This window comes from Hypomesus nipponensis, chromosome 6, assembly GCF_054491055.1.
Source record: "Hypomesus nipponensis isolate SF chromosome 6, ASM5449105v1, whole genome shotgun sequence".
Taxonomy (NCBI): domain Eukaryota; kingdom Metazoa; phylum Chordata; class Actinopteri; order Osmeriformes; family Osmeridae; genus Hypomesus; species Hypomesus nipponensis.
In genome coordinates, this window is record NC_140366.1 from 4881437 (window position 1) to 5003332 (window position 121896).

The 121896-nt window shown below is 41.9% G+C and overlaps 2 protein-coding genes, 125 non-coding genes and 2 pseudogenes across 128 annotated transcripts; 127 read left to right on the forward strand and 2 right to left on the reverse strand.

Annotated features, from left to right (window-relative positions):
* Window positions 1-3521: 3521 nt before the first annotated feature.
* Window positions 3522-5906, reverse strand: LOC146286486 (uncharacterized). The gene is made up of 2 exons (XM_084700492.1): window positions 5818-5906; window positions 3522-4934 (listed from the first exon to the last, which is right to left on the reverse strand). Exons 1-2 carry the CDS (start codon window positions 5839-5841, stop codon window positions 4566-4568), a joined length of 393 nt encoding a protein of 130 aa, XP_084556618.1. The 5' UTR covers window positions 5842-5906; the 3' UTR covers window positions 3522-4565.
* An 18200-nt stretch (window positions 5907-24106) lies between these two features.
* LOC146286487 (small nucleolar RNA U3) lies at window positions 24107-24325 on the forward strand. The gene has a single exon (XR_014762280.1). It is a non-coding gene; the product is annotated as a small nucleolar RNA U3 (small nucleolar RNA).
* Window positions 24326-25918: 1593 nt separating this feature from the next.
* LOC146286488 (small nucleolar RNA U3) lies at window positions 25919-26131 on the forward strand. The gene has a single exon (XR_014762267.1). It is a non-coding gene; the product is annotated as a small nucleolar RNA U3 (small nucleolar RNA).
* Window positions 26132-26542: 411 nt separating this feature from the next.
* Window positions 26543-26755, forward strand: LOC146286489 (small nucleolar RNA U3). Its single transcript, XR_014762227.1, has one exon. It is a non-coding gene; the product is annotated as a small nucleolar RNA U3 (small nucleolar RNA).
* A 412-nt stretch (window positions 26756-27167) lies between these two features.
* Window positions 27168-27380, forward strand: LOC146286490 (small nucleolar RNA U3). Its single transcript, XR_014762228.1, has one exon. It is a non-coding gene; the product is annotated as a small nucleolar RNA U3 (small nucleolar RNA).
* Window positions 27381-27791: 411 nt separating this feature from the next.
* On the forward strand, window positions 27792-28004 carry LOC146286491 (small nucleolar RNA U3). The gene has a single exon (XR_014762229.1). It is a non-coding gene; the product is annotated as a small nucleolar RNA U3 (small nucleolar RNA).
* Window positions 28005-28415: 411 nt separating this feature from the next.
* On the forward strand, window positions 28416-28628 carry LOC146286492 (small nucleolar RNA U3). The gene has a single exon (XR_014762190.1). It is a non-coding gene; the product is annotated as a small nucleolar RNA U3 (small nucleolar RNA).
* A 411-nt stretch (window positions 28629-29039) lies between these two features.
* Window positions 29040-29252, forward strand: LOC146286493 (small nucleolar RNA U3). The gene has a single exon (XR_014762191.1). It is a non-coding gene; the product is annotated as a small nucleolar RNA U3 (small nucleolar RNA).
* Window positions 29253-29662: 410 nt separating this feature from the next.
* On the forward strand, window positions 29663-29875 carry LOC146286494 (small nucleolar RNA U3). Its single transcript, XR_014762192.1, has one exon. It is a non-coding gene; the product is annotated as a small nucleolar RNA U3 (small nucleolar RNA).
* Window positions 29876-30242: 367 nt separating this feature from the next.
* On the forward strand, window positions 30243-30455 carry LOC146286495 (small nucleolar RNA U3). The gene has a single exon (XR_014762143.1). It is a non-coding gene; the product is annotated as a small nucleolar RNA U3 (small nucleolar RNA).
* A 411-nt stretch (window positions 30456-30866) lies between these two features.
* LOC146286496 (small nucleolar RNA U3) lies at window positions 30867-31079 on the forward strand. The gene has a single exon (XR_014762193.1). It is a non-coding gene; the product is annotated as a small nucleolar RNA U3 (small nucleolar RNA).
* Window positions 31080-31490: 411 nt separating this feature from the next.
* LOC146286497 (small nucleolar RNA U3) lies at window positions 31491-31703 on the forward strand. Its single transcript, XR_014762269.1, has one exon. It is a non-coding gene; the product is annotated as a small nucleolar RNA U3 (small nucleolar RNA).
* A 411-nt stretch (window positions 31704-32114) lies between these two features.
* On the forward strand, window positions 32115-32327 carry LOC146286498 (small nucleolar RNA U3). Its single transcript, XR_014762194.1, has one exon. It is a non-coding gene; the product is annotated as a small nucleolar RNA U3 (small nucleolar RNA).
* Window positions 32328-32737: 410 nt separating this feature from the next.
* On the forward strand, window positions 32738-32950 carry LOC146286499 (small nucleolar RNA U3). The gene has a single exon (XR_014762195.1). It is a non-coding gene; the product is annotated as a small nucleolar RNA U3 (small nucleolar RNA).
* A 411-nt stretch (window positions 32951-33361) lies between these two features.
* LOC146286500 (small nucleolar RNA U3) lies at window positions 33362-33574 on the forward strand. Its single transcript, XR_014762270.1, has one exon. It is a non-coding gene; the product is annotated as a small nucleolar RNA U3 (small nucleolar RNA).
* Window positions 33575-33985: 411 nt separating this feature from the next.
* On the forward strand, window positions 33986-34198 carry LOC146286501 (small nucleolar RNA U3). The gene has a single exon (XR_014762144.1). It is a non-coding gene; the product is annotated as a small nucleolar RNA U3 (small nucleolar RNA).
* Window positions 34199-34565: 367 nt separating this feature from the next.
* On the forward strand, window positions 34566-34778 carry LOC146286502 (small nucleolar RNA U3). Its single transcript, XR_014762145.1, has one exon. It is a non-coding gene; the product is annotated as a small nucleolar RNA U3 (small nucleolar RNA).
* Window positions 34779-35188: 410 nt separating this feature from the next.
* LOC146286503 (small nucleolar RNA U3) lies at window positions 35189-35401 on the forward strand. The gene has a single exon (XR_014762196.1). It is a non-coding gene; the product is annotated as a small nucleolar RNA U3 (small nucleolar RNA).
* A 411-nt stretch (window positions 35402-35812) lies between these two features.
* On the forward strand, window positions 35813-36025 carry LOC146286504 (small nucleolar RNA U3). The gene has a single exon (XR_014762198.1). It is a non-coding gene; the product is annotated as a small nucleolar RNA U3 (small nucleolar RNA).
* Window positions 36026-36436: 411 nt separating this feature from the next.
* LOC146286505 (small nucleolar RNA U3) lies at window positions 36437-36649 on the forward strand. The gene has a single exon (XR_014762199.1). It is a non-coding gene; the product is annotated as a small nucleolar RNA U3 (small nucleolar RNA).
* A 410-nt stretch (window positions 36650-37059) lies between these two features.
* Window positions 37060-37272, forward strand: LOC146286506 (small nucleolar RNA U3). Its single transcript, XR_014762276.1, has one exon. It is a non-coding gene; the product is annotated as a small nucleolar RNA U3 (small nucleolar RNA).
* Window positions 37273-37683: 411 nt separating this feature from the next.
* LOC146286507 (small nucleolar RNA U3) lies at window positions 37684-37896 on the forward strand. Its single transcript, XR_014762146.1, has one exon. It is a non-coding gene; the product is annotated as a small nucleolar RNA U3 (small nucleolar RNA).
* Window positions 37897-38306: 410 nt separating this feature from the next.
* Window positions 38307-38519, forward strand: LOC146286508 (small nucleolar RNA U3). Its single transcript, XR_014762200.1, has one exon. It is a non-coding gene; the product is annotated as a small nucleolar RNA U3 (small nucleolar RNA).
* Window positions 38520-38930: 411 nt separating this feature from the next.
* Window positions 38931-39143, forward strand: LOC146286509 (small nucleolar RNA U3). The gene has a single exon (XR_014762201.1). It is a non-coding gene; the product is annotated as a small nucleolar RNA U3 (small nucleolar RNA).
* Window positions 39144-39554: 411 nt separating this feature from the next.
* On the forward strand, window positions 39555-39767 carry LOC146286510 (small nucleolar RNA U3). Its single transcript, XR_014762202.1, has one exon. It is a non-coding gene; the product is annotated as a small nucleolar RNA U3 (small nucleolar RNA).
* Window positions 39768-40177: 410 nt separating this feature from the next.
* On the forward strand, window positions 40178-40390 carry LOC146286511 (small nucleolar RNA U3). Its single transcript, XR_014762277.1, has one exon. It is a non-coding gene; the product is annotated as a small nucleolar RNA U3 (small nucleolar RNA).
* A 411-nt stretch (window positions 40391-40801) lies between these two features.
* Window positions 40802-41014, forward strand: LOC146286512 (small nucleolar RNA U3). The gene has a single exon (XR_014762187.1). It is a non-coding gene; the product is annotated as a small nucleolar RNA U3 (small nucleolar RNA).
* Window positions 41015-41425: 411 nt separating this feature from the next.
* Window positions 41426-41638, forward strand: LOC146286513 (small nucleolar RNA U3). Its single transcript, XR_014762147.1, has one exon. It is a non-coding gene; the product is annotated as a small nucleolar RNA U3 (small nucleolar RNA).
* Window positions 41639-42049: 411 nt separating this feature from the next.
* LOC146286514 (small nucleolar RNA U3) lies at window positions 42050-42262 on the forward strand. The gene has a single exon (XR_014762203.1). It is a non-coding gene; the product is annotated as a small nucleolar RNA U3 (small nucleolar RNA).
* A 411-nt stretch (window positions 42263-42673) lies between these two features.
* Window positions 42674-42886, forward strand: LOC146286515 (small nucleolar RNA U3). Its single transcript, XR_014762204.1, has one exon. It is a non-coding gene; the product is annotated as a small nucleolar RNA U3 (small nucleolar RNA).
* A 411-nt stretch (window positions 42887-43297) lies between these two features.
* Window positions 43298-43510, forward strand: LOC146286516 (small nucleolar RNA U3). Its single transcript, XR_014762271.1, has one exon. It is a non-coding gene; the product is annotated as a small nucleolar RNA U3 (small nucleolar RNA).
* Window positions 43511-43921: 411 nt separating this feature from the next.
* On the forward strand, window positions 43922-44134 carry LOC146286517 (small nucleolar RNA U3). The gene has a single exon (XR_014762148.1). It is a non-coding gene; the product is annotated as a small nucleolar RNA U3 (small nucleolar RNA).
* Window positions 44135-44501: 367 nt separating this feature from the next.
* Window positions 44502-44714, forward strand: LOC146286518 (small nucleolar RNA U3). Its single transcript, XR_014762149.1, has one exon. It is a non-coding gene; the product is annotated as a small nucleolar RNA U3 (small nucleolar RNA).
* A 410-nt stretch (window positions 44715-45124) lies between these two features.
* On the forward strand, window positions 45125-45337 carry LOC146286519 (small nucleolar RNA U3). Its single transcript, XR_014762205.1, has one exon. It is a non-coding gene; the product is annotated as a small nucleolar RNA U3 (small nucleolar RNA).
* Window positions 45338-45748: 411 nt separating this feature from the next.
* On the forward strand, window positions 45749-45961 carry LOC146286520 (small nucleolar RNA U3). The gene has a single exon (XR_014762231.1). It is a non-coding gene; the product is annotated as a small nucleolar RNA U3 (small nucleolar RNA).
* Window positions 45962-46372: 411 nt separating this feature from the next.
* Window positions 46373-46585, forward strand: LOC146286521 (small nucleolar RNA U3). Its single transcript, XR_014762206.1, has one exon. It is a non-coding gene; the product is annotated as a small nucleolar RNA U3 (small nucleolar RNA).
* A 410-nt stretch (window positions 46586-46995) lies between these two features.
* On the forward strand, window positions 46996-47208 carry LOC146286522 (small nucleolar RNA U3). The gene has a single exon (XR_014762278.1). It is a non-coding gene; the product is annotated as a small nucleolar RNA U3 (small nucleolar RNA).
* A 411-nt stretch (window positions 47209-47619) lies between these two features.
* LOC146286523 (small nucleolar RNA U3) lies at window positions 47620-47832 on the forward strand. The gene has a single exon (XR_014762188.1). It is a non-coding gene; the product is annotated as a small nucleolar RNA U3 (small nucleolar RNA).
* Window positions 47833-48243: 411 nt separating this feature from the next.
* LOC146286524 (small nucleolar RNA U3) lies at window positions 48244-48456 on the forward strand. The gene has a single exon (XR_014762150.1). It is a non-coding gene; the product is annotated as a small nucleolar RNA U3 (small nucleolar RNA).
* Window positions 48457-48867: 411 nt separating this feature from the next.
* Window positions 48868-49080, forward strand: LOC146286525 (small nucleolar RNA U3). The gene has a single exon (XR_014762207.1). It is a non-coding gene; the product is annotated as a small nucleolar RNA U3 (small nucleolar RNA).
* Window positions 49081-49491: 411 nt separating this feature from the next.
* On the forward strand, window positions 49492-49704 carry LOC146286526 (small nucleolar RNA U3). Its single transcript, XR_014762209.1, has one exon. It is a non-coding gene; the product is annotated as a small nucleolar RNA U3 (small nucleolar RNA).
* A 411-nt stretch (window positions 49705-50115) lies between these two features.
* Window positions 50116-50328, forward strand: LOC146286527 (small nucleolar RNA U3). The gene has a single exon (XR_014762256.1). It is a non-coding gene; the product is annotated as a small nucleolar RNA U3 (small nucleolar RNA).
* A 411-nt stretch (window positions 50329-50739) lies between these two features.
* LOC146286528 (small nucleolar RNA U3) lies at window positions 50740-50952 on the forward strand. The gene has a single exon (XR_014762210.1). It is a non-coding gene; the product is annotated as a small nucleolar RNA U3 (small nucleolar RNA).
* Window positions 50953-51362: 410 nt separating this feature from the next.
* On the forward strand, window positions 51363-51575 carry LOC146286529 (small nucleolar RNA U3). Its single transcript, XR_014762211.1, has one exon. It is a non-coding gene; the product is annotated as a small nucleolar RNA U3 (small nucleolar RNA).
* A 411-nt stretch (window positions 51576-51986) lies between these two features.
* On the forward strand, window positions 51987-52199 carry LOC146286530 (small nucleolar RNA U3). Its single transcript, XR_014762176.1, has one exon. It is a non-coding gene; the product is annotated as a small nucleolar RNA U3 (small nucleolar RNA).
* A 411-nt stretch (window positions 52200-52610) lies between these two features.
* LOC146286531 (small nucleolar RNA U3) lies at window positions 52611-52823 on the forward strand. The gene has a single exon (XR_014762151.1). It is a non-coding gene; the product is annotated as a small nucleolar RNA U3 (small nucleolar RNA).
* A 411-nt stretch (window positions 52824-53234) lies between these two features.
* On the forward strand, window positions 53235-53447 carry LOC146286532 (small nucleolar RNA U3). Its single transcript, XR_014762177.1, has one exon. It is a non-coding gene; the product is annotated as a small nucleolar RNA U3 (small nucleolar RNA).
* Window positions 53448-53858: 411 nt separating this feature from the next.
* On the forward strand, window positions 53859-54071 carry LOC146286533 (small nucleolar RNA U3). The gene has a single exon (XR_014762152.1). It is a non-coding gene; the product is annotated as a small nucleolar RNA U3 (small nucleolar RNA).
* Window positions 54072-54482: 411 nt separating this feature from the next.
* On the forward strand, window positions 54483-54695 carry LOC146286534 (small nucleolar RNA U3). Its single transcript, XR_014762212.1, has one exon. It is a non-coding gene; the product is annotated as a small nucleolar RNA U3 (small nucleolar RNA).
* Window positions 54696-55106: 411 nt separating this feature from the next.
* On the forward strand, window positions 55107-55319 carry LOC146286535 (small nucleolar RNA U3). Its single transcript, XR_014762213.1, has one exon. It is a non-coding gene; the product is annotated as a small nucleolar RNA U3 (small nucleolar RNA).
* Window positions 55320-55686: 367 nt separating this feature from the next.
* Window positions 55687-55899, forward strand: LOC146286536 (small nucleolar RNA U3). Its single transcript, XR_014762154.1, has one exon. It is a non-coding gene; the product is annotated as a small nucleolar RNA U3 (small nucleolar RNA).
* Window positions 55900-56310: 411 nt separating this feature from the next.
* LOC146286537 (small nucleolar RNA U3) lies at window positions 56311-56523 on the forward strand. Its single transcript, XR_014762155.1, has one exon. It is a non-coding gene; the product is annotated as a small nucleolar RNA U3 (small nucleolar RNA).
* A 411-nt stretch (window positions 56524-56934) lies between these two features.
* Window positions 56935-57147, forward strand: LOC146286538 (small nucleolar RNA U3). The gene has a single exon (XR_014762257.1). It is a non-coding gene; the product is annotated as a small nucleolar RNA U3 (small nucleolar RNA).
* A 411-nt stretch (window positions 57148-57558) lies between these two features.
* On the forward strand, window positions 57559-57771 carry LOC146286539 (small nucleolar RNA U3). Its single transcript, XR_014762214.1, has one exon. It is a non-coding gene; the product is annotated as a small nucleolar RNA U3 (small nucleolar RNA).
* A 411-nt stretch (window positions 57772-58182) lies between these two features.
* Window positions 58183-58395, forward strand: LOC146286540 (small nucleolar RNA U3). Its single transcript, XR_014762185.1, has one exon. It is a non-coding gene; the product is annotated as a small nucleolar RNA U3 (small nucleolar RNA).
* A 411-nt stretch (window positions 58396-58806) lies between these two features.
* LOC146286541 (small nucleolar RNA U3) lies at window positions 58807-59019 on the forward strand. The gene has a single exon (XR_014762215.1). It is a non-coding gene; the product is annotated as a small nucleolar RNA U3 (small nucleolar RNA).
* Window positions 59020-59386: 367 nt separating this feature from the next.
* LOC146286542 (small nucleolar RNA U3) lies at window positions 59387-59599 on the forward strand. The gene has a single exon (XR_014762156.1). It is a non-coding gene; the product is annotated as a small nucleolar RNA U3 (small nucleolar RNA).
* Window positions 59600-60010: 411 nt separating this feature from the next.
* Window positions 60011-60223, forward strand: LOC146286543 (small nucleolar RNA U3). The gene has a single exon (XR_014762216.1). It is a non-coding gene; the product is annotated as a small nucleolar RNA U3 (small nucleolar RNA).
* Window positions 60224-60634: 411 nt separating this feature from the next.
* On the forward strand, window positions 60635-60847 carry LOC146286544 (small nucleolar RNA U3). The gene has a single exon (XR_014762217.1). It is a non-coding gene; the product is annotated as a small nucleolar RNA U3 (small nucleolar RNA).
* Window positions 60848-61258: 411 nt separating this feature from the next.
* LOC146286545 (small nucleolar RNA U3) lies at window positions 61259-61471 on the forward strand. The gene has a single exon (XR_014762218.1). It is a non-coding gene; the product is annotated as a small nucleolar RNA U3 (small nucleolar RNA).
* A 411-nt stretch (window positions 61472-61882) lies between these two features.
* LOC146286546 (small nucleolar RNA U3) lies at window positions 61883-62095 on the forward strand. Its single transcript, XR_014762220.1, has one exon. It is a non-coding gene; the product is annotated as a small nucleolar RNA U3 (small nucleolar RNA).
* A 411-nt stretch (window positions 62096-62506) lies between these two features.
* On the forward strand, window positions 62507-62719 carry LOC146286547 (small nucleolar RNA U3). Its single transcript, XR_014762221.1, has one exon. It is a non-coding gene; the product is annotated as a small nucleolar RNA U3 (small nucleolar RNA).
* A 411-nt stretch (window positions 62720-63130) lies between these two features.
* On the forward strand, window positions 63131-63343 carry LOC146286548 (small nucleolar RNA U3). Its single transcript, XR_014762222.1, has one exon. It is a non-coding gene; the product is annotated as a small nucleolar RNA U3 (small nucleolar RNA).
* A 411-nt stretch (window positions 63344-63754) lies between these two features.
* LOC146286549 (small nucleolar RNA U3) lies at window positions 63755-63967 on the forward strand. Its single transcript, XR_014762223.1, has one exon. It is a non-coding gene; the product is annotated as a small nucleolar RNA U3 (small nucleolar RNA).
* Window positions 63968-64379: 412 nt separating this feature from the next.
* Window positions 64380-64592, forward strand: LOC146286550 (small nucleolar RNA U3). Its single transcript, XR_014762224.1, has one exon. It is a non-coding gene; the product is annotated as a small nucleolar RNA U3 (small nucleolar RNA).
* Window positions 64593-65003: 411 nt separating this feature from the next.
* On the forward strand, window positions 65004-65215 carry LOC146286551 (small nucleolar RNA U3). Its single transcript, XR_014762182.1, has one exon. It is a non-coding gene; the product is annotated as a small nucleolar RNA U3 (small nucleolar RNA).
* A 411-nt stretch (window positions 65216-65626) lies between these two features.
* LOC146286552 (small nucleolar RNA U3) lies at window positions 65627-65838 on the forward strand. Its single transcript, XR_014762183.1, has one exon. It is a non-coding gene; the product is annotated as a small nucleolar RNA U3 (small nucleolar RNA).
* Window positions 65839-66249: 411 nt separating this feature from the next.
* Window positions 66250-66462, forward strand: LOC146286553 (small nucleolar RNA U3). Its single transcript, XR_014762225.1, has one exon. It is a non-coding gene; the product is annotated as a small nucleolar RNA U3 (small nucleolar RNA).
* Window positions 66463-66873: 411 nt separating this feature from the next.
* Window positions 66874-67085, forward strand: LOC146286554 (small nucleolar RNA U3). Its single transcript, XR_014762184.1, has one exon. It is a non-coding gene; the product is annotated as a small nucleolar RNA U3 (small nucleolar RNA).
* A 411-nt stretch (window positions 67086-67496) lies between these two features.
* Window positions 67497-67708, forward strand: LOC146286555 (small nucleolar RNA U3). The gene has a single exon (XR_014762252.1). It is a non-coding gene; the product is annotated as a small nucleolar RNA U3 (small nucleolar RNA).
* Window positions 67709-68119: 411 nt separating this feature from the next.
* Window positions 68120-68332, forward strand: LOC146286556 (small nucleolar RNA U3). Its single transcript, XR_014762157.1, has one exon. It is a non-coding gene; the product is annotated as a small nucleolar RNA U3 (small nucleolar RNA).
* Window positions 68333-68744: 412 nt separating this feature from the next.
* Window positions 68745-68957, forward strand: LOC146286557 (small nucleolar RNA U3). The gene has a single exon (XR_014762234.1). It is a non-coding gene; the product is annotated as a small nucleolar RNA U3 (small nucleolar RNA).
* A 412-nt stretch (window positions 68958-69369) lies between these two features.
* LOC146286558 (small nucleolar RNA U3) lies at window positions 69370-69582 on the forward strand. The gene has a single exon (XR_014762274.1). It is a non-coding gene; the product is annotated as a small nucleolar RNA U3 (small nucleolar RNA).
* Window positions 69583-69993: 411 nt separating this feature from the next.
* On the forward strand, window positions 69994-70205 carry LOC146286559 (small nucleolar RNA U3). Its single transcript, XR_014762259.1, has one exon. It is a non-coding gene; the product is annotated as a small nucleolar RNA U3 (small nucleolar RNA).
* Window positions 70206-70616: 411 nt separating this feature from the next.
* On the forward strand, window positions 70617-70829 carry LOC146286560 (small nucleolar RNA U3). Its single transcript, XR_014762235.1, has one exon. It is a non-coding gene; the product is annotated as a small nucleolar RNA U3 (small nucleolar RNA).
* Window positions 70830-71240: 411 nt separating this feature from the next.
* LOC146286561 (small nucleolar RNA U3) lies at window positions 71241-71453 on the forward strand. Its single transcript, XR_014762237.1, has one exon. It is a non-coding gene; the product is annotated as a small nucleolar RNA U3 (small nucleolar RNA).
* A 411-nt stretch (window positions 71454-71864) lies between these two features.
* Window positions 71865-72076, forward strand: LOC146286562 (small nucleolar RNA U3). The gene has a single exon (XR_014762260.1). It is a non-coding gene; the product is annotated as a small nucleolar RNA U3 (small nucleolar RNA).
* A 411-nt stretch (window positions 72077-72487) lies between these two features.
* On the forward strand, window positions 72488-72700 carry LOC146286563 (small nucleolar RNA U3). Its single transcript, XR_014762238.1, has one exon. It is a non-coding gene; the product is annotated as a small nucleolar RNA U3 (small nucleolar RNA).
* A 411-nt stretch (window positions 72701-73111) lies between these two features.
* LOC146286564 (small nucleolar RNA U3) lies at window positions 73112-73323 on the forward strand. Its single transcript, XR_014762261.1, has one exon. It is a non-coding gene; the product is annotated as a small nucleolar RNA U3 (small nucleolar RNA).
* A 411-nt stretch (window positions 73324-73734) lies between these two features.
* LOC146286565 (small nucleolar RNA U3) lies at window positions 73735-73947 on the forward strand. Its single transcript, XR_014762239.1, has one exon. It is a non-coding gene; the product is annotated as a small nucleolar RNA U3 (small nucleolar RNA).
* Window positions 73948-74358: 411 nt separating this feature from the next.
* Window positions 74359-74571, forward strand: LOC146286566 (small nucleolar RNA U3). Its single transcript, XR_014762240.1, has one exon. It is a non-coding gene; the product is annotated as a small nucleolar RNA U3 (small nucleolar RNA).
* Window positions 74572-74982: 411 nt separating this feature from the next.
* LOC146286567 (small nucleolar RNA U3) lies at window positions 74983-75195 on the forward strand. The gene has a single exon (XR_014762241.1). It is a non-coding gene; the product is annotated as a small nucleolar RNA U3 (small nucleolar RNA).
* A 411-nt stretch (window positions 75196-75606) lies between these two features.
* LOC146286568 (small nucleolar RNA U3) lies at window positions 75607-75818 on the forward strand. The gene has a single exon (XR_014762258.1). It is a non-coding gene; the product is annotated as a small nucleolar RNA U3 (small nucleolar RNA).
* Window positions 75819-76229: 411 nt separating this feature from the next.
* LOC146286569 (small nucleolar RNA U3) lies at window positions 76230-76442 on the forward strand. Its single transcript, XR_014762243.1, has one exon. It is a non-coding gene; the product is annotated as a small nucleolar RNA U3 (small nucleolar RNA).
* Window positions 76443-76853: 411 nt separating this feature from the next.
* LOC146286570 (small nucleolar RNA U3) lies at window positions 76854-77065 on the forward strand. The gene has a single exon (XR_014762262.1). It is a non-coding gene; the product is annotated as a small nucleolar RNA U3 (small nucleolar RNA).
* A 411-nt stretch (window positions 77066-77476) lies between these two features.
* LOC146286571 (small nucleolar RNA U3) lies at window positions 77477-77689 on the forward strand. Its single transcript, XR_014762244.1, has one exon. It is a non-coding gene; the product is annotated as a small nucleolar RNA U3 (small nucleolar RNA).
* A 411-nt stretch (window positions 77690-78100) lies between these two features.
* On the forward strand, window positions 78101-78313 carry LOC146286572 (small nucleolar RNA U3). Its single transcript, XR_014762245.1, has one exon. It is a non-coding gene; the product is annotated as a small nucleolar RNA U3 (small nucleolar RNA).
* A 411-nt stretch (window positions 78314-78724) lies between these two features.
* Window positions 78725-78936, forward strand: LOC146286573 (small nucleolar RNA U3). The gene has a single exon (XR_014762263.1). It is a non-coding gene; the product is annotated as a small nucleolar RNA U3 (small nucleolar RNA).
* Window positions 78937-79347: 411 nt separating this feature from the next.
* Window positions 79348-79560, forward strand: LOC146286574 (small nucleolar RNA U3). Its single transcript, XR_014762246.1, has one exon. It is a non-coding gene; the product is annotated as a small nucleolar RNA U3 (small nucleolar RNA).
* Window positions 79561-79971: 411 nt separating this feature from the next.
* On the forward strand, window positions 79972-80184 carry LOC146286575 (small nucleolar RNA U3). The gene has a single exon (XR_014762247.1). It is a non-coding gene; the product is annotated as a small nucleolar RNA U3 (small nucleolar RNA).
* A 411-nt stretch (window positions 80185-80595) lies between these two features.
* On the forward strand, window positions 80596-80807 carry LOC146286576 (small nucleolar RNA U3). Its single transcript, XR_014762265.1, has one exon. It is a non-coding gene; the product is annotated as a small nucleolar RNA U3 (small nucleolar RNA).
* A 411-nt stretch (window positions 80808-81218) lies between these two features.
* LOC146286577 (small nucleolar RNA U3) lies at window positions 81219-81431 on the forward strand. Its single transcript, XR_014762248.1, has one exon. It is a non-coding gene; the product is annotated as a small nucleolar RNA U3 (small nucleolar RNA).
* Window positions 81432-81842: 411 nt separating this feature from the next.
* LOC146286578 (small nucleolar RNA U3) lies at window positions 81843-82054 on the forward strand. The gene has a single exon (XR_014762254.1). It is a non-coding gene; the product is annotated as a small nucleolar RNA U3 (small nucleolar RNA).
* Window positions 82055-82465: 411 nt separating this feature from the next.
* Window positions 82466-82678, forward strand: LOC146286579 (small nucleolar RNA U3). Its single transcript, XR_014762158.1, has one exon. It is a non-coding gene; the product is annotated as a small nucleolar RNA U3 (small nucleolar RNA).
* A 412-nt stretch (window positions 82679-83090) lies between these two features.
* Window positions 83091-83303, forward strand: LOC146286580 (small nucleolar RNA U3). The gene has a single exon (XR_014762159.1). It is a non-coding gene; the product is annotated as a small nucleolar RNA U3 (small nucleolar RNA).
* Window positions 83304-83715: 412 nt separating this feature from the next.
* LOC146286581 (small nucleolar RNA U3) lies at window positions 83716-83928 on the forward strand. Its single transcript, XR_014762160.1, has one exon. It is a non-coding gene; the product is annotated as a small nucleolar RNA U3 (small nucleolar RNA).
* Window positions 83929-84340: 412 nt separating this feature from the next.
* LOC146286582 (small nucleolar RNA U3) lies at window positions 84341-84553 on the forward strand. Its single transcript, XR_014762249.1, has one exon. It is a non-coding gene; the product is annotated as a small nucleolar RNA U3 (small nucleolar RNA).
* Window positions 84554-84964: 411 nt separating this feature from the next.
* LOC146286583 (small nucleolar RNA U3) lies at window positions 84965-85177 on the forward strand. Its single transcript, XR_014762268.1, has one exon. It is a non-coding gene; the product is annotated as a small nucleolar RNA U3 (small nucleolar RNA).
* Window positions 85178-85588: 411 nt separating this feature from the next.
* LOC146286584 (small nucleolar RNA U3) lies at window positions 85589-85800 on the forward strand. Its single transcript, XR_014762255.1, has one exon. It is a non-coding gene; the product is annotated as a small nucleolar RNA U3 (small nucleolar RNA).
* Window positions 85801-86211: 411 nt separating this feature from the next.
* On the forward strand, window positions 86212-86424 carry LOC146286585 (small nucleolar RNA U3). Its single transcript, XR_014762161.1, has one exon. It is a non-coding gene; the product is annotated as a small nucleolar RNA U3 (small nucleolar RNA).
* A 412-nt stretch (window positions 86425-86836) lies between these two features.
* Window positions 86837-87049, forward strand: LOC146286586 (small nucleolar RNA U3). The gene has a single exon (XR_014762250.1). It is a non-coding gene; the product is annotated as a small nucleolar RNA U3 (small nucleolar RNA).
* A 411-nt stretch (window positions 87050-87460) lies between these two features.
* LOC146286587 (small nucleolar RNA U3) lies at window positions 87461-87673 on the forward strand. The gene has a single exon (XR_014762162.1). It is a non-coding gene; the product is annotated as a small nucleolar RNA U3 (small nucleolar RNA).
* Window positions 87674-88084: 411 nt separating this feature from the next.
* On the forward strand, window positions 88085-88297 carry LOC146286588 (small nucleolar RNA U3). Its single transcript, XR_014762251.1, has one exon. It is a non-coding gene; the product is annotated as a small nucleolar RNA U3 (small nucleolar RNA).
* Window positions 88298-88708: 411 nt separating this feature from the next.
* LOC146286589 (small nucleolar RNA U3) lies at window positions 88709-88921 on the forward strand. The gene has a single exon (XR_014762163.1). It is a non-coding gene; the product is annotated as a small nucleolar RNA U3 (small nucleolar RNA).
* A 412-nt stretch (window positions 88922-89333) lies between these two features.
* On the forward strand, window positions 89334-89546 carry LOC146286590 (small nucleolar RNA U3). Its single transcript, XR_014762178.1, has one exon. It is a non-coding gene; the product is annotated as a small nucleolar RNA U3 (small nucleolar RNA).
* A 410-nt stretch (window positions 89547-89956) lies between these two features.
* LOC146286591 (small nucleolar RNA U3) lies at window positions 89957-90169 on the forward strand. Its single transcript, XR_014762165.1, has one exon. It is a non-coding gene; the product is annotated as a small nucleolar RNA U3 (small nucleolar RNA).
* Window positions 90170-90581: 412 nt separating this feature from the next.
* Window positions 90582-90794, forward strand: LOC146286592 (small nucleolar RNA U3). The gene has a single exon (XR_014762166.1). It is a non-coding gene; the product is annotated as a small nucleolar RNA U3 (small nucleolar RNA).
* Window positions 90795-91206: 412 nt separating this feature from the next.
* Window positions 91207-91419, forward strand: LOC146286593 (small nucleolar RNA U3). Its single transcript, XR_014762189.1, has one exon. It is a non-coding gene; the product is annotated as a small nucleolar RNA U3 (small nucleolar RNA).
* A 411-nt stretch (window positions 91420-91830) lies between these two features.
* Window positions 91831-92043, forward strand: LOC146286594 (small nucleolar RNA U3). Its single transcript, XR_014762167.1, has one exon. It is a non-coding gene; the product is annotated as a small nucleolar RNA U3 (small nucleolar RNA).
* A 412-nt stretch (window positions 92044-92455) lies between these two features.
* LOC146286595 (small nucleolar RNA U3) lies at window positions 92456-92668 on the forward strand. The gene has a single exon (XR_014762226.1). It is a non-coding gene; the product is annotated as a small nucleolar RNA U3 (small nucleolar RNA).
* A 411-nt stretch (window positions 92669-93079) lies between these two features.
* On the forward strand, window positions 93080-93292 carry LOC146286596 (small nucleolar RNA U3). Its single transcript, XR_014762232.1, has one exon. It is a non-coding gene; the product is annotated as a small nucleolar RNA U3 (small nucleolar RNA).
* A 411-nt stretch (window positions 93293-93703) lies between these two features.
* LOC146286597 (small nucleolar RNA U3) lies at window positions 93704-93916 on the forward strand. Its single transcript, XR_014762168.1, has one exon. It is a non-coding gene; the product is annotated as a small nucleolar RNA U3 (small nucleolar RNA).
* A 412-nt stretch (window positions 93917-94328) lies between these two features.
* Window positions 94329-94541, forward strand: LOC146286598 (small nucleolar RNA U3). The gene has a single exon (XR_014762169.1). It is a non-coding gene; the product is annotated as a small nucleolar RNA U3 (small nucleolar RNA).
* Window positions 94542-94953: 412 nt separating this feature from the next.
* LOC146286599 (small nucleolar RNA U3) lies at window positions 94954-95166 on the forward strand. The gene has a single exon (XR_014762179.1). It is a non-coding gene; the product is annotated as a small nucleolar RNA U3 (small nucleolar RNA).
* Window positions 95167-95578: 412 nt separating this feature from the next.
* On the forward strand, window positions 95579-95791 carry LOC146286600 (small nucleolar RNA U3). The gene has a single exon (XR_014762170.1). It is a non-coding gene; the product is annotated as a small nucleolar RNA U3 (small nucleolar RNA).
* A 412-nt stretch (window positions 95792-96203) lies between these two features.
* On the forward strand, window positions 96204-96416 carry LOC146286601 (small nucleolar RNA U3). The gene has a single exon (XR_014762272.1). It is a non-coding gene; the product is annotated as a small nucleolar RNA U3 (small nucleolar RNA).
* Window positions 96417-96827: 411 nt separating this feature from the next.
* Window positions 96828-97040, forward strand: LOC146286602 (small nucleolar RNA U3). The gene has a single exon (XR_014762233.1). It is a non-coding gene; the product is annotated as a small nucleolar RNA U3 (small nucleolar RNA).
* Window positions 97041-97451: 411 nt separating this feature from the next.
* LOC146286603 (small nucleolar RNA U3) lies at window positions 97452-97664 on the forward strand. Its single transcript, XR_014762171.1, has one exon. It is a non-coding gene; the product is annotated as a small nucleolar RNA U3 (small nucleolar RNA).
* Window positions 97665-98076: 412 nt separating this feature from the next.
* LOC146286604 (small nucleolar RNA U3) lies at window positions 98077-98289 on the forward strand. Its single transcript, XR_014762172.1, has one exon. It is a non-coding gene; the product is annotated as a small nucleolar RNA U3 (small nucleolar RNA).
* Window positions 98290-98701: 412 nt separating this feature from the next.
* LOC146286605 (small nucleolar RNA U3) lies at window positions 98702-98914 on the forward strand. The gene has a single exon (XR_014762266.1). It is a non-coding gene; the product is annotated as a small nucleolar RNA U3 (small nucleolar RNA).
* Window positions 98915-99326: 412 nt separating this feature from the next.
* On the forward strand, window positions 99327-99539 carry LOC146286606 (small nucleolar RNA U3). The gene has a single exon (XR_014762180.1). It is a non-coding gene; the product is annotated as a small nucleolar RNA U3 (small nucleolar RNA).
* A 412-nt stretch (window positions 99540-99951) lies between these two features.
* LOC146286607 (small nucleolar RNA U3) lies at window positions 99952-100164 on the forward strand. Its single transcript, XR_014762181.1, has one exon. It is a non-coding gene; the product is annotated as a small nucleolar RNA U3 (small nucleolar RNA).
* A 412-nt stretch (window positions 100165-100576) lies between these two features.
* LOC146286608 (small nucleolar RNA U3) lies at window positions 100577-100789 on the forward strand. The gene has a single exon (XR_014762173.1). It is a non-coding gene; the product is annotated as a small nucleolar RNA U3 (small nucleolar RNA).
* Window positions 100790-101201: 412 nt separating this feature from the next.
* Window positions 101202-101414, forward strand: LOC146286609 (small nucleolar RNA U3). The gene has a single exon (XR_014762273.1). It is a non-coding gene; the product is annotated as a small nucleolar RNA U3 (small nucleolar RNA).
* Window positions 101415-101825: 411 nt separating this feature from the next.
* Window positions 101826-102038, forward strand: LOC146286610 (small nucleolar RNA U3). The gene has a single exon (XR_014762174.1). It is a non-coding gene; the product is annotated as a small nucleolar RNA U3 (small nucleolar RNA).
* A 412-nt stretch (window positions 102039-102450) lies between these two features.
* Window positions 102451-102663, forward strand: LOC146286611 (small nucleolar RNA U3). Its single transcript, XR_014762279.1, has one exon. It is a non-coding gene; the product is annotated as a small nucleolar RNA U3 (small nucleolar RNA).
* A 410-nt stretch (window positions 102664-103073) lies between these two features.
* LOC146286612 (small nucleolar RNA U3) lies at window positions 103074-103194 on the forward strand (annotated as a pseudogene).
* Window positions 103195-113353: 10159 nt separating this feature from the next.
* Window positions 113354-117423, forward strand: LOC146286613 (uncharacterized). Its single transcript, XM_084700215.1, has 5 exons — window positions 113354-113544; window positions 114037-116194; window positions 116417-116492; window positions 116611-116693; window positions 117148-117423. The coding sequence occupies exons 2-5, from the start codon at window positions 114776-114778 to the stop codon at window positions 117421-117423; spliced, it is 1854 nt and encodes a 617-aa protein (XP_084556341.1). The 5' UTR covers window positions 113354-113544; window positions 114037-114775.
* Window positions 117424-118007: 584 nt separating this feature from the next.
* LOC146286614 (uncharacterized) lies at window positions 118008-121576 on the reverse strand (annotated as a pseudogene). The gene is made up of 6 exons (XR_014758480.1): window positions 121560-121576; window positions 121194-121311; window positions 120859-120935; window positions 119712-120102; window positions 119392-119505; window positions 118008-119316 (listed from the first exon to the last, which is right to left on the reverse strand). The product of XR_014758480.1 is annotated as an uncharacterized LOC146286614 (transcript).
* Window positions 121577-121896: the final 320 nt, after the last annotated feature.

The window sequence follows — 121896 nt, forward strand, 5'->3', positions numbered from 1 at the left end:
GGATCTCAAGTCTGGCTTTGGTTTGCTGAAGTTGGGAAAGAGTGATTTGTTCTTCTGCCAGACAAATATGTACTTCTGCTCTTACATATAAATGACATGATACGAAGAGTTTTATTTTACCAATTTCAAGTTTTATCACATTTTGTTCCTGATATCCACCTTGAATCCACCCTTCTGCTGGAATCAGAATGATCTAGATTGTTTTGTAATCAAAGGAATGCCAATCCTACTAAAACGTTTTGAACGCGTATTGAAGGTTTCATCCAGATCAAAACCAAGAATGGATTATATGATCTAATCCAATTTCAGAATCTTTTTTTCAAGAACCTATTTTCAAGATTTGATCCAATCCAAAAGCCGAAATCCGATCAGACCACTTCTGACCAACTGGTCCCTGGTTCTGTAGCGGCCCATAAATTACATCTTAAATTGTCTTGTTTTTTTACCTCACTAATGTATTAATTGAAGAGTGTACACATTAAAGCGGTGGTATTTCTTCTTCCTATTGTAACATTAGGCTCCTTTTCACCTTAACAGTGGAGGACCTGTAGCCTGGCTGCCAGCCCAACTTCTCCCCACCCACAAAAGAATTTGGTCGGGAAGTTGGGTCTGGAGGGTCTCTTATTGGGAAACAACTACAGAAAACCAGAATCTGGGCGTACCAATAAAATTGCCAGGGCGGGCTTTATACGATGATGGACAGATGATCAACAGTAACGTAATCACCAACGTCACAAACGAGCACTTAAGTTGAATTCGTTTTGAACAAACAACATATTACGTTGCTCTGATTGGTTGTAGGTCTATCCAATTGAGCGAAGAGGCATTTGTTTTCCAGGCTCGTTTGAAACACGCCCCGTAGTCAAAGCCCAACAGAGAGTTCTCAGACTCATATTCTGACTAGAATTATGAGTATGACAACGTCAGGCTAGAGGACCTGGGGCCTCATGTATTAACGTTGCGTACGCACAAAAAGGTCGCGTACGCTGGTTTTCACGCACACTTTGTAATGTATGAAAATGTACTTGACGTGAGAATGCGAGGCCGTCACGGAAACTTTTGGAACAGACGTGAGAATGTGCGGATTGTCCGCAAAGTCTTGTCTGGCTCTGTAACGAGGCAAATTCTAACTGAAATGTGCCGAAACTCACCAAACATTACAAAATAAAGTTTCAACTACTACGTTTATGACGTTGACTATTCAGAAAACATACAAATAAAAGTTTGATCATTAAAGGTGACATGACATGCTGTTTTTGGATGCTTTTATATAGGCCTTAGTTGTCCCCTAATAGTGTATCTGAAGTCTCTTTCCCGAAATTCAGCCATGGTGCAGAATTATAGCCACTACAAGTAGTTCCACAATCAGCTTTCCTCAGAACGCGCTGTTTCTGTGTCTGTAGCTTTAAATGCTAATGAAGAGGAGAGGGGCGGAAACATGCGCTAATGTTTACAGGATGTATCGCAATGGCTCGTTGCCCTCGTTGCTGTAAAATGCCTCGAATTTAGCCATTCTCATCTGATCACTCTGGTTTGCAGAGGTGCACACTCAGTCATTTCAATGTGGAGAAAGGCGGATATCGCGAGCCATAACACCAACAGCAGAACGGTTATCCAAATAACAAAGAAGTGTACAACACTCGCGTTACAGCGTTTGTATTCACACACACACTTGATGCCATTTATCTTTACGTTAGCAACAGTAACTCAGCTGTTAGCTGCAGAGCTAATGTTACAGCCACATTCTAAGGGTAGCAAGCTAGGTAACCATATACAGTAAAGAAACCAAATGATATAGTGTTAGTTAACTTACTTGTCCAAGGTTTGTAGCTTGACCAAGGAGATTTAGTGTTGATCCAGAATTTAATTTCACCAAGGCCAGCTTTGAGTTGGCTCAAGTTGAGGAAATGTTTGGAGCAGACATACAACACTTTGGGAAGTTGTGTCGGCGCATTTCCAGCGAGAATACAATTAAGATACAGGTTGTGCAGAGGCTCGGATGAAGGAACAGAAAAAAAGATGTGTGCTTGCATTTGTATATCCAAGCACTGAGCAACTGTTATGCTTCGTTTGTTTGCCGCCATGATGTCTCTCCAGGAAAAACCGATATCGCACTCGCCCTTGCACGGTGGTAGCTCAGTTTCTCATGGGCGGGCTAGATGATCTGGTTGGGCAAAGCAGAGAGAGGGGAGGTAACCTTCCCCCTATCTACGTCACTAGGGGGAGATTTTCAAACAGCGCAATTGAGCCTTCATTTTGTCAAAGGCGGAGAAGAACATGCAGGGCTTGGTTTACACTTATCTAAAATTCTAGCCACTGGGGGACCAAAGGCAGGCTAGGGGAACTCATATTGATGTTAAATAACCTCATAAAATGAAGTGTCACCTTTAATGTGGATGATCACATCAAAGTGCCAAAACCCAAAACGGGAGATGCTATAGAGCCTTCTGTTTAATCCGCCACCACTTAATAACTTCTGTTAAAATCGAGGCTGTCAAACAAACGACAAAATCACTCTGGAAATGCATGTCACGCTAACCCTATAGCTGCCATGCTGTTACAATGCGCCACCACTCGTTTCTTCATTTAAAGTTTTACATCTCTACATCTCTACATTTCTTCTTAATTTCTGCCATGGAATCTTAATTTCTCTGAACCCAGAGCATTGATGGCCCTATAATAATTATGATAATTTTATTTGTAATGCAATTTACATTTAGCTAAATCTCAAAGTGCTACAGGTTAAAAACAAGAAAGGGCGCAAATAGTGACAGTTTTCCATTCCGCTGACTTTCTTTTGTCACTATTACCTGATGACAGGCCGCCAAACAGGACACATTTTCTCGCCACCACCTCTGTTGTTAGAACCTCGATCTCACAGTCACCGTATTTCTTCCAATCAACGCAGCGGCGTTTAACTTTCATCTTTGGGACGGCGTTTCTTCGAAGAAATACGGTAATTCAGACAAAGAAATGACCTCAGGAGCGCATTTATAGTCTATCTGCATATTCATTTATGGGAGGAGGCAAGGCGGGGTCAGTGGCTCGTTCACGTGCGGTCAACCTCACGTTGACTGTGATTTATAAAGGAAATGTGCGCAGGACCTGGCGTACGACCGGTTTTATACATGTGAATATTTCTGTGCATTGGTACTTTTCAAGTTTTGGCCGTACTTCATCTTCTGGTATGAAGGCTGGGCAATCCTTTATATATGAGGCCCCTGGTCAATATAATTGCTGCTGCCCCCCTCACCAAGAAGACCCCACCCCCTTCATCAGGAAGATTGGTGGAAGTTTTAACTCTGCACTGTAATTTTGGTAAAACCAAATTTTACAATTGCTCTGAAGGTATGTTGCTATTTATGTTTCATTATGATTTCATATAGATTATCTTACTATTTAGATAGTAAACTATCATTGTGCATTTAAAGTTGCTGGTTCTTTTATGTATCTCTCACTAAGGCGGTGAAAACCTTGAACTAGTTGGGTTGATATGTATATTACTGTTTATAGACATACAGTTTTAAATAATAATAAGACTTTATTTATATAGTACATTTCTTCCAAGAATTGCAGCTCAAGGTGCTTTACATAAAATCAATAAAAAGAATAATACAAGTAATAAAAGTAATAAAACCCTTCTGAACACAGGCCGCTGTCTTTGCGGTATCTCGTACCACAGTGTTTGTGGTTTCCCAATATAAATCAAATGTAACTCAACAAAATAAAAAAAATTTAACACAATAAAAGCAGTCATACAAGTCAAAACACAAGCCGCAATCTTTTCAGGAATCAAAAAAATCTATAAAAACAATAATATAACTAATAAAAGTACTAAAACCCTTTTGAGATAAAATTAGTTTGCTTTGGTAAACACAAAGGTTTTAAGCTGTCTTTTGAAAAAAGCGTGTATGCTTTCCTAATATTTATGGGTAATATGTTCCATAGTTTTGAGGCGTAATTGACAAAGGCCACATCACCATTCTTCTTATGACTGCTTCTGGTGACCTCTAATAAGCCTGCATTTGATGATCGCAGTGTTCTAGCTGGTGTGTAGTTAATAAGACAGTTAGCAATGTAGCTATGTCCTTGTCCATTTAGAGCTTTGTATGTGAGGGACAGGACCCAGGGAGCAGTGGCGATTTCTTTAAGACTGCAGGGGAACCACATTACCAAAAAATTATGGTCAAATATTTACTATTGTGTTAACATTTTACATGTGTTAGAAAGGGTTCATATTGAAGACGAGTTTGTTCAGAATCAGCTACATATATTAGCAGGTCGACTCAGGGGCGTTTCTACATGGGGGCCTACAAGGGCCAGTGCCCCTGTAAAAATGTCCCTGGCCCCCCCTGTGCCCCCCCTGAGCTGTCTGAAAAAAAAGAACAATTTTTGTTGTTATATAAATAAATAACAACAGATAAACGAAAGTCATTTCTTTTAAGATATAATGGATTAGTGAGACTTTTCTGAATTAAACTAAATGACTAAATGACATTCTGAGATGTAAGCAAGATATTGGAAAACAAAAAGCACATGTCCTGTGTACAGTGTACGATCAGCATCTAGCCTCCATGGCATTTCTGGAAGGTGATGAAGGTTGCCCCAGCTTTCACCCCCAGTACCCCCAGGCACTGGCTGTCTTCAACGGGCTTGCCATGGAAGACAAGGTTCAGGCTTTCCACCATGCCAGGTCTCTTCTCCAGGAACATCTGTTTGAGTTTGCCAACAGTGTCAGTGCTCTTGAGGTTCAGTGAGGTGCTTTTTCCAGTTGAGCCATTAAGAACTTTCACACAGAGATCAGTGGTGTCAAGGGGATCAGGCTTGTTGACAACATTCAGAAAAGTGTGAATTGTGTTGAAGATACTTAGAACATATGGAACGGGAGGTGCTGGGTCTCCTTTTGGACAATTTTTGAATATTTCTTGTTTGCCCTGAGAAAACAATGAAGTAGAAGAGAGCAAGATTGACTGAAAAAGAGCAGAGAAATTCATTCCTTTTCATATACTTTTTAAATGACTACCAAATTTAGAATTTCAAAGCATTGGTATGAAAAACATATTTGGTGTAAGAAGGATTTTTTTGACATTCATTACTTTCATATTCTGTAAATTCCCTTTAAATCACACAAGGAACAGTTCATATTTACAAGATATTTGACACACAGTACAAAACAATACTAGTGCTATCAGTTTAACGCGTTATTAACGGCGTTAACGCAAACCCAAATTAACGGCGTCAATTCTTTTATCGCACGATTAGCGCTCTTTTTGGCCCAGCAAACTTTGTAGTTTTTTTCACATGCTGTTGCAACAACTGCTGACGTTAGAAAAACTACAACACCACACCGGATCTAGCTACACCGGAAAAACAACAGGCACACACTCTTGTTTGGCTTGCGAGCCGGCTAGAGTAGTAGCAGAGCCCGTCTACGGATATTAGACATTCTCTGGTAGATGGCTAACGTTACGTTTTGAGTGGATGGCGAGCGCCAAATATTTGCACGAAGCAATCCAAACCACTTTTCCATGTTGATAAGAGCATTACAATTTGAAAAAAGAATGGGACAAAAATAAATCAAGGGACATTTAGAATACATAAAAATGCAATTAATTGTGAATAATCGCGAGTTAACTATGACATTAATGCAATTAATCACGATAAAATATTGTAATCGTTTGACAGCACAAAAAAAATACACAGTATACATATCTGCGACTACATTTACATATCTATAATAATAAAAGCATGTTTCAAAACAAACATGATAGAAATACTTGAATAGTGACTTGCATTATGGAAGATTCAAGTATTTACCTTTGGGATGCATGTTGTTGCCATTCTAATGTCTGCGTGTACTCCTCAGAGCTTTTAAATTCTCTTTCTGTTTGTATTGTGTCTGATTCTTATATATCGCAGGGGAAGACCAAGTTCTTGGAAAGTCCCAGAGATACCTTTTATATGTCACGTGATTTCAATGAAGTCAATGAACTTCAAAACCATTTCCCTCATGAACCATAGATCCAATCGCCTTGAAATGTTTTACAGATGTGTAGAATACATGTCTTTATATAGGGTGATATGAAATAAGAAATGCAATGCAAAATGGCTGAAAGGGGTTTATATATGTATTTAGGGGTGTATTTAATGTCCACATTGCAACAATTTATTTGTGTCAATAAATCAAATATAATGTTGACTGATGGTTTTTCCAACCTTATTGGCTTCAAGATGACATCATTCTGAAGTACCATGCACAATTTCACCTTGATATATCAAAAGATGACTGAATCATAGCTGTTTAAACAATAAAGCCAAATCAAACAATGCGTTCCACAGGAGAAATGGCCTCCTTTTTTACACAGTAACTGACCACATTATTTCCCAGCACTGAGAATAGCTCAATTGGCTGGGAAGGTGTCCTGCAAAGTGTATGTTCAATTCCAGCCACAGTCGTTTGGATTGTCATGATACTGATTATTTGTTTAGTTAAACAGGATGACATCATTCTGAAGTACCATACGCAATTTCACCTTGGTATGTCAAAATATGATTGAATTAAAGTTGTTTAAACTTTAGCCGAATCTAACAACACTTACCACAGGAAAAACAGCTTACTTTTTGTATCCAGTAACTGACCACAGTAATTCCCAACACTGAGAACAGCTTCAAATGGTCTGAGAAGGTGTACTGCAAAATGCAAGGTCATAGGTTCAAATTCATCCACAGCCTTTGGGCCTGTCATAATTCTGATTTTCTGTTTTGTTGAACAGGATGACATCATTCTGAAGTACCATACGCAATTTCACCTTGATATGTCAAAAGATGACTGAATTACAGCTGCTTAAACTTTGTCCCAAAGCTGACCAAAGCTATTACTCTGCCTTTCGTTTCATATAAACTAAACAGTTAATGTGTAGCAGAGAGCATAGAGACGGCTGACTTGCAACCAAATGCTCTTGAGTTCGAATCTCTGTTCAGCCTGTTGTTGTTGGCCAAACATTAAGTAGTTTTGCTCTCTCGTTGTCCAACTCTTGACCTTCTATGATGTAAATGTTTTAAATATTTTGCGCAGGAACCCGCATCGCTGCATGCAGCTATGTATATATATATATATATATATATATATATATATATATATATATATATATAATTTTTTTAAAGGTATTGTGGTTTGTGGTGTGGACAAAATTAAATACTAATAACTTGCGTAACTTTCAAATTAAAAAGATAATTTTTGTCTACTCTAGTGACGCAAACCACAATGGTTTAAAGGAGTTTTAAGAGTTTTGCAAGAATGGTTTGTTTTGTGTAATATTTAGCTTGATCAGTCTGAAGTTTTGTGATTAGTGTGTAGTTTTGCAAAATAGCCTGTAGATTCAAAGATAGTGCCTTAATCTTAAAAAAAAAAAAAAAACTGTACATGTATGACCCCCTTTCAAAGTAAATAATTGTATAGAGTAGGGACACAAATACAGCACATTACTGTAACAACATACAATTCTACAAAAGTATAAAATGTATAATTTCACATGCTACAAGGCTTTGTAGGTAACCTGCAGGTGACCTGCTACAGTAAAAAAAGACACTCTTCATTGCAATCACCTGACATGTAAAGGTATCTCTGGGACTTTCCTAGAACTTGGATTTCCCCTGCAGATACAATCTGACACAATAGAAACAGAAAGAGAATTTCAACGCTAAAAGGAGAAAGCAGGGTTGGTCAGGTGAGAAAGCGCATTGGTCAGTTATTCAGGTTGGGCATTGTCCAAGCTGGTTCCCCCCGAAGTTCACGGGTGGATTTGATAGGGAGTCATTTTAGGATAATGTCCTTAAAACATTCATACATCATAATGTATCTACACAACATGGATACATGGTTTTGGTAGTATGTTACAATTTTCATCTGAATTTTGGATTTTGTTTTATAAATTATACTGAGATTTTCTGATGGTTTATTAAAACCAATAACTTATTTTATATTTTAATATCACCCCTGCCTCTCAAAAAGAGGAGGAGCAACCTCTTCTGCCTCATTGGACCAGCCTCCACTGTCATTGTTTGACTCACAGTGTGGCACTGATGTAATGATCAAATTCATTTTGATATATATCACGTAATGGCATAAAAATGCACCTGCCTCTGAACAACAAGGAGGGACAAAACAGGAACCAGAGGAAGAAGTACGAGTAATGTTGATAGTGTTTTCAGCATGTATTTGCCTAGCATTCTGAATGATATAATGTACATGAAAAATTTGAAATATTTTTGGTTCCTGGTAGAATCTTATTCCATTTGGTGGGTTAAAGCATAATCTAAAATATGGCTTTAGTGGAGTGAATCTAGCTATCTACCAAAACTGTATTTCTTGCACAAAATTCAACAAAACGTTATTTATAGAGAACTTTCCAAAAAGACAATGGATACCAAAGTACTGTGCATGGAGTTACAGAAAATAAGATCACATACATATAGCTAACTACACAACATGTATTTAAAGCCAACAAGGACAGGATAAGAGAAAATTGACATATTTACTTTTGTAATGCCAATTAAACGTAAGCTAGGAAGGAATAAATCCATTAAAGCTCCTTAAAAAGACAATAGAGAAAGTCCAGAGATACCTTTATATGTCACGTGATTTCAATGAAGAGTGACAAATTATTATTTGTTTTTTTCCAATCGCTTACGTGTTGAAATTACTGTAACAGGGCAAGTCCAAGTTTTAGGGAGTTCTCAAAGTCCTTTTGGAGTTTGGGCAATATACCTGTAGGCTACATGTCAGGTGATTTCTGTGAAAAGTGTATTATTTATAGTATACTATCAGTGTATAGCTGGTGCGTCATGTGCTGATTCAAATTATGGTTTGTGTATCCAGTTTGACGCATTTTGATTATTATTATTAGGGCTCTCTCCGGTAGGAGGAAACCTTTTGTTTTTGATACTATTCTTATTATTTTTCTTCTTCTCCATGAAATGGTTCAATAGCACAAAAAGTCCTTGACCCAATTTTTTCACATTTAGCTCAATGATACAACAGGTCACTCTCTCCTCCCAGACCGCTAATGGCCCACGTACACCCATAGGTGGTGCTATAAGCCACGCCTAAAGTCTATGCGATTTCCCATGCGCCCAATTACTCCAAAATACCTGAAAATCTGAATTTATGCCTTATTTTTCATGGGCGACAAAAAAGCCTCAGGGACCTATAAGGTCCGCCATGACAGATTTTGCTGTACTGTCCAAATTTGCTACAACTTCAAAACCATTCTCCTCATGAACCATAGATCCAATCGCCTTGAAATGTTTTACAGATGTGTAGAATACATGTTTTTATATAGGGAGAAATGAAATAAGAAATGCAATGCAAAATGGATGAAAGGGGTGTATTTATGTAAATGCCCACATTGCAACAATATATTTGTGTCAATAAATCAAATATAATGTTGACTGATGGTTTTTCCAACCTTATTGTCTTCAAGATGACATCATTCTGAAGTACCATGCACAATTTCACCTTGATATGTCAAAAGATGACTGAATTACAGCTGTTTAAACTTTGCCCAAATCAAACAATGGGTTCCACAGGAGAAAGGGCTTCTTTTTTTATACAGTAACTGACCACATTATTTCCCAGCACTGAGAATAGCTCAATGGGCTGGGAAAGTGTCCTGCAAAGTACATGTTCAATTCCAGCCACAGTCTTTTGGATTGTCATGATACTGATTATCTGTTTAGTTAAACATGATGACATCATTCTGAAGTACCATAAGCAATTTCACCTTGGTATGTCAAAATATGATTGAATTGAAGTTGTTTAAACTTTAGCCGAATCTAACAACACTTACCACAGGAAAAACAGCTTACTTTTTGTATACAGTAACTGACCACAGTAATTCCCAACACTGAGAACAGCTTCAAATGGTCTGAGAAGGTGTACTGCAAAATGCAAGGTCATAGGTTCAAATTCATCCACAGCCTTTGGGCCTGTCATAATTCTGATTTTCTGTTTAGTTAAACAGGATGACATCATTCTGATGTCTTCTGATTCTGATGACATCATTCATTAAAGACTGATGCAAACTTATTAAATCAAAGCTGTTCTCTGGTGCTAAACCATAAGAGATAAACAGAAGTAATTTATTTGAAGATATGATGGATTGGATGAACTTTTCTGAATTAAACAAAATGACATTCTGAGATGCAAGCAAAACATTGGAAAACAAAAAGCACATGTCCTGTGTACAATGTACGATCAGCATCTAGCCTCCATGGCATTTCTGGAAGGTGATGAAGGTTGCCCCAGCCTTCACCCCCAGTACCCCAAGGCACAGGCTGTCTTCAACGGGCTTGCCATGGAAGACAAGGTTCAGGCTTTCCACCATGCCAGGTCTCTTCTCCAGGAACATCTGTTTGAGTTTGCCAACAGTGTCAGTGCTCTTGAGGTTCAGTGAGGTGCTTTTTCCAGTTGAGCCATTAAGAACTTTCACACAGAGATCAGTGGTGTCAAGGGGATCAGGGTTGTTGACAACATTCAGAGAAGTGTGAATTGTGTTGAAGAACCTTAGAACATATGGAACGGGAGGTGCTGGGTCTCCTTTTGGACAATTTTTGAATATTTCTTGTTTGCCCTGAGAAAACAATGAAGTAGAAGAGAGCAAGATTGACAGAAAAATAGCAGAGAAATTAATTCCTTTTCATATACCTTTTTATTTAAATGACTACTAAATTTAGAATTTCAAAGCATTGGTTTGAAAAACATATTTGGTGTCAGAAGGATTTTTTTGACATCCATTAGTTTTCATATTCTGTAAATTCCCTTTAAATCACACAAGGAACAGGTTATATTTACTACACATTTGACACAGTACATAAAATACATGGTATACATATCTGCGACAACATTTAAATTTCTATAATAATAAAGGCATGTTTCAAAACAAGCATGATAGAAATACTTGAAAAGTGACTTTCATTATGGAAGATAAAAGTATTTACCTTTGGGATGCATGCTGTTGCCATTCTAATGTCTGCTTTCTGCATATACTCCTCAGAGCTTTGAAATTCTCTTTCTGTTTCTATTATGTCTGATTCTTATATATCGCAGGGGAAGACGAAATTCTAGGAAAGTCCCAGAGATAACTTTATATGTCACGTGATTTCAATGAAGAGTGACAAATTATTATTTGTTTTTTTCCAATCGCTTACATGCTGAAATTACTGTAACAGGGCAAGTCCAAGTTGTAGGGAGTTCTCAAAGTCCTTTTGGAGTTTGGGCAATATAACTGTAGGCTACATGTCAGGTGATTTCTGTGAAGAGTGTATTATTTATAGTATACTATCAGTGTATAGCTGGTGCGTCATGTGCTGATTCAAATTATGGTTTGTGTATCCAGTTTGACGCATTTTGATTATTATTATTATTAGGGCTCTCTCCGGTCGGAGGAAACCTTTTGTTTTTGTTACTTTTCTTATTGTTTTTCTTCTTCTCCATGAAATGGTTCAATAGCACAAAAAGTCCTTGACCCAATTTTTTCACATTTAGCTCAATGATACAACAGGTCACTCTCTCCTCCCAGACCGCTAATGGCCCACGTACACCCATAGGTGGTGCTATAAGCCACGCCTAAAGTCTATGCGATTTCCCCTGCGCCCCATTACTCCAAAATACCTGAAAATCTGAATTTATTCCTTATTTTTCATGGGCGACAAAAAAGCCTCAGGGACCTATAAGGTCCGCCATGATAGATTTTGCTGTACTGTCCAAATTTGCTACAATTTCAAAACCATTCTCCTGAAATGTTTTACAGATGTGTAGAATACATGTCTTTATATAGGGTGAAATGAAATAAGAAATGCAATGCAAAATGGCTGAAAGGGGTGTATTTATGTAAATGTCCACATTGCAACAATATATTTGTGTCAATAAATCAAATATAATGTTGACTGATGGTTTTTCCAACCTTATTGGCTTCAGGATGACATCATTCTGAAGTACCATGCACAATTTCACCTTGAGATATCAAAAGATGACTGAATTACAGTTGTTTTAACTTTGGCCAAATCAAACAATGGGTTCCACAGGAGAAAGGGCTTCTTTTTTTATACAGTAACTGACCACATTATTTCCCAGCACTGAGAATAGCTCAATGGGCTGGGAAAGTGTCCTGCAAAGTACATGTTCAATTCCAGCCACAGTCTTTTGGATTGTCATGATACTGATTATCTGTTTAGTTAAACATGATGACATCATTCTGAAGTACCATAAGCAATTTCACCTTGGTATGTCAAAATATGATTGAATTAAAGTTGTTTAAACTTTAGCCGAATCTAACAACACTTACCACAGGAAAAACAGCTTACTTTTTGTATACAGTAACTGGCCACAGTAATTCCCAACACTGAGAACAGCTTCAAATGGTCTGAGAAGGTGTACTGCAAAATGCAAGGTCATAGGTTCAAATTCATCCACAGCCTTTGGGCCTGTCATAATTCTGATTTTCTGTTTAGTTAAACAGGATGACATCATTCTGATGTCTTCTGATTCTGATGACATCATTCATTAAAGACTGATGCAAACTTATTAAATCAAAGCTGTTCTCTGGTGCTAAACCATAAGGGATAAACAGAAGTAATTTATTTGAAGATATGATGGATTGGATGAACTTTTCTGAATTAAACAAAATGACATTCTGAGATGCAAGCAAAACATTGGAAAACAAAAAGCACATGTCCTTCTATGATGTAAATTTTTAAAATATTTTGCGCAGGAACCCGCATCGCTGCATGCAGCTATGTATATAAATATACTTTTTTTTTTAAGGTATTGTGGTTTTTGGTGTGGACAAAATTAAATACTAATAACTTGCATAACTTTCAAAATCAAAAGATAGTTTTTGTGTACTGTAGTGGCGCAAACCACAATGGTTTAAAGGAGTTTTAAGAGTTTTGCAAGAATGGTTTGTTTTGTGTAATATTTAGCTTGTTCAGTCTGAAGTTTTGTGATTAGTGTGTAGTTTTGCAAAATAGCCTGTAGATTCAAAGATAGTGCCTTAGTCGTAAAAAAAAACTGTACATGTATGACCCCCCTTTCAAAGTAAATAATTGTATAGAGTAGGGACACAAATACTGCACATTACTGTAACAACATACAATTCTACAAAAGTATAAAATTGATAATTTCACATGCTATAAAGCTTTATAGGTAACCTGCAGGTGACCAGCTACAGTAAAAAAAGACACTCTTCATCGAAATCACCTGACATGTAAAAGTATCTCTGGGACTTTCCTAGAACTTGGATTTCCTCTGCAGATACAATCTGACACAATAGAAACAGAAAGAGAATTTCAACGCTAAAAGGAGAAAGCAGGGTTGGTCAGGTGAGAAAGCGCATTTGTCAGTCATTCAGGTTGGGTATTGTCCAAGCTGGTTCCCCCCGAAGTTCACGGTTGGATTTGATCGGGAGTCATTTTAGGATAATGTCCTTAAAACATTCATATTCAATTATTTTAAGTTATTATTCAACAACTTATTTTATATTTTAATATCGCCCCTGCCTCTCAAAAAGAGGAGGAGCAACCTCTTCTGCCTCATTGGACCAGCCTCCACTGTCATTGTTTGACTCACAGTGTGGCACTGATGTAAAGACCAAATTCATGTTGATATATATTACATAATGGCATAAAAATGCACCTGCCCCTGAACAACAAGGAGGGACAAAACAGGAACCAGAGGAAGAAGTACGAGTAATGTTGATAGTGTTTTCAGCATTTTTTTGCCTAGCATTCTGAATGATATGATGTACATGAAAAAATTGAAATATTTTTGGTTCCTGGTTGAATTTTAGTTATTTGGTGGGTTAAAGAATAATCTAGAATAATCTAAAAAATTGCTTTAGTGGGGTGAATCAAGCTATTTACCAAAACTGTATTTCTTGCACAAAATTCAACAAAACTTTATAGAGATCTTTCCAAAAAGACAATTGATACCAAAGTACTGTGCATGGAGTTACAGAAAATAAGATCACATACATATAGCTAACTATACAACATGTATTTAAAGCCTACAAGGACAGGATAAGAGAAAATTGACCTATTTACATTTGTAATGCCAATTAAATGTAAGCTAGGAAGGAATAAATCCATTAAAGCTCCTTAGAAAGACAATAGAGACAGAGATGATTTCATGGCGAATGTAAGCTCATTCCAAAGTCTCGGGGCTGCCACGGTAAAAGCTCACCTTGAGTTCAAAGGTGAGATCAAGGAATCGACAGACACAGTGAAGTTAAGAGACATTAAAGACTGATGCAAACTTATTAAATCAAAGCTGTTCTCTGGTGCTAAACCATAAGAGATAAACAGAAGTAATTTATTTGAAGATATGATGGATTGGATGAACTTTTCTGAATTAAACAAAATGACATTCTGAGATGCAAGCAAAACATTGGAAAACAAAAAGCACATGTCCTGTGTACGATGTACGATCAGCATCTAGCCTCCATGGCATTTCTGGAAGGTGATGAAAGTTGCCCCAGCCTTCACCCCCAGTACCCCCAGGCACAGGCTGTCTTCAACGGGCTTGCCATGGAAGACAAGGTTCAGGCTTTCCACTATGCCAGGTCCCTTCTCCAGGAACATCTGCTTGAGTTTGCCAATAGTGTCAGTGCTCTTGAGGTTCAGTGAGGTGCTTTTTCCAGTTGAGCCATTAAGAACTTTCACACAGAGATCAGTGGTGTCAAGGGGATCAGGGTTGTTGACAACATTCAGAGAAGTGTGAATTGTATTGAAGAACCTTGAATCATATGAAACGGGAGGTGCTGGGTCTCCTTTTGGACAGTTTTGGAATATTTCTTGTTTAATCTGAGAAAACAATGAAGTTGAAGACAGCAAGATTGAACAAGTGACAAAGAAAGAGCTGAAAAATGAAACATTATTCCCATTCATATCCTTTTTTATATAAATTACTACAAACTTCAGAATTACAAAGCATTAGTATAAAACACCTGTGGTAACAAAACTTTCATATTTGTATATTCCCCTTCAAATCACACAAGGAACAGGTCATATTTACAAGACGCATTCTCCATATGTATACACAGTATACATTTGTTGCACATGTTTTTAGACCTTTGAATATCGTATCAGCAACGACATCAAGGCATGTATCAAAACATAAGCATGATAGAAATATTGAAAAGCTAAGATAAAAGTCTTTACCTTTGCTAAGTATTTTGTTGCCATTCCAATGTCTGCTTTCTGCGTTGTCTACTCTCTGTGTTGAAATTCTCTTTCAATTTTAGTCTTGCCTGTAGTTCTTTTATTCCATTATCAGGGGAAGTCCAAGTTCTAGGGAAGTTTCAAACTCCTTTTGGAGTTTGGCCAATATACCTGTAGGCTAAATGTCAGGTGACTTCTGTGAAGTGTCTTATTGTTTTTTATGAAAGGGTTTGTAGAGTTTCGCAAGAATTGTTTAGTTTTACAAGAGAGCTCAAATATTTTGCTGTTTACTGTAAGGATGTGTGGTTAGTGTGTATAGTTAGGTAAATATAGCCAAAGGTTAAAAGATAGTGTCTTATTAATCATAATTGTTTTATGCAATACAGTATGTCCATATCATTGTGCATTATATAAATACAGTTTGAAACAAGTAACACAATGTTCTAGTATTAAATTGGACAGATCCTTGTTTAGTTTGTACATCACACACCAATTTCTGAGCAAAGCTCCGTACCTGCACCAACGTCATCACTTGTCAATCACATTCTACAGTTTATAATGATTTCTTATCACTGTATGGACAAAGTGAAATAATTTCAAGATTGGTCAACCCAATTAATGACTTATATAGCTTTAGAATTCAAAAGATGGTTTTTGTGTACTGTATTGATACAAACCACAATGGCTTGAACGAGTTTGAAGAGTTTTGTAAAAACTGCTTGTTTTTTGTGTAGTGTTTTGCATGTTTAATGTGAGGTTTTGTGTAGAGCTAAAAAATAGCATATAGATTCAAAGATAGTGCCTTAGCCATCAGAAAAAATATGTAAATATGTGACCCCCTCTAAAAGTAACTAACTTTATAGAGTAGGGACACAAATACAGCACAGTAACAAAATGCATTTCTACAAAAAGTATCAAACAAATAATTTCCCCTTGCATAGATTATTTCGTGTTTTGCTTAAACCCCAGGTGCCTCCCCAGGTATTTGTCAAACATCCACACAATAAGGTAGAAATTAAAAAAATACAATCGCTATGACAATTTTTTCAATACTTTAACAAGTTTCCTATACTCTTAACACGTCAATACACCTACAACACACAATTGGCAAAACAGTTAATTTCATGCTCAAAATCACACAATGTAAACTAAACTAAAACACGATTTGTCATAACACAACACAGGACATCACCGCAAGAAATATGCAATATAGCTGCCATTTAAAGTATTACCCTACACTGTAAAATTACCTCACTTTTACAGTAAATTATACATGTTTTTTCTGTATTTCTGAATTACAGGAATTACAGATAGAAAGACAATGGAAAACTGTACAATTATAATTTTACATAAGAATTACAGCCAAATGTTGTTACATAAAAAAACACTAAAATATATATATTTTTTAACAAATATTAATAGCATTTTCACGAAAATGTTCTGTCAAAACACATAACTTCACTTCATCAAAATTAGCTATCAACAGTTATTTTGAAAATATTTACTTTCATCCCACAGACAAATAACTTTTTATAACAGTTTTTTTCAGTCGCTAACAAGCATTTGTCCAAACAGTTGTCACATTTTCAAAACTATAAACACAATTGGCACAGCATCAGTATTTTTTGGCCATACAATTCACATATTTCATGTCTTTTTCACACAATATGAAGTCAGTGAACACATTTCCACAATGCTTACATTTTCTTAACAGACAAGCTATACCTCCCAATAAAATGATGGATTGTTTGTGTAGTATTTACGAATGATAACACACAACATCCCACAATAGCAAAAACAATTATCCAAACCGTAGATACAGTATAAAAACATCTGCTTCTGCAATGATATTAGTTCAAAAACAACATATCTCAGCTGAACATATATATATTTTTTTTTTTAAGACAATTGAAAAATGGACACACAGCTGATCGATGTTGGGTAAAGTGGGCCGACCACAGCTGATTCCAGCCTAGCTTAGACTCAGTGGCAGGGGTTATTTCCTTCAATTACTATAAAAGAAGGACTTTAAGGAGTGATGTTTTTGGAAACAGAAACAGAAAAATACAAACACTGTAATGTTTGGACGAGGAAGAGCAAGGGGCCCAGGGAGATTCGAGCAGGCCCAGTGAGAGATGGAGGGAAAGGTGCAGAAGCAGTGAAAGATGCAGAAGGAGGTGCAGGTGCAGTGAGAGGAGCAGGGCTGGGGATAAGAGCAGGCCCAAGGAGAGAGCAAGGTAGAGGTGTAAGAATACGTGGTGGTGGCATTCCAAGGGCTGCAAGAACAGTAGTCAGTGATGAACTTCGTGCCACTATCGTTGACCATGTAATCAACCAAGGTCTTTCACTAAAAGAGGCTGGTGAAAGAGTGCAACCCAAGTTGAGGTGGTCAACGGTTGCCTCCATTGTACACATCTTTCAACAAACCAACATTTTGTTCACTGTAAGCATTGCTGTAAAACTTTTTCTGTTCTATTACAGTATAATGTGTTTCTACTGTACTTCCTTAAGTAAACAGTAAGAAAAAAAACTGATTTCCTTTTTACTGAAATGTGTTTGAATGTGAACATTATTGTACATGTGGACATACAGTTCCCAACCAAGAAATTTAGTGTAAAAGGTGGATTGCATGTTTTACATGCAAATACTTGAAACACAAGTCTATGCAGTTTTTATAATGTCAACATTAGCCAGTATTTCGAAACCTGGTGTACTTTTATTTGACTGCATGTACCTTGTGAAGTGAAAACTAGTGTCATTCTTTGACAGAATAATTTCATTTTGAGTCAGATTTCCAGTGTTTTGGTCAATTTAGTGTGTGCAGAGAAACATGTGTTCTGTCTTGAAATGGAGAGTTAGTGTATATTTAACAAAATTTGTTTTTGAGAATGAAATTATCCATTTGGCCAATTGTGTTTTGTAGGTGTCAGTCTGTGTTAAGAGTTTAGAAAAAGTATCCGAAGTATGGGTAAGCGCTTCTTAGTGATTGAAAAAAACTGTAATTACGTAATTTTTGGTTTAGACTTGGGAACCTTGAATTGTGAACTGAGCTTGGGTCGTTGACGTCATGCAATCCCAGTATGCACCAGTCGATATCAAAGACTACAAAAGCCTGCAAATGCCTTTTTGGGGCTATCTCGTAGTTTATGATCATTGACCAATGCACTTATAGTAAAGCTCTCTCTTGGAAGTCGCTTTTGATAAAAGTGTCTGCTAAATGAATAAATGTAAAGATGCCAGAATAGGACAAAGGAAAGTTGATCATATAGTTGTGTAGCGGCAACGCTCCTGTTTCCCAGAATGCCCCACGGCAAATTGAAAACTACAGAGTTGAAGGTTTAAACTTAGTTAGATAAGCATTGTTTGGAGTTTTGTTGTTGTGTTAGTTTTGTTTTGATATGTGTAACGTGATGGCCTTTAGTTTCGATACATTTAGTGTTCACCCTGAGTGTGAATGTTGTCCAGTTAGATCCCGATCTAACCTGTCTGTTCAATGTACGAGCAATGAGAAATAGTCCTTCCCTATTCGTATAGCTAACCGGTGTCAAAGGTGTAATTTGAAGCGCAGGTAATGTCCAACCATTGAGCAGCTGACCGGCGCTACAGGTATAATCTGAAGAGCCAGAAATTTCCATAGTGTTTGGATACACTGTTTGCAACATCTTAATGCGGTATGACGGGCACACGAGTTGCTTTGAATGAACATGGTAAATCAGTATAACTTAATTAGGCTTAATTCAATACTTTTATTCATTGAAAATGCTATTTTTTTACAGAGATATATTAATAAAAGTCATATTTACCGGCAAAGAATAGCCTGTAATGTGATATTACAGATATATCTCGTACATTTGGTACTGGAAAATTACAATTATTTTACGGGTTATTGATGTTAATGAAAAAACATTTTTTTACCGTAATTTAATGGGTGTAATCTGGCATCCTAACTGCCAGATTGTTCCTGTTTTTTACACAGTTTTTTTACTGTGTGATGTATTGTTTAGTGTATTTTTGTGTTATGAAAATGAATGTTGGAGTTTAGTTTACGATGTGTGATTTTGAGCATGATATTAACCATTTTGCCAATTGTGTGTCATAGGTGTTGGTGCATTAAGAGTTTAGGAAACTTGTTAAAAGTATTGAAAAAATTGTCATGGCGATTGTAAAAAACTGTTATGCAGCAGAGTTTAAGGAAAAAAGGTACATTCTGTTTAGTTATTTTGAAGCCAATTTGCTTTTAACAACTGATATTTACATTTAGTCATTTAGCAGACGCTCTTATCCAGAGCGACTTACAGTAAGTACAGGGACATTCCCCCCGAGGCAAGTAGGGTGAAGTGCCTTGCCCAAGGACACAACGTCATTTGGCATGGCGGGGAATTGATCCGGCAACCTTCTGATTACTTGCCCGACTCCCTCACCGCTCAGCCATCTGACTCCCTATGATATGGCTGAATAATGCTGACTGCTGCCATAACATTGAATCAGTTGTTTTCAAAGGCCTCCTTGGGCAGCAGAACTGTACATGCAAGCGCTGTATGGTAAATAAGCTTCAGGGATAGCTTCAGCGATAGGCTGATTCACCCTCAGTGTGTGAAGGAGAGGTTCCACAGATCCTTCCTTCCTGCAGCCGTCAGATTGTTCAACTAACACTGCTGACACTGCTGTTCAACCTTGTCCACAACGACTTCCATGTGCAATATTTATTTATTATGCAATTACATACAATAACATTACGTGCAATTGCTTCTCTGCCTTTTGGCTAAGACCAAGTGAGTACCTGTCCTTGATTGGACAGGTATTGACCCTCCCCCCGTCATACCGGATCGCCGGTATTGGGATCCGGTGACGGGGGCGGTGATGAAGAAAGTGTTTTGTCCGTCTCTTCATAAATGGAGTGACTAAGTTCAGTTGAATTCTGGATTTTAACAAGTATTTATCAATCTGCAGATTGGGAGAGAAAACCAGACCTCTGACAATAAATGACAACACAATACCAGGCTTAGGTCTCAATCAAGTCTCTCTCTGCTCTGAAGGCCGGAGGACCATCTTTTATAAGGCACAAGAATGTAAACATAGATAGTGACAGTCAGGTAGTAATGACGTTACAACAGTCTCAGAGAAAAAGATTCACAGCTCCCAACACATGACTACTCAAACTACAGAGTTCATAGTTGGAGCTCTCCATGTAGTCATGACAAGGACCATTTAGCCAGTACTTTCTCCTGATCTCAAACATCTATTAACCCTGAAACATAAACACAATCTACTCTTATTAATAGCAAGCTTACATGAGAACATACTAACTAGTATCCAATGACTAGTTCTCTTGATTAGTGAATAATGTAAGCACACAGGAAATCTAAATTTCTTCCACAGCGGGTCGGAGCGGTCGCCTGCCTGGGGGTTTCGGCCCCGACGCCAGGCGGGGACTTGTCCCCTTTTCAGAGCGTTGGGTACCTTGGCCTCCAACGTTGCTGGTTACCCGAGAAGCAGGCCAGGCTGCTAGAAGGATGGACGGTCGACAGGACGGAAGACCAGATTTCGGAATCCTCGCAAGAGGATGGGAAACCTCGCCGAAGGGCAGCCTGGGAGCAGTGGCACAGGGATGGAGCCTTCCCAGGGGCCATCGCGATTGAGGGCAGTGGGCCAGTCGCTCGAATCCACTGGCGAGGACGTCGAGGGAGACGGAGCCATCGGGGCGAAAACTTGGATGGACGCCCGTCAAACTCGGACTCCCACTTGTAAACCCCCTAGTGGGACAATTGTAATGTGCACCGCCTCTGCGGTTTTTGTCCTGTACCCTCTTGTGGGATTTTGTATGTTTTTGACTGTCTTTGTTAATTGTCTTTTAACTGGAATTGTATTTTAGAGTTGATTAATGCTTACGTGTAATATTTTTTTTCTTATGTGCTTTTTTCTTATATAACTTGGCTGTATGTCACTCATTACTTATTCATAGCGGCAGCCACCACACTTACTGACATTTAACTCTCACTTACTTTAATTATTATTATATTATTTTATACCCTTAGATCCTTATCTTCATATTTTATAGGACTCCCTGTATCCTGTATCTCGTATATTATCAGTCTTTTATTTTCTATATTTAAATTTTACTCTGAGTTCTGTTCTGTACCCTGCTGCTGTTGTAAACTGCAATTTCCCCACTGCGGGACAAATAAAGGATTATGTAATCTTATTAGACTCTAAACTTGACAACTAGCTCAACCATTGTCCATGAAATTGCTTCTATGATTAACTAAATGTAAATATGTTTGTGGTGGTAACACAATTTAACAAAGAAACAATGTAATACATTTTTATCAACATAACTAATTGATAATGTAGGAAACCGCAAACAAATGAAGGCTACATAGTCATCTGCATTACAGTAATGTATGCTACCACAGCATTGGCTGAATAGATGATGTGGAGGTTGAACAAGTACTTTAGTATTTTTAGTTTTAAGTCCAGGCTAAAGACCCACCTATGTTCTCTAGCCTTTTCATGATTGCTCTGGGGTTTATGTTTGTTTATATTTTATGGTTTATATTTATATCACTTTCTTTTAAACTGGTATTTTACTGTGTATGTGTGTATTTTTAAGTGTATGTGTAATGTCAAACGCATTGTGAAGCACTTTGGCCAGCCGTGTGGCTGTTTGTAAATGTGCTATATAAATAATGTTGAACAAAGTTGTACTTCAGTGATAACAGTGAATTTCTATTGTGATCTGAGAAATATGGGTACCAAAACCACTGACAAAAACAGTAATCACAAGCTGCATCACAAACACTGCACTATCTATGTAGTGTATATATATATTATTGCTGTCAGTTTAACACGTTATTAACGGCGTTAACGCAAACCCAAATTAACGGCGTCAATTTATCGCGCGATTAACGCTCTTTTTGGCCAAGCAAACTTTGTAGTTTTTTTCACATGCTGTTGCAACAACTACCTAGAAAAACTACAACACCACACCGGATCTAGCAAGACCAGAAACAAAACAACAGGCATGCCACACACACTTGTTTGGCTTGCGAGCCGGCTAAAGAGTAGTAGCAGAGCCCGTTTACGGATATTAGACATTCTCTGGTAGTAGGCTAACATTACGTTTTGAGTGGATGGCGAGCGCGAGACGCCGAAATTGATGCCAATAAGATTTTGAATGGTTTACTTTTAAAAAGTTGCCAAATGGTTCTATTGACAAGACCAAAGTGATCTGTGTGTTTTGTCCTTGTAAACTGAGCTATCATCGCAGCACGTCCAGTCTGAAATACAACTTGATGGCCAAGCACACAGCTGATGCAAATTCTCCGCCCCCTCGTCAAAGCCAGGCGATTGCAATGTTGTTTTCAATTAAAAAAAATATTTGCATGAAGCAATCCGAACCACTTTTCCATGTTGATAAGAGCATAACAATTTGAAAAAATAATGGGACCAAAAATATCAAGGGACATTTAGAATAGATAAAAATGTGCGATTAATTGGGATTAATTGCGAGTTAACTATGACATTAATGCGATTTATCGTGACTAAATATTATAATTGTTTGATAGCACTATATTTGTGTGTTTCACTAACATATTAATCATCAAGTGCCTCACGTGCATTACTGTGCACTAGTATTTATAATTATAATGACCTATAATATAAAAAAAAATTTCATTATAAAGTGTGGTCTCGCCATCCATGGTAAATATCCAAATATTCTGTAGGGGGTTAAATATTGGCCAAACAACCTAAACTTATTCCCCTATGGTTTAAAGGAAGAAGGGAAACTGAACAGTGTATTACCATGAACCAAATAATGCCAATACAAACTTTCCAATTATTTGACTCTATGGGTTAAATCAGAGAAAGAATGGTCAAAATAAGGTTAAAATGAAATATGCATTTAATAACATTGCAAATGAATGAAATCAATTACAAGGCAAACATGTTACAAAAATGAAAGCTTTAAATCTTACCTACACTACCATGATCATTGTAAACCAGAGATAGAAAGCAAGAGGTGAGCAAGGAGTAAGACAGTAGGAAAAGGGAAAACTGAGGAGAATGTCTCAGGAGATGAAGAATCCACAGAACACACAATTCCCTTTATACACAAGACCTACCAGTCAGACCAAATCTTGAATAGGAAGTGAGAGCCATCAAGTTGAGACCGTCCAGGAACTCCAGACTTTAGCATATGAGAGGTGGGGGCAGGTTTGACACCCAGCCTTACAAATCCCTTCTGAAAAAGAATCAAATGAAATTAAAGGTGTCACTTGTTCATTGTCCAATACTGACAACTGATCAAAGCTCTTTACGTAATTCAACTGGGGTGAAAGGAATGTATATACTGACTTAACCTGATTTATGCCTAATCTGACGATGCACTGTAATATGTAGTTTCCAATGATACCGAGATGCTTATGCTGTAGATTGTATTAACTGCCTCGGTGTAGATAAATACATCATTCGGTGCAAAGCTCAAGAACGTTTATGCAACGTTTTGTCATGTAGACGAATTCAGAACTATGTTCTGAGAAGATTTACATTTATTGTTCAAACTAAAATCAGTCACAGTAATGTTTGCATCTGTCTCATGATGCGCTGGACTGTGCAATTTCCAACACTGCTGGGATGTTGAGCGATTGCGGCCTTGATGTTGATTGATACTTAGATCCTTGCCAAGTATAGCTGATTCCACAATTTGGTTCTCTATGCAACGTTTTGTCATGTGGAAGAATTCAGAACTCTGCGTGAAATGTCTTTGACCAAGAGACAGATTCCACGTGTCGCGGTTTAAGCATAATTGATTGTTACAGGTGCCGACCATTCAGATGGCTTTGGAACCCTCCTCGAAATATAAAGCCAGGTTGTTCACAGTCCAACAAGCAAGATTATACTTTCTGGGATCATTTCTATAGTTTGTTCTTTAAGAAATGTGTTTCTAAGGAATGGTCTCGCTTTCCATGATGAAGATGCAGATCCAGATGTACCCTTCTGAGCAGGAATCTGGTGGAAAGGTGGTGCTTTGTTCACTGTCCTACCACCATTGATGACTGGTTCAAGTTCTTGAATGGAACTTGGATGAAAGTATCATGTTCTGATTGGATTTACATTGATTGTTCAAACTAAAATCAGTCACAGTAATGTTTGCTTTTTTCTGACTGTGCGATTTGCAACACTGTTAGGATGTGAAGCGATTACAATAATGGCCTTGATGTTGATCAATATTTGGATCTGTGCCAAGTTTAGCTGGGGCCCGTTCTTTGAGGGGTTGAAGCTAAGTTAATCAATTGTCCCTTTAGCCCGTTAACATTAGCAAGCTAACTGAGAACCGCAGATGGCCGCGTTTCCCAGATTCGTTAAGAAGCTCTTAAGCGCTAAGAGCTTCTTAGGAGCGCTCATAAGAGCGCTGTGACAGAAGGACGTGTTTCCCAGAGTTCTTAGCTTAAGAAGATCTTTCACTAAGAAGGAAATGTAAGATCAGCCTGACCCACTCTTAACAGCCTTCTTAGCGACCAAACGCTCACTGCAGCCACGTCAGGGAAAGTTATGTCTGACACAAAGGAATACTAAAACCATGTGTGATGATAAATGTGCGCCCACAGCTGCAGAACACTTACAAAAGAAAAATAATAGCATAAGAAGAAAACAACGATATAAAAATAAATAATTGCCCATGTGTTCCTGTAGCTACATAAATAAAATGAATCATCATTACTATCACTCATTACGTTTTCACAAACATTCGGCATCTGCATGAGTTTACATTAGATATAAAAACATCAACAACCCTGTGGTATTTCACAGATATCAGGGAAACTGACAGGTGTAATTGAACTCGGCTGGAACCTCATCAAGAGAGGCTCCACCTGCCAGTCTATATAAAGGCGTTGCTGAAGTCCATACGAGTGAGACACCATGGCTGCAATATAGCATATTCTCACTGCTAATCAACAGCGTCGCCGTGCGCAAAGCCAGATAGTTTATATAAATGCCTATGTGCGTCAGCACTCCTCCCCACTGAATGTGCTGTACAACCGGGCTGTCCAGTCCAAGTACCGGCTTCCCCGTATGGAGATCCAACGCCTCTTCACGCTAGTGTCACCACACATCCGGAGGGCAACCCGCTGCAATTTTGCCCTAAGCCCGGAGGTACAGCTCCGGGCCGCGCTGCGCTTTTTACGCAGTGGGGAGCTTCCTGGAGGTGGTGGGGGACGGCACCATCCTCAGCAAGGCATGTGTGGCCGTGACACACTCCAACTATGAACTCTGTAGTTTGAGTGGTCATGTGTTGGGAGCTGTGAATCTCTTTCTCTGAGACTGTTGTAACGTCACTACTGCCTGACTGTCACTATCTATGTTTACATTCTTGTGCCCTATAAAAGATGGTCCTCCGGCCTTCAGAGGGGAGAGAGACTTGTTTGAGACCTAAGCCTGATGTTGTGTTGTCATTTATTGTCAGAGGTCTGGTTTTCTCTCCCAATCTGCAGATTGATAAATACTTAATAAAATCCAAAACTCAACTGAGTCACTCCGTTTATGAAGAGACGGACAAAACACTTTCTTCATCACAGATTACGTGTCGCGGTTTTAGCATAATCGATTGTTCCAGGTGTCGACCATTTAATTGGCTTTGGAACCCAGAGGTGGGTATGCGCCCCTTGAAATATAAAGCCAGGTTGTTCCCAGTCCAACAACTGAAACTATACTTTCAGGGATCATTTCTATAGTTTGTTCTTTGAGAAATGTGTTTCTAAGGAGTGGTCTCGCTATCCATGATGAAGATGCAGATGTTCCTTTCTGAGCAGGAATCTGGTGGAAAGGTGTGGCTTTGTTCACTGTCCTACCACCATTGATGACTGGTCCAAGTTCTTGAATGGAACTTGGATGAAATGATCATGTTCTGAGTGGATTTACATTGATTGTTCAAAAAAAATCAGTCGCAGTAACGTTTGCATCGGTCTCATAATGCGCTGGACTGTGAGATTAGCAACATTGCTGGGATGTGCAGCGATTGCAATGAGGGGCTTGATGTCGATCGATGCTTAAATCCGTGCCGAGTCTAGCTGATTCCACAATTTGGTTCTCTCTATGCAAGGAATCCGCAGATTCAAAGAAACAATTTGGTTCTCTATGCAACGTTTTGTCACGTGGAAGATTTCAGAACTCTGCGTGAAATGTCTTTGACCAAGAGACCTATTACGTGTTGCGGTTTTAGCATAATCGATTGTTACAGGTGTCGACCATTCAGTTGGCTTTGGAACCCAGAGGTGGGTATGCGCTCCTCGAAATATAAAGCCAGGTTGTTCCCAGTCCAACAACCAAGACTATACTTTCAGGGATCATTTCTATAGTTTGTTCTTTGAGAAATGTGTTTCTAAGGAGTGGTCTCGCTATCCATGATGAAGATGCAGATGTTCCTTTCTGAGCAGGAATCTGGTGGAAAGGAGTGGCTTTGTTCACTGTCCTAACACCATTGATGACTGGTCCAAGTTCTTGAATGTAACTTGGATGAAAGGATCATGTTCTGAGTGGATTTACATTGATTGTTCAAAAAAAAAATAGTCGCAGTAACGTTTGCATTGGTCTCATAATGCGCTGGACTGTGAGATTAGCAACATTGCTGGGATGTGCAGCGATTGCAATAAGGGGCTTGATGTCGATCGATGCTTAAATCCGTGCCGAGTCTAGCTGATTCCACAATTTGGTTCTCTCTATGCAAGGAATCTGCAGATTCAAAGAAACAATTTGGTTCTCTATGCAACGTTTTGTCACGTGGAAGATTTCAGAACTCTGCGTGAAATGTCTTTGACCAAGAGACCTATTACGTGTTGCGGTTTTAGCATAATCGATTGTTACAGGTGTCGACCATTCAGTTGGCTTTGGAACCCAGAGGTGGGTATGCGCTCCTCGAAATGTAAAGCCAGGTTGTTCCCAGTCCAACAACCAAGACTATACTTTCAGGGATCATTTCTATAGTTTGTTCTTTGAGAAATGTGTTTCTAAGGAGTGGTCTCGCTATCCATGATGAAGATGCAGATGTTCCTTTCTGAGCAGAAATCTGGTGGAAAGATGTGGCTTTGTTCACTGTCCTACCACCATTGATGACTGGTCCAAGTTCTTGAATGGAACTTGGATGAAAGGATCATGTTCTGAGTGGATTTACATTGATTGTTCAAAAAGAATCAGTCGCAGTAACGTTTGCATCGGTCTCATAATGCGCTGGACTGTGAGATTAGCAACATTGCTGGGATGTGCAGCGATTGCAATAAGGGGCTTGATGTCGATCGATGCTTAAATCCGTGCCGAGTCTAGCTGATTCCACAATTTGGTTCTCTCTATGCAAGGAATCCGCAGATTCAAAGAAACAATTTGGTTCTCTATGCAACGTTTTGTCACGTGGAAGATTTCAGAACTCTGCGTGAAATGTCTTTGACCAAGAGACCTATTACGTGTTGCGGTTTTAGCATAATCGATTGTTACAGGTGTCGACCATTCAGTTGGCTTTGGAACCCAGAGGTGGGTATGCGCTCCTCGAAATATAAAGCCAGGTTGTTCCCAGTCCAACAACCAAGACTATACTTTCAGGGATCATTTCTATAGTTTGTTCTTTGAGAAATGTGTTTCTAAGGAGTGGTCTTGCTATCCATGATGAAGATGCAGATGTTCCTTTCTGAGCAGGAATCTGGTGGAAAGGTGTGGCTTTGTTTACTGTCCTACCACCATTGATGACTGGTCCAAGTTCTTGAATGGAACTTGGATGAAAGGATCATGTTCTGAGTGGATTTACATTGATTGTTCAAAAAAAATCAGTCGCAGTAACAATTGCATCGGTCTCATAATGCGCTGGACTGTGAGATTAGCAACATTGCTGGGATGTGCAGCGATTGCAATAAGGGGCTTGAAGTCGATCTATACTTAAATCCGTGCCGAGTCTAGCTGATTCCACAATTTGGTTCTCTCTATGCAAGGAATCCGCAGATTCAAAGAAACAATTTGGTTCTCTATTCAACGTTTTGTCACGCGGAAGATTTCAGAACTCTGCGTGAAATGTCTTTGACCAAGAGACCTATTACGTGTTGCGGTTTTAGCATAATCGATTGTTACAGGTGTCGACCATTCAGTTGGCTTTGGAACCCAGAGGTGGGTATGCGCTCCTCGAAATGTAAAGCCAGGTTGTTCCTAGTCCAACAACCAAGACTATACTTTCAGGGATCATTTCTATAGTTTGTTCTTTGAGAAATGTGTTTCTAAGGAGTGGTCTCGCTATCCATGATGAAGATGCAGATGTTCCTTTCTGAGCAGGAATCTGGTGGAAAGGTGTGGCTTTGTTTACTGTCCTACCACCATTGATGACTGGTCCAAGTTCTTGAATGGAACTTGGATGAAAGGATCATGTTCTGAGTGGATTTACATTGATTGTTCAAAAAAAATCAGTCGCAGTAACGTTTGCATCGGTCTCATAATGCGCTGGACTGTGAGATTAGCAACATTGCTGGGATGTGCAGCGATTGCAATAAGGGGCTTGATGTTGATCGATGCTTAAATCCGTGCCGAGTCTAGCTGATTCCACAATTTGGTTCTCTCTATGCAAGGAATCCGCAGATTCAACGAAACAATTTGGTTCTCTATGCAACGTTTTGTCACGTGGAAGATTTCAGAACTCTGCGTGAAATGTCTTTGACCAAGAGACCTATTACGTGTTGCGGTTTTAGCATAATCGATTGTTACAGGTGTCGACCATTCAGTTGGCTTTGGAACCCAGAGGTGGGTATGCGCTCCTCGAAATATAAAGCCAGGTTGTTCCCAGTCCAACAACTAAGACTATACTTTCAGGGATCATTTCTATAGTTTGTTCTTTGAGAAATGTGTTTCTAAGGAGTGGTCTCGCTATCCATGATGAAGATGCAGATGTTCCTTTCTGAGCAGGAATCTGGTGGAAAGGTGTGGCTTTGTTTACTGTCCTACCACCATTGATGACTGGTCCAAGTTCTTGAATGGAACTTGGATGAAAGGATCATGTTCTGAGTGGATTTACATTGATTGTTCAAAAAAATCAGTCGCAGTAACGTTTGCATCGGTCTCATAATGCGCTGGACTGTGAGATTAGCAACATTGCTGGGATGTGCAGCGATTGCAATAAGGGGCTTGATGTCGATCGATGCTTAAATCCGTGCCGAGTCTAGCTGATTCCACAATTTGGTTCTCTCTATGCAAGGAATCCGCAGATTCAAAGAAACAATTTAGTTCTCTATGCAACGTTTTGTCACATGGAAGATTTCAGAACTCTGCGTGAAATGTCTTTGACCAAGAGACCTATTACGTGTTGCGGTTTTAGCATAATCGATTGTTACAGGTGTCGACCATTCAGTTGGCTTTGGAACCCAGAGGTGGGTATGCGCTCCTCGAAATATAAAGCCAGGTTGTTCCCAGTCCAACAACCAAGACTATACTTTCAGGGATCATTTCTATAGTTTGTTCTTTGAGAAATGTGTTTCTAAGGAGTGGTCTCGCTATCCATGATGAAGATGCAGATGTTCCTTTCTGAGCAGGAATCTGGTGGAAAGGTGTGGCTTTGTTTACTGTCCTACCACCATTGATGACTGGTCCAAGTTCTTGAATGGAACTTGGATGAAAGGATCATGTTCTGAGTGGATTTACATTGATTGTTCAAAAAAAATCAGTCGCAGTAACGTTTGCATCGGTCTCATAATGCGCTGGACTGTGAGATTAGCAACATTGCTGGGATGTGCAGCGATTGCAATAAGGGGCTTGATGTCGATCGATGCTTAAATCCGTGCCGAGTCTAGCTGATTCCACAATTTGGTTCTCTATGCAATGTTTTGTCACGTGGAAGATTTCAGAACTCTGCGTGAAATGTCTTTGACCAAGAGACCTATTACGTGTTGCGGTTTTAGCATAATCGATTGTTACAGGTGTCGACCATTCAGTTGGCTTTGGAACCCAGAGGTGGGTATGCGCTCCTCGAAATGTAAAGCCAGGTTGTTCCCAGTCCAACAACCAAGACTATACTTTCAGGGATCATTTCTATAGTTTGTTCTTTGAGAAATGTGTTTCTAAGGAGTGGTCTCGCTATCCATGATGAAGATGCAGATGTTCCTTTCTGAGCAGGAATCTGGTGGAAAGGTGTGGCTTTGTTCACTGTCCTACCACCATTGATGACTGGTCCAAGTTCTTGAATGGAACTTGGATGAAAGGATCATGTTCTGAGTGGATTTACATTGATTGTTCAAAAAAAATCAGTCGCAGTAACGTTTGCATCGGTCTCATAATGCGCTGGACTGTGAGATTAGCAACATTGCTGGGATGTGCAGCGATTGCAAAAAGGGGCTTGATGTCGATCGATGCTTAAATCCGTGCCGAGTCTAGCTGATTCCACAATTTGGTTCTCTCTATGCAAGGAATCCGCAGATTCAAAGAAACAATTTGGTTCTCTATGCAATGTTTTGTCACGTGGAAGATTTCAGAACTCTGCGTGAAATGTCTTTGACCAAGAGACCTATTACGTGTTGCGGTTTTAGCATAATCGATTGTTACAGGTGTCGACCATTCAGTTGGCTTTGGAACCCAGAGGTGGGTATGCGCTCCTCGAAATGTAAAGCCAGGTTGTTCCTAGTCCAACAACCAAGACTATACTTTCAGGGATCATTTCTATAGTTTGTTCTTTGAGAAATGTGTTTCTAAGGAGTGGTCTCGCTATCCATGATGAAGATGCAGATGTTCCTTTCTGAGCAGGAATCTGGTGGAAAGGTGTGGCTTTGTTTACTGTCCTACCACCATTGATGACTGGTCCAAGTTCTTGAATGGAACTTGGATGAAAGGATCATGTTCTGAGTGGATTTACATTGATTGTTCAAAAAAAATCAGTCGCAGTAACGTTTGCATCGGTCTCATAATGCGCTGGACTGTGAGATTAGCAACATTGCTGGGATGTGCAGCGATTGCAATGAGGGGCTTGATGTCGATCGATGCTTAAATCCGTGCCGAGTCTAGCTGATTCCACAATTTGGTTCTCTCTATGCAAGGAATCCGCAGATTCAACGAAACAATTTGGTTCTCTATGCAACGTTTTGTCACGTGGAAGATTTCAGAACTCTGCGTGAAATGTCTTTGACCAAGAGACCTATTACGTGTTGCGGTTTTAGAATAATCGATTGTTACAGGTGTCGACCATTCAGTTGGCTTTGGAAACCAGAGGTGGGTATGCGCTCCTCGAAATGTAAAGCCAGGTTGTTCCCAGTCCAACAACCAAGACTATACTTTCAGGGATCATTTCTATAGTTTGTTCTTTGAGAAATGTGTTTCTAAGGAGTGGTCTCGCTATCCATGATGAAGATGCAGATATTCCTTTCTGAGCAGGAATCTGGTGGAAAGGTGTGGCTTTGTTTACTGTCCTACCACCATTGATGACTGGTCCAAGTTCTTGAATGGAACTTGGATGAAAGGATCATGTTCTGAGTGGATTTACATTGATTGTTCAAAAAAAATCAGTCGCAGTAACGTTTGCATCGGTCTCATAATGCGCTGGACTGTGAGATTAGCAACATTGCTGGGATGTGCAGCGATTGCAATAAGGGGCTTGATGTCGATCGATGCTTAAATCCGTGCCGAGTCTAGCTGATTCCACAATTTGGTTCTCTCTATGCAAGGAATCCGCAGATTCAACGAAACAATTTGGTTCTCTATGCAACGTTTTGTCACGTGGAAGATTTCAGAACTCTGCGTGAAATGTCTTTGACCAAGAGACCTATTACGTGTTGCGGTTTTAGCATAATCGATTGTTACAGGTGTCGACCATTCAGTTGGCTTTGGAACCCAGAGGTGGGTATGCGCTCCTCGAAATATAAAGCCAGGTTGTTCCCAGTCCAACAACTAAGACTATACTTTCAGGGATCATTTCTATAGTTTGTTCTTTGAGAAATGTGTTTCTAAGGAGTGGTCTCGCTATCCATGATGAAGATGCAGATGTTCCTTTCTGAGCAGGAATCTGGTGGAAAGGTGTGGCTTTGTTTACTGTCCTACCACCATTGATGACTGGTCCAAGTTCTTGAATGGAACTTGGATGAAAGGATCATGTTCTGAGTGGATTTACATTGATTGTTCAAAAAAATCAGTCGCAGTAACGTTTGCATCGGTCTCATAATGCGCTGGACTGTGAGATTAGCAACATTGCTGGGATGTGCAGCGATTGCAAAAAGGGGCTTGATGTCGATCGATGCTTAAATCCGTGCCGAGTCTAGCTGATTCCACAATTTGGTTCTCTCTATGCAAGGAATCCGCAGATTCAAAGAAACAATTTGGTTCTCTATGCAATGTTTTGTCACGTGGAAGATTTCAGAACTCTGCGTGAAATGTCTTTGACCAAGAGACCTATTACGTGTTGCGGTTTTAGCATAATCGATTGTTACAGGTGTCGACCATTCAGTTGGCTTTGGAACCCAGAGGTGGGTATGCGCTCCTCGAAATGTAAAGCCAGGTTGTTCCTAGTCCAACAACCAAGACTATACTTTCAGGGATCATTTCTATAGTTTGTTCTTTGAGAAATGTGTTTCTAAGGAGTGGTCTCGCTATCCATGATGAAGATGCAGATGTTCCTTTCTGAGCAGGAATCTGGTGGAAAGGTGTGGCTTTGTTTACTGTCCTACCACCATTGATGACTGGTCCAAGTTCTTGAATGGAACTTGGATGAAAGGATCATGTTCTGAGTGGATTTACATTGATTGTTCAAAAAAAATCAGTCGCAGTAACGTTTGCATCGGTCTCATAATGCGCTGGACTGTGAGATTAGCAACATTGCTGGGATGTGCAGCGATTGCAATGAGGGGCTTGATGTCGATCGATGCTTAAATCCGTGCCGAGTCTAGCTGATTCCACAATTTGGTTCTCTCTATGCAAGGAATCCGCAGATTCAACGAAACAATTTGGTTCTCTATGCAACGTTTTGTCACGTGGAAGATTTCAGAACTCTGCGTGAAATGTCTTTGACCAAGAGACCTATTACGTGTTGCGGTTTTAGAATAATCGATTGTTACAGGTGTCGACCATTCAGTTGGCTTTGGAAACCAGAGGTGGGTATGCGCTCCTCGAAATGTAAAGCCAGGTTGTTCCCAGTCCAACAACCAAGACTATACTTTCAGGGATCATTTCTATAGTTTGTTCTTTGAGAAATGTGTTTCTAAGGAGTGGTCTCGCTATCCATGATGAAGATGCAGATATTCCTTTCTGAGCAGGAATCTGGTGGAAAGGTGTGGCTTTGTTTACTGTCCTACCACCATTGATGACTGGTCCAAGTTCTTGAATGGAACTTGGATGAAAGGATCATGTTCTGAGTGGATTTACATTGATTGTTCAAAAAAAATCAGTCGCAGTAACGTTTGCATCGGTCTCATAATGCGCTGGACTGTGAGATTAGCAACATTGCTGGGATGTGCAGCGATTGCAATAAGGGGCTTGATGTCGATCGATGCTTAAATCCGTGCCGAGTCTAGCTGATTCCACAATTTGGTTCTCTCTATGCAAGGAATCCGCAGATTCAACGAAACAATTTGGTTCTCTATGCAACGTTTTGTCACGTGGAAGATTTCAGAACTCTGCGTGAAATGTCTTTGACCAAGAGACCTATTACGTGTTGCGGTTTTAGCATAATCGATTGTTACAGGTGTCGACCATTCAGTTGGCTTTGGAACCCAGAGGTGGGTATGCGCTCCTCGAAATATAAAGCCAGGTTGTTCCCAGTCCAACAACTAAGACTATACTTTCAGGGATCATTTCTATAGTTTGTTCTTTGAGAAATGTGTTTCTAAGGAGTGGTCTCGCTATCCATGATGAAGATGCAGATGTTCCTTTCTGAGCAGGAATCTGGTGGAAAGGTGTGGCTTTGTTCACTGTCCTACCACCATTGATGACTGGTCCAAGTTCTTGAATGGAACTTGGATGAAAGGATCATGTTCTGAGTGGATTTACATTGATTGTTCAAAAAAAATCAGTCGCAGTAACGTTTGCATCGGTCTCATAATGCGCTGGACTGTGAGATTAGCAACATTGCTGGGATGTGCAGCGATTGCAATAAGGGGCTTGATGTCGATCGATGCTTAAATCCGTGCCGAGTCTAGCTGATTCCACAATTTGGTTCTCTATGCAATGTTTTGTCACGTGGAAGATTTCAGAACTCTGCGTGAAATGTCTTTGACCAAGAGACCTATTACGTGTTGCGGTTTTAGCATAATCGATTGTTACAGGTGTCGACCATTCAGTTGGCTTTGGAACCCAGAGGTGGGTATGCGCTCCTCGAAATGTAAAGCCAGGTTGTTCCCAGTCCAACAACCAAGACTATACTTTCAGGGATCATTTCTATAGTTTGTTCTTTGAGAAATGTGTTTCTAAGGAGTGGTCTCGCTATCCATGATGAAGATGCAGATGTTCCTTTCTGAGCAGGAATCTGGTGGAAAGGTGTGGCTTTGTTCACTGTCCTACCACCATTGATGACTGGTCCAAGTTCTTGAATGGAACTTGGATGAAAGGATCATGTTCTGAGTGGATTTACATTGATTGTTCAAAAAAAATCAGTCGCAGTAACGTTTGCATCGGCTCATAATGCGCTGGACTGTGAGATTAGCAACATTGCTGGGATGTGCAGCGATTGCAAAAAGGGGCTTGATGTCGATCGATGCTTAAATCCGTGCCGAGTCTAGCTGATTCCACAATTTGGTTCTCTCTATGCAAGGAATCCGCAGATTCAAAGAAACAATTTGGTTCTCTATGCAATGTTTTGTCACGTGGAAGATTTCAGAACTCTGCGTGAAATGTCTTTGACCAAGAGACCTATTACGTGTTGCGGTTTTAGCATAATCGATTGTTACAGGTGTCGACCATTCAGTTGGCTTTGGAACCCAGAGGTGGGTATGCGCTCCTCGAAATGTAAAGCCAGGTTGTTCCTAGTCCAACAACCAAGACTATACTTTCAGGGATCATTTCTATAGTTTGTTCTTTGAGAAATGTGTTTCTAAGGAGTGGTCTCGCTATCCATGATGAAGATGCAGATGTTCCTTTCTGAGCAGGAATCTGGTGGAAAGGTGTGGCTTTGTTTACTGTCCTACCACCATTGATGACTGGTCCAAGTTCTTGAATGGAACTTGGATGAAAGGATCATGTTCTGAGTGGATTTACATTGATTGTTCAAAAAAAATCAGTCGCAGTAACGTTTGCATCGGTCTCATAATGCGCTGGACTGTGAGATTAGCAACATTGCTGGGATGTGCAGCGATTGCAATGAGGGGCTTGATGTCGATCGATGCTTAAATCCGTGCCGAGTCTAGCTGATTCCACAATTTGGTTCTCTCTATGCAAGGAATCCGCAGATTCAACGAAACAATTTGGTTCTCTATGCAACGTTTTGTCACGTGGAAGATTTCAGAACTCTGCGTGAAATGTCTTTGACCAAGAGACCTATTACGTGTTGCGGTTTTAGAATAATCGATTGTTACAGGTGTCGACCATTCAGTTGGCTTTGGAAACCAGAGGTGGGTATGCGCTCCTCGAAATGTAAAGCCAGGTTGTTCCCAGTCCAACAACCAAGACTATACTTTCAGGGATCATTTCTATAGTTTGTTCTTTGAGAAATGTGTTTCTAAGGAGTGGTCTCGCTATCCATGATGAAGATGCAGATGTTCCTTTCTGAGCAGGAATCTGGTGGAAAGGTGTGGCTTTGTTTACTGTCCTACCACCATTGATGACTGGTCCAAGTTCTTGAATGGAACTTGGATGAAAGGATCATGTTCTGAGTGGATTTACATTGATTGTTCAAAAAAAATCAGTCGCAGTAACGTTTGCATCGGTCTCATAATGCGCTGGACTGTGAGATTAGCAACATTGCTTGGATGTGCAGCGATTGCAATAAGGGGCTTGATGTTGATCGATGCTTAAATCCGTGCCGAGTCTAGCTGATTCCACAATTTGGTTCTCTCTATGCAAGGAATCCGCAGATTCAACGAAACAATTTGGTTCTCTATGCAACGTTTTGTCACGTGGAAGATTTCAGAACTCTGCGTGAAATGTCTTTGACCAAGAGACCTATTACGTGTTGCGGTTTTAGCATAATCGATTGTTACAGGTGTCGACCATTCAGTTGGCTTTGGAACCCAGAGGTGGGTATGCGCTCCTCGAAATATAAAGCCAGGTTGTTCCCAGTCCAACAACTAAGACTATACTTTCAGGGATCATTTCTATAGTTTGTTCTTTGAGAAATGTGTTTCTAAGGAGTGGTCTCGCTATCCATGATGAAGATGCAGATGTTCCTTTCTGAGCAGGAATCTGGTGGAAAGGTGTGGCTTTGTTTACTGTCCTACCACCATTGATGACTGGTCCAAGTTCTTGAATGGAACTTGGATGAAAGGATCATGTTCTGAGTGGATTTACATTGATTGTTCAAAAAAATCAGTCGCAGTAACGTTTGCATCGGTCTCATAATGCGCTGGACTGTGAGATTAGCAACATTGCTGGGATGTGCAGCGATTGCAATAAGGGGCTTGATGTCGATCGATGCTTAAATCCGTGCCGAGTCTAGCTGATTCCACAATTTGGTTCTCTCTATGCAAGGAATCCGCAGATTCAAAGAAACAATTTAGTTCTCTATGTTACGTTTTGTCACGTGGAAGATTTCAGAACTCTGCGTGAAATGTCTTTGACCAAGAGACCTATTACGTGTTGCGGTTTTAGCATAATCGATTGTTACAGGTGTCGACCATTCAGTTGGCTTTGGAACCCAGAGGTGGGTATGCGCTCCTCGAAATATAAAGCCAGGTTGTTCCCAGTCCAACAACCAAGACTATACTTTCAGGGATCATTACTATAGTTTGTTCTTTGAGAAATGTGTTTCTAAGGAGTGGTCTCGCTATCCATGACGAAGATGCAGATGTTCCTTTCTGAGCAGGAATCTGGTGGAAAGGTGTGGCTTTGTTTACTGTCCTACCACCATTGATGACTGGTCCAAGTTCTTGAATGGAACTTGGATGAAAGGATCATGTTCTGAGTGGATTTACATTGATTGTTCAAAAAAAATCAGTCGCAGTAACGTTTGCATCGGTCTCATAATGCGCTGGACTGTGAGATTAGCAACATTGCTGGGATGTGCAGCGATTGCAATGAGGGGCTTGATGTCGATCGATGCTTAAATCCGTGCCAAGTCTAGCTGATTCCACAATTTGGTTCTCTCTATGCAAGGAATCCGCAGATTCAACGAAACAATTTGGTTCTCTATGCAACGTTTTGTCACGTGGAAGATTTCAGAACTCTGCGTGAAATGTCTTTGACCAAGAGACCTATTACGTGTTGCGGTTTTAGCATAATCGATTGTTACAGGTGTCGACCATTCAGTTGGCTTTGGAACCCAGAGGTGGGTATGCGCTCCTCGAAATGTAAAGCCAGGTTGTTCCCAGTCCAACAACCAAGACTATACTTTCAGGGATCATTTCTATAGTTTGTTCTTTGAGAAATGTGTTTCTAAGGAGTGGTCTCGCTATCCATGATGAAGATGCAGATGTTCCTTTCTGAGCAGGAATCTGGTGGAAAGGTGTGGCTTTGTTCACTGTCCTACCACCATTGATGACTGGTCCAAGTTCTTGAATGGAACTTGGATGAAAGGATCATGTTCTGAGTGGATTTACATTGATTGTTCAAAAAAAATCAGTCGCAGTAACGTTTGCATCGGCTCATAATGCGCTGGACTGTGAGATTAGCAACATTGCTGGGATGTGCAGCGATTGCAAAAAGGGGCTTGATGTCGATCGATGCTTAAATCCGTGCCGAGTCTAGCTGATTCCACAATTTGGTTCTCTCTATGCAAGGAATCCGCAGATTCAAAGAAACAATTTGGTTCTCTATGCAATGTTTTGTCACGTGGAAGATTTCAGAACTCTGCGTGAAATGTCTTTGACCAAGAGACCTATTACGTGTTGCGGTTTTAGCATAATCGATTGTTACAGGTGTCGACCATTCAGTTGGCTTTGGAACCCAGAGGTGGGTATGCGCTCCTCGAAATGTAAAGCCAGGTTGTTCCTAGTCCAACAACCAAGACTATACTTTCAGGGATCATTTCTATAGTTTGTTCTTTGAGAAATGTGTTTCTAAGGAGTGGTCTCGCTATCCATGATGAAGATGCAGATGTTCCTTTCTGAGCAGGAATCTGGTGGAAAGGTGTGGCTTTGTTTACTGTCCTACCACCATTGATGACTGGTCCAAGTTCTTGAATGGAACTTGGATGAAAGGATCATGTTCTGAGTGGATTTACATTGATTGTTCAAAAAAAATCAGTCGCAGTAACGTTTGCATCGGTCTCATAATGCGCTGGACTGTGAGATTAGCAACATTGCTGGGATGTGCAGCGATTGCAATGAGGGGCTTGATGTCGATCGATGCTTAAATCCGTGCCGAGTCTAGCTGATTCCACAATTTGGTTCTCTCTATGCAAGGAATCCGCAGATTCAACGAAACAATTTGGTTCTCTATGCAACGTTTTGTCACGTGGAAGATTTCAGAACTCTGCGTGAAATGTCTTTGACCAAGAGACCTATTACGTGTTGCGGTTTTAGAATAATCGATTGTTACAGGTGTCGACCATTCAGTTGGCTTTGGAAACCAGAGGTGGGTATGCGCTCCTCGAAATGTAAAGCCAGGTTGTTCCCAGTCCAACAACCAAGACTATACTTTCAGGGATCATTTCTATAGTTTGTTCTTTGAGAAATGTGTTTCTAAGGAGTGGTCTCGCTATCCATGATGAAGATGCAGATGTTCCTTTCTGAGCAGGAATCTGGTGGAAAGGTGTGGCTTTGTTTACTGTCCTACCACCATTGATGACTGGTCCAAGTTCTTGAATGGAACTTGGATGAAAGGATCATGTTCTGAGTGGATTTACATTGATTGTTCAAAAAAAATCAGTCGCAGTAACGTTTGCATCGGTCTCATAATGCGCTGGACTGTGAGATTAGCAACATTGCTTGGATGTGCAGCGATTGCAATAAGGGGCTTGATGTTGATCGATGCTTAAATCCGTGCCGAGTCTAGCTGATTCCACAATTTGGTTCTCTCTATGCAAGGAATCCGCAGATTCAACGAAACAATTTGGTTCTCTATGCAACGTTTTGTCACGTGGAAGATTTCAGAACTCTGCGTGAAATGTCTTTGACCAAGAGACCTATTACGTGTTGCGGTTTTAGCATAATCGATTGTTACAGGTGTCGACCATTCAGTTGGCTTTGGAACCCAGAGGTGGGTATGCGCTCCTCGAAATATAAAGCCAGGTTGTTCCCAGTCCAACAACTAAGACTATACTTTCAGGGATCATTTCTATAGTTTGTTCTTTGAGAAATGTGTTTCTAAGGAGTGGTCTCGCTATCCATGATGAAGATGCAGATGTTCCTTTCTGAGCAGGAATCTGGTGGAAAGGTGTGGCTTTGTTTACTGTCCTACCACCATTGATGACTGGTCCAAGTTCTTGAATGGAACTTGGATGAAAGGATCATGTTCTGAGTGGATTTACATTGATTGTTCAAAAAAATCAGTCGCAGTAACGTTTGCATCGGTCTCATAATGCGCTGGACTGTGAGATTAGCAACATTGCTGGGATGTGCAGCGATTGCAATAAGGGGCTTGATGTCGATCGATGCTTAAATCCGTGCCGAGTCTAGCTGATTCCACAATTTGGTTCTCTCTATGCAAGGAATCCGCAGATTCAAAGAAACAATTTAGTTCTCTATGTTACGTTTTGTCACGTGGAAGATTTCAGAACTCTGCGTGAAATGTCTTTGACCAAGAGACCTATTACGTGTTGCGGTTTTAGCATAATCGATTGTTACAGGTGTCGACCATTCAGTTGGCTTTGGAACCCAGAGGTGGGTATGCGCTCCTCGAAATATAAAGCCAGGTTGTTCCCAGTCCAACAACCAAGACTATACTTTCAGGGATCATTACTATAGTTTGTTCTTTGAGAAATGTGTTTCTAAGGAGTGGTCTCGCTATCCATGACGAAGATGCAGATGTTCCTTTCTGAGCAGGAATCTGGTGGAAAGGTGTGGCTTTGTTTACTGTCCTACCACCATTGATGACTGGTCCAAGTTCTTGAATGGAACTTGGATGAAAGGATCATGTTCTGAGTGGATTTACATTGATTGTTCAAAAAAAATCAGTCGCAGTAACGTTTGCATCGGTCTCATAATGCGCTGGACTGTGAGATTAGCAACATTGCTGGGATGTGCAGCGATTGCAATGAGGGGCTTGATGTCGATCGATGCTTAAATCCGTGCCAAGTCTAGCTGATTCCACAATTTGGTTCTCTCTATGCAAGGAATCCGCAGATTCAACGAAACAATTTGGTTCTCTATGCAACGTTTTGTCACGTGGAAGATTTCAGAACTCTGCGTGAAATGTCTTTGACCAAGAGACCTATTACGTGTTGCGGTTTTAGCATAATCGATTGTTACAGGTGTCGACCATTCAGTTGGCTTTGGAACCCAGAGGTGGGTATGCGCTCCTCGAAATGTAAAGCCAGGTTGTTCCCAGTCCAACAACCAAGACTATACTTTCAGGGATCATTTCTATAGTTTGTTCTTTGAGAAATGTGTTTCTAAGGAGTGGTCTCGCTATCCATGATGAAGATGCAGATGTTTCTTTCTGAGCAGGAATCTGGTGGAAAGGTGTGGCTTTGTTCACTGTCCTACCACCATTGATGACTGGTCCAAGTTCTTGAATGGAACTTGGATGAAAGGATCATGTTCTGAGTGGATTTACATTGATTGTTCAAAAAAAATCAGTCGCAGTAACAATTGCATCGGTCTCATAATGCGCTGGACTGTGAGATTAGCAACATTGCTGGGATGTGCAGCGATTGCAAAAAGGGGCTTGATGTCGATCGATGCTTAAATCCGTGCCGAGTCTAGCTGATTCCACAATTTGGTTCTCTCTATGCAAGGAATCCGCAGATTCAAAGAAACAATTTGGTTCTCTATGCAATGTTTTGTCACGTGGAAGATTTCAGAACTCTGCGTGAAATGTCTTTGACCAAGAGACCTATTACGTGTTGCGGTTTTAGCATAATCGATTGTTACAGGTGTCGACCATTCAGTTGGCTTTGGAACCCAGAGGTGGGTATGCGCTCCTCGAAATGTAAAGCCAGGTTGTTCCTAGTCCAACAACCAAGACTATACTTTCAGGGATCATTTCTATAGTTTGTTCTTTGAGAAATGTGTTTCTAAGGAGTGGTCTCGCTATCCATGATGAAGATGCAGATGTTCCTTTCTGAGCAGGAATCTGGTGGAAAGGTGTGGCTTTGTTCACTGTCCTACCACCATTGATGACTGGTCCAAGTTCTTGAATGGAACTTGGATGAAAGGATCATGTTCTGAGTGGATTTACATTGATTGTTCAAAAAAAATCAGTCGCAGTAACGTTTGCATCGGTCTCATAATGCGCTGGACTGTGAGATTAGCAACATTGCTGCGATGTGCAGCGATTGCAATGAGGGGCTTGATGTCGATCGATGCTTAAATCCGTGCCGAGTCTAGCTGATTCCACAATTTGGTTCTCTCTATGCAAGGAATCCGCAGATTCAACGAAACAATTTGGTTCTCTATGCAACGTTTTGTCACGTGGAAGATTTCAGAACTCTGCGTGAAATGTCTTTGACCAAGAGACCTATTACGTGTTGCGGTTTTAGCATAATCGATTGTTACAGGTGTCGACCATTCAGTTGGCTTTGGAACCCAGAGGTGGGTATGCGCTCCTCGAAATATAAAGCCAGGTTGTTCCCAGTCCAACAACCAAGACTATACTTTCAGGGATCATTTCTATAGTTTGTTCTTTGAGAAATGTGTTTCTAAGGAGTGGTCTCGCTATCCATGATGAAGATGCAGATGTTCCTTTCTGAGCAGGAATCTGGTGGAAAGGTGTGGCTTTGTTTACTGTCCTACCACCATTGATGACTGGTCCAAGTTCTTGAATGGAACTTGGATGAAAGGATCATGTTCTGAGTGGATTTACATTGATTGTTCAAAAAAAACCAGTCGCAGTAACGTTTGCATCGGTCTCATAATGCGCTGGACTGTGAGATTAGCAACATTGCTGGGATGTGCAGCGATTGCAATGAGGGGCTTGATGTCGATCGATGCTTAAATCCGTGCCGAGTCTAGCTGATTCCACAATTTGGTTCTCTCTATGCAAGGAATCCGCAGATTCAACGAAACAATTTGGTTCTCTATGCAACGTTTTGTCACGTGGAAGATTTCAGAACTCTGCGTGAAATGTCTTTGACCAAGAGACCTATTACGTGTTGCGGTTTTAGAATAATCGATTGTTACAGGTGTCGACCATTCAGTTGGCTTTGGAAACCAGAGGTGGGTATGCGCTCCTCGAAATGTAAAGCCAGGTTGTTCCCAGTCCAACAACCAAGACTATACTTTCAGGGATCATTTCTATAGTTTGTTCTTTGAGAAATGTGTTTCTAAGGAGTGGTCTCGCTATCCATGATGAAGATGCAGATGTTCCTTTCTGAGCAGGAATCTGGTGGAAAGGTGTGGCTTTGTTTACTGTCCTACCACCATTGATGACTGGTCCAAGTTCTTGAATGGAACTTGGATGAAAGGATCATGTTCTGAGTGGATTTACATTGATTGTTCAAAAAAAAACAGTCGCAGTAACGTTTGCATCGGTCTCATAATGCGCTGGACTGTGAGATTAGCAACATTGCTGGGATGTGCAGCGATTGCAATGAGGGGCTTGATGTCGATCGATGCTTAAATCCGTGCCGAGTCTAGCTGATTCCACAATTTGGTTCTCTCTATGCAAGGAATCCGCAGATTCAACGAAACAATTTGGTTCTCTATGCAACGTTTTGTCACGTGGAAGATTTCAGAACTCTGCGTGAAATGTCTTTGACCAAGAGACCTATTACGTGTTGCGGTTTTAGAATAATCGATTGTTACAGGTGTCGACCATTCAGTTGGCTTTGGAAACCAGAGGTGGGTATGCGCTCCTCGAAATGTAAAGCCAGGTTGTTCCCAGTCCAACAACCAAGACTATACTTTCAGGGATCATTTCTATAGTTTGTTCTTTGAGAAATGTGTTTCTAAGGAGTGGTCTCGCTATCCATGATGAAGATGCAGATATTCCTTTCTGAGCAGGAATCTGGTGGAAAGGTGTGGCTTTGTTTACTGTCCTACCACCATTGATGACTGGTCCAAGTTCTTGAATGGAACTTGGATGAAAGGATCATGTTCTGAGTGGATTTACATTGATTGTTCAAAAAAAATCAGTCGCAGTAACGTTTGCATCGGTCTCATAATGCGCTGGACTGTGAGATTAGCAACATTGCTGGGATGTGCAGCGATTGCAATAAGGGGCTTGATGTCGATCGATGCTTAAATCCGTGCCGAGTCTAGCTGATTCCACAATTTGGTTCTCTCTATGCAAGGAATCCGCAGATTCAACGAAACAATTTGGTTCTCTATGCAACGTTTTGTCACGTGGAAGATTTCAGAACTCTGCGTGAAATGTCTTTGACCAAGAGACCTATTACGTGTTGCGGTTTTAGCATAATCGATTGTTACAGGTGTCGACCATTCAGTTGGCTTTGGAACCCAGAGGTGGGTATGCGCTCCTCGAAATATAAAGCCAGGTTGTTCCCAGTCCAACAACTAAGACTATACTTTCAGGGATCATTTCTATAGTTTGTTCTTTGAGAAATGTGTTTCTAAGGAGTGGTCTCGCTATCCATGATGAAGATGCAGATGTTCCTTTCTGAGCAGGAATCTGGTGGAAAGGTGTGGCTTTGTTCACTGTCCTACCACCATTGATGACTGGTCCAAGTTCTTGAATGGAACTTGGATGAAAGGATCATGTTCTGAGTGGATTTACATTGATTGTTCAAAAAAAATCAGTCGCAGTAACGTTTGCATCGGTCTCATAATGCGCTGGACTGTGAGATTAGCAACATTGCTGGGATGTGCAGCGATTGCAATAAGGGGCTTGATGTCGATCGATGCTTAAATCCGTGCCGAGTCTAGCTGATTCCACAATTTGGTTCTCTATGCAATGTTTTGTCACGTGGAAGATTTCAGAACTCTGCGTGAAATGTCTTTGACCAAGAGACCTATTACGTGTTGCGGTTTTAGCATAATCGATTGTTACAGGTGTCGACCATTCAGTTGGCTTTGGAACCCAGAGGTGGGTATGCGCTCCTCGAAATGTAAAGCCAGGTTGTTCCCAGTCCAACAACCAAGACTATACTTTCAGGGATCATTTCTATAGTTTGTTCTTTGAGAAATGTGTTTCTAAGGAGTGGTCTCGCTATCCATGATGAAGATGCAGATGTTCCTTTCTGAGCAGGAATCTGGTGGAAAGGTGTGGCTTTGTTCACTGTCCTACCACCATTGATGACTGGTCCAAGTTCTTGAATGGAACTTGGATGAAAGGATCATGTTCTGAGTGGATTTACATTGATTGTTCAAAAAAAATCAGTCGCAGTAACGTTTGCATCGGCTCATAATGCGCTGGACTGTGAGATTAGCAACATTGCTGGGATGTGCAGCGATTGCAAAAAGGGGCTTGATGTCGATCGATGCTTAAATCCGTGCCGAGTCTAGCTGATTCCACAATTTGGTTCTCTCTATGCAAGGAATCCGCAGATTCAAAGAAACAATTTGGTTCTCTATGCAATGTTTTGTCACGTGGAAGATTTCAGAACTCTGCGTGAAATGTCTTTGACCAAGAGACCTATTACGTGTTGCGGTTTTAGCATAATCGATTGTTACAGGTGTCGACCATTCAGTTGGCTTTGGAACCCAGAGGTGGGTATGCGCTCCTCGAAATGTAAAGCCAGGTTGTTCCTAGTCCAACAACCAAGACTATACTTTCAGGGATCATTTCTATAGTTTGTTCTTTGAGAAATGTGTTTCTAAGGAGTGGTCTCGCTATCCATGATGAAGATGCAGATGTTCCTTTCTGAGCAGGAATCTGGTGGAAAGGTGTGGCTTTGTTTACTGTCCTACCACCATTGATGACTGGTCCAAGTTCTTGAATGGAACTTGGATGAAAGGATCATGTTCTGAGTGGATTTACATTGATTGTTCAAAAAAAATCAGTCGCAGTAACGTTTGCATCGGTCTCATAATGCGCTGGACTGTGAGATTAGCAACATTGCTGGGATGTGCAGCGATTGCAATGAGGGGCTTGATGTCGATCGATGCTTAAATCCGTGCCGAGTCTAGCTGATTCCACAATTTGGTTCTCTCTATGCAAGGAATCCGCAGATTCAACGAAACAATTTGGTTCTCTATGCAACGTTTTGTCACGTGGAAGATTTCAGAACTCTGCGTGAAATGTCTTTGACCAAGAGACCTATTACGTGTTGCGGTTTTAGAATAATCGATTGTTACAGGTGTCGACCATTCAGTTGGCTTTGGAAACCAGAGGTGGGTATGCGCTCCTCGAAATGTAAAGCCAGGTTGTTCCCAGTCCAACAACCAAGACTATACTTTCAGGGATCATTTCTATAGTTTGTTCTTTGAGAAATGTGTTTCTAGGGAGTGGTCTCGCTATCCATGATGAAGATGCAGATGTTCCTTTCTGAGCAGGAATCTGGTGGAAAGGTGTGGCTTTGTTTACTGTCCTACCACCATTGATGACTGGTCCAAGTTCTTGAATGGAACTTGGATGAAAGGATCATGTTCTGAGTGGATTTACATTGATTGTTCAAAAAAAATCAGTCGCAGTAACGTTTGCATCGGTCTCATAATGCGCTGGACTGTGAGATTAGCAACATTGCTTGGATGTGCAGCGATTGCAATAAGGGGCTTGATGTTGATCGATGCTTAAATCCGTGCCGAGTCTAGCTGATTCCACAATTTGGTTCTCTCTATGCAAGGAATCCGCAGATTCAACGAAACAATTTGGTTCTCTATGCAACGTTTTGTCACGTGGAAGATTTCAGAACTCTGCGTGAAATGTCTTTGACCAAGAGACCTATTACGTGTTGCGGTTTTAGCATAATCGATTGTTACAGGTGTCGACCATTCAGTTGGCTTTGGAACCCAGAGGTGGGTATGCGCTCCTCGAAATATAAAGCCAGGTTGTTCCCAGTCCAACAACTAAGACTATACTTTCAGGGATCATTTCTATAGTTTGTTCTTTGAGAAATGTGTTTCTAAGGAGTGGTCTCGCTATCCATGATGAAGATGCAGATGTTCCTTTCTGAGCAGGAATCTGGTGGAAAGGTGTGGCTTTGTTTACTGTCCTACCACCATTGATGACTGGTCCAAGTTCTTGAATGGAACTTGGATGAAAGGATCATGTTCTGAGTGGATTTACATTGATTGTTCAAAAAAATCAGTCGCAGTAACGTTTGCATCGGTCTCATAATGCGCTGGACTGTGAGATTAGCAACATTGCTGGGATGTGCAGCGATTGCAATAAGGGGCTTGATGTCGATCGATGCTTAAATCCGTGCCGAGTCTAGCTGATTCCACAATTTGGTTCTCTCTATGCAAGGAATCCGCAGATTCAAAGAAACAATTTAGTTCTCTATGTTACGTTTTGTCACGTGGAAGATTTCAGAACTCTGCGTGAAATGTCTTTGACCAAGAGACCTATTACGTGTTGCGGTTTTAGCATAATCGATTGTTACAGGTGTCGACCATTCAGTTGGCTTTGGAACCCAGAGGTGGGTATGCGCTCCTCGAAATATAAAGCCAGGTTGTTCCCAGTCCAACAACCAAGACTATACTTTCAGGGATCATTACTATAGTTTGTTCTTTGAGAAATGTGTTTCTAAGGAGTGGTCTCGCTATCCATGACGAAGATGCAGATGTTCCTTTCTGAGCAGGAATCTGGTGGAAAGGTGTGGCTTTGTTTACTGTCCTACCACCATTGATGACTGGTCCAAGTTCTTGAATGGAACTTGGATGAAAGGATCATGTTCTGAGTGGATTTACATTGATTGTTCAAAAAAAATCAGTCGCAGTAACGTTTGCATCGGTCTCATAATGCGCTGGACTGTGAGATTAGCAACATTGCTGGGATGTGCAGCGATTGCAATGAGGGGCTTGATGTCGATCGATGCTTAAATCCGTGCCAAGTCTAGCTGATTCCACAATTTGGTTCTCTCTATGCAAGGAATCCGCAGATTCAACGAAACAATTTGGTTCTCTATGCAACGTTTTGTCACGTGGAAGATTTCAGAACTCTGCGTGAAATGTCTTTGACCAAGAGACCTATTACGTGTTGCGGTTTTAGCATAATCGATTGTTACAGGTGTCGACCATTCAGTTGGCTTTGGAACCCAGAGGTGGGTATGCGCTCCTCGAAATGTAAAGCCAGGTTGTTCCCAGTCCAACAACCAAGACTATACTTTCAGGGATCATTTCTATAGTTTGTTCTTTGAGAAATGTGTTTCTAAGGAGTGGTCTCGCTATCCATGATGAAGATGCAGATGTTTCTTTCTGAGCAGGAATCTGGTGGAAAGGTGTGGCTTTGTTCACTGTCCTACCACCATTGATGACTGGTCCAAGTTCTTGAATGGAACTTGGATGAAAGGATCATGTTCTGAGTGGATTTACATTGATTGTTCAAAAAAAATCAGTCGCAGTAACAATTGCATCGGTCTCATAATGCGCTGGACTGTGAGATTAGCAACATTGCTGGGATGTGCAGCGATTGCAAAAAGGGGCTTGATGTCGATCGATGCTTAAATCCGTGCCGAGTCTAGCTGATTCCACAATTTGGTTCTCTCTATGCAAGGAATCCGCAGATTCAAAGAAACAATTTGGTTCTCTATGCAATGTTTTGTCACGTGGAAGATTTCAGAACTCTGCGTGAAATGTCTTTGACCAAGAGACCTATTACGTGTTGCGGTTTTAGCATAATCGATTGTTACAGGTGTCGACCATTCAGTTGGCTTTGGAACCCAGAGGTGGGTATGCGCTCCTCGAAATGTAAAGCCAGGTTGTTCCTAGTCCAACAACCAAGACTATACTTTCAGGGATCATTTCTATAGTTTGTTCTTTGAGAAATGTGTTTCTAAGGAGTGGTCTCGCTATCCATGATGAAGATGCAGATGTTCCTTTCTGAGCAGGAATCTGGTGGAAAGGTGTGGCTTTGTTCACTGTCCTACCACCATTGATGACTGGTCCAAGTTCTTGAATGGAACTTGGATGAAAGGATCATGTTCTGAGTGGATTTACATTGATTGTTCAAAAAAAATCAGTCGCAGTAACGTTTGCATCGGTCTCATAATGCGCTGGACTGTGAGATTAGCAACATTGCTGCGATGTGCAGCGATTGCAATGAGGGGCTTGATGTCGATCGATGCTTAAATCCGTGCCGAGTCTAGCTGATTCCACAATTTGGTTCTCTCTATGCAAGGAATCCGCAGATTCAACGAAACAATTTGGTTCTCTATGCAACGTTTTGTCACGTGGAAGATTTCAGAACTCTGCGTGAAATGTCTTTGACCAAGAGACCTATTACGTGTTGCGGTTTTAGCATAATCGATTGTTACAGGTGTCGACCATTCAGTTGGCTTTGGAACCCAGAGGTGGGTATGCGCTCCTCGAAATATAAAGCCAGGTTGTTCCCAGTCCAACAACCAAGACTATACTTTCAGGGATCATTTCTATAGTTTGTTCTTTGAGAAATGTGTTTCTAAGGAGTGGTCTCGCTATCCATGATGAAGATGCAGATGTTCCTTTCTGAGCAGGAATCTGGTGGAAAGGTGTGGCTTTGTTTACTGTCCTACCACCATTGATGACTGGTCCAAGTTCTTGAATGGAACTTGGATGAAAGGATCATGTTCTGAGTGGATTTACATTGATTGTTCAAAAAAAACCAGTCGCAGTAACGTTTGCATCGGTCTCATAATGCGCTGGACTGTGAGATTAGCAACATTGCTGGGATGTGCAGCGATTGCAATGAGGGGCTTGATGTCGATCGATGCTTAAATCCGTGCCGAGTCTAGCTGATTCCACAATTTGGTTCTCTCTATGCAAGGAATCCGCAGATTCAACGAAACAATTTGGTTCTCTATGCAACGTTTTGTCACGTGGAAGATTTCAGAACTCTGCGTGAAATGTCTTTGACCAAGAGACCTATTACGTGTTGCGGTTTTAGAATAATCGATTGTTACAGGTGTCGACCATTCAGTTGGCTTTGGAAACCAGAGGTGGGTATGCGCTCCTCGAAATGTAAAGCCAGGTTGTTCCCAGTCCAACAACCAAGACTATACTTTCAGGGATCATTTCTATAGTTTGTTCTTTGAGAAATGTGTTTCTAAGGAGTGGTCTCGCTATCCATGATGAAGATGCAGATGTTCCTTTCTGAGCAGGAATCTGGTGGAAAGGTGTGGCTTTGTTTACTGTCCTACCACCATTGATGACTGGTCCAAGTTCTTGAATGGAACTTGGATGAAAGGATCATGTTCTGAGTGGATTTACATTGATTGTTCAAAAAAAAACAGTCGCAGTAACGTTTGCATCGGTCTCATAATGCGCTGGACTGTGAGATTAGCAACATTGCTGGGATGTGCAGCGATTGCAATGAGGGGCTTGATGTCGATCGATGCTTAAATCCGTGCCGAGTCTAGCTGATTCCACAATTTGGTTCTCTCTATGCAAGGAATCCGCAGATTCAACGAAACAATTTGGTTCTCTATGCAACGTTTTGTCACGTGGAAGATTTCAGAACTCTGCGTGAAATGTCTTTGACCAAGAGACCTATTACGTGTTGCGGTTTTAGAATAATCGATTGTTACAGGTGTCGACCATTCAGTTGGCTTTGGAAACCAGAGGTGGGTATGCGCTCCTCGAAATGTAAAGCCAGGTTGTTCCCAGTCCAACAACCAAGACTATACTTTCAGGGATCATTTCTATAGTTTGTTCTTTGAGAAATGTGTTTCTAAGGAGTGGTCTCGCTATCCATGATGAAGATGCAGATGTTCCTTTCTGAGCAGGAATCTGGTGGAAAGGTGTGGCTTTGTTTACTGTCCTACCACCATTGATGACTGGTCCAAGTTCTTGAATGGAACTTGGTTGAAAGGATCATGTTCTGAGTGGATTTACATTGATTGTTCAAAAAAAATCAGTCGCAGTAACGTTTGCATCGGTCTCATAATGCGCTGGACTGTGAGATTAGCAACATTGCTGGGATGTGCAGCGATTGCAATAAGGGGCTTGATGTTGATCGATGCTTAAATCCGTGCCGAGTCTAGCTGATTCCACAATTTGGTTCTCTCTATGCAAGGAATCCGCAGATTCAACGAAACAATTTGGTTCTCTATGCAACGTTTTGTCACGTGGAAGATTTCAGAACTCTGCGTGAAATGTCTTTGACCAAGAGACCTATTACGTGTTGCGGTTTTAGCATAATCGATTGTTACAGGTGTCGACCATTCAGTTGGCTTTGGAACCCAGAGGTGGGTATGCGCTCCTCGAAATATAAAGCCAGGTTGTTCCACGTCCAACAACTAAGACTATACTTTCAGGGATCATTTCTATAGTTTGTTCTTTGAGAAATGTGTTTCTAAGGAGTGGTCTCGCTATCCATGATGAAGATGCAGATGTTCCTTTCTGAGCAGGAATCTGGTGGAAAGGTGTGGCTTTGTTTACTGTCCTACCACCATTGATGACTGGTCCAAGTTCTTGAATGGAACTTGGATGAAAGGATCATGTTCTGAGTGGATTTACATTGATTGTTCCAAAAAATCAGTCGCAGTAACGTTTGCATCGGTCTCATAATGCGCTGGACTGTGACATTAGCAACATTGCTGGGATTTGCAGCGATTGCAATAAGGGGCTTGATGTCGATCGATGCTTAAATCCGTGCCGAGTCTAGCTGATTCCACAATTTGGTTCTCTCTATGCAAGGAATCCGCAGATTCAAAGAAACAATTTAGTTCTCTATGCAACGTTTTGTCACGTGGAAGATTTCAGAACTCTGCGTGAAATGTCTTTGACCAAGAGACCTATTACGTGTTGCGGTTTTAGCATAATCGATTGTTACAGGTGTCGACCATTCAGTTGGCTTTGGAACCCAGAGGTGGGTATGCGCTCCTCGAAATATAAAGCCAGGTTGTTCCCAGTCCAACAACCAAGACTATACTTTCAGGGATCATTTCTATAGTTTGTTCTTTGAGAAATGTGTTTCTAAGGAGTGGTCTCGCTATCCATGATGAAGATGCAGATGTTCCTTTCTGAGCAGGAATCTGGTGGAAAGGTGTGGCTTTGTTTACTGTCCTACCACCATTGATGACTGGTCCAAGTTCTTGAATGGAACTTGGATGAAAGGATCATGTTCTGAGTGGATTTACATTGATTGTTCAAAAAAAATCAGTCGCAGTAACGTTTGCATCGGTCTCATAATGCGCTGGACTGTGAGATTAGCCACATTGCTGGGATGTGCAGCGATTGCAATAAGGGGCTTGAAGTCGATCTATACTTAAATCCGTGCCGAGTCTAGCTGATTCCACAATTTGGTTCTCTCTATGCAAGGAATCCGCAGATTCAAAGAAACAATTTAGTTCTCTATGCAACGTTTTGTCACGTGGAAGATTTCAGAACTCTGCGTGAAATGTCTTTGACCAAGAGACCTATTACGTGTTGCGGTTTTAGCATAATCGATTGTTACAGGTGTCGACCATTCAGTTGGCTTTGGAACCCAGAGGTGGGTATGCGCTCCTCGAAATATAAAGCCAGGTTGTTCCCAGTCCAACAACCAAGACTATACTTTCAGGGATCATTTCTATAGTTTGTTCTTTGAGAAATGTGTTTCTAAGGAGTGGTCTCGCTATCCATGATGAAGATGCAGATGTTCCTTTCTGAGCAGGAATCTGGTGGAAAGGTGTGGCTTTGTTCACTGTCCTAACACCATTGATGACTGGTCCAAGTTCTTGAATGGAACTTGGATGAAAGGATCATGTTCTGAGTGGATTTACATTGATTGTTCAAAAAAAATCAGTCGCAGTAACGTTTGCATCGGTCTCATAATGCGCTGGACTGTGAGATTAGCAACATTGCTGGGATGTGCAGCGATTGCAATGAGGGGCTTGATGTCGATCGATGCTTAAATCCGTGCCGAGTCTAGCTGATTCCACAATTTGGTTCTCTCTATGCAAGGAATCCGCAGATTCAAAGAAACAATTTGGTTCTCTATGCAATGTTTTGTCACGTGGAAGATTTCAGAACTCTGCGTGAAATGTCTTTGACCAAGAGACCTATTACGTGTTGCGGTTTTAGCATAATCGATTGTTACAGGTGTCGACCATTCAGTTGGCTTTGGAACCCAGAGGTGGGTATGCGCTCCTCGAAATGTAAAGCCAGGTTGTTCCCAGTCCAACAACCAAGACTATACTTTCAGGGATCATTTCTATAGTTTGTTCTTTGAGAAATGTGTTTCTAAGGAGTGGTCTCGCTATCCATGATGAAGATGCAGATGTTCCTTTCTGAGCAGGAATCTGGTGGAAAGGTGTGGCTTTGTTCACTGTCCTACCACCATTGATGACTGGTCCAAGTTCTTGAATGGAACTTGGATGAAAGGATCATGTTCTGAGTGGATTTACATTGATTGTTCAAAAAAAAATAGTCGCAGTAACGTTTGCATCGGTCTCATAATGCGCTGGACTGTGAGATTAGCCACATTGCTGGGATGTGCAGCGATTGCAATAAGGGGCTTGAAGTCGATCTATACTTAAATCCGTGCCGAGTCTAGCTGATTCCACAATTTGGTTCTCTCTATGCAAGGAATCCGCAGATTCAAAGAAACAATTTAGTTCTCTATGCAACGTTTTGTCACGTGGAAGATTTCAGAACTCTGCGTGAAATGTCTTTGACCAAGAGACCTATTACGTGTTGCGGTTTTAGCATAATCGATTGTTACAGGTGTCGACCATTCAGTTGGCTTTGGAACCCAGAGGTGGGTATGCGCTCCTCGAAATATAAAGCCAGGTTGTTCCCAGTCCAACAACCAAGACTATACTTTCAGGGATCATTTCTATAGTTTGTTCTTTGAGAAATGTGTTTCTAAGGAGTGGTCTCGCTATCCATGATGAAGATGCAGATGTTCCTTTCTGAGCAGGAATCTGGTGGAAAGGTGTGGCTTTGTTCACTGTCCTAACACCATTGATGACTGGTCCAAGTTCTTGAATGGAACTTGGATGAAAGGATCATGTTCTGAGTGGATTTACATTGATTGTTCAAAAAAAATCAGTCGCAGTAACGTTTGCATCGGTCTCATAATGCGCTGGACTGTGAGATTAGCAACATTGCTGGGATGTGCAGCGATTGCAATGAGGGGCTTGATGTCGATCGATGCTTAAATCCGTGCCGAGTCTAGCTGATTCCACAATTTGGTTCTCTCTATGCAAGGAATCCGCAGATTCAAAGAAACAATTTGGTTCTCTATGCAATGTTTTGTCACGTGGAAGATTTCAGAACTCTGCGTGAAATGTCTTTGACCAAGAGACCTATTACGTGTTGCGGTTTTAGCATAATCGATTGTTACAGGTGTCGACCATTCAGTTGGCTTTGGAACCCAGAGGTGGGTATGCGCTCCTCGAAATGTAAAGCCAGGTTGTTCCCAGTCCAACAACCAAGACTATACTTTCAGGGATCATTTCTATAGTTTGTTCTTTGAGAAATGTGTTTCTAAGGAGTGGTCTCGCTATCCATGATGAAGATGCAGATGTTCCTTTCTGAGCAGGAATCTGGTGGAAAGGTGTGGCTTTGTTCACTGTCCTACCACCATTGATGACTGGTCCAAGTTCTTGAATGGAACTTGGATGAAAGGATCATGTTCTGAGTGGATTTACATTGATTGTTCAAAAAAAATTAGTCGCAGTAACGTTTGCATCGGTCTCATAATGCGCTGGACCGTGAGATTAGCAACATTGCTGGGATGTGCAGCGATTGCAATAAGGGGCTTGATGTCGATCGATGCTTAAATCCGTGCCGAGTCTAGCTGATTCCACAATTTGGTTCTCTCTATGCAAGGAATCCGCAGATTCAAAGAAACAATTTGGTTCTCTATGCAACGTTTTGTCACGTGGAAGATTTCAGAACTCTGCGTGAAATGTCTTTGACCAAGAGACCTATTACGTGTTGCGGTTTTAGCATAATCGATTGTTACAGGTGTCGACCATTCAGTTGGCTTTGGAACCCAGAGGTGGGTATGCGCTCCTCGAAATATAAAGCCAGGTTGTTCCCAGTCCAACAACCAAGACTATACTTTCAGGGATCATTTCTATAGTTTGTTCTTTGAGAAATGTGTTTCTAAGGAGTGGTCTCGCTATCCATGATGAAGATGCAGATGTTCCTTTCTGAGCAGGAATCTGGTGGAAAGGTGTGGCTTTGTTTACTGTCCTACCACCATTGATGACTGGTCCAAGTTCTTGAATGGAACTTGGATGAAAGGATCATGTTCTGAGTGGATTTACATTGATTGTTCAAAAAAAATCAGTCGCAGTAACAATTGCATCGGTCTCATAATGCGCTGGACTGTGAGATTAGCAACATTGCTGGGATGTGCAGCGATTGCAATAAGGGGCTTGAAGTCGATCGATGCTTAAATCCGTGCCTAGTCTAGCTGATTCCACAATTTGGTTCTCTCTATGCAAGGAATCCGCAGATTCAAAGAAACAATTTGGTTCTCTATGCAATGTTTTGTCACGTGGAAGATTTCAGAACTCTGCGTGAAATGTCTTTGACCAAGAGACCTATTACGTGTTGCGGTTTTAGCATAATCGATTGTTACAGGTGTCGACCATTCAGTTGGCTTTGGAACCCAGAGGTGGGTATGCGCTCCTCGAAATATAAAGCCAGGTTGTTCCCAGTCCAACAACTAAGACTATACTTTCAGGGATCATTTCTATAGTTTGTTCTTTGAGAAATGTGTTTCTAAGGAGTGGTCTCGCTATCCATGATGAAGATGCAGATGTTCCTTTCTGAGCAGGAATCTGGTGGAAAGGTGTGGCTTTGTTTACTGTCCTACCACCATTGATGACTGGTCCAAGTTCTTGAATGGAACTTGGATGAAAGGATCATGTTCTGAGTGGATTTACATTGATTGTTCAAAAAAAATCAGTCGCAGTAACGTTTGCATCGGTCTCATAATGCGCTGGACTGTGAGATTAGCAACATTGCTGGGATGTGCAGCGATTGCAATAAGGGGCTTGATGTCGATCGATGCTTAAATCCGTGCCGAGTCTAGCTGATTCCACAATTTGGTTCTCTATGCAATGTTTTGTCACGTGGAAGATTTCAGAACTCTGCGTGAAATGTCTTTGACCAAGAGACCTATTACGTGTTGCGGTTTTAGCATAATCGATTGTTACAGGTGTCGACCATTCAGTTGGCTTTGGAACCCAGAGGTGGGTATGCGCTCCTCGAAATGTAAAGCCAGGTTGTTCCCAGTCCAACAACCAAGACTATACTTTCAGGGATCATTTCTATAGTTTGTTCTTTGAGAAATGTGTTTCTAAGGAGTGGTCTCGCTATCCATGATGAAGATGCAGATGTTCCTTTCTGAGCAGGAATCTGGTGGAAAGGTGTGGCTTTGTTCACTGTCCTACCACCATTGATGACTGGTCCAAGTTCTTGAATGGAACTTGGATGAAAGGATCATGTTCTGAGTGGATTTACATTGATTGTTCAAAAAAAATCAGTCGCAGTAACGTTTGCATCGGTCTCATAATGCGCTGGACTGTGAGATTAGCAACATTGCTGGGATGTGCAGCGATTGCAATGAGGGGCTTGATGTCGATCGATGCTTAAATCCGTGCCGAGTCTAGCTGATTCCACAATTTGGTTCTCTCTATGCAAGGAATCCGCAGATTCAAAGAAACAATTTGGTTCTCTATGCAACGTTTTGTCACGTGGAAGATTTCAGAACTCTGCGTGAAATGTCTTTGACCAAGAGACCTATTACGTGTTGCGGTTTTAGCATAATCGATTGTTACAGGTGTCGACCATTCAGTTGGCTTTGGAACCCAGAGGTGGGTATGCGCTCCTCGAAATGTAAAGCCAGGTTGTTCCCAGTCCAACAACCAAGACTATACTTTCAGGGATCATTTCTATAGTTTGTTCTTTGAGAAATGTGTTTCTAAGGAGTGGTCTCGCTATCCATGATGAAGATGCAGATGTTCCTTTCTGAGCAGGAATCTGGTGGAAAGGTGTGGCTTTGTTCACTGTCCTACCACCATTGATGACTGGTCCAAGTTCTTGAATGGAACTTGGATGAAAGGATCATGTTCTGAGTGGATTTACATTGATTGTTCAAAAAAAATCAGTCGCAGTAACGTTTGCATCGGTCTCATAATGCGCTGGACTGTGAGATTAGCAACATTGCTGGGATGTGCAGCGATTGCAAAAAGGGGCTTGATGTCGATCGATGCTTAAATCCGTGCCGAGTCTAGCTGATTCCACAATTTGGTTCTCTCTATGCAAGGAATCCGCAGATTCAAAGAAACAATTTGGTTCTCTATGCAACGTTTTGTCACGTGGAAGATTTCAGAACTCTGCGTGAAATGTCTTTGACCAAGAGACCTATTACGTGTTGCGGTTTTAGCATAATCGATTGTTACAGGTGTCGACCATTCAGTTGGCTTTGGAACCCAGAGGTGGGTATGCGCTCCTCGAAATATAAAGCCAGGTTGTTCCCAGTCCAACAACCAAGACTATACTTTCAGGGATCATTTCTATAGTTTGTTCTTTGAGAAATGTGTTTCTAAGGAGTGGTCTCGCTATCCATGATGAAGATGCAGATGTTCCTTTCTGAGCAGGAATCTGGTGGAAAGGTGTGGCTTTGTTTACTGTCCTACCACCATTGATGACTGGTCCAAGTTTTTGAATGGAACTTGGATGAAAGGATCATGTTCTGAGTGGATTTACATTGATTGTTCAAAAAAAATCAGTCGCAGTAACAATTGCATCGGTCTCATAATGCGCTGGACTGTGAGATTAGCAACATTGCTGGGATGTGCAGCGATTGCAATAAGGGGCTTGAAGTCGATCTATACTTAAATCCGTGCCGAGTCTAGCTGATTCCACAATTTGGTTCTCTCTATGCAAGGAATCCGCAGATTCAAAGAAACAATTTAGTTCTCTATGCAACGTTTTGTCACGTGGAAGATTTCAGAACTCTGCGTGAAATGTCTTTGACCAAGAGACCTATTACGTGTTGCGGTTTTAGCATAATCGATTGTTACAGGTGTCGACCATTCAGTTGGCTTTGGAACCCAGAGGTGGGTATGCGCTCCTCGAAATATAAAGCCAGGTTGTTCCCAGTCCAACAACCAAGACTATACTTTCAGGGATCATTTCTATAGTTTGTTCTTTGAGAAATGTGTTTCTAAGGAGTGGTCTCGCTATCCATGATGAAGATGCAGATGTTCCTTTCTGAGCAGGAATCTGGTGGAAAGGTGTGGCTTTGTTTACTGTCCTACCACCATTGATGACTGGTCCAAGTTCTTGAATGGAACTTGGATGAAAGGATCATGTTCTGAGTGGATTTACATTGATTGTTCAAAAAAAATCAGTCGCAGTAACGTTTGCATCGGTCTCATAATGCGCTGGACTGTGAGATTAGCAACATTGCTGGGATGTGCAGCGATTGCAATAAGGGGCTTGATGTCGATCGATGCTTAAATCCGTGCCGAGTCTAGCTGATTCCACAATTTGGTTCTCTCTATGCAAGGAATCCGCAGATTTAAAGAAACAATTTGGTTCTCTATGCAATGTTTTGTCACGTGGAAGATTTCAGAACTCTGCGTGAAATGTCTTTGACCAAGAGACCTATTACGTGTTGCGGTTTTAGCATAATCGATTGTTACAGGTGTCGACCATTCAGTTGGCTTTGGAACCCAGAGGTGGGTATGCGCTCCTCGAAATGTAAAGCCAGGTTGTTCCCAGTCCAACAACCAAGACTATACTTTCAGGGATCATTTCTATAGTTTGTTCTTTGAGAAATGTGTTTCTAAGGAGTGGTCTCGCTATCCATGATGAAGATGCAGATGTTCCTTTCTGAGCAGGAATCTGGTGGAAAGGTGTGGCTTTGTTCACTGTCCTACCACCATTGATGACTGGTCTAAGTTCTTGAATGGAACTTGGATGAAAGGATCATGTTCTGAGTGGATTTACATTGATTGTTCAAAAAAAATCAGTCGCAGTAACGTTTGCATCGGTCTCATAATGCGCTGGACCGTGAGATTAGCAACATTGCTGGGATGTGCAGCGATTGCAATAAGGGGCTTGATGTCGATCGATGCTTAAATCCGTGCCGAGTCTAGCTGATTCCACAATTTGGTTCTCTCTATGCAAGGAATCCGCAGATTCAAAGAAACAATTTGGTTCTCTATGCAACGTTTTGTCACGTGGAAGATTTCAGAACTCTGCGTGAAATGTCTTTGACCAAGAGACCTATTACGTGTTGCGGTTTTAGCATAATCGATTGTTACAGGTGTCGACCATTCAGTTGGCTTTGGAACCCAGAGGTGGGTATGCGCTCCTCGAAATATAAAGCCAGGTTGTTCCCAGTCCAACAACCAAGACTATACTTTCAGGGATCATTTCTATAGTTTGTTCTTTGAGAAATGTGTTTCTAAGGAGTGGTCTCGCTATCCATGATGAAGATGCAGATGTTCCTTTCTGAGCAGGAATCTGGTGGAAAGGTGTGGCTTTGTTTACTGTCCTACCACCATTGATGACTGGTCCAAGTTCTTGAATGGAACTTGGATGAAAGGATCATGTTCTGAGTGGATTTACATTGATTGTTCAAAAAAAATCAGTCGCAGTAACGTTTGCATCGGTCTCATCATGCGCTGGACTGTGAGATTAGCAACATTGCTGGGATGTGCAGCGATTGCAATAAGGGGCTTGATGTCGATCGATGCTTAAATCCGTGCCGAGTCTAGCTGATTCCACAATTTGGTTCTCTATGCAATGTTTTGTCACGTGGAAGATTTCAGAACTCTGCGTGAAATGTCTTTGACCAAGAGACCTATTACGTGTTGCGGTTTTAGCATAATCGATTGTTACAGGTGTCGACCATTCAGTTGGCTTTGGAACCCAGAGGTGGGTATGCGCTCCTCGAAATGTAAAGCCAGGTTGTTCCCAGTCCAACAACCAAGACTATACTTTCAGGGATCATTTCTATAGTTTGTTCTTTGAGAAATGTGTTTCTAAGGAGTGGTCTCGCTATCCATGATGAAGATGCAGATGTTCCTTTCTGAGCAGGAATCTGGTGGAAAGGTGTGGCTTTGTTCACTGTCCTACCACCATTGATGACTGGTCCAAGTTCTTGAATGGAACTTGGATGAAAGGATCATGTTCTGAGTGGATTTACATTGATTGTTCAAAAACAATCAGTCGCAGTAACGTTTGCATCGGTCTCATAATGCGCTGGACTGTGAGATTAGCAACATTGCTGGGATGTGCAGCGATTGCAATGAGGGGCTTGATGTCGATCGATGCTTAAATCCGTGCCGAGTCTAGCTGATTCCACAATTTGGTTCTCTCTATGCAAGGAATCCGCAGATTCAACGAAACAATTTGGTTCTCTATGCAACGTTTTGTCACGCGGAAGATTTCAGAACTCTGCGTGAAATGTCTTTGACCAAGAGACCTATTACGTGTTGCGGTTTTAGCATAATCGATTGTTACAGGTGTCGACCATTCAGTTGGCTTTGGAACCCAGAGGTGGGTATGCGCTCCTCGAAATATAAAGCCAGGTTGTTCCCAGTCCAACAACCAAGACTATACTTTCAGGGATCATTTCTATAGTTTGTTCTTTGAGAAATGTGTTTCTAAGGAGTGGTCTCGCTATCCATGATGAAGATGCAGATGTTCCTTTCTGAGCAGGAATCTGGTGGAAAGGTGTGGCTTTGTTTACTGTCCTACCACCATTGATGACTGGTCCAAGTTCTTGAATGGAACTTGGATGAAAGGATCATGTTCTGAGTGGATTTACATTGATTGTTCAAAAAAAATCAGTCGCAGTAACAATTGCATCGGTCTCATAATGCGCTGGACTGTGAGATTAGCAACATTGCTGGGATGTGCAGCGATTGCAATAAGGGGCTTGAAGTCGATCTATACTTAAATCCGTGCCGAGTCTAGCTGATTCCACAATTTGGTTCTCTCTATGCAAGGAATCCGCAGATTCAACGAAACAATTTAGTTCTCTATGCAACGTTTTGTCACGTGGAAGATTTCAGAACTCTGCGTGAAATGTCTTTGACCAAGAGACCTATTACGTGTTGCGGTTTTAGCATAATCGATTGTTACAGGTGTCGACCATTCAGTTGGCTTTGGAACCCAGAGGTGGGTATGCGCTCCTCGAAATATAAAGCCAGGTTGTTCCCAGTCCAACAACCAAGACTATACTTTCAGGGATCATTTCTATAGTTTGTTCTTTGAGAAATGTGTTTCTAAGGAGTGGTCTCGCTATCCATGATGAAGATGCAGATGTTCCTTTCTGAGCAGGAATCTGGTGGAAAGGTGTGGCTTTGTTTACTGTCCTACCACCATTGATGACTGGTCCAAGTTCTTGAATGGAACTTGGATGAAAGGATCATGTTCTGAGTGGATTTACATTGATTGTTCAAAAAAAATCAGTCGCAGTAACAATTGCATCGGTCTCATAATGCGCTGGACTGTGAGATTAGCAACATTGCTGGGATGTGCAGCGATTGCAATAAGGGGCTTGAAGTCGATCTATACTTAAATCCGTGCCGAGTCTAGCTGATTCCACAATTTGGTTCTCTCTATGCAAGGAATCCGCAGATTCAACGAAACAATTTAGTTCTCTATGCAACGTTTTGTCACGTGGAAGATTTCAGAACTCTGCGTGAAATGTCTTTGACCAAGAGACCTATTACGTGTTGCGGTTTTAGCATAATCGATTGTTACAGGTGTCGACCATTCAGTTGGCTTTGGAACCCAGAGGTGGGTATGCGCTCCTCGAAATATAAAGCCAGGTTGTTCCCAGTCCAACAACCAAGACTATACTTTCAGGGATCATTTCTATAGTTTGTTCTTTGAGAAATGTGTTTCTAAGGAGTGGTCTCGCTATCCATGATGAAGATGCAGATGTTCCTTTCTGAGCAGGAATCTGGTGGAAAGGTGTGGCTTTGTTTACTGTCCTACCACCATTGATGACTGGTCCAAGTTCTTGAATGGAACTTGGATGAAAGGATCATGTTCTGAGTGGATTTACATTGATTGTTCAAAAAAAATCAGTCGCAGTAACGTTTGCATCGGTCTCATAATGCGCTGGACTGTGAGATTAGCAACATTGCTGGGATGTGCAGCGATTGCAATAAGGGGCTTGATGTCGATCGATGCTTAAATCCGTGCCGAGTCTAGCTGATTCCACAATTTGGTTCTCTCTATGCAAGGAATCCGCAGATTCAACGAAACAATTTGGTTCTCTATGCAATGTTTTGTCACGTGGAAGATTTCAGAACTCTGCGTGAAATGTCTTTGACCAAGAGACCTATTACGTGTTGCGGTTTTAGCATAATCGATTGTTACAGGTGTCGACCATTCAGTTGGCTTTGGAACCCAGAGGTGGGTATGCGCTCCTCGAAATATAAAGCCAGGTTGTTCCCAGTCCAACAACCAAGACTATACTTTCAGGGATCATTTCTATAGTTTGTTCTTTGAGAAATGTGTTTCTAAGGAGTGGTCTCGCTATCCATGATGAAGATGCAGATGTTCCTTTCTGAGCAGGAATCTGGTGGAAAGGTGTGGCTTTGTTTACTGTCCTACCACCATTGATGACTGGTCCAAGTTCTTGAATGGAACTTGGATGAAAGGATCATGTTCTGAGTGGATTTACATTGATTGTTCAAAAAAAATCAGTCGCAGTAACGTTTGCATCGGTCTCATAATGCGCTGGACTGTGAGATTAGCAACATTGCTGGGATGTGCAGCGATTGCAATAAGGGGCTTGATGTCGATCGATGCTTAAATCCGTGCCGAGTCTAGCTGATTCCACAATTTGGTTCTCTCTATGCAAGGAATCCGCAGATTCAACGAAACAATTTGGTTCTCTATGCAATGTTTTGTCACGTGGAAGATTTCAGAACTCTGCGTGAAATGTCTTTGACCAAGAGACCTATTACGTGTTGCGGTTTTAGCATAATCGATTGTTACAGGTGTCGACCATTCAGTTGGCTTTGGAACCCAGAGGTGGGTATGCGCTCCTCGAAATATAAAGCCAGGTTGTTCCCAGTCCAACAACCAAGACTATACTTTCAGGGATCATTTCTATAGTTTGTTCTTTGAGAAATGTGTTTCTAAGGAGTGGTCTCGCTATCCATGATGAAGATGCAGATGTTCCTTTCTGAGCAGGAATCTGGTGGAAAGGTGTGGCTTTGTTTACTGTCCTACCACCATTGATGACTGGTCCAAGTTCTTGAATGGAACTTGGATGAAAGGATCATGTTCTGAGTGGATTTACATTGATTGTTCAAAAAGAATCAGTCGCAGTAACGTTTGCATCGGTCTCATAATGCGCTGGACTGTGAGATTAGCAACATTGCTGGGATGTGCAGTGATTGCAATAAGGGGCTTGATGTCGATCGATGCTTAAATCCGTGCCGAGTCTAGCTGATTCCACAATTTGGTTCTCTCTATGCAAGGAATCCGCAGATTCAAAGAAACAATTTGGTTCTCTATGCAATGTTTTGTCACGTGGAAGATTTCAGAACTCTGCGTGAAATGTCTTTGACCAAAAGACCTATTACGTGTTGCGGTTTTAGCATAATCGATTGTTACAGGTGTCGACCATTCAGTTGGCTTTGGAACCCAGAGGTGGGTATGCGCTCCTCGAAATATAAAGCCAGGTTGTTCCTAGTCCAACAACCAAGACTATACTTTCAGGGATCATTTCTATAGTTTGTTCTTTGAGAAATGTGTTTCTAAGGAGTGGTCTCGCTATCCATGATGAAGATGCAGATGTTCCTTTCTGAGCAGGAATCTGGTGGAAAGGTGTGGCTTTGTTTACTGTCCTACCACCATTGATGACTGGTCCAAGTTCTTGAATGGAACTTGGATGAAAGGATCATGTTCTGAGTGGATTTACATTGATTGTTCAAAAAAAATCAGTCGCAGTAATGTTTGCATCGGTCTCATAATGCGCTGGACTGTGAGATTAGCAACATTGCTGGGATGTGCAGCGATTGCAATAAGGGGCTTGATGTTGATCGATGCTTAAATCCGTGCCGAGTCTAGCTGATTCCACAATTTGGTTCTCTCTATGCAAGGAATCCGCAGATTCAACGAAACAATTTGGTTCTCTATGCAACGTTTTGTCACGTGGAAGATTTCAGAACTCTGCGTGAAATGTCTTTGACCAAGAGACCTATTACGTGTTGCGGTTTTAGCATAATCGATTGTTACAGGTGTCGACCATTCAGTTGGCTTTGGAACCCAGAGGTGGGTATGCGCTCCTCGAAATATAAAGCCAGGTTGTTCCCAGTCCAACAACCAAGACTATACTTTCAGGGATCATTTCTATAGTTTGTTCTTTGAGAAATGTGTTTCTAAGGAGTGGTCTCGCTATCCATGATGAAGATGCAGATGTTCCTTTCTGAGCAGGAATCTGGTGGAAAGGTGTGGCTTTGTTTACTGTCCTACCACCATTGATGACTGGTCCAAGTTCTTGAATGGAACTTGGATGAAAGGATCATGTTCTGAGTGGATTTACATTGATTGTTCAAAAAAAAATCAGTCGCAGTAACGTTTGTATCGGTCTCATAATGCGCTGGACTGTGAGATTAGCAACATTGCTGGGATGTGCAGCGATTGCAATAAGGGGCTTGATGTCAATCGATGCTTAAATCCGTGCCGAGTCTAGCTGATTCCACAATTTGGTTCTCTCTATGCAATGAATCCGCAGATTCAACGAAACAATTTGGTTCTCTATGCAACGTTTTGTCACGTGGAAGATTTCAGAACTCTGCGTGAAATGTCTTTGACCAAAAGACCTATTACGTGTTGCGGTTTTAGCATAATCGATTGTTACAGGTGTCGACCATTCAGTTGGCTTTGGAACCCAGAGGTGGGTATGCGCTCCTCGAAATATAAAGCCAGGTTGTTCCTAGTCCAACAACCAAGACTATACTTTCAGGGATCATTTCTATAGTTTGTTCTTTGAGAAATGTGTTTCTAAGGAGTGGTCTCGCTATCCATGATGAAGATGCAGATGTTCCTTTCTGAGCAGGAATCTGGTGGAAAGGTGTGGCTTTGTTTACTGTCCTACCACCATTGATGACTGGTCCAAGTTCTTGAATGGAACTTGGATGAAAGGATCATGTTCTGAGTGGATTTACATTGATTGTTCAAAAAAAATCAGTCGCAGTAATGTTTGCATCGGTCTCATAATGCGCTGGACTGTGAGATTAGCAACATTGCTGGGATGTGCAGCGATTGCAATAAGGGGCTTGATGTTGATCGATGCTTAAATCCGTGCCGAGTCTAGCTGATTCCACAATTTGGTTCTCTCTATGCAAGGAATCCGCAGATTCAAAGAAACAATTTGGTTCTCTATGCAATGTTTTGTCACGTGGAAGATTTCAGAACTCTGCGTGAAATGTCTTTGACCAAGAGACCTATTACGTGTTGCGGTTTTAGCATAATCGATTGTTACAGGTGTCGACCATTCAGTTGGCTTTGGAACCCAGAGGTGGGTATGCGCTCCTCGAAATATAAAGCCAGGTTGTTCCCAGTCCAACAACCAAGGCTATACTTTCAGGGATCATTTCTATAGTTTGTTCTTTGAGAAATGTGTTTCTAAGGAGTGGTCTCGCTATCCATGATGAAGATGCAGATGATCCTTTCTGACCAGAATCTGGTGGAAAGGTGTGGCTTTGTTCACTGTCCTACCACCGTTGATGACTGGTCCAAGTTCTTGAATGGAACTTGGATGAAAGGATCATGTTCTGAGTGGATTTACATTGATTGTTCAAAAAAAATCAGTCTCAGTAACGTTTGCATCGGTCTCATAATGCGCTGGACTGTGAGATTAGCAACATTGCTGGGATGTGCAGCGATTGCAATAAGGGGCTTGATGTTGATCGATGCTTAAATCCGTGCCGAGTCTAGCTGATTCCACAATTTGGTTCTCTCTATGCAAGGAATCCGCAGATTCAAAGAAACAATTTGGTTCTCTATGCAATGTTTTGTCACGTGGAAGATTTCAGAACTCTGCGTGAAATGTCTTTGACCAAGAGACCTATTACGTGTTGCGGTTTTAGCATAATCGATTGTTACAGGTGTCGACCATTCAGTTGGCTTTGGAACCCAGAGGTGGGTATGCGCTCCTCGAAATATAAAGCCAGGTTGTTCCCAGTCCAACAACCAAGGCTATACTTTCAGGGATCATTTCTATAGTTTGTTCTTTGAGAAATGTGTTTCTAAGGAGTGGTCTCGCTATCCATGATGAAGATGCAGATGATCCTTTCTGACCAGAATCTGGTGGAAAGGTGTGGCTTTGTTCACTGTCCTACCACCGTTGATGACTGGTCCAAGTTCTTGAATGGAACTTGGATGAAAGGATCATGTTCTGAGTGGATTTACATTGATTGTTCAAAAAAAATCAGTCTCAGTAACGTTTGCATCGGTCTCATAATGCGCTGGACTGTGAGATTAGCAACATTGCTGGGATGTGCAGCGATTGCAATAAGGGGCTTGATGTTGATCGATGCTTAAATCCGTGCCGAGTCTAGCTGATTCCACAATTTGGTTCTCTCTATGCAAGGAATCCGCAGATTCAACGAAACAATTTGGTTCTCTATGCAACGTTTTGTCACGTGGAAGATTTCAGAACTCTGCGTGAAATGTCTTTGACCAAAAGACCTATTACGTGTTGCGGTTTTAGCATAATCGATTGTTACAGGTGTCGACCATTCAGTTGGCTTTGGAACCCAGAGGTGGGTATGCGCTCCTCGAAATATAAAGCCAGGTTGTTCCTAGTCCAACAACCAAGACTATACTTTCAGGGATCATTTCTATAGTTTGTTCTTTGAGAAATGTGTTTCTAAGGAGTGGTCTCGCTATCCATGATGAAGATGCAGATGTTCCTTTCTGAGCAGGAATCTGGTGGAAAGGTGTGGCTTTGTTTACTGTCCTACCACCATTGATGACTGGTCCAAGTTCTTGAATGGAACTTGGATGAAAGGATCATGTTCTGAGTGGATTTACATTGATTGTTCAAAAAAAATCAGTCGCAGTAATGTTTGCATCGGTCTCATAATGCGCTGGACTGTGAGATTAGCAACATTGCTGGGATGTGCAGCGATTGCAATAAGGGGCTTGATGTTGATCGATGCTTAAATCCGTGCCGAGTCTAGCTGATTCCACAATTTGGTTCTCTCTATGCAAGGAATCCGCAGATTCAAAGAAACAATTTGGTTCTCTATGCAATGTTTTGTCACGTGGAAGATTTCAGAACTCTGCGTGAAATGTCTTTGACCAAGAGACCTATTACGTGTTGCGGTTTTAGCATAATCGATTGTTACAGGTGTCGACCATTCAGTTGGCTTTGGAACCCAGAGGTGGGTATGCGCTCCTCGAAATATAAAGCCAGGTTGTTCCCAGTCCAACAACCAAGGCTATACTTTCAGGGATCATTTCTATAGTTTGTTCTTTGAGAAATGTGTTTCTAAGGAGTGGTCTCGCTATCCATGATGAAGATGCAGATGATCCTTTCTGACCAGAATCTGGTGGAAAGGTGTGGCTTTGTTCACTGTCCTACCACCGTTGATGACTGGTCCAAGTTCTTGAATGGAACTTGGATGAAAGGATCATGTTCTGAGTGGATTTACATTGATTGTTCAAAAAAAATCAGTCTCAGTAACGTTTGCATCGGTCTCATAATGCGCTGGACTGTGAGATTAGCAACATTGCTGGGATGTGCAGCGATTGCAATAAGGGGCTTGATGTTGATCGATGCTTAAATCCGTGCCGAGTCTAGCTGATTCCACAATTTGGTTCTCTCTATGCAAGGAATCCGCAGATTCAACGAAACAATTTGGTTCTCTATGCAACGTTTTGTCACGTGGAAGATTTCAGAACTCTGCGTGAAATGTCTTTGACGAAGAGACCTATTACGTGTTGCGGTTTTAGCATAATCGATTGTTACAGGTGTCGACCATTCAGTTGGCTTTGGAACCCAGAGGTGGGTATGCGCTCCTCGAAATATAAAGCCAGGTTGTTCCCAGTCCAACAACCAAGGCTATACTTTCAGGGATCATTTCTATAGTTTGTTCTTTGAGAAATGTGTTTCTAAGGAGTGGTCTCGCTATCCATGATGAAGATGCAGATGTTCCTTTCTGACCAGAATCTGGTGGAAAGGTGTGGCTTTGTTCACTGTCCTACCACCGTTGATGACTGGTCCAAGTTCTTGAATGGAACTTGGATGAAAGGATCATGTTCTGAGTGGATTTACATTGATTGTTCAAAAAAAATCAGTCTCAGTAACGTTTGCATCGGTCTCATAATGCGCTGGACTGTGAGATTAGCAACATTGCTGGGATGTGCAGCGATTGCAATAAGGGGCTTGATGTCGATCGATGCTTAAATCCTTGCCGAGTCTAGCTGATTCCACAATTTGGTTCTCTCTATGCAAGGAATCCGCAGATTCAACGAAACAATTTGGTTCTCTATGCAACGTTTTGTCACGTGGAAGATTTCAGAACTCTGCGTGAAATGTCTTTGACCAAGAGACCTATTACGTGTTGCGGTTTTAGCATAATCGATTGTTACAGGTGTCGACCATTCAGTTGGCTTTGGAACCCAGAGGTGGGTATGCGCTCCTCGAAATATAAAGCCAGGTTGTTCCCAGTCCAACAACCAAGACTATACTTTCAGGGATCATTTCTATAGTTTGTTCTTTGAGAAATGTGTTTCTAAGGAGTGGTCTCGCTATCCATGATGAAGATGCAGATGTTCCTTTCTGAGCAGGAATCTGGTGGAAAGGTGTGGCTTTGTTCACTGTCCTACCACCATTGATGACTGGTCCAAGTTCTTGAATGGAACTTGGATGAAAGGATCATGTTCTGAGTGGATTTACATTGATTGTTCAAAAAAAAATCAGTCGCAGTAACGTTTGCATCGGTCTCATAATGCGCTGGACTGTGAGATTAGCAACATTGCTGGGATGTGCAGCAATTGCAATAAGGGGCTTGATGTCGATCGATGCTTAAATCCGTGCCGAGTCTAGCTGATTCCACAATTTGGTTCTCTCTATGCAATGAATCCGCAGATTCAACGAAACAATTTGGTTCTCTATGCAACGTTTTGTCACGTGGAAGATTTCAGAACTCTGCGTGAAATGTCTTTGACCAAGAGACCTATTAGGTGTTGCGGTTTTAGCATAATCGATTGTTACAGGTGTCGACCATTCAGTTGGCTTTGGAACCCAGAGGTGGGTATGCGCTCCTCGAAATATAAAGCCAGGTTGTTCCTAGTCCAACAACCAAGACTATACTTTCAGGGATCATTTCTATAGTTTGTTCTTTGAGAAATGTGTTTCTAAGGAGTGGTCTCGCTATCCATGATGAAGATGCAGATGTTCCTTTCTGAGCAGGAATCTGGTGGAAAGGTGTGGCTTTGTTCACTGTCCTACCACCATTGATGACTGGTCGAAGTTCTTGAATGGAACTTGGATGAAAGGATCATGTTCTGAGTGGATTTACATTGATTGTTCAAACAAAAATCAGTCGCAGTAACGTTTGCATCGGTCTCATAATGCGCTGGACTGTGAGATTAGCAACATTGCTGGGATGTGCAGCGATTGCAATAAGGGGCTTGATGTCGATCGATGCTTAAATCCGTGCCGAGTCTAGCTGATTCCACAATTTGGTTCTCTCTATGCAAGGAATCCGCAGATTCAAAGAAACAATTTGGTTCTCTATGCAATGTTTTGTCACGTGGAAGATTTCAGAACTCTGCGTGAAATGTCTTTGACCAAAAGACCTATTACGTGTTGCGGTTTTAGCATAATCGATTGTTACAGGTGTCGACCATTCAGTTGGCTTTGGAACCCAGAGGTGGGTATGCGCTCCTCGAAATATAAAGCCAGGTTGTTCCTAGTCCAACAACCAAGACTATACTTTCAGGGATCATTTCTATAGTTTGTTCTTTGAGAAATGTGTTTCTAAGGAGTGGTCTCGCTATCCATGATGAAGATGCAGATGTTCCTTTCTGAGCAGAAATCTGGTGGAAAGGTGTGGCTTTGTTTACTGTCCTACCACCGTTGATGACTGGTCCAAGTTCTTGAATGGAACTTGGATGAAAGGATCATGTTCTGAGTGGATTTACATTGATTGTTCAAAAAGAATCAGTCGCAGTAACGTTTGCATCGGTCTCATAATGCGCTGGACTGTGAGATTAGCAACATTGCTGGGATGTGCAGCGATTGCAATAAGGGGCTTGATGTCGATCGATGCTTAAATCCGTGCCGAGTCTAGCTGATTCCACAATTTGGTTCTCTCTATGCAAGGAATCCGCAGATTCAAAGAAACAATTTGGTTCTCTATGCAACGTTTTGTCACGTGGAAGATTTCAGAACTCTGCGTGAAATGTCTTTGACCAAAAGACCTATTACGTGTTGCGGTTTTAGCATAATCGATTGTTACAGGTGTCGACCATTCAGTTGGCTTTGGAACCCAGAGGTGGGTATGCGCTCCTCGAAATATAAAGCCAGGTTGTTCCTAGTCCAACAACCAAGACTATACTTTCAGGGATCATTTCTATAGTTTGTTCTTTGAGAAATGTGTTTCTAAGGAGTGGTCTCGCTATCCATGATGAAGATGCAGATGTTCCTTTCTGACCAGAATCTGGTGGAAAGGTGTGGCTTTGTTCACTGTCCTACCACCGTTGATGACTGGTCCAAGTTCTTGAATGGAACTTGGATGAAAGGATCATGTTCTGAGTGGATTTACATTGATTGTTCAAAAAAAATCAGTCTCAGTAACGTTTGCATCGGTCTCATAATGCGCTGGACTGTGAGATTAGCAACATTGCTGGGATGTGCAGCGATTGCAATAAGGGGCTTGATGTTGATCGATGCTTAAATCCGTGCCGAGTCTAGCTGATTCCACAATTTGGTTCTCTCTATGCAAGGAATCCGCAGATTCAACGAAACAATTTGGTTCTCTATGCAACGTTTTGTCACGTGGAAGATTTCAGAACTCTGCGTGAAATGTCTTTGACCAAGAGACCTATTACGTGTTGCGGTTTTAGCATAATCGATTGTTACAGGTGTCGACCATTCAGTTGGCTTTGGAACCCAGAGGTGGGTATGCGTTCCTCGAAATATAAAGCCAGGTTGTTCCCAGTCTAACAACCAAGACTATACTTTCAGGGATCATTTCTATAGTTTGTTCTTTGAGAAATGTGTTTCTAAGGAGTGGTCTCGCTTTCCATGATGAAGATGCAGATGTTCCTTTCTGAGCAGGAATCTGGTGGAAAGGTGTGGCTTTGTTCACTGTCCTACCACCATTGATGACTGGTCCAAGTTCTTGAATGGAACTTGGATGAAAGGATCATGTTCTGAGTGGATTTACATTGATTGTTCAAAAAGAATCAGTCGCAGTAACGTTTGCATCGGTCTCATAATGCGCTGGACTGTGAGATTAGCAACATTGCTGGGATGTGCAGCGATTGCAATAAGGGGCTTGATGTCGATCGATGCTTAAATCCGTGCCGAGTCTAGCTGATTCCACAATTTGGTTCTCTCTATGCAATGAATCCGCAGATTCAACGAAACAATTTGGTTCTCTATGCAACGTTTTGTCACGTGGAAGATTTCAGAACTCTGCGTGAAATGTCTTTGACCAAGAGACCTATTACGTGTTGCGGTTTTAGCATAATCGATTGTTACAGGTGTCGACCATTCAGTTGGCTTTGGAACCCAGAGGTGGGTATGCGCTCCTCGAAATATAAAGCCAGGTTGTTCCCAGTCTAACAACCAAGACTATACTTTCAGGGATCATTTCTATAGTTTGTTCTTTGAGAAATGTGTTTCTAAGGAGTGGTCTCGCTTTCCATGATGAAGATGCAGATGTTCCTTTCTGAGCAGGAATCTGGTGGAAAGGTGTGGCTTTGTTCACTGTCCTACCACCATTGATGACTGGTCCAAGTTCTTGAATGGAACTTGGATGAAAGGATCATGTTCTGAGTGGATTTACATTGATTGTTCAAAAAGAATCAGTCGCAGTAACGTTTGCATCGGTCTCATAATGCGCTGGACTGTGAGATTAGCAACATTGCTGGGATGTGCAGCGATTGCAATAAGGGGCTTGATGTCGATCGATGCTTAAATCCGTGCCGAGTCTAGCTGATTCCACAATTTGGTTCTCTCTATGCAAGGAATCCGCAGATTCAAAGAAACAATTTGGTTCTCTATGCAATGTTTTGTCACGTGGAAGATTTCAGAACTCTGCGTGAAATGTCTTTGACCAAAAGACCTATTACGTGTTGCGGTTTTAGCATAATCGATTGTTACAGGTGTCGACCATTCAGTTGGCTTTGGAACCCAGAGGTGGGTATGCGCTCCTCGAAATATAAAGCCAGGTTGTTCCTAGTCCAACAACCAAGACTATACTTTCAGGGATCATTTCTATAGTTTGTTCTTTGAGAAATGTGTTTCTAAGGAGTGGTCTCGCTATCCATGATGAAGATGCAGATGTTCCTTTCTGACCAGAATCTGGTGGAAAGGTGTGGCTTTGTTCACTGTCCTACCACCGTTGATGACTGGTCCAAGTTCTTGAATGGAACTTGGATGAAAGGATCATGTTCTGAGTGGATTTACATTGATTGTTAAAAAAAAATCAGTCTCAGTAACGTTTGCATCGGTCTCATAATGCGCTGGACTGTGAGATTAGCAACATTGCTGGGATGTGCAGCGATTGCAATAAGGGGCTTGATGTTGATCGATGCTTAAATCCGTGCCGAGTCTAGCTGATTCCACAATTTGGTTCTCTCTATGCAAGGAATCCGCAGATTCAACGAAACAATTTGGTTCTCTATGCAACGTTTTGTCACGTGGAAGATTTCAGAACTCTGCGTGAAATGTCTTTGACCAAGAGACCTATTACGTGTTGCGGTTTTAGCATAATCGATTGTTACAGGTGTCGACCATTCAGTTGGCTTTGGAACCCAGAGGTGGGTATGCGTTCCTCGAAATATAAAGCCAGGTTGTTCCCAGTCTAACAACCAAGACTATACTTTCAGGGATCATTTCTATAGTTTGTTCTTTGAGAAATGTGTTTCTAAGGAGTGGTCTCGCTTTCCATGATGAAGATGCAGATGTTCCTTTCTGAGCAGGAATCTGGTGGAAAGGTGTGGCTTTGTTCACTGTCCTACCACCATTGATGACTGGTCCAAGTTCTTGAATGGAACTTGGATGAAAGGATCATGTTCTGAGTGGATTTACATTGATTGTTCAAAAAGAATCAGTCGCAGTAACGTTTGCATCGGTCTCATAATGCGCTGGACTGTGAGATTAGCAACATTGCTGGGATGTGCAGCGATTGCAATAAGGGGCTTGATGTCGATCGATGCTTAAATCCGTGCCGAGTCTAGCTGATTCCACAATTTGGTTCTCTCTATGCAAGGAATCCGCAGATTCAAAGAAACAATTTGGTTCTCTATGCAATGTTTTGTCACGTGGAAGATTTCAGAACTCTGCGTGAAATGTCTTTGACCAAAAGACCTATTACGTGTTGCGGTTTTAGCATAATCGATTGTTACAGGTGTCGACCATTCAGTTGGCTTTGGAACCCAGAGGTGGGTATGCGCTCCTCGAAATATAAAGCCAGGTTGTTCCTAGTCCAACAACCAAGACTATACTTTCAGGGATCATTTCTATAGTTTGTTCTTTGAGAAATGTGTTTCTAAGGAGTGGTCTCGCTATCCATGATGAAGATGCAGATGTTCCTTTCTGACCAGAATCTGGTGGAAAGGTGTGGCTTTGTTCACTGTCCTACCACCGTTGATGACTGGTCCAAGTTCTTGAATGGAACTTGGATGAAAGGATCATGTTCTGAGTGGATTTACATTGATTGTTCAAAAAAAATCAGTCTCAGTAACGTTTGCATCGGTCTCATAATGCGCTGGACTGTGAGATTAGCAACATTGCTGGGATGTGCAGCGATTGCAATAAGGGGCTTGATGTTGATCGATGCTTAAATCCGTGCCGAGTCTAGCTGATTCCACAATTTGGTTCTCTCTATGCAAGGAATCCGCAGATTCAACGAAACAATTTGGTTCTCTATGCAACGTTTTGTCACGTGGAAGATTTCAGAACTCTGCGTGAAATGTCTTTGACCAAGAGACCTATTACGTGTTGCGGTTTTAGCATAATCGATTGTTACAGGTGTCGACCATTCAGTTGGCTTTGGAACCCAGAGGTGGGTATGCGTTCCTCGAAATATAAAGCCAGGTTGTTCCCAGTCTAACAACCAAGACTATACTTTCAGGGATCATTTCTATAGTTTGTTCTTTGAGAAATGTGTTTCTAAGGAGTGGTCTCGCTTTCCATGATGAAGATGCAGATGTTCCTTTCTGAGCAGGAATCTGGTGGAAAGGTGTGGCTTTGTTCACTGTCCTACCACCATTGATGACTGGTCCAAGTTCTTGAATGGAACTTGGATGAAAGGATCATGTTCTGAGTGGATTTACATTGATTGTTCAAAAAGAATCAGTCGCAGTAACGTTTGCATCGGTCTCATAATGCGCTGGACTGTGAGATTAGCAACATTGCTGGGATGTGCAGCGATTGCAATAAGGGGCTTGATGTCGATCGATGCTTAAATCCGTGCCGAGTCTAGCTGATTCCACAATTTGGTTCTCTCTATGCAATGAATCCGCAGATTCAACGAAACAATTTGGTTCTCTATGCAACGTTTTGTCACGTGGAAGATTTCAGAACTCTGCGTGAAATGTCTTTGACCAAGAGACCTATTACGTGTTGCGGTTTTAGCATAATCGATTGTTACAGGTGTCGACCATTCAGTTGGCTTTGGAACCCAGAGGTGGGTATGCGTTCCTCGAAATATAAAGCCAGGTTGTTCCCAGTCTAACAACCAAGACTATACTTTCAGGGATCATTTCTATAGTTTGTTCTTTGAGAAATGTGTTTCTAAGGAGTGGTCTCGCTTTCCATGATGAAGATGCAGATGTTCCTTTCTGAGCAGGAATCTGGTGGAAAGGTGTGGCTTTGTTCACTGTCCTACCACCATTGATGACTGGTCCAAGTTCTTGAATGGAACTTGGATGAAAGGATCATGTTCTGAGTGGATTTACATTGATTGTTCAAAAAGAATCAGTCGCAGTAACGTTTGCATCGGTCTCATAATGCGCTGGACTGTGAGATTAGCAACATTGCTGGGATGTGCAGCGATTGCAATAAGGGGCTTGATGTCGATCGATGCTTAAATCCGTGCCGAGTCTAGCTGATTCCACAATTTGGTTCTCTCTATGCAATGAATCCGCAGATTCAACGAAACAATTTGGTTCTCTATGCAACGTTTTGTCACGTGGAAGATTTCAGAACTCTGCGTGAAATGTCTTTGACCAAGAGACCTATTACGTGTTGCGGTTTTAGCATAATCGATTGTTACAGGTGTCGACCATTCAGTTGGCTTTGGAACCCAGAGGTGGGTATGCGCTCCTCGAAATATAAAGCCAGGTTGTTCCCAGTCTAACAACCAAGACTATACTTTCAGGGATCATTTCTATAGTTTGTTCTTTGAGAAATGTGTTTCTAAGGAGTGGTCTCGCTTTCCATGATGAAGATGCAGATGTTCCTTTCTGAGCAGGAATCTGGTGGAAAGGTGTGGCTTTGTTCACTGTCCTACCACCATTGATGACTGGTCCAAGTTCTTGAATGGAACTTGGATGAAAGGATCATGTTCTGAGTGGATTTACATTGATTGTTCAAAAAGAATCAGTCGCAGTAACGTTTGCATCGGTCTCATAATGCGCTGGACTGTGAGATTAGCAACATTGCTGGGATGTGCAGCGATTGCAATAAGGGGCTTGATGTCGATCGATGCTTAAATCCGTGCCGAGTCTAGTTGATTCCACAATTTGGTTCTCTCTATGCAAGGAATCCGCAGATTCAAAGAAACAATTTGGTTCTCTATGCAATGTTTTGTCACGTGGAAGATTTCAGAACTCTGCGTGAAATGTCTTTGACCAAAAGACCTATTACGTGTTGCGGTTTTAGCATAATCGATTGTTACAGGTGTCGACCATTCAGTTGGCTTTGGAACCCAGAGGTGGGTATGCGCTCCTCGAAATATAAAGCCAGGTTGTTCCTAGTCCAACAACCAAGACTATACTTTCAGGGATCATTTCTATAGTTTGTTCTTTGAGAAATGTGTTTCTAAGGAGTGGTCTCGCTATCCATGATGAAGATGCAGATGTTCCTTTCTGACCAGAATCTGGTGGAAAGGTGTGGCTTTGTTCACTGTCCTACCACCATTGATGACTGGTCCAAGTTCTTGAATGGAACTTGGATGAAAGGATCATGTTCTGAGTGGATTTACATTGATTGTTCAAAAAGAATCAGTCGCAGTAACGTTTGCATCGGTCTCATAATGCGCTGGACTGTGAGATTAGCAACATTGCTGGGATGTGCAGCGATTGCAATAAGGGGCTTGATGTCGATCGATGCTTAAATCCGTGCCGAGTCTAGCTGATTCCACAATTTGGTTCTCTCTATGCAATGAATCCGCAGATTCAACGAAACAATTTGGTTCTCTATGCAACGTTTTGTCACGTGGAAGATTTCAGAACTCTGCGTGAAATGTCTTTGACCAAGAGACCTATTACGTGTTGCGGTTTTAGCATAATCGATTGTTACAGGTGTCGACCATTCAGTTGGCTTTGGAACCCAGAGGTGGGTATGCGCTCCTCGAAATATAAAGCCAGGTTGTTCCCAGTCTAACAACCAAGACTATACTTTCAGGGATCATTTCTATAGTTTGTTCTTTGAGAAATGTGTTTCTAAGGAGTGGTCTCGCTTTCCATGATGAAGATGCAGATGTTCCTTTCTGAGCAGGAATCTGGTGGAAAGGTGTGGCTTTGTTCACTGTCCTACCACCATTGATGACTGGTCCAAGTTCTTGAATGGAACTTGGATGAAAGGATCATGTTCTGAGTGGATTTACATTGATTGTTCAAAAAGAATCAGTCGCAGTAACGTTTGCATCGGTCTCATAATGCGCTGGACTGTGAGATTAGCAACATTGCTGGGATGTGCAGCGATTGCAATAAGGGGCTTGATGTCGATCGATGCTTAAATCCGTGCCGAGTCTAGTTGATTCCACAATTTGGTTCTCTCTATGCAAGGAATCCGCAGATTCAAAGAAACAATTTGGTTCTCTATGCAATGTTTTGTCACGTGGAAGATTTCAGAACTCTGCGTGAAATGTCTTTGACCAAAAGACCTATTACGTGTTGCGGTTTTAGCATAATCGATTGTTACAGGTGTCGACCATTCAGTTGGCTTTGGAACCCAGAGGTGGGTATGCGCTCCTCGAAATATAAAGCCAGGTTGTTCCTAGTCCAACAACCAAGACTATACTTTCAGGGATCATTTCTATAGTTTGTTCTTTGAGAAATGTGTTTCTAAGGAGTGGTCTCGCTATCCATGATGAAGATGCAGATGTTCCTTTCTGACCAGAATCTGGTGGAAAGGTGTGGCTTTGTTCACTGTCCTACCACCGTTGATGACTGGTCCAAGTTCTTGAATGGAACTTGGATGAAAGGATCATGTTCTGAGTGGATTTACATTGATTGTTCAAAAAAAATCAGTCTCAGTAACGTTTGCATCGGTCTCATAATGCGCTGGACTGTGAGATTAGCAACATTGCTGGGATGTGCAGCAATTGCAATAAGGGGCTTGATGTTGATCGATGCTTAAATCCGTGCCGAGTCTAGCTGATTCCACAATTTGGTTCTCTCTATGCAAGGAATCCGCAGATTCAACGAAACAATTTGGTTCTCTATGCAACGTTTTGTCACGTGGAAGATTTCAGAACTCTGCGTGAAATGTCTTTGACCAAGAGACCTATTACGTGTTGCGGTTTTAGCATAATCGATTGTTACAGGTGTCGACCATTCAGTTGGCTTTGGAACCCAGAGGTGGGTATGCGTTCCTCGAAATATAAAGCCAGGTTGTTCCCAGTCTAACAACCAAGACTATACTTTCAGGGATCATTTCTATAGTTTGTTCTTTGAGAAATGTGTTTCTAAGGAGTGGTCTCGCTTTCCATGATGAAGATGCAGATGTTCCTTTCTGAGCAGGAATCTGGTGGAAAGGTGTGGCTTTGTTCACTGTCCTACCACCATTGATGACTGGTCCAAGTTCTTGAATGGAACTTGGATGAAAGGATCATGTTCTGAGTGGATTTACATTGATTGTTCAAAAAGAATCAGTCGCAGTAACGTTTGCATCGGTCTCATAATGCGCTGGACTGTGAGATTAGCAACATTGCTGGGATGTGCAGCGATTGCAATAAGGGGCTTGATGTCGATCGATGCTTAAATCCGTGCCGAGTCTAGCTGATTCCACAATTTGGTTCTCTCTATGCAATGAATCCGCAGATTCAACGAAACAATTTGGTTCTCTATGCAACGTTTTGTCACGTGGAAGATTTCAGAACTCTGCGTGAAATGTCTTTGACCAAGAGACCTATTACGTGTTGCGGTTTTAGCATAATCGATTGTTACAGGTGTCGACCATTCAGTTGGCTTTGGAACCCAGAGGTGGGTATGCGCTCCTCGAAATATAAAGCCAGGTTGTTCCCAGTCTAACAACCAAGACTATACTTTCAGGGATCATTTCTATAGTTTGTTCTTTGAGAAATGTGTTTCTAAGGAGTGGTCTCGCTTTCCATGATGAAGATGCAGATGTTCCTTTCTGAGCAGGAATCTGGTGGAAAGGTGTGGCTTTGTTCACTGTCCTACCACCATTGATGACTGGTCCAAGTTCTTGAATGGAACTTGGATGAAAGGATCATGTTCTGAGTGGATTTACATTGATTGTTCAAAAAGAATCAGTCGCAGTAACGTTTACATCGGTCTCATAATGCGCTGGACTGTGAGATTAGCAACATTGCTGGGATGTGCAGCGATTGCAATAAGGGGCTTGATGTCGATCGATGCTTAAATCCGTGCCGAGTCTAGCTGATTCCACAATTTGGTTCTCTCTATGCAAGGAATCCGCAGATTCAAAGAAACAATTTGGTTCTCTATGCAATGTTTTGTCACGTGGAAGATTTCAGAACTCTGCGTGAAATGTCTTTGACCAAAAGACCTATTACGTGTTGCGGTTTTAGCATAATCGATTGTTACAGGTGTCGACCATTCAGTTGGCTTTGGAACCCAGAGGTGGGTATGCGCTCCTCGAAATATAAAGCCAGGTTGTTCCTAGTCCAACAACCAAGACTATACTTTCAGGGATCATTTCTATAGTTTGTTCTTTGAGAAATGTGTTTCTAAGGAGTGGTCTCGCTATCCATGATGAAGATGCAGATGTTCCTTTCTGACCAGAATCTGGTGGAAAGGTGTGGCTTTGTTCACTGTCCTACCACCGTTGATGACTGGTCCAAGTTCTTGAATGGAACTTGGATGAAAGGATCATGTTCTGAGTGGATTTACATTGATTGTTCAAAAAAAATCAGTCTCAGTAACGTTTGCATCGGTCTCATAATGCGCTGGACTGTGAGATTAGCAACATTGCTGGGATGTGCAGCGATTGCAATAAGGGGCTTGATGTTGATCGATGCTTAAATCCGTGCCGAGTCTAGCTGATTCCACAATTTGGTTCTCTCTATGCAAGGAATCCGCAGATTCAACGAAACAATTTGGTTCTCTATGCAACGTTTTGTCACGTGGAAGATTTCAGAACTCTGCGTGAAATGTCTTTGACCAAGAGACCTATTACGTGTTGCGGTTTTAGCATAATCGATTGTTACAGGTGTCGACCATTCAGTTGGCTTTGGAACCCAGAGGTGGGTATGCGTTCCTCGAAATATAAAGCCAGGTTGTTCCCAGTCTAACAACCAAGACTATACTTTCAGGGATCATTTCTATAGTTTGTTCTTTGAGAAATGTGTTTCTAAGGAGTGGTCTCGCTTTCCATGATGAAGATGCAGATGTTCCTTTCTGAGCAGGAATCTGGTGGAAAGGTGTGGCTTTGTTCACTGTCCTACCACCATTGATGACTGGTCCAAGTTCTTGAATGGAACTTGGATGAAAGGATCATGTTCTGAGTGGATTTACATTGATTGTTCAAAAAGAATCAGTCGCAGTAACGTTTGCATCGGTCTCATAATGCGCTGGACTGTGAGATTAGCAACATTGCTGGGATGTGCAGCGATTGCAATAAGGGGCTTGATGTCGATCGATGCTTAAATCCGTGCCGAGTCTAGCTGATTCCACAATTTGGTTCTCTCTATGCAATGAATCCGCAGATTCAACGAAACAATTTGGTTCTCTATGCAACGTTTTGTCACGTGGAAGATTTCAGAACTCTGCGTGAAATGTCTTTGACCAAGAGACCTATTACGTGTTGCGGTTTTAGCATAATCGATTGTTACAGGTGTCGACCATTCAGTTGGCTTTGGAACCCAGAGGTGGGTATGCGCTCCTCGAAATATAAAGCCAGGTTGTTCCCAGTCTAACAACCAAGACTATACTTTCAGGGATCATTTCTATAGTTTGTTCTTTGAGAAATGTGTTTCTAAGGAGTGGTCTCGCTTTCCATGATGAAGATGCAGATGTTCCTTTCTGAGCAGGAATCTGGTGGAAAGGTGTGGCTTTGTTCACTGTCCTACCACCATTGATGACTGGTCCAAGTTCTTGAATGGAACTTGGATGAAAGGATCATGTTCTGAGTGGATTTACATTGATTGTTCAAAAAGAATCAGTCGCAGTAACGTTTGCATCGGTCTCATAATGCGCTGGACTGTGAGATTAGCAACATTGCTGGGATGTGCAGCGATTGCAATAAGGGGCTTGATGTCGATCGATGCTTAAATCCGTGCCGAGTCTAGCTGATTCCACAATTTGGTTCTCTCTATGCAAGGAATCCGCAGATTCAAAGAAACAATTTGGTTCTCTATGCAATGTTTTGTCACGTGGAAGATTTCAGAACTCTGCGTGAAATGTCTTTGACCAAAAGACCTATTACGTGTTGCGGTTTTAGCATAATCGATTGTTACAGGTGTCGACCATTCAGTTGGCTTTGGAACCCAGAGGTGGGTATGCGCTCCTCGAAATATAAAGCCAGGTTGTTCCTAGTCCAACAACCAAGACTATACTTTCAGGGATCATTTCTATAGTTTGTTCTTTGAGAAATGTGTTTCTAAGGAGTGGTCTCGCTATCCATGATGAAGATGCAGATGTTCCTTTCTGACCAGAATCTGGTGGAAAGGTGTGGCTTTGTTCACTGTCCTACCACCGTTGATGACTGGTCCAAGTTCTTGAATGGAACTTGGATGAAAGGATCATGTTCTGAGTGGATTTACATTGATTGTTCAAAAAAAATCAGTCTCAGTAACGTTTGCATCGGTCTCATAATGCGCTGGACTGTGAGATTAGCAACATTGCTGGGATGTGCAGCGATTGCAATAAGGGGCTTGATGTTGATCGATGCTTAAATCCGTGCCGAGTCTAGCTGATTCCACAATTTGGTTCTCTCTATGCAAGGAATCCGCAGATTCAACGAAACAATTTGGTTCTCTATGCAACGTTTTGTCACGTGGAAGATTTCAGAACTCTGCGTGAAATGTCTTTGACCAAGAGACCTATTACGTGTTGCGGTTTTAGCATAATCGATTGTTACAGGTGTCGACCATTCAGTTGGCTTTGGAACCCAGAGGTGGGTATGCGTTCCTCGAAATATAAAGCCAGGTTGTTCCCAGTCTAACAACCAAGACTATACTTTCAGGGATCATTTCTATAGTTTGTTCTTTGAGAAATGTGTTTCTAAGGAGTGGTCTCGCTTTCCATGATGAAGATGCAGATGTTCCTTTCTGAGCAGGAATCTGGTGGAAAGGTGTGGCTTTGTTCACTGTCCTACCACCATTGATGACTGGTCCAAGTTCTTGAATGGAACTTGGATGAAAGGATCATGTTCTGAGTGGATTTACATTGATTGTTCAAAAAGAATCAGTCGCAGTAACGTTTGCATCGGTCTCATAATGCGCTGGACTGTGAGATTAGCAACATTGCTGGGATGTGCAGCGATTGCAATAAGGGGCTTGATGTCGATCGATGCTTAAATCCGTGCCGAGTCTAGCTGATTCCACAATTTGGTTCTCTCTATGCAAGGAATCCGCAGATTCAACGAAACAATTTGGTTCTCTATGCAACGTTTTGTCACGTGGAAGATTTCAGAACTCTGCGTGAAATGTCTTTGACCAAGAGACCTATTACGTGTTGCGGTTTTAGCATAATCGATTGTTACAGGTGTCGACCATTCAGTTGGCTTTGGAACCCAGAGGTGGGTATGCGCTCCTCGAAATATAAAGCCAGGTTGTTCCCAGTCCAACAACCAAGGCTATACTTTCAGGGATCATTTCTATAGTTTGTTCTTTGAGAAATGTGTTTCTAAGGAGTGGTCTCGCTATCCATGATGAAGATGCAGATGTTCCTTTCTGACCAGAATCTGGTGGAAAGGTGTGGCTTTGTTCACTGTCCTACCACCGTTGATGACTGGTCCAAGTTCTTGAATGGAACTTGGATGAAAGGATCATGTTCTGAGTGGATTTACATTGATTGTTCAAAAAAAATCAGTCTCAGTAACGTTTGCATCGGTCTCATAATGCGCTGGACTGTGAGATTAGCAACATTGCTGGGATGTGCAGCGATTGCAATAAGGGGCTTGATGTTGATCGATGCTTAAATCCGTGCCGAGTCTAGCTGATTCCACAATTTGGTTCTCTCTATGCAAGGAATCCGCAGATTCAACGAAACAATTTGGTTCTCTATGCAACGTTTTGTCACGTGGAAGATTTCAGAACTCTGCGTGAAATGTCTTTGACCAAGAGACCTATTACGTGTTGCGGTTTTAGCATAATCGATTGTTACAGGTGTCGACCATTCAGTTGGCTTTGGAACCCAGAGGTGGGTATGCGCTCCTCGAAATATAAAGCCAGGTTGTTCCCAGTCCAACAACCAAGACTATACTTTCAGGGATCATTTCTATAGTTTGTTCTTTGAGAAATGTGTTTCTAAGGAGTGGTCTCGCTATCCATGATGAAGATGCAGATGTTCCTTTCTGAGCAGGAATCTGGTGGAAAGGTGTGGCTTTGTTCACTGTCCTACCACCATTGATGACTGGTCCAAGTTCTTGAATGGAACTTGGATGAAAGGATCATGTTCTGAGTGGATTTACATTGATTGTTCAAAAAAAAATCAGTCGCAGTAACGTTTGCATCGGTCTCATAATGCGCTGGACTGTGAGATTAGCAACATTGCTGGGATGTGCAGCGATTGCAATAAGGGGCTTGATGTCAATCGATGCTTAAATCCGTGCCGAGTCTAGCTGATTCCACAATTTGGTTCTCTCTATGCAATGAATCCGCAGATTCAACGAAACAATTTGGTTCTCTATGCAACGTTTTGTCACGTGGAAGATTTCAGAACTCTGCGTGAAATGTCTTTGACCAAGAGACCTATTACGTGTTGCGGTTTTAGCATAATCGATTGTTACAGGTGTCGACCATTCAGTTGGCTTTGGAACCCAGAGGTGGGTATGCGTTCCTCGAAATATAAAGCCAGGTTGTTCCTAGTCTAACAACCAAGACTATACTTTCAGGGATCATTTCTATAGTTTGTTCTTTGAGAAATGTGTTTCTAAGGAGTGGTCTCGCTATCCATGATGAAGATGCAGATGTTCCTTTCTGAGCAGGAATCTGGTGGAAAGGTGTGGCTTTGTTCACTGTCCTACCACCATTGATGACTGGTCCAAGTTCTTGAATGGAACTTGGATGAAAGGATCATGTTCTGAGTGGATTTACATTGATTGTTCAAACAAAAATCAGTCGCAGTAACGTTTGCATCGGTCTCATAATGCGCTGGACTGTGAGATTAGCAACATTGCTGGGATGTGCAGCGATTGCAATAAGGGGCTTGATGTCGATCGATGCTTAAATCCGTGCCGAGTCTAGCTGATTCCACAATTTGGTTCTCTCTATGCAAGGAATCCGCAGATTCAACTAAACAATTTGGTTCTCTATGCAATGTTTTGTCACGTGGAAGATTTCAGAACTCTGCGTGAAATGTCTTTGACCAAGAGACCTATTACGTGTTGCGGTTTTAGCATAATCGATTGTTACAGGTGTCGACCATTCAGTTGGCTTTGGAACCCAGAGGTGGGTATGCGCTCCTCGAAATATAAAGCCAGGTTGTTCCCAGTCCAACAACCAAGACTATACTTTCAGGGATCATTTCTATAGTTTGTTCTTTGAGAAATGTGTTTCTAAGGAGTGGTCTCGCTATCCATGATGAAGATGCAGATGTTCCTTTCTGAGCAGGAATCTGGTGGAAAGGTGTGGCTTTGTTCACTGTCCTACCACCATTGATGACTGGTCCAAGTTCTTGAATGGAACTTGGATGAAAGGATCATGTTCTGAGTGGATTTACATTGATTGTTCAAAAAAAAATCAGTCGCAGTAACGTTTGCATCGGTCTCATAATGCGCTGGACTGTGAGATTAGCAACATTGCTGGGATGTGCAGCGATTGCAATAAGGGGCTTGATGTCAATCGATGCTTAAATCCGTGCCGAGTCTAGCTGATTCCACAATTTGGTTCTCTCTATGCAATGAATCCGCAGATTCAACGAAACAATTTGGTTCTCTATGCAACGTTTTGTCACGTGGAAGATTTCAGAACTCTGCGTGAAATGTCTTTGACCAAGAGACCTATTACGTGTTGCGGTTTTAGCATAATCGATTGTTACAGGTGTCGACCATTCAGTTGGCTTTGGAACCCAGAGGTGGGTATGCGTTCCTCCAAATATAAAGCCAGGTTGTTCCCAGTCTAACAACCAAGACTATACTTTCAGGGATCATTTCTATAGTTTGTTCTTTGAGAAATGTGTTTCTAAGGAGTGGTCTCGCTTTCCATGATGAAGATGCAGATGTTCCTTTCTGAGCAGGAATCTGGTGGAAAGGTGTGGCTTTGTTCACTGTCCTACCACCATTGATGACTGGTCCAAGTTCTTGAATGGAACTTGGATGAAAGGATCATGTTCTGAGTGGATTTACATTGATTGTTCAAAAAGAATCAGTCGCAGTAACGTTTGCATCGGTCTCATAATGCGCTGGACTGTGAGATTAGCAACATTGCTGGGATGTGCAGCGATTGCAATAAGGGGCTTGATGTCGATCGATGCTTAAATCCGTGCCGAGTCTAGCTGATTCCACAATTTGGTTCTCTCTATGCAAGGAATCCGCAGATTCAAAGAAACAATTTGGTTCTCTATGCAATGTTTTGTCACGTGGAAGATTTCAGAACTCTGCGTGAAATGTCTTTGACCAAAAGACCTATTACGTGTTGCGGTTTTAGCATAATCGATTGTTACAGGTGTCGACCATTCAGTTGGCTTTGGAACCCAGAGGTGGGTATGCGCTCCTCGAAATATAAAGCCAGGTTGTTCCTAGTCCAACAACCAAGACTATACTTTCAGGGATCATTTCTATAGTTTGTTCTTTGAGAAATGTGTTTCTAAGGAGTGGTCTCGCTATCCATGATGAAGATGCAGATGTTCCTTTCTGAGCAGGAATCTGGTGGAAAGGTGTGGCTTTGTTTACTGTCCTACCACCATTGATGACGGGTCCAAGTTCTTGAATGGAACTTGGATGAAAGGATCATGTTCTGAGTGGATTTACATTGATTGTTCAAAAAAAATCAGTCGCAGTAATGTTTGCATCGGTCTCATAATGCGCTGGACTGTGAGATTAGCAACATTGCTGGGATGTGCAGCGATTGCAATAAGGGGCTTGATGTTAATCGATGCTTAAATCCGTGCCGAGTCTAGCTGATTCCACAATTTGGTTCTCTCTATGCAAGGAATCCGCAGATTCAAAGAAACAATTTGGTTCTCTATGCAATGTTTTGTCACGTGGAAGATTTCAGAACTCTGCGTGAAATGTCTTTGACCAAGAGACCTATTACGTGTTGCGGTTTTAGCATAATCGATTGTTACAGGTGTCGACCATTCAGTTGGCTTTGGAACCCAGAGGTGGGTATGCGCTCCTCGAAATATAAAGCCAGGTTGTTCCCAGTCCAACAACCAAGGCTATACTTTCAGGGATCATTTCTATAGTTTGTTCTTTGAGAAATGTGTTTCTAAGGAGTGGTCTCGCTATCCATGATGAAGATGCAGATGTTCCTTTCTGACCAGAATCTGGTGGAAAGGTGTGGCTTTGTTCACTGTCCTACCACCGTTGATGACTGGTCCAAGTTCTTGAATGGAACTTGGATGAAAGGATCATGTTCTGAGTGGATTTACATTGATTGTTCAAAAAAAATCAGTCTCAGTAACGTTTGCATCGGTCTCATAATGCGCTGGACTGTGAGATTAGCAACATTGCTGGGATGTGCAGCGATTGCAATAAGGGGCTTGATGTTGATCGATGCTTAAATCCGTGCCGAGTCTAGCTGATTCCACAATTTGGTTCTCTCTATGCAAGGAATCCGCAGATTCAACGAAACAATTTGGTTCTCTATGCAACGTTTTGTCACGTGGAAGATTTCAGAACTCTGCGTGAAATGTCTTTGACCAAGAGACCTATTACGTGTTGCGGTTTTAGCATAATCGATTGTTACAGGTGTCGACCATTCAGTTGGCTTTGGAACCCAGAGGTGGGTATGCGCTCCTCGAAATATAAAGCCAGGTTGTTCCCAGTCCAACAACCAAGACTATACTTTCAGGGATCATTTCTATAGTTTGTTCTTTGAGAAATGTGTTTCTAAGGAGTGGTCTCGCTATCCATGATGAAGATGCAGATGTTCCTTTCTGAGCAGGAATCTGGTGGAAAGGTGTGGCTTTGTTCACTGTCCTACCACCATTGATGACTGGTCCAAGTTCTTGAATGGAACTTGGATGAAAGGATCATGTTCTGAGTGGATTTACATTGATTGTTCAAAAAAAAATCAGTCGCAGTAACGTTTGCATCGGTCTCATAATGCGCTGGACTGTGAGATTAGCAACATTGCTGGGATGTGCAGCGATTGCAATAAGGGGCTTGATGTCAATCGATGCTTAAATCCGTGCCGAGTCTAGCTGATTCCACAATTTGGTTCTCTCTATGCAATGAATCCGCAGATTCAACGAAACAATTTGGTTCTCTATGCAACGTTTTGTCACGTGGAAGATTTCAGAACTCTGCGTGAAACGTCTTTGACCAAGAGACCTATTACGTGTTGCGGTTTTAGCATAATCGATTGTTACAGGTGTCGACCATTCAGTTGGCTTTGGAACCCAGAGGTGGGTATGCGTTCCTCGAAATATAAAGCCAGGTTGTTCCTAGTCTAACAACCAAGACTATACTTTCAGGGATCATTTCTATAGTTTGTTCTTTGAGAAATGTGTTTCTAAGGAGTGGTCTCGCTTTCCATGATGAAGATGCAGATGTTCCTTTCTGAGCAGGAATCTGGTGGAAAGGTGTGGCTTTGTTCACTGTCCTACCACCATTGATGACTGGTCCAAGTTCTTGAATGGAACTTGGATGAAAGGATCATGTTCTGAGTGGATTTACATTGATTGTTCAAAAAAAATCAGTCGCAGTAACGTTTGCATCGGTCTCATAATGCGCTGGACTGTGAGATTAGCAACATTGCTGGGATGTGCAGCGATTGCAATAAGGGGCTTGATGTCGATCGATGCTTAAATCCGTGCCGAGTCTAGCTGATTCCACAATTTGGTTCTCTCTATGCAAGGAATCCGCAGATTCAAAGAAACAATTTGGTTCTCTATGCAATGTTTTGTCACGTGGAAGATTTCAGAACTCTGCGTGAAATGTCTTTGACCAAGAGACCTATTAGGTGTTGCGGTTTTAGCATAATCGATTGTTACAGGTGTCGATCATTCAGTTGGCTTTGGAACCCAGAGGTGGGTATGCGCTCCTCGAAATATAAAGCCAGGTTGTTCCTAGTCCAACAACCAAGACTATACTTTCAGGGATCATTTCTATAGTTTGTTCTTTGAGAAATGTGTTTCTAAGGAGTGGTCTCGCTATCCATGATGAAGATGCAGATGTTCCTTTCTGAGCAGGAATCTGGTGGAAAGGTGTGGCTTTGTTCACTGTCCTACCACCATTGATGACTGGTCCAAGTTCTTGAATGGAACTTGGATGAAAGGATCATGTTCTGAGTGGATTTACATTGATTGTTCAAACAAAAATCAGTCGCAGTAACGTTTGCATCGGTCTCATAATGCGCTGGACTGTGAGATTAGCAACATTGCTGGGATGTGCAGCGATTGCAATAAGGGGCTTGATGTCGATCGATGCTTAAATCCGTGCCGAGTCTAGCTGATTCCACAATTTGGTTCTCTCTATGCAAGGAATCCGCAGATTCAACTAACAATTTGGTTCTCTATGCAATGTTTTGTCACGTGGAAGATTTCAGAACTCTGCGTGAAATGTCTTTGACCAAGAGACCTATTACGTGTTGCGGTTTTAGCATAATCGATTGTTACAGGTGTCGACCATTCAGTTGGCTTTGGAACCCAGAGGTGGGTATGCGCTCCTCGAAATATAAAGCCAGGTTCTTCCTAGTCCAACAACCAAGACTATACTTTCAGGGATCATTTCTATAGTTTGTTCTTTGAGAAATGTGTTTCTAAGGAGTGGTCTCGCTTTCCATGATGAAGATGCAGATGTTCCTTTCTGAGCAGGAATCTGGTGGAAAGGTGTGGCTTTGTTCACTGTCCTACCACCATTGATGACTGGTCCAAGTTCTTGAATGGAACTTGGATGAAAGGATCATGTTCTGAGTGGATTTACATTGATTGTTCAAAAAAAATCAGTCGCAGTAACGTTTGCATCGGTCTCATAATGCGCTGGACTGTGAGATTAGCAACATTGCTGGGATGTGCAGCGATTGCAATAAGGGGCTTGATGTCAATCGATGCTTAAATCCGTGCCGAGTCTAGCTGATTCCACAATTTGGTTCTCTCTATGCAATGAATCCGCAGATTCAACGAAACAATTTGGTTCTCTATGCAACGTTTTGTCACGTGGAAGATTTCAGAACTCTGCGTGAAACGTCTTTGACCAAGAGACCTATTACGTGTTGCGGTTTTAGCATAATCGATTGTTACAGGTGTCGACCATTCAGTTGGCTTTGGAACCCAGAGGTGGGTATGCGTTCCTCGAAATATAAAGCCAGGTTGTTCCTAGTCTAACAACCAAGACTATACTTTCAGGGATCATTTCTATAGTTTGTTCTTTGAGAAATGTGTTTCTAAGGAGTGGTCTCGCTATCCATGATGAAGATGCAGATGTTCCTTTCTGAGCAGGAATCTGGTGGAAAGGTGTGGCTTTGTTCACTGTCCTACCACCATTGATGACTGGTCCAAGTTCTTGAATGGAACTTGGATGAAAGGATCATGTTCTGAGTGGATTTACATTGATTGTTCAAACAAAAATCAGTCGCAGTAACGTTTGCATCGGTCTCATAATGCGCTGGACTGTGAGATTAGCAACATTGCTGGGATGTGCAGCGATTGCAATAAGGGGCTTGATGTCGATCGATGCTTAAATCCGTGCCGAGTCTAGCTGATTCCACAATTTGGTTCTCTCTATGCAAGGAATCCGCAGATTCAAAGAAACAATTTGGTTCTCTATGCAATGTTTTGTCACGTGGAAGATTTCAGAACTCTGCGTGAAATGTCTTTGACCAAGAGACCTATTACGTGTTGCGGTTTTAGCATAATCGATTGTTACAGGTGTCGACCATTCAGTTGGCTTTGGAACCCAGAGGTGGGTATGCGCTCCTCGAAATATAAAGCCAGGTTGTTCCTAGTCCAACAACCAAGACTATACTTTCAGGGATCATTTCTATAGTTTGTTCTTTGAGAAATGTGTTTCTAAGGAGTGGGCTCGCTATCCATGATGAAGATGCAGATGTTCCTTTCTGAGCAGGAATCTGGTGGAAAGGTGTGGCTTTGTTCACTGTCCTACCACCATTGATGACTGGTCCAAGTTCTTGAATGGAACTTGGATGAAAGGATCATGTTCTGAGTGGATTTACATTGATTGTTCAAACAAATCAGTCGCAGTAACGTTTGCATCGGTCTCATAATGCGCTGGACTGTGAGATTAGCAACATTGCTGGGATGTGCAGCGATTGCAATAAGGGGCTTGATGTCGATCGATGCTTAAATCCGTGCCGAGTCTAGCTGATTCCACAATTTGGTTCTCTCTATGCAAGGAATCCGCAGATTCAACTAAACAATTTGGTTCTCTATGCAATGTTTTGTCACGTGGAAGATTTCAGAACTCTGCGTGAAATGTCTTTGACCAAGAGACCTATTACGTGTTGCGGTTTTAGCATAATCGATTGTTACAGGTGTCGACCATTCAGTTGGCTTTGGAACCCAGAGGTGGGTATGCGTTCCTCGAAATATAAAGCCAGGTTGTTCCTAGTCTAACAACCAAGACTATACTTTCAGGGATCATTTCTATAGTTTGTTCTTTGAGAAATGTGTTTCTAAGGAGTGGTCTCGCTATCCATGATGAAGATGCAGATGTTCCTTTCTGAGCAGGAATCTGGTGGAAAGGTGTGGCTTTGTTCACTGTCCTACCACCATTGATGACTGGTCCAAGTTCTTGAATGGAACTTGGATGAAAGGATCATGTTCTGAGTGGATTTACATTGATTGTTCAAACAAAAATCAGTCGCAGTAACGTTTGCATCGGTCTCATAATGCGCTGGACTGTGAGATTAGCAACATTGCTGGGATGTGCAGCGATTGCAATAAGGGGCTTGATGTCGATCGATGCTTAAATCCGTGCCGAGTCTAGCTGATTCCACAATTTGGTTCTCTCTATGCAAGGAATCCGCAGATTCAAAGAAACAATTTGGTTCTCTATGCAATGTTTTGTCACGTGGAAGATTTCAGAACTCTGCGTGAAATGTCTTTGACCAAGAGACCTATTAGGTGTTGCGGTTTTAGCATAATCGATTGTTACAGGTGTCGATCATTCAGTTGGCTTTGGAACCCAGAGGTGGGTATGCGCTCCTCGAAATATAAAGCCAGGTTGTTCCTAGTCCAACAACCAAGACTATACTTTCAGGGATCATTTCTATAGTTTGTTCTTTGAGAAATGTGTTTCTAAGGAGTGGTCTCGCTATCCATGATGAAGATGCAGATGTTCCTTTCTGAGCAGGAATCTGGTGGAAAGGTGTGGCTTTGTTCACTGTCCTACCACCATTGATGACTGGTCCAAGTTCTTGAATGGAACTTGGATGAAAGGATCATGTTCTGAGTGGATTTACATTGATTGTTCAAACAAAAATCAGTCGCAGTAACGTTTGCATCGGTCTCATAATGCGCTGGACTGTGAGATTAGCAACATTGCTGGGATGTGCAGCGATTGCAATAAGGGGCTTGATGTCGATCGATGCTTAAATCCGTGCCGAGTCTAGCTGATTCCACAATTTGGTTCTCTCTATGCAAGGAATCCGCAGATTCAACTAAACAATTTGGTTCTCTATGCAATGTTTTGTCACGTGGAAGATTTCAGAACTCTGCGTGAAATGTCTTTGACCAAGAGACCTATTACGTGTTGCGGTTTTAGCATAATCGATTGTTACAGGTGTCGACCATTCAGTTGGCTTTGGAACCCAGAGGTGGGTATGCGCTCCTCGAAATATAAAGCCAGGTTCTTCCTAGTCCAACAACCAAGACTATACTTTCAGGGATCATTTCTATAGTTTGTTCTTTGAGAAATGTGTTTCTAAGGCGTGGTCTCGCTTTCCATGATGAAGATGCAGATGTTCCTTTCTGAGCAGGAATCTGGTGGAAAGGTGTGGCTTTGTTCACTGTCCTACCACCATTGATGACTGGTCCAAGTTCTTGAATGGAACTTGGATGAAAGGATCATGTTCTGAGTGGATTTACATTGATTGTTCAAAAAAAATCAGTCGCAGTAACGTTTGCATCGGTCTCATAATGCGCTGGACTGTGAGATTAGCAACATTGCTGGGATGTGCAGCGATTGCAATAAGGGGCTTGATGTTGATCGATGCTTAAATCCGTGCCGAGTCTAGCTGATTCCACAATTTGGTTCTCTCTATGCAAGGAATCCGCAGATTCAACGAAACAATTTGGTTCTCTATGCAACGTTTTGTCACGTGGAAGATTTCAGAACTCTGCGTGAAATGTCTTTGACCAAGAGACCTATTACGTGTTGCGGTTTTAGCATAATCGATTGTTACAGGTGTCGACCATTCAGTTGGCTTTGGAACCCAGAGGTGGGTATGCGCTCCTCGAAATATAAAGCCAGGTTGTTCCCAGTCCAACAACCAAGACTATACTTTCAGGGATCATTTCTATAGTTTGTTCTTTGAGAAATGTGTTTCTAAGGAGTGGTCTCGCTATCCATGATGAAGATGCAGATGTTCCTTTCTGAGCAGGAATCTGGTGGAAAGGTGTGGCTTTGTTCACTGTCCTACCACCATTGATGACTGGTCCAAGTTCTTGAATGGAACTTGGATGAAAGGATCATGTTCTGAGTGGATTTACATTGATTGTTCAAACAAAAATCAGTCGCAGTAACGTTTGCATCGGTCTCATAATGCGCTGGACTGTGAGATTAGCAACATTGCTGGGATGTGCAGCGATTGCAATAAGGGGCTTGATGTCGATCGATGCTTAAATCCGTGCCGAGTCTAGCTGATTCCACAATTTGGTTCTCTCTATGCAAGGAATCCGCAGATTCAAAGAAACAATTTGGTTCTCTATGCAATGTTTTGTCACGTGGAAGATTTCAGAACTCTGCGTGAAATGTCTTTGACCAAAAGACCTATTACGTGTTGCGGTTTTAGCATAATCGATTGTTACAGGTGTCGACCATTCAGTTGGCTTTGGAACCCAGAGGTGGGTATGCGGTCCTCGAAATATAAAGCCAGGTTGTTCCCAGTCCAACAACCAAGACTATACTTTCAGGGATCATTTCTATAGTTTGTTCTTTGAGAAATGTGTTTCTAAGGAGTGGTCTCGCTATCCATGATGAAGATGCAGATGTTCCTTTCTGAGCAGGAATCTGGTGGAAAGGTGTGGCTTTGTTTACTGTCCTACCACCATTGATGACTGGTCCAAGTTCTTGAATGGAACTTGGATGAAAGGATCATGTTCTGAGTGGATTTACATTGATTGTTCAAAAAAAATCAGTCGCAGTAACGTTTGCATCGGTCTCATAATGCGCTGGACTGTGAGATTAGCAACATTGCTGTGATGTGCAGCGATTGCAATAAGGGGCTTGATGTTGATCGATGCTTAAATCCGTGCCGAGTCTAGCTGATTCCACAATTTGGTTCTCTCTATGCAAGGAATCCGCAGATTCAAAGAAACAATTTGGTTCTCTATGCAATGTTTTGTCACGTGGAAGATTTCAGAACTCTGCGTGAAATGTCTTTGACCAAAAGACCTATTACGTGTTGCGGTTTTAGCATAATCGATTGTTACAGGTGTCGACCATTCAGTTGGCTTTGGAACCCAGAGGTGGGTATGCGGTCCTCGAAATATAAAGCCAGGTTGTTCCCAGTCCAACAACCAAGACTATACTTTCAGGGATCATTTCTATAGTTTGTTCTTTGAGAAATGTGTTTCTAAGGAGTGGTCTCGCTATCCATGATGAAGATGCAGATGTTCCTTTCTGAGCAGGAATCTGGTGGAAAGGTGTGGCTTTGTTTACTGTCCTACCACCATTGATGACTGGTCCAAGTTCTCGAATGGAACTTGGATGAAAGGATCATGTTCTGAGTGGATTTACATTGATTGTTCAAAAAAAATCAGTCGCAGTAACGTTTGCATCGGTCTCATAATGCGCTGGACTGTGAGATTAGCAACATTGCTGGGATGAGCAGCGATTGCAATAAGGGGCTTGATGTTGATCGATGCTTAAATCCGTGCCGAGTCTAGCTGATTCCACAATTTGGTTCTCTCTATGCAAGGAATCCGCAGATTCAACTAAACAATTTGGTTCTCTATGCAATGTTTTGTCACGTGGAAGATTTCAGAACTCTGCGTGAAATGTCTTTGACCAAGAGACCTATTACGTGTTGCGGTTTTAGCATAATCGATTGTTACAGGTGTCGACCATTCAGTTGGCTTTGGAACCCAGAGGTGGGTATGCGCTCCTCGAAATATAAAGCCAGGTTGTTCCTAGTCCAACAACCAAGACTATACTTTCAGGGATCATTTCTATAGTTTGTTCTTTGAGAAATGTGTTTCTAAGGAGTGGTCTCGCTATCCATGATGAAGATGCAGATGTTCCTTTCTGAGCAGGAATCTGGTGGAAAGGTGTGGCTTTGTTCACTGTCCTACCACCATTGATGACTGGTCCAAGTTCTTGAATGGAACTTGGATGAAAGGATCATGTTCTGAGTGGATTTACATTGATTGTTCAAACAAAAATCAGTCGCAGTAACGTTTGCATCGGTCTCATAATGTGCTGGACTGTGAGATTAGCAACATTGCTGGGATGTGCAGCGATTGCAATAAGGGGCTTGATGTTGATCGATGCTTAAATCCGTGTCGAGTCTAGCTGATTCCACAATTTGGTTCTCTCTATGCAAGGAATCCGCAGATTCAACTAAACAATTTGGTTCTCTATGCAATGTTTTGTCACGTGGAAGATTTCAGAACTCTGCGTGAAATGTCTTTGACCAAGAGACCTATTACGTGTTGCGGTTTTAGCATAATCAATTGTTACAGGTGTCGACCATTCAGTTGGCTTTGGAACCCAGAGGTGGGTATGCGCTCCTCGAAATATAAAGCCAGGTTCTTCCTAGTCCAACAACCAAGACTATACTTTCAGGGATCATTTCTATAGTTTGTTCTTTGAGAAATGTGTTTCTAAGGAGTGGTCTCGCTATCCATGATGAAGATGCAGATGTTCCTTTCTGAGCAGGAATCTGGTGGAAAGGTGTGGCTTTGTTCACTGTCCTACCACCATTGATGACTGGTCCAAGTTCTTGAATGGAACTTGGATGAAAGGATCATGTTCTGAGTGGATTTACATTGATTGTTCAAACAAAAATCAGTCGCAGTAACGTTTGCATCGGTCTCATAATGCGCTGGACTGTGAGATTAGCAACATTGCTGGGATGTGCAGCGATTGCAATAAGGGGCTTGATGTTGATCGATGCTTAAATCCGTGCCGAGTCTAGCTGATTCCACAATTTGGTTCTCTCTATGCAAGGAATCCGCAGATTCAACGAAACAATTTGGTTCTCTATGCAATGTTTTGTCACGTGGAAGATTTCAGAACTCTGCGTGAAATGTCTTTGACCAAGAGACCTATTACGTGTTGCGGTTTTAGCATAATCGATTGTTACAGGTGTCGACCATTCAGTTGGCTTTGGAACCCAGAGGTGGGTATGCGCTCCTCGAAATATAAAGCCAGGTTGTTCCCAGTCCAACAACCAAGACTATACTTTCAGGGATCATTTCTATAGTTTGTTCTTTGAGAAATGTGTTTCTAAGGAGTGGTCTCGCTATCCATGATGAAGATGCAGATGTTCCTTTCTGAGCAGGAATCTGGTGGAAAGGTGTGGCTTTGTTCACTGTCCTACCACCGTTGATGACTGGTCCAAGTTCTTGAATAGAACTTGGATGAAAGGATCATGTTCTGAGTGGATTTACATTGATTGTTCAAAAAAAAATCAGTCGCAGTAACGTTTGCATCGGTCTCATAATGCGCTGGACTGTGAGATTAGCAACATTGCTGGGATGTGCAGCGATTGCAATAAGGGGCTTGATGTCGATCGATGCTTAAATCCGTGCCGAGTCTAGCTGATTCCACAATTTGGTTCTCTCTATGCAAGGAATCCGCAGATTCAACGAAACAATTTGGTTCTCTATGCAACGTTTTGTCACGTGGAAGATTTCAGAACTCTGCGTGAAATGTCTTTGACCAAGAGACCTATTACGTGTTGCGGTTTTAGCATAATCGATTGTTACAGGTGTCGACCATTCAGTTGGCTTTGGAACCCAGAGGTGGGTATGCGCTCCTCGAAATATAAAGCCAGGTTGTTCCCAGTCCAACAACCAAGACTATACTTTCAGGGATCATTTCTATAGTTTGTTCTTTGAGAAATGTGTTTCTAAGGAGTGGTCTCGCTATCCATGATGAAGATGCAGATGTTCCTTTCTGAGCAGGAATCTGGTGGAAAGGTGTGGCTTTGTTCACTGTCCTACCACCATTGATGACTGGTCCAAGTTCTTGAATGGAACTTGGATGAAAGGATCATGTTCTGAGTGGATTTACATTGATTGTTCAAAAAAAAAACAGTCGCAGTAACGTTTGCATCGGTCTCATAATGCGCTGGACTGTGAGATTAGCAACATTGCTGGGATGTGCAGCGATTGCAATAAGGGGCTTGATGTTGATCGATGCTTAAATCCGTGCCGAGTCTAGCTGATTCCACAATTTGGTTCTCTCTATGCAAGGAATCCGCAGATTCAACTAAACAATTTGGTTCTCTATGCAATGTTTTGTCACGTGGAAGATTTCAGAACTCTGCGTGAAATGTCTTTGACCAAGAGACCTATTACGTGTTGCGGTTTTAGCATAATCGATTGTTACAGGTGTCGACCATTCAGTTGGCTTTGGAACCCAGAGGTGGGTATGCGCTCCTCGAAATATAAAGCCAGGTTGTTCCTAGTCCAACAACCAAGACTATATTTTCAGGGATCATTTCTATAGTTTGTTCTTTGAGAAATGTGTTTCTAAGGAGTGGTCTCGCTATCCATGATGAAGATGCAGATGTTCCTTTCTGAGCAGGAATCTGGTGGAAAGGTGTGGCTTTGTTTACTGTCCTACCACCATTGATGACTGGTCCAAGTTCTTGAATGGAACTTGGATGAAAGGATCATGTTCTGAGTGGATTTACATTGATTGTTCAAAAAAAATCAGTCGCAGTAACGTTTGCATCGGTCTCATAATGCGCTGGACTGTGAGATTAGCAACATTGCTGTGATGTGCAGCGATTGCAATAAGGGGCTTGATGTTGATCGATGCTTAAATCCGTGCCGAGTCTAGCTGATTCCACAATTTGGTTCTCTCTATGCAAGGAATCCGCAGATTCAAAGAAACAATTTGGTTCTCTATGCAATGTTTTGTCACGTGGAAGATTTCAGAACTCTGCGTGAAATGTCTTTGACCAAAAGACCTATTACGTGTTGCGGTTTTAGCATAATCGATTGTTACAGGTGTCGACCATTCAGTTGGCTTTGGAACCCAGAGGTGGGTATGCGGTCCTCGAAATATAAAGCCAGGTTGTTCCCAGTCCAACAACCAAGACTATACTTTCAGGGATCATTTCTATAGTTTGTTCTTTGAGAAATGTGTTTCTAAGGAGTGGTCTCGCTATCCATGATGAAGATGCAGATGTTCCTTTCTGAGCAGGAATCTGGTGGAAAGGTGTGGCTTTGTTTACTGTCCTACCACCATTGATGACTGGTCCAAGTTCTCGAATGGAACTTGGATGAAAGGATCATGTTCTGAGTGGATTTACATTGATTGTTCAAAAAAAATCAGTCGCAGTAACGTTTGCATCGGTCTCATAATGCGCTGGACTGTGAGATTAGCAACATTGCTGGGATGAGCAGCGATTGCAATAAGGGGCTTGATGTTGATCGATGCTTAAATCCGTGCCGAGTCTAGCTGATTCCACAATTTGGTTCTCTCTATGCAAGGAATCCGCAGATTCAACTAAACAATTTGGTTCTCTATGCAATGTTTTGTCACGTGGAAGATTTCAGAACTCTGCGTGAAATGTCTTTGACCAAGAGACCTATTACGTGTTGCGGTTTTAGCATAATCGATTGTTACAGGTGTCGACCATTCAGTTGGCTTTGGAACCCAGAGGTGGGTATGCGCTCCTCGAAATATAAAGCCAGGTTGTTCCTAGTCCAACAACCAAGACTATACTTTCAGGGATCATTTCTATAGTTTGTTCTTTGAGAAATGTGTTTCTAAGGAGTGGTCTCGCTATCCATGATGAAGATGCAGATGTTCCTTTCTGAGCAGGAATCTGGTGGAAAGGTGTGGCTTTGTTCACTGTCCTACCACCATTGATGACTGGTCCAAGTTCTTGAATGGAACTTGGATGAAAGGATCATGTTCTGAGTGGATTTACATTGATTGTTCAAACAAAAATCAGTCGCAGTAACGTTTGCATCGGTCTCATAATGTGCTGGACTGTGAGATTAGCAACATTGCTGGGATGTGCAGCGATTGCAATAAGGGGCTTGATGTTGATCGATGCTTAAATCCGTGTCGAGTCTAGCTGATTCCACAATTTGGTTCTCTCTATGCAAGGAATCCGCAGATTCAACTAAACAATTTGGTTCTCTATGCAATGTTTTGTCACGTGGAAGATTTCAGAACTCTGCGTGAAATGTCTTTGACCAAGAGACCTATTACGTGTTGCGGTTTTAGCATAATCAATTGTTACAGGTGTCGACCATTCAGTTGGCTTTGGAACCCAGAGGTGGGTATGCGCTCCTCGAAATATAAAGCCAGGTTCTTCCTAGTCCAACAACCAAGACTATACTTTCAGGGATCATTTCTATAGTTTGTTCTTTGAGAAATGTGTTTCTAAGGAGTGGTCTCGCTATCCATGATGAAGATGCAGATGTTCCTTTCTGAGCAGGAATCTGGTGGAAAGGTGTGGCTTTGTTCACTGTCCTACCACCATTGATGACTGGTCCAAGTTCTTGAATGGAACTTGGATGAAAGGATCATGTTCTGAGTGGATTTACATTGATTGTTCAAACAAAAATCAGTCGCAGTAACGTTTGCATCGGTCTCATAATGCGCTGGACTGTGAGATTAGCAACATTGCTGGGATGTGCAGCGATTGCAATAAGGGGCTTGATGTTGATCGATGCTTAAATCCGTGCCGAGTCTAGCTGATTCCACAATTTGGTTCTCTCTATGCAAGGAATCCGCAGATTCAACTAAACAATTTGGTTCTCTATGCAATGTTTTGTCACGTGGAAGATTTCAGAACTCTGCGTGAAATGTCTTTGACCAAAAGACCTATTACGTGTTGCGGTTTTAGCATAATCGATTGTTACAGGTGTCGACCATTCAGTTGGCTTTGGAACCCAGAGGTGGGTATGCGCTCCTCGAAATATAAAGCCAGGTTGTTCCTAGTCCAACAACCAATACTATACTTTCAGGGATCATTTCTATAGTTTGTTCTTTGAGAAATGTGTTTCTAAGGAGTGGTCTTGCTATCCATGATGAAGATGCAGATGTTCCTTTCTGAGCAGGAATCTGGTGGAAAGGTGTGGCTTTGTTCACTGTCCTACCACCGTTGATGACTGGTCCAAGTTCTTGAATGGAACTTGGATGAAAGGATCATGTTCTGAGTGGATTTACATTGATTGTTCAAACAAAAATCAGTCGCAGTAACGTTTGCATCGGTCTCATAATGCGCTGGACTGTGAGATTAGCAACATTGCTGGGATGTGCAGCGATTGCAATAAGGGGCTTGATGTTGATCGATGCTTAAATCCGTGCCGAGTCTAGCTGATTCCACAATTTGGTTCTCTCTATGCAAGGAATCCGCAGATTCAACGAAACAATTTGGTTCTCTATGCAATGTTTTGTCACGTGGAAGATTTCAGAACTCTGCGTGAAATGTCTTTGACCAAGAGACCTATTACGTGTTGCGGTTTTAGCATAATCGATTGTTACAGGTGTCGACCATTCAGTTGGCTTTGGAACCCAGAGGTGGGTATGCGCTCCTCGAAATATAAAGCCAGGTTGTTCCCAGTCCAACAACCAAGACTATACTTTCAGGGATCATTTCTATAGTTTGTTCTTTGAGAAATGTGTTTCTAAGGAGTGGTCTCGCTATCCATGATGAAGATGCAGATGTTCCTTTCTGAGCAGGAATCTGGTGGAAAGGTGTGGCTTTGTTCACTGTCCTACCACCGTTGATGACTGGTCCAAGTTCTTGAATAGAACTTGGATGAAAGGATCATGTTCTGAGTGGATTTACATTGATTGTTCAAACAAAAATCAGTCGCAGTAACGTTTGCATCGGTCTCATAATGCGCTGGACTGTGAGATTAGCAACATTGCTGGGATGTGCAGCGATTGCAATAAGGGGCTTGATGTTGATCGATGCTTAAATCCGTGCCGAGTCTAGCTGATTCCACAATTTGGTTCTCTCTATGCAAGGAATCCGCAGATTCAACGAAACAATTTGGTTCTCTATGCAATGTTTTGTCACGTGGAAGATTTCAGAACTCTGCGTGAAATGTCTTTGACCAAGAGACCTATTACGTGTTGCGGTTTTAGCATAATCGATTGTTACAGGTGTCGACCATTCAGTTGGCTTTGGAACCCAGAGGTGGGTATGCGCTCCTCGAAATATAAAGCCAGGTTGTTCCCAGTCCAACAACCAAGACTATACTTTCAGGGATCATTTCTATAGTTTGTTCTTTGAGAAATGTGTTTCTAAGGAGTGGTCTCGCTATCCATGATGAAGATGCAGATGTTCCTTTCTGAGCAGGAATCTGGTGGAAAGGTGTGGCTTTGTTCACTGTCCTACCACCGTTGATGACTGGTCCAAGTTCTTGAATAGAACTTGGATGAAAGGATCATGTTCTGAGTGGATTTACATTGATTGTTCAAAAAAAAATCAGTCGCAGTAACGTTTGCATCGGTCTCATAATGCGCTGGACTGTGAGATTAGCAACATTGCTGGGATGTGCAGCGATTGCAATAAGGGGCTTGATGTCGATCGATGCTTAAATCCGTGCCGAGTCTAGCTGATTCCACAATTTGGTTCTCTCTATGCAAGGAATCCGCAGATTCAACGAAACAATTTGGTTCTCTATGCAACGTTTTGTCACGTGGAAGATTTCAGAACTCTGCGTGAAATGTCTTTGACCAAGAGACCTATTACGTGTTGCGGTTTTAGCATAATCGATTGTTACAGGTGTCGACCATTCAGTTGGCTTTGGAACCCAGAGGTGGGTATGCGCTCCTCGAAATATAAAGCCAGGTTGTTCCCAGTCCAACAACCAAGACTATACTTTCAGGGATCATTTCTATAGTTTGTTCTTTGAGAAATGTGTTTCTAAGGAGTGGTCTCGCTATCCATGATGAAGATGCAGATGTTCCTTTCTGAGCAGGAATCTGGTGGAAAGGTGTGGCTTTGTTCACTGTCCTACCACCATTGATGACTGGTCCAAGTTCTTGAATGGAACTTGGATGAAAGGATCATGTTCTGAGTGGATTTACATTGATTGTTCAAAAAAAAAACAGTCGCAGTAACGTTTGCATCGGTCTCATAATGCGCTGGACTGTGAGATTAGCAACATTGCTGGGATGTGCAGCGATTGCAATAAGGGGCTTGATGTTGATCGATGCTTAAATCCGTGCCGAGTCTAGCTGATTCCACAATTTGGTTCTCTCTATGCAAGGAATCCGCAGATTCAACTAAACAATTTGGTTCTCTATGCAATGTTTTGTCACGTGGAAGATTTCAGAACTCTGCGTGAAATGTCTTTGACCAAGAGACCTATTACGTGTTGCGGTTTTAGCATAATCGATTGTTACAGGTGTCGACCATTCAGTTGGCTTTGGAACCCAGAGGTGGGTATGCGCTCCTCGAAATATAAAGCCAGGTTGTTCCTAGTCCAACAACCAAGACTATATTTTCAGGGATCATTTCTATAGTTTGTTCTTTGAGAAATGTGTTTCTAAGGAGTGGTCTCGCTATCCATGATGAAGATGCAGATGTTCCTTTCTGAGCAGGAATCTGGTGGAAAGGTGTGGCTTTGTTTACTGTCCTACCACCATTGATGACTGGTCCAAGTTCTTGAATGGAACTTGGATGAAAGGATCATGTTCTGAGTGGATTTACATTGATTGTTCAAAAAAAATCAGTCGCAGTAACGTTTGCATCGGTCTCATCATGCGCTGGACTGTGAGATTAGCAACATTGCTGGGATGTGCAGCGATTGCAATAAGGGGCTTGATGTCGATCGATGCTTAAATCCGTGCCGAGTCTAGCTGATTCCACAATTTGGTTCTCTCTATGCAAGGAATCCGCAGATTCAAAGAAACAATTTGGTTCTCTATGCAATGTTTTGTCACGTGGAAGATTTCAGAACTCTGCGTGAAATGTCTTTGACCAAAAGACCTATTACGTGTTGCGGTTTTAGCATAATCGATTGTTACAGGTGTCGACCATTCAGTTGGCTTTGGAACCCAGAGGTGGGTATGCGCTCCTCGAAATATAAAGCCAGGTTGTTCCCAGTCCAACAACCAAGACTATACTTTCAGGGATCATTTCTATAGTTTGTTCTTTGAGAAATGTGTTTCTAAGGAGTGGTCTCGCTATCCATGATGAAGATGCAGATGTTCCTTTCTGAGCAGGAATCTGGTGGAAAGGTGTGGCTTTGTTCACTGTCCTACCACCATTGATGACTGGTCCAAGTTCTTGAATGGAACTTGGATGAAAGGATCATGTTCTGAGTGGATTTACATTGATTGTTCAAACAAAAAACAGTCGCAGTAACGTTTGCATCGGTCTCATAATGCGCTGGACTGTGAGATTAGCAACATTGCTGGGATGTGCAGCGATTGCAATAAGGGGCTTGATGTCGATCGATGCTTAAATCCGTGCCGAGTCTAGCTGATTCCACAATTTGGTTCTCTCTATGCAAGGAATCCGCAGATTCAACTAAACAATTTGGTTCTCTATGCAATGTTTTGTCACGTGGAAGATTTCAGAGCTCTGCGTGAAATGTCTTTGACCAAGAGACCTATTACGTGTTGCGGTTTTAGCATAATCGATTGTTTCAGGTGTCGACCATTCAGTTGGCTTTGGAACCCAGAGGTGGGTATGCGCTCCTCGAAATATAAAGCCAGGTTGTTCCCAGTCCAACAACCAAGACTATACTTTCAGGGATCATTTCTATAGTTTGTTCTTTGAGAAATGTGTTTCTAAGGAGTGGTCGCGCTGTCGATGATGAAGATGCAGATGTTCCTTTCTGAGCAGGAATCTGGTGGAAAGGTGTGGCTTTGTTCACTGTCCTACCACCATTGATGACTGGTCCAAGTTCTTGAATGGAACTTGGATGAAAGGATCATGTTCTGAGTGGATTTACATTGATTGTTAAAAAAAATCAGTCGCAGTAATGTTTGCATCGGTCTCATAATGCGCTGGACTGTGAGATTAGCAACATTGCTGGGATGTGCAGCGATTGCAATAAGGGGCTTGATGTTGATCGATGCTTAAATCCGTGCCGAGTCTAGCTGATTCCACAATTTGGTTCTCTCTATGCAAGGAATCCGCAGATTCAACGAAACAATTTGGTTCTCTATGCAACGTTTTGTCACGTGGAAGATTTCAGAACTCTGCGTGAAATGTCTTTGACCAAGAGACCCATTACGTGTTGCGGTTTTAGCATAATCGATTGTTACAGGTGTCGACCATTCAGTTGGCTTTGGAACCCAGAGGTGGGTATGCGCTCCTCGAAATATAAAGCCAGGTTGTTCCCAGTCCAACAACCAAGACTATACTTTCAGGGATCATTTCTATAGTTTGTTCTTTGAGAAATGTGTTTCTAAGGAGTGGTCTCGCTATCCATGATGAAGATGCAGATGTTCCTTTCTGAGCAGGAATCTGGTGGAAAGGTGTGGCTGTCCACCTCTGACAACTTTTCCAATCTGAATTTTTGCGGCTTTAGCATAATTGATTCTTACAGGTGTTGACCATTCAGTTGACTTAGGATTCCAGAGATGTGTATGCTGTCTTTGAGTTATAAAGTTCAAGTTCAGGTTTATTATCATATACTCATAAACAGCATTTATCGGTATTGAAATTCTTTGCGCTCAATTTCCGTTCAATTTAGAAAATACATGAATTACATACTGGAGAATGGAGAAAAAGGGTAGAGAAAAAGAAAAATTGTAGTGAAAAAAGATATTTCAAGGACAGTTGAGCATCCTGATGGCGTGTGGGTAAAAACTATCCCTCTATCTGCTGGTATGGGACCTTATGCTCTTGTATCACCTTCCAGAAGGCAGAAGGTTAAGGGATTAAGTCGGGATTTTCAAATTATCCTGGATGAATTTAGTTTTGACTTGATTGCACGAAAGCAGGTTGAATTAAACCCAGCCAAGTAACCATGGAGATGTATGCTTTGCAGCTAGCCTGCTCCAGAGCAGGCTAACAGCCAGGCTAAGATTAATTCTGTAGTCTTTAGTTTAATCAGCTGCCGTTATGATCCAAAATAAATTTTTTAACAGTTATTCTGTTGTCTTCTGAATGTGTTCTTATGTATTTTTAATTAACATGCATTACTTGTCACTATTGCTGTCACAAGTTTGATTTTACACCTACTATTGCAGTTGTTTAGAAATGGTTGATGAATGTCCCTGTACTTACTGTAAGTCGCTCTGGATAAGAGCGTCTGCTAAATGACTAAATGTAAATGAAGTTGCAACTGTGATTTCAATGAAGTCAGTAATGAAGGCGATATACACTGCTCAAAAAATTTTAAGGGAACACTAAATTAACACATGCTAGATCTGAATGAATAAAATAATCTCATTAAATAGCCTACTTTTTCTTTTATTCCATTATGATTATGATCATTTTTGTTCATAAAGTTCAAATAATTTGTTGTCAGCACATTCAACTATGTAAAGAAAAAAGTAATTAATGATATCATTTCATTCATTCAGATCTAGGATGTGTTATTTTAGTGTTCAGTTTATTTTTTTGAGCAGTGTATACACTTACATTTATGCATTTAGCAGACGCTTTTATCCAAAGCGACTTCCAAAAGAGAGCTTTACAAAAGAGCATAGGTCACCGATCATAACAAGGAGGTAGTCCCAAACACTGCTAGCAGCCAAAACATGAAGCATACATTGTGAAAAACTAAACAAGTGCCAAAGGGAAGACCCATAAGAGCACGTAGTTATACAAGTTACAAATTAAAAACAACATGAACCCAAAAAAGTGCAAGACTCTACCTGTAGAAGAACAATCAACAGTAAAATATTTTACACCGAGTACAAGGGCTAACTTCGTAATAACTAACCTACAAGAGCAACAAATCTCTCAATAAGAGTCATTGCAATCCTGGAGGAAATTAACATCTGGGGGGTATTCCAGGTAGCGGGTTTAGTGAAAACTTTGAGTTGTTTAACCCTGAAAAGAGGCATACTCCAAGTTCTATGTTCCAGAAAGAGAGGTAACGAACATTCTGCAGCATTCTCAGCCCTTGGGCCTTCGTCGCTAGATGCCGTGGACATGCACTCAGAATTTACCAAATGCTTTTGGACACTGAAATAAATTCCAATAATTGAAATCGTATTTGGTCTTCTTCATTGCCTACAAATACAAATCACAATGAGTAGCCTAGCCTATTTCTATTGGCTATTGTTCCTACAATTTACATGATTCATATGATTCCTACAATTTACATGATGTACCATCCTGAAACTGGCATTTCAGCATATCTATTTCAACATTGTAGGGGGTCAATATTGGCCAAACAACCAAAACTAATTCCCATAAGGTTTGAAGGAAGATGGGAAACTGAACAGTGTATTAACATTAACCAAATAATTCTAATACCCATGGAATTACAGTTATTTGACTATTGATTTTGGGGTTAAATCAGAGCAAGAATGGTCAAATTAAGGTTAAATATTTTTTTATCATATTGCAAATGAAGGATAACAATGAAGGTTAACTCTTATGCCTACTCTTCCATAATTATTGTAAACCAGAGACAGAAAGCAAGAGGTGAGGAAGAAGGAGTAAGACAATCTAGAGCTGAGGAGAACGTCTCAGGAGATCAATAATCCACAGAACAATGCTTCACAATTCCTTAAGAACAACTACAATCACACCTTGACCTTTGGCCTTTATTCTTCTACCCAAGTAGGCCTACACCGTCTCTTGGTCAGTTTTTTTTCTCTTGGCACTTTCTTCACGAGGTGCAGTTTTTACAACTAATTTACTTGTAACTGGGTATACATGAGATTACATTAGCTACATTTTACTGTTCCACATGCAAAATTCACCTGCCATTAAATGAACATCTCACTGTATACAGCGTGCCCTGTTGTCAGAATGTGCAAATCGTTTTTATAATCATTATTTTCATAATGTCAGTGTAACTGAAAATAACAAAAAAAAACTTTAAATAAAAATAGGCTACATGGATAGAGAACTACCAGTAGCTAACATACATAATTCTCTGCATCCATTTCTGCAGCAGCAGTCATTAATGTCTCTTTGTCATCTTAATCATCATCATCATCCTTTGATGAAAAGCATTCTGTTGAGGAAAACTGCTACTACAAGTTGAAATAGGCACCAATTGATATTTAAACTTTGTATCATGTCGAATATGATTAAAACCATAGTGACGTCGAGGCTACAATCACAAGCGTAGCCTATAAGCAAAATATGCATTACCCTTTCGTAGTAAGTTTTTATATGTAATATAACATTTAACATGCTATTTTATTAAGTCCACCACTTTTTCTCCTGTAATATTAACGGACAGTGGGGTTAAATGTATGGACTAGCTATTGCATTTAAATAGTAAATCCATTGACTCGGCAGCAATTGTCTCCCACGCCAATTGTAGCTATAAGCTACACTGCTACATGTTCCTTTTTTTCCGGAATATGTGCTCAGATTGACCATGAACACTGTTGTAAATGAAGAGAAAAGCCTACCTGCATTAATCCCTTAGGGGGACATAACGTTGGGGTTAAAGGTATAAGACACGGTGTTAGAGAGACAAAGGGCAGAGAAGAAGTTTAGGCCGTGGCTATGCTATGTTGGTGTGCAGTGGACAATAAAGAAACGTTTAATCAAACCATTGTGTGGTCGTGAGGATATTGCAATTGGCGACGAGGATCAAAGCGGGAATTCAAGACTTCCGAACTGCAGAGAAGGACAACTGCAGGTGTGTCGAACTTGTCAAGTGTGTCGGATTAGGAGGATATACCACAAAGACGAACGAGGATGGCGGTGATCAGAACGGTAACTCCTTTTGAGGTTGCGTCTCAATCGTGGGAAGGGTATGAGGACATATTGGAGATGTTCTTCGAAGCTAACGATATTGGGGCGGCAGAAAAAAAAAGAGCGGTGTTACTAAGCGGGGTGGGTGCAGCCACTTATGGATTGTTGCGGAGTTTAGTTAACCCACAGGCACCTAAGGAGAAAACATATGCTCAGCTCACGACGATTCTGAAGGCTGATTACGACCCGGCACCGAGTGAAAGCGTGCAAAGGTTTAAGTTTAATTCACGCATACGGCAGAGCAGTGAGTCGATAGCGGACTATGTGGCGGCATTACCCTTACAAAAAAGTATATTAAAGTATACTATAAGTATACTAAAATATGGATAGTACACTTTTAGTTCACTTTTGATATACTTTTAAGATGTATGCTTAGAACATAGTTTACTTTTAATATACTTTTAAGTATGCTTTGAAACTAGTTCACTTTTGAATACTGCAAAGTAGCCTGTGTAGTGTACTTTCAGTTCATCAAGTATACTTCCTCAAGTACTTCAAAGTATACTTTGGAATACTCTAAAGTAGCCTGTGTAGTGCACTTTCCGTTCATCAAGTATACTTCCTAAAGTACTTCAAAGTATACTTTGCAATACTTTCAAGTGCACTTTCATTTAATGTAGGTACGTCAACAAGTAAACTTCTAAATGTAATTTTACTATTATTTACTAATGTATTAAAATGTTTATGGGCCCCTCAAACACCTCAGATCTTGAGTCACTTGGTGAGAACGGGGCCCTCATAATAGTTTACTGCAGATTCGTAGCTCTTCACTACATACTCAATAACGTACTTTTAGGAAGTATGCTTAGAAACAGAAAATGGTATAATTCTTTTCTGGAGTAGGATGTATGTTTTCTATTATTATACATCAAAAACTGTCAAAATAATTTTAAAGTACATTACAGGTTACATATTTTAGATCCATCTTATTCTAATTATTCATGTCTATGAAAATCTAATGCATTGCACATTGAATCTTTTTTTGTTACTGAAGCTGTAACCTTAATTATTGCTAAAATATTCTGAAACCCTGTACTCTTATACTAATAATTATCAATTGGAGTATTAATGGGAAAAAACGAAAAAGCTACTTGAGAATTTGAAGGTTATAATGTCAAACTGACTGAAGAACGAAATAACGACGCGAAATAATGAAGATAGTGTGGCTCATTGGCTAGTCAATTCCAATGATGCAAGGCGGTAAATAGTGTTAAAATTTGCTGATAAGTTTGCAGTTTTTTCGAAATACAAATGTAACTTCATGAATTTCGTTTTTTAAATGTGTCTGCTTAGAAAGTAGAGTTGTGTTGCGTGGTAATTTTCATTGTTGTGCTGGTTTACCATTGTAACCATGAGTTAAATGACTGTTACATTTGATAACAACAGCTGGATTCTTTGAACGTTGTGAGTACGCAGTGAAAAGCTAAAAATCTGCAGTAAACTTATGAGGGCCCCGTTCTCGCCAAGTGACTCAAGATCTGAGGTGTTTGAGGGGCCCATAAACATTTTAATACATTAGTAAATTATAGTAAAATTACACATAGAAGTTTACCATTAAGTACTTACATTAAATGAAAGTGCACTTGAAAGTACTGTAAAGTATACTTCATGAACTCAAAGTGTACTACACAGGTTACTTTAGAGTATTCCAAAGTATACTTTGAAGTACTTTAGGAAGTATACTTGATGAACTGAAATTGCACTACACAGGCTACTTTAGAGTATTCCAAAGTATACTTTGAAGTACTTTAGGAAGTATTAAACATTTCAAGGCGAAGATCAATGTAGACATGGAAGCTCAGCCAAGATTCTGCAAACCACGGCCGGTGCCATATGCGGTAAAGCCACTAGTAGAGAGGGAGCTACAGAGGCTGCAGGATGACAAGATCATTGAGCCGGTCCAGTATGCAGAGTGGGCAGCCCCCATTGTACCAGTCAGGAAGCCGGACGGGTCAATTCAAATATGTGTGGATTATAAGCTCACAGTAAATCGTGCATCGCGGCTGGATCAGTATCCAATTCCTAGGGTGGAGAACCTGTTTGCACAGCTGAATGAGGGACAACTCTTCACCAAATTAGATATGAGTCATGCCTATCAGCAGCTGGTCCTGGAGGAGGAATCTAGAAAGTATGTCACTGTCAACACACACAAAGGCCTGTTTACCTACACCCGCTTACCATTTGGGGTAGCGTCAAGTCCTGGGATTTTCCAAAGGACCATGGAGGGGATCCTGGGGGGCATCCCACACGTGGCCATCTATTCAGATGACATTCTGATCTCAGGACCCAATGACCGAGAACACCTGGAACATCTAGAGGAAGTACTCTGTAGATTGAAAAACGGCAGCCTTAGGCTAAAAAGAAGCAAGTGTGAATTCATGCGTTTCTGGGACACAAAATAGATGCCAGCGGGTTGCGTCCGCTGACAGACAAGATGGAGGCTGGAGCCCCTCAATCACAAAATGCCAGTGAGTTGAAAGCTTACCTGGGGTTGTTGAATTATTACCACAGATTCCTACAAAAGCTCTCCACGCTGCTGGCCCCGCTACACACCTTGTTACGCAAAGGGGAAAATTGGTCATGGGGTTCGAGGCAGCAGAAGGTATTTGAGGAGTCAAAAGTGCTGCTGCGGTCCTGTAGTAAGTAAGTAAGTAAGTAAGACTTTATTTATATAGCACATTTCATACAGGAATTGCAGCTCAAGGTGCTTTACATAAAATCAACAAAAACAATAATACAAGTGATAAAAGTAATAGATCTAAAACATATAACAAACCAGACACTGTATCTGCGGAGTAAAATTATAATAATAATAGAAACTACAGAATAACAAAATACAATAACTCAACAAAAATGGATAAAATGTAACACATAAGCAATAGTGCAAGTTAAACACAAGCCGCAATCTTTGCGGGAATGCAAAGCAAATCTGTTAAAACAATAATATAACTACTACCAGTTGTAAGGCCCTTCTGAGATAAAAATTAGTTAAATGCTTTCTTAAAAAGGTAGGTTTTGAGCTGTCTTTTAAAAATGTCTAGCGTATTTGCTTCTCTGATATTTATGGGTAATTTATTCCATAGTTTTGGGGCGTAATTGGCAAAGGCAGCATCACCAATCTTCTTATGGCTGCTTCCGGCGACCTCTAATAGGCCTGCATTCGATGATCGCAGTGTTCTAGCTGGTGTGTAGTTTATAAGAGAGTTAGCAATGTAGCTAGGTCCTTGTCCGTGTAGAGCTTTGTATGTGAGGAATAGGACTTTAAGCAGCCCAAGAGGTAAAACAAATTTATCATACAATCCACCACAGCAAAAGCAATGCACACGGCCACATGACTTCTTCCAGAAAGAACGTTCCCTTTAAGCCTTGTACTATGACCATAGTTAATATAACTCGAGTAAGCAACTTTTGTCTTCCAAGATGGCGTCCCCATTCATTTCTATGAAAAGTGCTCAATGGCGCAGTGAGGCAAGCGAGAGTGTGAGACCGGACGCTGCCATCTTTCCACTTCCGTGTCTGCCGGTCTAGAACAGTGGCTCTTTTTTTCCGTAGCTCCGAGACCTCGTGCACGCTTGCAACTAGCTGTACATGTCATACTTTGCGACAACCTGTAGCGAGCATAGATTTAGATGGTTACGAGTGTGTGAGCAAAGGCATTGCAGTTTCAGAATCTATGGGCAGAATGGGGTAGCCTGGCTCTGCCCTCCTACGTACTTCTGCTCAATTTGGATTTTGCTTCTGTACTAGGTCTGGGAGCTAGGCTCTGAAGTCGGTTTCTAGAAACAATTTTTTGTAGGTCCAATCAGCGAACAAAGGGAGTGTCTGAGAACGATGACGTTAATGTTGTGCACTAGTTTGAGTAGTTCAGTAATGGCGGCGGAGAAATATGCGAGTGAAACTATTCTGCGGTTGTGGCAGCAACGCTGCCGAATATCCATAGGTTAAAGCCAGAGCAAGAACATTCCTTGCTGAGTTTTGTTGGTGGCCATGATGTTGTGGCCCTCCTCCCCACGGGGTTCGGGAAAAGCTTGATTTTCCAGCTACGGCAGCTAGCTTCGTTACAATAGTGGTGAAGGAGTTGGCTAAGGCGAACGCTTGCGATTGGTTATGGCAAATCAGAGTGGCTCTGGGCGGATCCAATAGTTTTAAACTTCAACAGAGGACCTGCCTTCAAGGAAGTTAACATTTGTCAATAGAGAGATCCCAGACCCTCTGTACAAATGCAATGCACGAGGGCCTGGTTAGGACCAGGCTAAGAATGGGGTACAAGTCCGATAAGAATCAGACACATGATGCAAACTTAACGGTATTCTGTCACTGTATAGTATTCCTTTCACTTGTTTTTTAGAAATAGACTATCAGGGCTAAATATAGGGCTATTCTAGATGGAACTCATCACATATGTTGCTTTTTTTCTTTGTGATATGAATACGATTTCCAACGCATTGTATCGGATGAAATAAACTGTTAACATGAACAGCTCCGTCGTTTTTTTCGCCTGGCAAAGAAAGCTTAATAGTGATTTTGGTAACCGAAATCTTCCATAATGAAGACTTACCATAGCTTACTGTCAACTTTATATTCAAACGAAATGCCACGAAATTCACACTGCCTTCAATTTCCCACAGTGTCGAAATGTGACCTGTGTTTTACATGTTCAACCTAGAAAACCAAACGTCTATTTATGGATATAACATGATCTAACAAGACATGTTAATCATGTAATAAATAAAAGCTCGAGAAGTGTGTCTAAAATATACTTTATTGAACATTTGCCTTTGAAAGGGGCATAGTCATAGAACCATATAGGCTACAAGACGTTTCCATCAGATGTAAGTGGGGGTGAAACATAATCACTGAGGACCTTCATTGTCCCACAAAAGCAGTCTGGCTTGATGACACGATCAAAAAAAGTATAGGCTAATGGGTGTGTTTAACAAAAGCTTCTGAAGGCAAGACTAATATTATTTAAATATCTATCATTTCCTATTGTGGTTAACAGTTAAAGTAGCCTATTAATTTTCGTCTTTGCTCCAGATAGACATGTCAACAATCTATGCTCACGCTTAACATAATATATTTGCCATCATGTCATGAACATTTTTACGAAAAATCAAATCTGTTTTATAATAACGGGAATAAACTATATTAACAACATTTCATGTATGTGTGACAACGATTTGCTAAACTTGCTACAACAAGGCAGGCAACTCAAGCCATTTCTCCTTGTGCTCATTCAATAAAGGTCTATGGCTCATTCAGCTCAATGTAAATCGGCTATCGGCCAATGTGCACTTTTGTGCTCATGCCCTGTTAGTATCCGCGAGCGCATTTGCAGGCAACTTTTATTGACGTAGGCAAATAAATGGGGTGCTAGTTTAACCATTTCGGATTGGTTTCAAACTTACAAAAAATCTGGAAAAATTCTTATATGAAAAAGCTAGTAGTATGACCCATCTTCGAGAATAGAACAACATTTTTTGGGGGAGATAGTTTTGTAAATACAGTTAATAGAATAAAAACGACCGGAAGAGTCGGAAACCTAACAGTAAATGCAATACCACCTACATCCACCAGGGCCATTGCTTCAAGTCGAGGGGCAAAGGGTTGGGGCTTGGGTTCGGGGCTTGACCATGACAGCTCCCCCATCCACCGCTACCTCAAAATGAAACGACAAGCCATGATTGACGTGAACGATAGGCTACGTAGGTTGAGGTCATTTTTTAGACTTTTAGTTACTTCTGTATGTACTTTTTTTTTTTACATTGTTTTAAAAATCAATACATAACCCAGTAGTCTAACTTTTTAACATGGTGGTGTCGGGAAAATTGAGGATTTGTAGCCTATGGATTTAGGTTTGTTTTGCAATTGTAGACTACTGTTAACAACTATAAGCAGTGGCGTTTATGTTTGTATGAATATCATAATCACACAAATGGCAAAAGTTGTAGCTTCCTGTTTGGGTCGATGGTCCGGTGTTGACGCTTAATGCAAGACAAGCAACGTTCAAGAGAACTAGTATTGCCTCCAATGTTTAACGGTGAAGCGTCTGTGCACAAGGATTATATCCAGTCGAAGTAAACCTGATTCCTCTAAATGGGCAAATCATATTTAAATAAGGCAATATGGAACACGAAGGGCGTCGGTTTATTTAGCAATGTTGGTGGCACAGCTTGAGCTTTTAAAATCTAGATAACAGTGGATACCGCTGTTAAATATATTGTTCTAGATCAAATGTGTGTGGGGTGGGGGTATGTGTGTGTGTGTGTGTGTGTGTGTGTGTGTGTGAGGGGGAGTTTTCAAACAGTTCATGTACAATTAAATGTACGCCTCTGTTTAACAGTCATAACAGACCACAGACAGGGTGTAAAGAGCGCCATCTGCTGTTTGATGACGTTTGCTGTATTATGACGTAATTCATTAAATAAACTATAAAAGGCCGTTCTGATCACTGCGCTCATTTATTATTGAACATTTTCTTGGACAAGGATTTGGATATCTACGACGCTTTCACCTTGACGAATTCGTATTGGAACACCAAAAATGTTATGATGTAAGTAAATATTCAGATTAATTTGCACCTTACAACTTTTAGTTGCAAGTAAGATACGGAGACTTTTTCAAGTTGTAAGGTTTAAATTTTCAAGGCGACCGTTGTTCTCTGGTAGATGTGAAGGTAGATAATACATCTGAAAAGGTTATTGTAGCCTATTTTCTGTGTTTTTTGGAAAAGTAAATAGAGCCATCTTCAAATGTCTCCGTCTGCTCTTTGATGACATTTGGTGTATCTATGACGTGATACATCAAATAAAGGCCGTTCTGATCACTGTGCTCAGTTTAACGTAAACATGTTATTGGACAAAGGATAATGATCTCTGCGACGCTTTCACCTTGACAAATTTGTATTGAAACACAGAAATATTATATATGTAAGTAAATATTCAGATTGTTTTGCACTTTAAAGTTGTAAGGTAGATACAGAGACTTTTTCAAGTTGTAAGGTTTACATTTTCAAGACGATGTTCTCAGGTAGATAGATAATACATGAATCTGAAAAAGTTATTGTAGCCTTATTCTGTGTTCTTTGGAAAGGTCAATAGAGCCATCTTCAAATTTCGCCATCTGCTGTTTGATGACGTATGCAGTATTATGACGTAATTCATAAAATAAAGGCCGTTCTGATCACTGTGCTCAGTTTTACGTAAACATTGTATTGAACAAGGATTTAGATCACTGCAACGCCTTAACCTTGACAAATTCGTATTGGAAAACAGAAATATTATAATGTAATATGGTCCCATTGTTTTGCATCTTAAGTTGTAAGGTTTACATTTCCAAGACAAATGATTTAGTGTAGATATGTAAGTAGATATTAGATTATTCTGAAAAAGTAATAATATTCTCTGTGTTCTTTGGAAAAGTCTTTTCAGGGGTCAGGTGTGAAAGGCTCTCTCTCAAATCAGACTGTCACATCAAGTGTGGACCTGAGGCAGTCTTTGAGGAAGAGACATGGACAAAGATAATACAGACTCATCTCAACCCGAGGTGAACAAGGGAAGAGAGGGGAGTCTGTCTGGAGACAAGGGGACCTTCATCAGGGTGTTGACTGTGAGGCCTCTAAGTTTGGAGGACATGGACCTGGTCGAGCCCTCGGATCTGCCCCTTCCGTCAGTACCCGCCACTGGGTCAAAAGATCAGCTGGAAGCCCTGGAGATTGCGTCCACTTCCCAGGGCGTCAGTGGAGTGGAGAAAATGCGCCCTGGCACAGCCAGCAGACACAGTGGAACTCCCTCTCCGGATCTGCAGGTGGAGGCCAAGGCCAGTCTGGGCTCTGTGGCAGCTGAGGTGATCGAGGCGGTCATCAGCAACATCCTAGAAGCCAGGGCCGCCCTCCAAGAAGAAGCTCGAGGGCCTGTTTTTTCCTCTGTGAGCTACTTCCTCTCTGCTGTCTGTGCCGACGTGCAGACTCTACCGCTGCTGAGGAGGTCAGGGAGCAGCATTCGGTCGTCTGGAAGGTCCCTCAGAGAGCTCCTGACCACCATGTCGAGGACCAACGTTGTCCAGGCTGTGGAGCTGCAGCTGGAGGAGCAGTTTGGGCCATGTAGGAAATAGGGCTCATCCAAATTGCCATCCAGCCAAGGACAAACTGAGGATTTGGACATGATCCCTTATCTGGGGAGTGGTCGCTATGGACATTCCATGGTCAGTGACCTGGTCGAGGAGATCATCGAATCCATAAAAAGTGCTGTTGAGTTGCTGGAAAGTCAGTCTTCAACATCCAGAGTAGGGAACAGCTCCTGCCTCACAGGATGGGACGCATTGGATGTTTCCTCTGCAGCCAAGAAGATGGTCTGCAAGGTAGCGGCCAAACTGACCCCCATGGTGAGCTCTTCCAGGATGGGAGATGTGACGGCGGATGAGAGCGTCTCTTTGATGAACGAGACGTCTCTGGAAAGTTTGCCCCCGTCTCTCATCAGGCTTCTGTTGATCCGATCTGTCGACACGGTGACAGCAGCCTGCAGAGCCATAAGCAGTGAGTTCTGCTATCGGGAGAGCGTGAAGAACGAAGGCTTGACCAAACTCCAGGAGCTGGCCAACGAACAGATGTTGGCCTGTCTAAACAAGGGCGTAGAGGAAGTGGAGATTGATGAGCTCATTGAAGGCATCTCAGCCATCTTGGATCATTCGCTGATCTTAAGGCGCCCGGAGTTGTCTTTTTCCCACATCTACCGCTCCTTGTTCGTTGACACCCTTCTGCCAGGGAGTGGACACAGAACCACCGAGGTCCTGGAGACCTTGATTTTTTTATGTCCTCAGGGCCCACCTGCAGCTGGGCAGAGCCAGGCTCAAAATGACACGCGAGTGGGAGCGATGATAAAAGAGTATGCAACCAAAGGGAAAGATCTGTTCCAGCAGGCCATGAGGAGAGCAACTCAGAAGCTCTCTCGCCAGCCCTCAACCCCTCGTGGCTCATCTCATACGGCCAATCCAGAGAGCTCAGAGCATCCATCTCTGCTGGTCTCCTCTGAAAACTGTGATAGCCTGCTTGGAGTAATCCTGGATGATCTCCATGAGGTGGTTGAGCAGCACAAGGCCTCAGCTAAGATGAGATCTGGTGGCATGAATTTCTGGGAGCAGGTCCACTCCTCCAGCCAGCTGCTTTATGACAGCACGCTGAGGAACCTGCAGAAAGCTGCAGACAAGCTGTTGGCTCTCGAAGAACGTGCATTTGAGATTATCCCCCCGATACCCTCCAGACAGGAGCTCATCCATAGCTGTGCTGAGAGCTCGGTTAAGGGTCAGCTGAAGAAGAGCCTGGAACTGGACCTTCCCTCGACCTCCAGCCTGGCCTGCCAGGAGACCCTGGACCGCACGGTCAGGATCCTGACAGAGAGAGTGATGGACACTCTGTGTGAGTCTGCTGCTTTAGCTCCGTGTCCTGGGGAAGATCTCGGTGAGCTCAGCCCTGCAGCGGTCATCATCGATGCTGGGACAGCGTCGACCTCTGCACGAGAGGCGAGAAAGCCAAAGAAGGGCTTGAAGTGGTGGAGCAAGAAAGCCAAGCTCTTCAAGAACAAGGTGGGTTATTTATGTAATAGAGCTTATAGAGCAGAGCTTATAGTATATCATATGAGTACAGAATGAATGACCATGGGTTGGTTGTAATGCAGCAAGTATGGAATGAAGAGGCGCTGTTGGAACTGAGTGGCTGTTGTTGTTCTAAATCTTGATGCTTTGGTGGACTGAGAGGTGTTGTCATATAGTTTCCATAGATTCCAGCATGTTCTGTGTTTTCTGCAGTTTCTGAAGAGAAAGACGGAGCCCAAGAAGCCCTCAGCCCAGGAGGAGCTTCCCCCCAGCTCTCACATCACACCTGGTGAGCGACCACCACTGCTTGTCATCCTTAATGAATCACAAAGTGATCCTGTAGATTTGGCTAATTACTCTGACAAAGCCTAACATTGAATTCACCAATTTAAAATGTCTTGTCACAGGGGCCAAGTGTGGTTCGCCTGCCAATCTGGAGCAGTCGAAGGACCACGAGAACAACCAGGAGCCCCCTAGACGTCCTCTACACGTACGAATGTTCCGTGCGCTTCAAAAGTGTATCGTCAAGACGTGCAAGATGTCTTGGAGCCAGTAGGACGGCCTACTGATACGTTTAAGTATTCAGCAACGTGAAGGGCTGGCTGGCTGGCTCTGTCCCTCTCTCACATACACACACCTTCCTCTCTCTCTCTCTTTCTCTCTCTCTCTTTTCTCTCTCTCTCTCTCTCTCTCTCTCTCTCTCTCTCTCTCTCTCTCTCTCACCCATCCCAGCACCCACAGCACTCTACATTATGCCTCTCATTCACCCATTCATACACACCCACAGTGAGGGTGCACGTGCAAGGCTAGCCTGTTCATGGGGAGCAGCTTGGGGTCCAGTGTCTGGCTCCAGGACACTTGGATACAGGGACTGGATGATCTCCAGGAGGCTGATGTGGGATGTTTGTTCCTGTTTCCTGCCTCTCGGTTCTTCTACCCTGCAGGTCTCCTGGTGCACTTTCTCCCGGACAACAGAAGGACCGTTGCCAATGAGCCAGAAATGTACTTTCAGCAGTACGGACGAGGAGCGGGTCTTTCTCACCTGGCTGGAACTCGCGGGGCTGAGTGGATATCAGGAGAAGACCATCACAGAGACTCTACCGTCGGGGAACACTCTACTGTATCTGATCATTGTCAATAAACTAGTTATATTACAGTTGGATTGTAACAGTCCTGTTTGTTTTCCTAACAAAGCTATAGCACAGGCAGGTGTGTGTTGACTTAGCAAAAGGCAATGTTTTAAGATTTTGATGTACTTATGTGTGTGTTGTGGTTGGACACAATGCTATAGCCAACAGGTAAATCAAAAGACAGATATGCACATTCACATTTACGACAATACAGACAGAGTAATGGACAATGCAGACAGAGTAAGGGACAATGCAGACAGAGTAAGGGACTATGTAGACAGAGTAAGGGATAATGCAGACAGAGTAATGGACAATGCAGACAGAGTAATGGACAATGTAGACAGAGTAAGGGACAATGCAGACAGAGTAAGGGACAATGCAGACAGAGTAATGGACAATGCAGACAGAGTAAGGGGACTTGGAGGGAGAGTCAGAGGATGAGTCAGAGTTCAGATTAGAGGAGAGTTGGAAGGGAAGAGGAGGAGGACCAATACCAGGAACAAGAAGAGTGGTTTCTGAAGAGATAAGGGCTACTGTCCCCAACCCGAACCCACCTGACCCTAAAATACAATTTTAAAAAGGTCTGAGGTAAAGTGTCACAGGAATGTAACAAATGCTTCAAATGATCAAAACAAGTAAGGCTTTTTGTCTTTATTGTAGGAGTGTGGCAATATTAGTATACATGTAGCCTAATAATTCTGCATAGTAAGAACAGATCAACCAATTTAACAGAGTAACACCTCTATTTTACTGTCACAGTATGACAAAATATTATGTTTCGTAAAATAGTGAAATTCTTTCTAAGAATAGACCAGACAAGTAAATGAGTTAAAGTAGCATTTAACAACAGACAATTAACATTAATTGTTAAAATAAACAAATAATTCAAGAATTTAAATAAAATAAGATGAACACAGTAGATTATTGATTTGATATACAAGAGCAAGAGTTGGTGTCAATATAAAGACAGTCTTAAATCTAGTATTTAAATAGAAATAAATCTAATCATCTGACGTCAATGATCCATTTAACTGAGAAATCCTCATTATTGGTCAGGCCAATGCAAAGACTATGAACAACAGGAAAAGAGACTGAATTTCTGCCAGAACGTCTTCTTCCCTTTGGTCATCTCCTCCAGGGAGGAAAGGGCATCTTCAGCAGGTTCTGGCTGTCCTGGGACGTTAGCGGGCCTCTCTGCAGGGAGTCATGGATCTTCTGCCATGACTCCAGTTCAGGATGCCAGAGCAGTCCTCGGGCCGTATGAGCTGGGGAACCTCACTCTTGCTGCCGTTGGCCAGGCCGACGCTGTCCTTGCAGATGGTGAACACGTCCAGGCCAATGAACAGAGTGTTGAGAGACCCTCCCCGAGCTGCCTTGGAGAGGGCGAGAGGCGTCCCTTTAGCGGCTTGTCCCAGGTCAGCAATCGCATCCTCACTCCTCAGAAGTTTCATACCCGAGGCACAATCGACCAAAGAGTTGATTCCTTTCCCAATGGCATAACCTTCCACCACGATCTTCCCTGCTCCCGCGGTTGCATCCACCTTAATCACAACGGGAAGCATCTTTATGGTCACATCTTTCAGGCACCCCTGGAGGTTCTGCACGTCCTCCATAAAACTCTGGAACAACTCGTTGGCTTTCTTCTGTTGAGTGGCGTTGACGGCGGTCTCTGTGACTGTGGTGACCATGCTGTTGACCCCACTGGTGACCCCCAGGCCAGCGCCAGCCATGGTGAGAGCCAGGGAGACGCCTGCTGTGACGGGGGCCAGACCCACGATGGACAGGACCCCTCCAACCACCCCCACAGAGCTGCCTGCCACAGTAGAGATCTGGGCCCCACGCTTCATTCTGTGTAGCTGGACAGCACTCCCCTCCAGGTCAGTCAGAAACTGCAACATTCTGGGCTCGCTCTGGATGAAGAGTTTGATGAAGTTTTCAGCTTCCTCCTGGAACAGGAATACCAGTCTGCAGTCCTGGTTGGTCCTGAGAGTCAGAAAGTTGCCTTGAGGCCGGATTTTGAGGTGAGCGATGTTTAATAGAAGTGGGAGTTCCGCTTACCTGACATCACTGAGCTTTTTGAGATGGACGAGCATATTCTGCATAGACGTGTCATCCAAAGCCCAAAGTTTGACATTTTTCTTCTTCTTTCTCAGTTCACTGATGAAGAAAACAAAACATGAACCCGTTCAAGTCTGAATAAAACATAGTATACCTACTGTTTCTTTGGGCAGCAACAACAACAATAAAACACTAAAACAGGCTACGAATGCATGTCAGCAGCAGGTCAGAAAGAAGTCCCGTGCGTTCCTCTTGAACCGGACCAACAGGCTTCCTGTGATGCGGTAATGACATCACGGACACCGGCAGGGCTCACCTACTGGTCACCAAACGGACAGTCGTCATTGAACACAGACACAGAAGTGACCGCCAGCCTCTCCACAGCATCCAGGAAGTGGTCCAGTTCCTCCAGCCCGGCCAGGGTGTCCTTCAACACCTCCCCCAGCTCCTTCTCCAGCTCCTCCCTTCGCTTGCCTGCTGTCACCTGCGTCAATGCGCCAGCGCATTCCACCTGTTCAGAGACTCTCTGACGTGCTTGAAAGTCAGGTTGATTCTGTCAGCCCTTTCCTTGATGTCTATCATCTTCTCCAGCTCTGTCTCCCTGTGAAGGCTCCATTTTGAGTGCCTGTCGCAGAAGTCCCTCAGAGTGGCTATGTAAATGGTGTCATGGTGTCTGACCTGTACTGGCACAGGACATCAGTAAGCTCCTCTCTGATATACAAGACTTTGGTTAAAATAGCTACAGTAAATATGACATCTTGTTTATATTGATGTTTGTTTTATGATAGATGAGAGTCAGATTTCCTGATATGTGTTGAAAATGCTTTGGCAATAGTGTTTAACCTGAACATTTATGCAAATGAAACATTTTGAATTTTAAATCAAACGATCCAGTTGAATAAACATGCCAGGGATTATTCACAGAACAGTCAGCAAACATCCTTCTCCTGGTTACAGACATGGCTATTGTCAAACAAATAATGAACGTAATGAACATTACATATTCACCATTACGGTGGTCTCACCTGATCATGATGCATTTCGGCGTTCGTTGGGCGCTGGTCCGTTTGTGGCTAAAGCATCAGTCATCTGGCTCGAGTTCCCAATAAAGAACTGTATTGTAAATTTAAACAATTAGCCTAGGATTTGAGCTTGTTTGTCAGTTTACAGATACCAGGGTGTGTCAATTCAATCGCTTTCTGAGTACGTTTCTGAGAGTGACCTTTCAGCCACCCTCATAAGCCTGTAAGAAAAGTTTCGTTTTCCTGACTTCACCAAGGTGACCACACCTCTGGAGGCATTCGGTGTCGTTTCTGCTGATAATTAACAATGTTAATTTTTTTATGAAAAAAAACAACAAAAAAACATAGGCCTAGCTCACTGTAATAAGCGATAAAACGCGTGGTCACTATACATTTAATTTGGTCTGCTACTTTTTGCCAGCCTTCTCTCTTGGATTTTGCAGACTTAGAGGTGTTCCCTGGCGTTCTGATTAAATCTTTAAATTCGGAGTAACCTTCGAGCAAGCTGTTGCGCTGTTGGCTCTGTTGCGGAAAAAACAGGGCGCTCATTTTGACCACGGTGAGCAGCCATAGACTTATGTGAGCAGCCAATAGCAGTGTTGCTGATCAAGGTTTCTACTATCGATACATACCCCCTTTTAGACCAACACATAACTCAATCCAGCTATACTAATTATAAACAACATGGGTGTTCAAAGAACCGAATTAGCCGGATCATGATTCGCAAGAGGATGTCATCTTGGATGTGTCATTTGATCTCGGATGTAATAAGCGACGTACGGAGAACGGGCCCCAGGACGTCATTGTTGCCACCTCTGCTCTGTAGGCAGACTCATCAGCATTCTTGATGCAGCCGATAATGGTGGTGTCATCAGCAAACGTAATGATGGTGTTGGAGCTGTTAGTGGTTGCACGATCATAGGTGAACAGGGAGTACAACAGTGGGCTTAACACACAACCCTGTGGGGCACCAGTGCTGAGTGTTAGACTGGTTGAGGTGATGTTACCCAGCCATACTACCTGTGCCTGTCTGTGAGGAAGTTCAATATCCAGCTGCACATGAGGGACTGATGTTCAGGTTCTGTAGTTTCATGATGAGCCTGGATGGTACTATGGTGTTAAAGGAGGAGCTGAACTGGCGCGTACCTGCGGATGCTCTTCATCGACTTCAGCTGCTGAAGTAAAGATGGTATTCAATTGATGCTATTAAATGTACATAATGCTGGCGTAGAAGGATAGAAACGTATGCGGGGGGAGAACATTTCATGGCAGGTTTTCCATTAGATGTAAGTGCAATGAACCCCCTGTTAACCCTGACTAGGACAGTGTGACATGCCTGAAACTTACTGTGGTTAATCAAACTAGTGCCCTCAGTGTACTGTAAGAATTATTTGATGCTGGGATATACAGAACAGACAATAGAGGGGGGGGGGAGGTGCATTTTACAACAGGCTTAATGCACCCCCTGCTAACCCTGACTAGG

What these genes read in the sequence shown, in the direction of transcription:
- LOC146286613 (XM_084700215.1), top strand. Translation starts at nt 114,776, where the DNA reads ATGATCCCTTATCTGGGGAGTGGTCGCTATGGACATTCCATGGTCAGT. An exon ending in CCAAGCTCTTCAAGAACAAG is followed by an intron (nt 116,195 to 116,416) that starts GTGGGTTATTTA and finishes TGTTTTCTGCAG; the next exon opens with TTTCTGAAGAGAAAGACGGA. An exon ending in CCCCTAGACGTCCTCTACAC is followed by an intron (nt 116,694 to 117,147) that starts GTACGAATGTTC and finishes TCTACCCTGCAG; the next exon opens with GTCTCCTGGTGCACTTTCTC.
- LOC146286486 (XM_084700492.1), bottom strand. Translation starts at nt 5,841, where the DNA reads ATGGCAACAACATGCATCCCAAAG. An exon ending in CAACAACATGCATCCCAAAG is followed by an intron (nt 4,935 to 5,817) that starts GTAAATACTTGA and finishes TTGTTTTCTCAG; the next exon opens with GGCAAACAAGAAATATTCAA.